The sequence below is a fragment of the Ceratotherium simum genome, chromosome 34 (genome assembly GCF_057802395.1).
Source record: "Ceratotherium simum simum isolate JZ-2026a chromosome 34, ASM5780239v1, whole genome shotgun sequence".
Taxonomy (NCBI): domain Eukaryota; kingdom Metazoa; phylum Chordata; class Mammalia; order Perissodactyla; family Rhinocerotidae; genus Ceratotherium; species Ceratotherium simum.
Genome location: NC_141933.1, coordinates 16,668,424 through 16,808,537, shown reverse-complemented (window position 1 = coordinate 16,808,537; position 140,114 = coordinate 16,668,424). Strand labels below are relative to the sequence as shown.

At 50.1% G+C, this 140,114-nt stretch overlaps 6 protein-coding genes across 12 annotated transcripts in view; 1 reads left to right on the top strand and 5 right to left on the bottom strand.

The window, feature by feature from the left end:
• Positions 1-1,273, bottom strand: part of APLNR (apelin receptor) — a 2,043-nt gene extending 770 nt beyond the window's left edge. The window contains exon 1 of the mRNA XM_014792833.2: positions 1-1,273. This exon is cut by the window's left edge and continues 770 nt beyond it. Coding sequence (XP_014648319.1) covers positions 1-739 — 739 coding nt within the window. The 5' untranslated portion in view covers positions 740-1,273.
• A 39,386-nt stretch (positions 1,274-40,659) lies between these two features.
• Positions 40,660-65,188, bottom strand: CNOT12 (CCR4-NOT transcription complex subunit 12). 5 transcript variants are annotated; one of them, XM_087422917.1, is made up of 12 exons: positions 65,070-65,188; positions 62,002-62,113; positions 60,308-60,941; positions 58,723-58,792; positions 53,326-54,690; positions 48,985-51,371; positions 43,479-43,845; positions 43,055-43,205; positions 42,828-42,964; positions 41,909-42,066; positions 41,564-41,636; positions 40,660-41,106 (listed from the first exon to the last, which is right to left on the bottom strand). In XM_087422917.1, exons 2-11 carry the CDS (start codon positions 62,093-62,095, stop codon positions 41,576-41,578), a joined length of 5,424 nt encoding a protein of 1,807 aa, XP_087279043.1. In that variant the 5' UTR covers positions 62,096-62,113; positions 65,070-65,188; the 3' UTR covers positions 40,660-41,106; positions 41,564-41,575. The 5 variants fall into 5 exon arrangements, with proteins under 5 accessions (XP_087279043.1, XP_087279046.1, XP_087279045.1 ...); XM_087422920.1 differs by having other exon boundaries at positions 62,002-62,160; positions 65,070-65,154; XM_087422919.1 differs by having other exon boundaries at positions 62,002-62,110; positions 65,070-65,142.
• Positions 65,189-66,203: 1,015 nt separating this feature from the next.
• SSRP1 (structure specific recognition protein 1) lies at positions 66,204-75,558 on the bottom strand. The gene is made up of 17 exons (XM_087422913.1): positions 75,406-75,558; positions 74,788-74,887; positions 74,190-74,375; positions 73,486-73,591; positions 73,003-73,193; positions 72,667-72,897; positions 72,424-72,527; positions 72,192-72,320; positions 71,702-71,923; positions 70,854-70,926; positions 70,289-70,427; positions 70,085-70,130; positions 68,508-68,637; positions 67,898-68,068; positions 67,662-67,750; positions 66,954-67,140; positions 66,204-66,703 (listed from the first exon to the last, which is right to left on the bottom strand). Exons 2-17 carry the CDS (start codon positions 74,839-74,841, stop codon positions 66,632-66,634), a joined length of 2,130 nt encoding a protein of 709 aa, XP_087279039.1. The 5' UTR covers positions 74,842-74,887; positions 75,406-75,558; the 3' UTR covers positions 66,204-66,631.
• On the top strand, positions 70,681-109,106 carry P2RX3 (purinergic receptor P2X 3). Of its 2 annotated transcripts, XM_087422914.1 has the most exons (13): positions 70,681-70,849; positions 77,464-77,566; positions 85,264-85,399; positions 85,832-85,903; positions 86,133-86,196; positions 86,935-87,028; positions 87,360-87,437; positions 88,178-88,319; positions 88,873-89,009; positions 104,420-104,513; positions 104,804-104,869; positions 105,495-105,572; positions 106,007-109,106. In XM_087422914.1, the coding sequence occupies exons 1-13, from the start codon at positions 70,681-70,683 to the stop codon at positions 106,118-106,120; spliced, it is 1,347 nt and encodes a 448-aa protein (XP_087279040.1). In that variant the 3' UTR covers positions 106,121-109,106. The 2 variants fall into 2 exon arrangements, with proteins under 2 accessions (XP_087279040.1, XP_004437419.1); XM_004437362.3 differs by lacking the exon at positions 70,681-70,849 and having other exon boundaries at positions 77,035-77,566; positions 106,007-109,104.
• Positions 109,107-111,900: 2,794 nt separating this feature from the next.
• Positions 111,901-115,375, bottom strand: LOC106800019 (proteoglycan 3). The gene is made up of 5 exons (XM_014792842.2): positions 115,261-115,375; positions 114,471-114,784; positions 113,640-113,771; positions 112,734-112,845; positions 111,901-111,976 (listed from the first exon to the last, which is right to left on the bottom strand). Exons 1-5 carry the CDS (start codon positions 115,319-115,321, stop codon positions 111,918-111,920), a joined length of 678 nt encoding a protein of 225 aa, XP_014648328.1. The 5' UTR covers positions 115,322-115,375; the 3' UTR covers positions 111,901-111,917.
• A 5,251-nt stretch (positions 115,376-120,626) lies between these two features.
• LOC101395182 (bone marrow proteoglycan-like) lies at positions 120,627-122,159 on the bottom strand. 2 transcript variants are annotated; one of them, XM_087423252.1, is made up of 4 exons: positions 121,890-122,159; positions 121,500-121,631; positions 120,904-121,015; positions 120,627-120,685 (listed from the first exon to the last, which is right to left on the bottom strand). In XM_087423252.1, exons 1-4 carry the CDS (start codon positions 122,142-122,144, stop codon positions 120,627-120,629), a joined length of 558 nt encoding a protein of 185 aa, XP_087279378.1. In that variant the 5' UTR covers positions 122,145-122,159. The 2 variants fall into 2 exon arrangements, with proteins under 2 accessions (XP_087279378.1, XP_087279379.1); XM_087423253.1 differs by having other exon boundaries at positions 120,627-120,682.
• Between the last annotated feature and the right edge of the window lie 17,955 nt (positions 122,160-140,114).

Genomic DNA, 140,114 nt, shown 5'->3' with positions numbered 1-140,114 from the left:
GCAGCCGGCGCCGCTTCCGCAGGCCCTCGATGCGCTCCTTGCGGAAGTGGGCGGCGATGGTTTGGGCGATGAAGAAGTAACAGGTCAGCATGATGATGAAGGGTGCCACAAAGCCCACAGCGGTGGACGAGACCCCCAAGCCCACCTCCCAGGCCCACTCGGAGCTCGAGGTCGCCACCATGGAGTAGTCCATGTAACACTGCACTTTGGTGGTATTGTCCAGGTCCCCAGTGGAGCGGAACACCATGACCGGCGTGGCCAGGAGGGCGGCCAGCACCCACAGGACCACCGTGGCCACAGCCCCGCTGACCCGCAGCCTGAGCCGAGCATTGGCCACTGGCCTCACGATGGCCAGGTAGCGGTCGAAGCTGAGGCCAGTGAGGCAGAAGACACTGGCGTACATGTTGACAAAGATGACATAGCTGCTGACCTTGCAGGCGAAGGTACCAAAGGGCCAGTCATAGTCCCGGTACGTGTAGGTGGCCCACAGCGGCAGGGTCACCACGAAAGTCAGGTCGGCCACCGCCAGGCTGGCGATGAAGATGTCAGCCGAGCGCCTCTTCTCGCGGCTGCTCCGAAACACAGTCCAGAGCACCAGGCCATTGCCAGAAGTGCCCAGGAGGAAGACCAGCATGTAGATGGCAGGGATGAGGGCCCCCGAGGACTTCCAGTCTGTATACTCACACTCAGACTGGTTGTCTGCCCCATAGTAGTTGTCGAATTCGCCACCCTCCTCCATGCTGGGGAGCGGAGAGAAGACGGGCAGGGGGTCCTGAGGGTACCAGCTCCGTGGCTGTGTCAGCAACCCAGCAAGCACCCTGAGCTTCTGGCTTGAGCCTCAGAGGGCAGGCAACAAGGGCTGAAGGTGTCCGGAGCCCTTCCCAGCAGCAGGAGGAGCTGCTTCTGGATTCTCAGGACCCTGGAGGATGCTTTGCTTATGCAGACTTCCCTCCGCCCTCCACTGCTTGGCCCCAGCCTCAGCTAAGACACTTCCTCGAGCCCTCCTGAGTCTCTGTCTCCTCCTTGGCTTGTCACTCCCTCCTCCCACCTCCAGACCAACCCCTCATTTGTGAGTCTTAAGATCTTTAAGTTACAGCCCACTTTTTTTTTTCCCTTCTTGTCACTGGACAAGTGGACCAAATTGACCCCTGCTGTGCTGGGCAGAATGTTATCTGTGGTTTGCAGCCTGCTTTCCTCCTGGCCCCACCTTTTCCCTCTGGCTCCCACCCAGCTGCACCCCAGCCTCTATCCCTCTGGTTTCCTCCGGCCTTTGGAGCACCAGCTCCTCAGTCGTCTCTACCCTCCTATTCTCACCCCCCCACATCCCCTCTAAATGGGGCAAATTATGCAGATTGAAATCCAGCCTGGGCTGGAGCCAGGGTGGGTGGGGGGCAAGGAGGGTGTGAGATTTCGCAGGATGGTCTAAGCATCTGGCAAGCCCTCCTGGCAGGCGGGTCTGGCCCCTCAGGGTCTGTCCCCCAACCTCCCCTCCTGCTCTCCCAGCCCCCACACAGACCAGACTTCACTCTACTCATCTCCTCACGTCATCCTCCTTTATACCTCCACTTTGACCCTCTCTCTGGGAACTTGTGTGGTTTACAGACAAAATTATAGGGGGATTTCTCTAGAATTCATAAGCTGTTGGCAGATTGCAGTTTGTGGATGATATAGGAAGTTTTAGAGAGTCAGGACAGAGTCATAGGATGAAAGAAACCCGAGACAAAATGATCTCCAATCAAGTCATTAAATCTATGGGGAAACTGAGGCCTAAAAAGGAAAATGTCTTTCCCAAGGTCACAGGATGAATTTTGTTACCATTTTGTTATTTGCTTTTCTTCTTCTCCAAACCTGGCATGTATAGGTGATTACTAAATGGTTGTTAAGTGAATAAGTAAGTGGATGGATGAATTAGGGAGTAAGCAAAAAGAGGAGCCCATACAGGCCAGCCCCAGTGGCCTAGTGGTTCAGTTCAGCACGCTCCCCATCGGCGGCGCAGATTTGGTTTCCGGGTGTGGACCTACACCACTCATCTGTCAGTGGCCATGCTTTGGTGGTGGCTCACATACAAAAAAAAACAAAACAAAAAGAGGAAGATTGGCAACAGATGTTAGCTCAGGGCAAATGTTCCTCAGGGAAAAGATAAGGAGGAGTCCATATAGAGAGGAATGAGAGTATGAATTACTGTGCAATAAGAACATGGATACATTTCAGTCCTCACGTTCTTGGAACCTGGAAAACCTCCATGGACCAGGAGGTTTCTACAAGACCATGTTGGGGTCAGAAACAGCCAGAGGAGGAGGCAGAGAAAGGGGCAGCCACTGAGTATATGCTGTGGACACAGTCCCATAGAAACTCACTTTACCCTGTCTGCTTGCCTCTCCAGGACCTCTGGGCAGGCATGAGGGAAGGGTGCACAAGATAAGATTAAAAAAAATGCACCCCCAAGAGTGGAGGAGGCCATCTCAAGTTGTGCAGGAATGAGACAAAGCAAAATCAGGACATGAGTCTTGGCCACATTCAAAGGAAAGGCTTACAAAAGTAGAATCCATTGTCTCAAGGGAAGGTTGGTCAGAAAAATCTTCTGCAGAGGTCTTAAAGCAGGGAGCCCAAACTCAAATAGCCACAACAACGAGGCTAAGACTGTGGATGGGTAAAACAGCCAGTTTGAGACAATAGGGTGTGGTGGAGACTGGGGCAAACCAGAGCAAGCACATTCCATCAAAAGGAGGCCTCCTCAGCTCCAGTCTCTCATTGCCAGGCAAAACTGTGGAGCCTAGCATTACCGAGTCTTCTGGTTTTTCAGTATAATTTCCAGTTATGGATTTTATGAGAAATTTCTGGATTTGTAAACTTGGGAAATTAATTCCATTAAAAAAAGATAGAGCAGGACAAGTGAAACTTGTCCTTGGGCCCCCAGTTGGTGCTCTTTGAAAGGGAGCTTGCCAAGAATAGAAGGTGGGAGAATAACAGGGAGGATAGGCCAGGAGGAAGAAACATAAAATGCAAAGATAGAGAAATGAAGATAAACATGACCAAAGCCTTAGGGTGTAGCGAGGAGGATACAGGAGAGAAGTCTGGAGAGAAAGACGAGAAAGATCCTGAGAGTCTTAGATGTCCGTTACCTAAAGGAGATGTGTGAATGAGAACATGTTGGTGTTTCTGATGAGGACTCCATATTGAGCACTTACTACCTGCTAGGCGTTCTTCTAAACATTTTATATTTTACACCTATTTATTATCTCTTTTCATCAGTACAACAACTTTAGGAAGTAGGTACTCTCATTGATCTCAATTTACAGATGGGGAAACTGAGGCACAGGGAGGTAAAATGACTTGGCCAAGGCCACCCAGCTAGTAGTTGTCAGAATCGGAATTTGAACCAAAGCTGTCTTGAGTCCATGGACTAAATCACTATGTTCCCAAAGAAAAAACTTCAACCTTTTTTAAATTGGGGAGTTTGTGATCGTTGAGCATTACAGAAATGTGGGATGGTGCTAAGATACCTGTAATTTACCTCGAAATAAGCTATCTTGGGTGAAATTAAAAACCCAATTGATTGAACAGGGTGTAAGAACCCTTCCAGGCAATTGTCTGTGCCCTTAGGGTTAGCACCATAGCTTGATCCAGAAACTGCCCTGTGACCAGCCATTTTTAAAGATTCCTGACTGCCTGATGCCAACTGGAAAGTTTACAGGACCCAGCCTCTGGAAGATTGGCAGTCTGCAAAATGGTGGTCAGGACATCCAATAGGACGCAGAGCTGAGGCTTCTTCCATCTCATGTACACAGGGTAGGAATTGCTTGGAGCCTGATTGCTCTTGAGTGTTTGTCTAATAGAGGTCTGCGCAGGTGGCAGAATGGCTGTCATTATAAGCCGACAGCAAGCTTGGGTGGAAATGGTTAATCTTCTACCATGGCAGACTTCTTCAACCTTGACCTATCAAAAGGGACCTAAGGGTTGTCAGGAACCAGTCCGGCTCGGGTCAGGTCACAATAGATGGCCCCGTTACGAATAAAAATGACATTCTAGGATAAAGGCCAAGTTCGAGACTGCCAGTGAGTCCAGGTGTTCTCTGGTTCTTCCAGAAAGAAGCAAACACCCTCTGCAGCTAGGAAATAGAGGGAGAGGAGCAAGTGAGCTTGGCATGTCCCTGAAATCAGGTCCCTCCCCCTAGCTGTTCCCACTTGGATCCCAAGCCAAATAGGAGCCTAGAGACCCCATGGGAGACGATATCCTTTAATCCTCTGGACTCCAGGCTCTCTGCCTGAGAGGAGGTAAGAAGCAGTTCATCTTACCAAAGGAATGGTAAGGAGGGAGGAAATGGGAGGGAATTGGGGGCTAAGGCTGGGAGGGAGCCACTGTATGGGGCCAGAGAGAGTGCAGCGAGTGCTGATAAGATCCGGCCTCCAGCCAAGAGCCAGCTGGAGCCAGATAGCCTGAGTGTCCCCAGCAACGGCAGCCTGAATTGAGCAGAATCAGCCAGGCTCATTCCTCACTCTGCCTGACACTCACGGTCCCTGTCCATCCAACACTGAAGATGAAAGTTTAGTAAATAGGACCAGTAGTTGAAGGCTGGTCTTCTGTGCCACAAGGCTCAGATGTGAGCCCTCACTGGACAGAGGGTTAATTTTTAATCTGCTCAGAACCTGCTTTTCATTTCTGTACCCCCCTCAACATGGCGTCTGGTAAATGCCTTTGAATTAAAGCCATAGGAACACACAGAGAAAGGATGAGAAATGCTGGTCTTCACCCCGGGGCTTCTCTATTGCATTAACAAGGGAAACTTTTTGCTAAACTGATCCAGAATAATCTACCCTGAGCCATCTGGCAAAATAGCAGCTAGGAAAAGACAGTTGGCCAGTGTCCCCCAGGCTGGCCTGCCCTGGAGAGGCCAAGAGAGTTTCCTTGGGGACTCCTCTCTCTGCTGGGTAATTTCTTCAAGGCACTGTGACAAATGGCTCCTGGCAGAACAGTATCCTAGATCTGCTGCAGGGCCTTCTGAGGAGAGCCCAGACAGCTGGGGGACCTCTGGAGTCAGTGATTCAATAGCCCTCACTCACACCACCCCCAGGGTTGTTTCTGGCCCAGAAAGCGGAGACTGTCTTGGCCCTGTGCACTCAGTTGTGTGTGGCTGTGTGCACTTGTGTGCAGGGTTTGTGTGTGCCACAGGGTCACTTGTGAGCAACGGGACTTGTGTGTGCATGGAGTACAAGTGTGCATTGGGTACAGCATTCACTGGGGTCAGGGATCTGGATAAACTTCCTCCCTGGAGGACAGGAAAGGGGGGTTAATTGGATCTCTCTAAGGGCTCAGGATGAGAGGGAAAAGCAGAAACCTCGCCCAGACCTTGCCCCAAGCTCTGGGTGGGGGACATCAAAGTGGACCTGCCTTTCTCTGTCCCTTGCTGACTCCTCCCCTCCTCCCCTCCAGCCCCCCCCCCTCACTTTACATGTCTGCTTTGAACTCCACAGCTTGGGAACTCTCCCAGGGCAACAGGGCCCTTTTCTCCCCTTCCCAAGAGGAGCACAGCTGTGTGTCGAGAACAGCTGCTGGTGTTATCTGAGGGAAAGGGGAGGGGAGGACAGGGAAGCAGGCGGGGTGCCCGGCTGTCTCTGGAATTCCTCTCCCCTTTCTCTGGCCATGCAACACTCCCTTCCCATCCCAGCCCTATACACACACTCACTCCCTCACTCACAAGTCCTACTTTAGCAGCTTATCTGACCAAAAACAAATGGTCAGCTGCCTTCTGACAATTAAAACAGACGCCCTGCAGCAGCTCCTTCTCCCCCTGGCCATTTGGTGCAACTTCAAACTCCCAGGCCATCTTCCAAACTCGGAACCTCCTGGGCCCTGTGGACAGCAAATGCAGGAAAACCCACAGGCCTGGGATCCAGGAAATAGGAGTTCCAATCCCATCTTGGCTACTGATTCATTCATCCAGCAAACATTCATTGAGTGGCTACTATGGACACTGAATTGTGTCCCTGATATCCTGCACGTGCATTCTAGAGGTGGGAATGAGACAAAATAGATGAACGATAAGTAAATGCAATGAACTCAGATAGTGATAAACACTACAAAAGAAGTTAAACTGGATAATGACACAGAGAATAAATGGAAGGGGGCATTTTTAGACAGAATAGATGGGGTTCTTCTTGGGAGGTCCCTGACATTCTAGCTGAAACCGGAATGCTAGCTTGCTGTGTGACCCCAGACAAGGCTCTTCCCCCTCTCCGAGCTTCAGTTTCCCTATTTGTACGGGAGGACGTTGAACTAGCTGGGTCTAGCATTCTGTGATTCTGAGAATTCTGGCTGTGGCTCCCAGAAGGGGTGAAGTGGATTTCTTGCTAAAGAGGTCAAAAGAGGGATGCAAACTGGCTCTCTCAGTGGAGCAGGTCAGTGATGGGCAGGATCAGATCGGAATCCGTTCTCCCAGCCATGACACCAAGCCCCATTTAATGGGTTGTTTGTTAGACTGTGAGCAACAGGGATCTGGAAGCCTTTCCTTATCTCCTCACCCAGCCCCCTCACCCACCACTACCCCCCCCCATTACTTAGCCCAGCATCCTGTACAGAGTGGGCCCCTCATCAACACATGGGGAGCGTTTGGCTGCAGCCAGTAGGACCAGCATATCTAGAACCTCAGAAGCCGTCAGGGCTTTCTTTAAGACCACCTGGGTGTGGGGGCAAGGTTCCTATGACTTAGAATAGGAAAGACTCCTAAAATCCATTGAGGCCATTGATTCCCATGCTGAGGTCAGAGGCCCTAGAAGATAGTATGGGGGGGAGGAGGTAGCATGGGGCCAGCATCAGCATTTCATAAAGCCTTTTGGAAACGGCACCTTCTCCCCATCCCTTAATGAGGTAACCCTCCCTAATTGTCAAGTGCCGGCCCCTCCAGCTTGGATTTTCACAGTTCCATGTGGTGACTCTGGTTACTCCATGCTGCTCAGGATGTCTTTGATGAACAAAAACTGAGAAGATGAATTAATTATTTCACAAACAGAGTGGGTTAGATAAACAGAATGCTTCCAAAATGACAATTCGTTGGTGGAGGGAGAATGGAAAGCAAGCCAAGTGGCCTTGACAGTGAAAAGGTTGTGGCCACTAATTTATTCCACACACTTGACTTTACTGATGAGGAAAGGGAGGCCCACCCAATGAGGGAAAGGGAATTCATCCAGGTGTCCCCACTGGGTCAAGCACACTGGCCCCTGTACCACTCTGTCTTCCCCTTTCATCCCTATAGATCGGTCCCAGAGGAAGCCTTTCTCCTAGGAGCTTACTGGCCTTTGTTAGGCTGAGAGGAGGGGCTTAGACAGGAGGCAGTTAGGACAGGAAACAGAGCAGAGGCCGGAAGGAGGTCAGGAAAAAGCAGACAAGACCCTGGCCCCTGCTCACATCCAGACCTACTAGCCTTCAGGAGAGCAACACGGTGTTTCCAAAAATACTTACAGTGAGTCTAAATTAATGAGATACTGTATCAGTGCTGACAATGGGAGGATGTGGGGCCGGGCCCTCCAGAGGAGAAGACCAACGCAATCAGCCCAGAGGCTGCACAAGGACAACTGAAGCTTCGGGAAGGCCAGCCTTGTACCACTAAAGGAGGAAATCAAGCCCTCCACCCTGGGGCCAGAGCAGGCACTGGAGACAATGGTACCCCATCCAGGTTGCCCAGATCACACCCTCCCTAGTGACAGGAAGACATCCTAGACCCTTGCAAATGCAACGAGCATCACCAACCTGCCTCTCTGCCTCAATCCACTGCAGAAATCTCCTCTATTGCACCCCTGTCTGAGGGCCATCCGGGGGCCTCATGAATACCTCTATTGACCAGACACTCATTCCCGCTCTTGGCAGCCTATTCCCATTCCAGCTGGGGGCATTGCTGCTCATTCAGCAATGTTACCTTCAATAGAGCAGAGTGGGTCAGAGCACACTACTGCTGTTCACAAGTCATGTTGCCGTGAGCAAGGAGCACAGTCTTTTCAAGCCTCGGTTTTCTCATCTGTAAAATGGGAGTCATTACAGTATCTGCCTTCTGGAGTTGGTATGAGGATTCAGCGAAAGAGCAGCGGTAAAGTACCCATCATGGAGGGAATGCCACGCAGGCAGAAAGATGTGGGCAAAGGTGCAGAGATGCAAAAGAAAGAGCTTAAAAAGTCATGGGGCTAAAGTTAGATAAGGCTGGAAAAGCCAACCGTCATTTTGTTGCCATTAAAGTGACACTGAAGAGCCAGACCTGCCCTGTCCAGGACATCAGCCGCTCACCTCATGGGGCCATCAAGCACTTGAAACATGGCCAGGGAGAATGGAGATCAGCTGCAGGTGTAAAATAAACCAAGGTTTCAAAGACCCAGTATGAAGAAAAGAATGCCAGATATCTCAGTAATCTTTTATATTGATTACATGTCAAAATAACATTTTGGATATATTGGAGTAAATAAAATGCATTATTAAAATGAATTTTACCTGTTTCTTTTATCTTTTTAGTGTGGCTTTTAGAAAAATTAAAGTTACATGGAGGCCAGCCCAGTGGCATAGTGGTTAAGTTTCACGCACTCTGCTTCAGCGGCCCGGATACACAGGTTCGGATCCCAGGCACAGACCTACACCACTCATCAGCCATGCTGTGGTGGTGACTCACGTACAAAATAGAGGAAGGTTGCCACAGATGTTAGCTCAGGGCCAATCTCTCTCAGCAAAAAAGATAAATAAATAAATAAAATAAAGTTACATATGTAGTTCCCATTCTATTCGTATTAGACAGCGCTAAGCTGAAGGATCAGATCTAAGCTTGAAGAGATTCACTCTGGAGGCATATCTGAGGGTGGGTTGGAATGGGAGGCTCATTGGGAAACAGAAGCAGTTGTCTGGACCAAAGGCCTGTATTAAGGAGAGGGCTCAGATTGTTTTTGCAGCAAAGTAGAATCCAGGAGGGATGTGATTTCTCTTCCTCCCAAGCAAGAGCAGTACATAAACATGACTATTTCTAATAGGTAATGCTTATCATATCCCGAGAGGTAAAGTTGACCAGGCACTGCATAAGCACGTGTAAATGCTTTTCCCCTACGTAATTTCCATAAAAATAAAAACAATTATAAAAATTTCATGAGATAATTTACGTTATGATTCCCATTTTACAGATGAGTAAACCAAGGTTCAGAAAGTTGTATCGCTGGCTCAGGAGCATGGGCTTACGAGTAACAGAAAGAGGATTTGAATCCTCAACTTTGACTCCAGAAGCCTGAGAGCTCTACAGCCAAGATATTCTCTCTCAGAGCAGAGCCCTGCTGCTGCACCCAAGTGTGACCTGCTAGTGCTTCACTGAAGGGGGACATCAGAGGAACCTTCCGGAAGGAGCTTGCTTTCTCCTGCACTGCAGCATTAGTTCAGCTGTAAACAGCCTGTCTGCACAGTGAGATTGAATGACAAAAACTTCACCTAGAGCTGTCAATCCAGGGCTCACGGCTATAGCAGCAAAAGGATAATTTGCAAGACCAACACACTTTGTGATTGTGCAGTGTAGACATAGAGATCAAGCCATGAACAACTCCATAATAACAACAATAATAATAATAGTGATGATGGCTAATATTTGTTGAGTACCTACTCCATGTCCACAGGCACTGTTCTAATGAAGGACAATGATTAAAGTCTGAGGGCAAAACGCCTCCTTGAACACCCTGGCTCTGCTAGTTTGCCCCTCCAAGCCTTGGTTTCATCAACTGTAAAATGGAGGTAATAATACAAAGCAGTTGTCAGAATTATGAGACACTAGACGAAAAGACTCAGGTCTGTGCCTGGCACAGAGTAAATGCTCGGTAAACATTGCCTGTTGCAATTATCTCATTTAATCCTCACGATAACCTTATGGGATAGGAAGGGTCGATTATGATAAATGGGAATGATAATATTCCCAGTTTACACATGCAGAAACTAACACACAGAGACATTAGGAAATTTACCTACATCCCTCAATTTCTAAGTGTTGGAAGTAGGATTCAAACCTAGGATGGCTGGCTGCAGGGTCTGCAATGGTATACACAGTGGTATACGGTTTATAATCCTGAGTAATTTGTGAAGTCATATTTTGTCATTTTTTTTTTCAGGAAGATTGGCCCTGAGCTAACATCTGTTGCCATTCTTCCTCCTTTTTTCCTTTTCTCCCCAAAGTCCCAGTAGATAGTTGTATGTCATAGTTGTAAATCCTTCTAGTTGCTCTGTCATCGTTTTTGTTGTTGTTGTTTTTTCTGTTTTTTTCTGTGTGTGTGTGTGTGAGGAAGATCAGCCCTGAGCTAACATCTGCCAATCCTCCTCTTTTTGCCGAGGAAGACTGGCCCTGGGCTAACATCCATGCCCATCTTCCTCCACTTTATACGTGATGCTGCCACAGCAGGGCTTGACAAGTGGTGCGTCTGTGCGCAGCTGGGATCCAACCCAGCCACCCCCGGGCCACTGCAGCAGAGTGCGCGCACTTAACCGCTTGCGCCACTGGGCCAGGCCCTGTTTTTCTTGATGATACTTTCCATGTTAGTTTTTTGAGGTGTGAAAGGTGCCTGTTATGCCTGCCCTAGACTTTGATAGCAGCCAGGGGGATATAGTCAACAGCTTGGTGTGAGCGCAGAGAGGTAGCTGACTTGGAATGCCACAGGCTCAGCTGATGAATTACACATCAGGCCCACGGCGCCAGAGGCACCACGAGTATCCAACGACAATCCACCGTTGCCAAGAAGGCACGAGGCAGGTGCTACAGCACCTCCCACCCTTGCGATCCCTCGGGTTCTGGGGGTGGTTGGGGAGATGGAAATAAGCACAGGACACGGCTGTCACTGTCAAACAGGAGCATAGAGCTGCCTCCCCGAGGTATACCCTTGGCCAAGCTGGTGTCTGCTGTGCTTCTGACCGCTGAGCAGTGCTGACCTCTGGTGGAGATGAGCTGGTACTCGCCTTGTGTCTGAGCCCTATTTCTAGCACTAGCTTCTGGGCCCTGCCTCAGGGGAGGAGACCTTGCAGGCTGAGACCCCAGAGGGCTCAGGTAAGCTAGGCTCCCGTAGCATCCGGAATTGCCAACCCCAGAATCTTCCAGCTGTGGGGCTGTGCTAAGAACCGTTAGCAAGGGGGACTTGCCCACAGTCCAATGAGCTGATGATTCTGGGGCTGAACAGGTCTTAGAACCTAGCTCAGGTCCCTAAATTCCAGGAATCAAGCCCGGGTCCCCTGCACCCACCTCCGTGTTCTGAGCTACGTATTCTCTCCTGAAATGTGGTTACAGTGTGCTGTAATTATCCAATATCGTATTATGACACTGATATCGGAAAAGAAATGTTCTCATCTTGTCATTTTCTCCTTAGGTGGTGCAGAAGTACAACCAAGAGACACTGAATCATCCTCAATATTATTCATGACTCTTCCTCGAGCATGTCACTCTGTAAATGTAACACGTAAAAGGGAAAAATGCAACTGTTTTATTAAAGAAAATTAGGGACTATGAAGAGACTAAGGAATTTTTTTTCTAAGTGAATTGATAAGAAAAATGTTGATAGTCGTCGAGTCCCGGGAGGCAAGAATCTCATTGCTGGGCACCCACCGCCACCTTGTGGTTGCTTGCCTGACAGCAATCCCAGACTCCACTCTCCTCACTTCCTCATCCACCACCGAAGACGCAGAGAGAATTTCTTCACTGAACTTTTTATCTCAATGAACTTTGTACTGAAATCTCTCCCACTACATCCACTAATTTTAGCATCAAAAAAGTAGACACACAGTTGCGTGGGCCCAAGCAAGAAGTGTGGATATAGAAATATCTTCATTCATAACCCCTCCAAGCTATTCCAATTTGAGCCCTGGGACCCTGAGGGCCACATAGAGATTTAACCAATTTTAAGCTTTTAAAATGTTTGTGTGCCTTATCTCTTTTCCTCTTTCTCTCTCTACATTTATTCCTCAGGTAATTTCAGCACAGAGAGGTGAGCGACAGAGCTAATCAGTGACTGGAGCTCCAAGATCCTGTGACGCACTCACTTAAAGAGTGTTTGCTGAGGGGCTGGCCCTGTGGTGTAGCAGTTAAGATTGCGCCTCCGCTTTGGTGGCTTGGGGTTCACAGGTTCGAATCCCGAGCGCGGACCTATGCACCACTCATCAAGCCATGCTGTGGTGGCGTCCCATATAAAGTAGAAGAAGATGGGCATGGATGCTAACCCAGGGCCAATCTTCCTCAGCAAAAAGAGGAAGATTGGCAACAGATGTTAGCTCAGGGCTAATCTTCCTCACACACACAAAAAGGTCAAAGAGCATATTATGAAAAATTAAGAGTGATTCTGTTTCACTAATGCCTGAAATACAAAATACGTACTTAGTCTGCCTATTGGGGAATCCCCGACTGGGTACATATATAATAGAGGTTTGACTTAGGAAAATCAAGACCTCCCTAAGGAAATAGTAACTGCTCTGAAAGCTTAAGGGTAAGAAGGCAGGTAAGTGAAAAAGATGACAAACAATTAGAGCAAGCATTGGGCAAAGCATGTGCAAAGGTCCTGCAGCAGCCAGGAGCTTGGAAAGCCAAGGCTGAAAGAAGGTCAGTGAGGCTGGAACAGAGGACAATGGAGTGGTGTTACAAGAGGAGAGTAGGGGCCAGGCCACACAGAGCTTTGTGGGCCACCTTAAGGAGGATTGTCTTTATCCTCCAAGCAATGGAAAGCCATTAAAGGGTTTTAATTGGCAGGGCATGGTGACAAGATCCAGTTGGTGTTACAGAAAAGCCACTCTGGCTATGTGTGGAGAATGGATATGGAGGAGAATGAGTTCAATTAGGTGATATTAGTCCCCACGGGAGATGATAGGAGCTTTGATTAAGAGTGTGGTGGTCAAATGGAGACAAGTGAAAAGATTGCAGAGATATTTTGGATGGGATGTAGGTATAAGGAAAAGGGAGATGTCAGGGCATCTCAGGTTTCTTACTCGCTGGAACTGAATGAATAGGGGTGTCATTCATGGAAACAGGGAGGAGCAGAAAGTGGTAAGTGAACCCCAGTATTTATTTTCTCCCTCTCCTTTTATTGACTGCATCAGAGTCCTCTTGTGTGCCCCTTCAGATCTTCTGAGGCTCATCTCCCTTTCAGTCCAACTCTGGGAGGGCTCTGATGGACCTGCAGCAGGCACAGTCTCACAGCTCCTCACCTCTGGCCCAGGCCATGCCTACTCGCCTCCCACTCTGGGGCTTCCCTGGTGATATTGCTGGTGCCCACGCGCTTGCATGAAAACTCAGAAAAGCAAGAGTTAGCGCCCCGGGGGAAAAAGTTTTGACCAACTGGAAATAAGCCAGTCGAGTTCTTCCTGCATTCTCTCAGAGAAGGCTGGTCCTCAGGGGCAGTTTATACAACTTAAAGGATTAGTCCTGCAGATTGGCCAGCTCATAATGTGCATCTTCATCTTATCCCTCCCTCCTTTCTGCATCACTCCCCTTGTTACTCACTCCTATTCCCTGGGAGTTTACTCCCTAATAAAATAAGAGCACATGAGGCCCCTGCCCCAGACTCTGCTCTGAGGGGACCCAGTCTAGGCAGTAAGATAACCCCGCTAGTTTTAGCTGGGGGCGTGACTTCACTACTAGAGACTGGACCGCCCAGCCTCCCTTACTCCAGCTTACTCCCTAACTGCAGCCTTATGACTAGTCCACAGGATAAGAGTAGAAGTGATATGTGCTTTTTCTGCGTCACATTCTTTAAAAAGGAAATTGTTTTCTTTCCCCCTCCCCTTGGGCTGGCACATGACCATGAAGCTAGTGAGCCAGCTTTGAGCGTGGTGAAAACAACCTCTGAAGGAATGGCAGAGCATCTGGACACCCTGTGGAGGAGAGTCAGACCACCATCTGTCTCTCTGTCTCATATCTTAGCCTGTGTCATGACTAACGCATAGGGAATAGTGGAACAAGACCAGGTTTGGGGAAAAGCCATGAGTCCAGTGTTGGACATTTTATATTTGAGGAGCCTTTGAGAAATCCAAGAAAAATGGCAACTGACCATTTGGATGTGAGCCTGGAAGTCAGAGGGGAGGTCTGGACTGAAAACATAAATTTGTGAATCATCTCCATCTCATGTGTGGCTGGTAATTAGTGTCTACATGTGTCCAGGGTGGTCTAGGAAGAGGGTAGAGAGTGAGAAGAGAAGGGAGCCTATGGTAGGCAGCTTCTAAGATGGCCCCAGTGATCCCCACCTCCTGAATGCATACCTTTGTGCAACTCCCCTTGAACGTGGGCTAGACCTGGTGACTTTCTTCTAAAAAATAGAGGATGATAAAAGAGATGGGATGTCACTTCCAAGATTAGGTTACAGAGAGACTGGCTTCCATCTTGGGTGCCCTCTCTCTCAGTTGCATGCTATGAGGGAAATCAACTGCCATGTTGTAAGCTGCCCTATGGATGGACCCATGTGGCAAAGACGTGAAGGAAGCCTCTGGCCAACAGCCAGTGAGAGACTGGGGCCCTTAGTCCAACATCCTGTGGAGATGTCCTGTGAAGATAACCACATGAAGAAGATTGAAAGCAGATTCTACGGTCCTGGTTCAGCTTTCAGATGACTATTCACCCCCAGCTAACATCTTAACTGCAGTCTTATGAGACTCTAATCCAGAAACATCTAGCTAAGCCATAGCCAGATTCCTGACCCAGAGAAACTGAGATAATAAATGCTTGTTATTCTAAGCCTCTAAGTTTGGGAGTAATTGGTTTCTCAGCAATCAATAACTAAGGCAGAGCCCATGCCAAAGCCTTGAGGATTCTTCTCTTTTAATGGCTGGCAGAGAATAAGCCTGCAGAGGACGCAAAGAACAAGCAGCCATAGGCACAGGAGGTAATCCAGGTGAGTGCCAAGTCACAGGATCCAAGAGAAGAGGACAGTTCAGCAAGGAGGGAACAGTCAACAATGTCGGGATGCTGCTGACAGATCAAATAAGATGAGAGAAAAATGCTTGATGGATTTTGAGATGTGGAAGTCACCGGTGACTTTAAGATGTAAGCTGCTCTTTCAGGACTGATGGGCCTGGAAAACCTGTTTAGAGTGATTGAGGAGAAAGTTGGAAAGGAGGAAATATAGAACGTTTGCTAGAACTTTGACAGTGAAAGTAAAATGAAATTGAGTAATTGTTGGAGCAGGATAGGAAATTTTTTAGTGGCGAAGACTTGAGCTTGTATAAAAGCCAAGGGGGACTTCTGGGAGGGCAGGATGAGGAGTTCTGCAGACCCACTCCCCAGGAAACAACCATAACTGATGAAAATTATTAAATCCAACCACTGTTTAAAGTCTCTGGAAATTGTCCTAAGGGAGTACAGCAAACGAAGAAACATTTATTCAAGAACCAAATCTCAGTAAGAACAGCAAGAGTCTGTGAAACTTGACCCATGCCATGCTCCCCCCCTCCCTCCCTCCGCATCTCAACAAGACAATGGAAGCTCCAGTCTGAGCAGGTGTGGTTAAGAAAATGGGCCTCCCTCTCCCCTAAGTGTCCAGTCAAGGGATAGAGCATTTCACTGGGAAAGGCAGACCACTAGCATTTCTCATTTCTCCAAGTTGCAGAGACTAAACGCTTGGCAAAGGTGGCCAAAATATTTGGGGCTCACTTCCTCCAACCAGTCCTCCTTCACAGATCAGAGGCTCAACCCCAGACATAGCAGGCCAAGAATATGGGGGCCTTGATTGTCCTCACCCCAGTTCAGTTTTAGGGTGGAGGTTCCATGCCAGGAGAGGCAAGCTGAGAAGACTAAAGACTACCATCTTCACTCAGTGCCCTGCTCATAAATCAGGGGTGTCACTCTGAGACAAGTGGGCCATTGTCCCCACCCCCAGCTCTGGAGAAAGGTTCAGAGGGGGGAGAGGCAGTTGGTAAGAATGGAGAGCTCCATAAAGATAAACAGGATTAACATATATATCAATGGATTAGAGTAGCGACTCCAAAAATAAACCCTCACATTTAAGGTCAATTGATTTTTGGTAAGAGTGCCAAGACAATTCAATGGGGAAAGAAAAATCTTTTCAACAAATGATGCTAGGACAACTGGATATCTACATGCAAAAGAATGATGTTGAATCCTTATCTCACACCATACAGAAAAATTAACTCACAATGGACCAAAACCTAAATCTAAGAGCTAAAACTATAACACTTCTCAACAAAAACATAAGCATAGGTCTTCATGACCGTGGATTAGGCAACAGTTTCTTAATATGACACCAAAAGAACAAGCAACAACAAAAAAACCCGATAAATTGGACTTCATCAAAATTAAAAACTTCTGTGCTGCAAAGAACATAAGAATGTGAAAAGACAACGCATAGAACAGGAGAAAATGTTTGTAGTCATATATCTGATAAGGGACTTGTATCTAGACTGTATAAAGAACTATTACAACTCAATAATAAAAATATAAATAACCCAATTAAAAATGGGCAAAGGATCTTAATGGACATTTTTCCAAAGAAGATACACAAATGGCCAATAAGTGTGTGAAAAGATGATCAACATTAATAGCCAACCAGGAAATGCAAAGCAAAACCACAATGAGATATCATTTCACACCCACAAGGAGGGCTATAATCAAAAAGACAGACAATAACAAGTGTCGACAAGGGTGTGAAGAAATTAGAAACCTCATCCACTGCTGGTGGGAATGTAAAATAGTGCGGCCACTTTGGAAAACAATCTGGCAGTTCCTCAAAAAGTTAAACATAGAGTTACCATATGACCCAGCAATTCCACTCCCAGGTATGCACCCAAGAGAAAGGAAAACATACGTCCACACAAAAACAGGTGCACAAATGTTCATACAAGTATTATTCATAGTAGCCAAAAAGTGGAAACAACCCAAATGCCCATCAAGTAAAATGTGATACTGTCATACACTGGAATATTATTTGGTAATAAACAGGAATGAAATACTGATACATGCTACAACATGTGTGATTCCTGAAAGCATTATGCTAAGTGAAAGAAGTCAGGTTCAAAGAGTCTCGCATTGTATGATTTCATTTATTTAAAATGTCCAGAATAGCCAAATCTATAGAAACAAAAGTATATTAGTGGTTTCCTAGGGCTGGGGGGAGGAAGTAGGAAAGGGAGTAATTGCTAATGGGTATGAGGGTTTTTGCAGAGTGGTGAAAATGTTCTAAAATTGATTGCAGTGATGGTTGCGTAACTGAATATGCTAAGAACCGTTAAGTTGTACGCTTAAATAGGTAAATGGTATACTATGTGAATTATATCTCAATAAAGCTGTCATTTTAAAAATAAAAGTCAACAGAAAGGATCCTGTTGAAAGAAAGCAAAATAGATGAAGGCAAAAAGGGATAAATGATAGTCTCAGTGAGGGGGGATCCAAAGGAAAGTGGAAGGAGTGGCCTTAGGCAGAAGGACAGAAACTCTGCTTCCCCAGAGGGTTGGGGTGGGTGCAGACGTTGGCAGGTTCGAAGATCTGGGTTTGAGAAGATGGCTGTTCTCGTCTGACGGATGAACAGGAAGGCAGAGGGTAGCAGGTCAGAGGTTTGCAGAGGGTGGAGAGGGTATGAAGTCGCGGTGGTGAAGAGTCAGATGAGGCTTGTTGGGAATGCTGCAGGCTGATGTTGCCTCAGTCTGGCTCCCTTTTCCTGCTTCTCCCGTTGGTCTTCCATGCAATTCACGAAGGGCTTCTCAAACACCAGCATTTATTAGCAGGGGGAGGGAAATGGTTGTCAGGTCAATGAGATATGGACAACTTTATTCAGACCTGGAAAACAGTGAGGGAGAAGGAACATAAAAAAGAGGAGGAAGTCAGAGTGAACGGGCAGAGGAGTGGAAATCTCCAGCCAGGCTGGGCTTCACTGAACCAGAGGTTGCCCACACACAGGGCCCGCCTCCTGGTCATGCAACTTGTGTACCTGCTCAGCGCCCTGCGCCTAAAACGGCTCATGCTTGGTTTACTGCTTTGCCGTCACTGTCTTGAAATTCTCAATATTTTTTTCAATTATTTTATTGAAGTCATAATGGTTTATAACATTGTGTAATTTCAGATGTGCATTATTGCTTATCAGTTTCTGCATAGACTGCATTGTGCTCATCATCAATAGTTTAATTTTTTTTTTTTTTTGGTGAGGAAGATTAGCCCTGAGCTAACATCCATTGCCAATCCTCCTCTTTTTGCTGAGGAAGATTGGTTCTGGGCTAACATCCACGCCCATCTTCCTCTACTTTATATGGGATGCTGCCACAGCATGGCTTGACAAGTGGTGCTTACGTCCACACCTGGAATCTGAACCTGTGAACCCTGGGCTGCCGAAGCAGAGCGAGCAGACTTAACCGCTATGCCACCAATAGCCTAATTTTTATCTGTCACTATACATATGTGCCCCTTTACCCCTTTCGCCCACCCCCCAACCCCCTTCCCCTCTGGTAATCACTAATCTGTTTTCTTTATCTGTGTGTTTAATTATCTTCCACATTTGAGTGAAATCATGCAGTGTTCATCTCTTAAATTCTCAGTCCTTTTTGAACCAGGAGCTCCACATTTTCATTTTGCACTGGGCCCCACACAGTCTGTAACCTGTTCCACCCTACAAAGAACACTCCCCTTTCCAGAACATGGCCAAGAATGACTACACAGGCAAAAATGGCTTCTATACAGCTGAAAAAAAAATTACAATGTTCAGACTTAGAATAACCCAAGAATGAATCCCCAGATCATCTCTCTCCCTACTATCCATCTCCCTCGCCTACTCATTCTTACTTGGCACAAAATTTCAGTGAGGAATTGTGGTCGTTTTATTATTCAAAAATATTTACCACCACTCCCTGGGAAGGAGGGATTAATGTTCCCCATTCCCTGACATCCGGCTTGTCCATATGATTTTTTTCAGCCAAGGAAATGTGTCACTTCTAAGCAGAAGCCGTAAGACCCAGCACATGGCTTACCAAGTTTTACTTTTCCTCTGTTACACGAGCAGTAATGTCCCAGATGTAGGCTGCCGGGTCAGCCAGATCCAGGAGTGAAGACACGAAGGGACAATGAGAGCAACAGCTCACCTGGAGTGGAATTGTAGCATGAACAAGAGAGAAATCCTTGTTGCTTTAAGCCACTGGAATTCTAGGGTTATTTGTGACTACAACATAATCTAACTTATTCTGATGAATACAGAATGGCCTTTCCGGGACCACATCAACTTAAAATCAACAAATTATGAGATACTAGAGGGTTTTTCTCTAACCTCTAGAACCTGGCTTCACACATAATATGTATTTGTTGAATTCCTGGCAGGCAACACCTGTTTCCTCCCAGTAATGTCCAAACTCCTTCGTCTGTACTCAACTCTCCACGGTCCATCTTTTTTTCTTTTTTTTCTTTTTTTTTTTTCTTGTGAGGAAGATCAGCCCTGAGCTAGCATCTATGCTAATCCTCCTCTTTTTGCTGAGGAAGACCAGCTCTGAGCTAACATCTATTGCCCATCCTCCTCCTTTTTTTCCCCAAAGCCCCAGTAGATAGTTGTATGTCATAGCTGCATATCCTTCTAGTTGCTGTATGTGGGACGCAACCTCAGCATGGCCGGAGAAGCAGTGCGTCGGTGCGTGCCCGGGATCCGAACCTGGGCTGCCAGTAGCGGAGCGCGCGCACTTAACTGCTAAGCCACTGGGCCGGCCCTCCACAGTCCATCTTTACAGCTTTATTGCACACTAACACCCAAACCATTGATTTGCTCACTCATCTCCACACACTTTATATTTGTTCATTCATTCATTCATTCATTCTTTTATCCAGGATATGCTGGTACCTACTCTGTCATAGGGATTGCGTTAGATGCAGAAATGTTTACCAGGCATGGTCTCCTTGCTCTGGTGATTCTGAGTCCCCAGACCTTGGTCAGCCCATTTCTCTCCACCAAGAACATTGTTCCAACCCCTCTCTGCCTATTTAAGCTGCTAACCATCCTTCCAGACACACCTTAAACCCCACCTCCTCTGCTAACCTGCCCATCACCCCACTTACTCTGGAACACCCTCTGCCTCTTCTCAACTTCTACACCAATCATTTTCTTATAAATTACTTGCCAATTAGTTATATCCTGCCTGACAGCCTCTCTCCTATTGTGTTTTGAAGGGCTATTTAAATCTCATTACTAAAACACTTATACTTTTTTTTCTCACTTCCTTAAATAGATGCATAGGGGCAGCACATTTCTTAATGCAGACTTAATTAAAGTCAAGTGAAATGGCCTTATTTATTTTACAAGTCTTGTGTACAAATTCAACCAATTTTTGACCTAGAAAAATGGCAGTTTCCTGGGGCTGGCCCAGTGGCATAGCAGTTAAGTTCGAGTGCTCTGCTTTGGTGGCCCAGGGTTTGCAGGTTTGAATCCCGGGTGCGGACCTATGCACTGCTCATCAAACCATGCTATGGCAGTGTCCCACATATAAAATAGAGGAAGATGGGCACAGATGTTAGCCCAGGGCCAATCTTCCTCAGCAAAAAGAGGAGGATTGGCAACAGATGTTAGCTCAGGGCCAATCTTCCTCACCAAAAAAAAAAAAAATGGCAATTTGCTATGGTTCAACCTAATAGTTCTACTATGAATAGTAACCTGTTGGCTCTGGAGGCCTCTCCCTTGCTTAGTTTCTAGGGCAGAACACAAAGGACCTGTCCTTGCAAGGGTCCTGCTCGCTGCCTCTTCTGCTCTAGTCCTAAATCTCAAAGGTCCTAGCACCCCGTAAACTCTACATCCCTCGGAGAAAGTGTGGGTAGGTAGTATTAGGAAAGAGAATTGCTTCTGCAACATCAGCTCCTTCCAACCTCCTGACCAAGTCCTTCCCTCTTATCCCACACTAGGAACGTTTCCCAAGACCCAGCAGAAAGACAAGAGAAAACCAAAAAGGAGAAAATAATATTTATTGAGCTTCTGCTATGTGCCAGGCACTTGGGCCAAGTGTTACACGCATACATGCTCATTTCATCCTCCAGGACGACCTTAAAAAGTGAGTGTCCTCCATTTTCCAGAGAAGGAAATAGGCTTAAAGACATGAAGTGCCATGATTAAGGTCACTCAGCAGCGAGCACCTGTGTCCCCCTAGTCGGTGACACCCATGCAGCATGTCTAACCATCGTTATGGGAGTACTTTATGGTTTGCAAAGCCTCCACCGACCCCTCACAACCGTCCTGTTCAATGGGTATGGTCTCCATCTTGGAGATGCAGAGCCAGGCCCCCAAAGACGCTGAGCCTCACCTCTCCCATCACACAGAGGATGGCAGGCAGAGAGCTTCAACCAGGCACTCCAGAGTCATCCTGCTCAGCCTGGCCGACTTGGCACGGCTGAGCTGGCAACGGATGCTCATGCCGCGCGGCTGAATAATCAGAAGCGGCTCGGCCTGGACTTTAACCACTATCATTTTAAAGATTATTATTCACAGTTATTTCAGCTAATTAAGCCTTGAGCGCCGGCCAGCTCTGCTTCCAGCTCAGAGAGGGAAGCTCAACTTCCTCTCCAGATTCTCTCTCTCTTGATGGGGCAGTAGAGCTCAGAGCCTGCTAGAAAGGGTGAGGGATGGGGGAGCAAGGAGGGGCACTCACCCTCCCCTGCCACCACCCACTGGGGACACAGGAGGTCTGATCCCTGCCGTGGGAAAATCTCCTGACCTTTGTCACCTCTCTGGAATGGGCAGCCCGTCCTCTGCAGGCCCAGCAGGGAAGAGCCAGGACTGGCTTGAAGCCTGGGGTTAAAGCCAGGAGCAGTGAGATGGAGTCCCACAACCTGGCTTAGTTGCCATGAGGGTTTGGAGAATCCCCTGTTTTCTTATCTGCGTGCTATCTGAAATGTAGCATTAGCACATAAATCAGGAGGCAGTACAGCCTAATGTTGTGCCCGTCCAAGACGGTTGGCATGAGCCGCATGTAGCTATTTAAATTTTAATTTGAATTAGTTAAAATTAAATTAGATTAAAAGTGCAGTTCCTCCGTCACACTAGCCACAGGTGAGTGCTCAGTGGGGCTACTGTGTTGGACGGGGCAGCTGTAGAACGTCTCCACCATCACAGAAAGTTCTATTGGACAGCACTGCTCTGTGATCAAGGGTGTGACCCTTGCGTTCCACTCATGGATGCAGATCCCAGCACCACAGCTTCCTGGGCATCTTGGGCAAGTTACTCAATCCCCTTATCCTCCGTTTTCTCCTCTATAAAATGGGGAATTATAGTGCCCAGTTCACAGAGTTGTAAAGATTAAATGAGAAATATATGTAAGTCGCTTAGAAGAATGCCAAATAATGGTAAGCACTCAGATATTAGCTCTCATGACATCTATCAGGGTGTGTGTTCACAGGGATATGAGGCTTTTGTTTCATAAAGTGATTTCACAAGGGATCTCTCATTTGCATTTCACGATGACTCTATGAGGCAGGCAGGGACATGAAGAGTCGGCTGAGCCATTTTATAGAGAGGCAAACTGAGACCCAGGGGTTACATGACTCCTCAAATGAGTGGCAGAACTAGGATTTGAACTAAGTTAATAATTCAACAACTGACATTTGTGGATTCCTTCATAGCCAATGTCCTGAAACACCCTCAAAATGTCCACATCAGCCTTAGCCTGACCTCATGAGGCTGGGAACATTCCTCTCATTTTAAGAGAGAGGTTCTGAGAGGGGTGTAATCCTAACGCTCACTAACACTTGCACAGCATTTACTCTGTGCCAGCCACCATTCTAACACATACCCATTTAATCTCCACAACAACCCAATGGAGTAGGTGCACTTATTATTCCCATTTTAGCGATAAGGAAGGGGAAGCACAGAGAGGGTAAGTAACTTACCCAAAGTCACACAGCCAGGAAGTGGTAGAGGCAGAACATGAGAACATGCAGCAAGTCTGACATCAGCCTGGTTCAAAAGATCTTACGCTTCACTCACCCACAACCCAGTACAGGCGAAGGAAGCAAGGGGAAGACAAAGCCTCTTTGTTCCCAGAGCCTCTGTCGCTCTCTCCCATTCTCTTCCTCTGTCACCTGTGTCTAAGGAAAGGAGAGTGCAGGCTCCTCTCCCAGCCTCAGGGGGCTGCAGGAGGGAGGTGGGAGGTGAAGCCCTTAGGAGACCTGAGTCAGGCATGTGGCAATGACCTGTGGGCCCAGGCGCTTTTCTGGGCCCTTCGCCATCACCCCGTATTAGTTTGCTCAGGCAGCGATAACAAATACCACAGACTGGGTGCCTTAAACAACAGAAATTTATTTTCTCAGTTGCGAAGGCTGGAAGTTCCAGATCAAGGTGTCAGCAGGGTTGATTCCTTCTGAGGCCTCTCTCCTTGGCCTGTAGATGGCTGCCTTCTCCCTGTGTCTTCACATCATCTTCCCTCCATGTATGTCTGTATACAAATTTCCTCTTCTTATAAGGACAGTCATATTGGATGAGGGCCCACCCATATAACCTCATTTTAATTTAATTCCCTCTTTAGAGACACCGTCTCCAAATACAGTCACATTCTGAGGTCCTGGGGGTTACGACTCCCACAGATGAATTTGGGAGTGAGGGAATACAATTCAGCCCATAACATACCCTGTCTCTCTCTCCACGCTGCCTGTCCCATTTCTGGGCCCCCTGGAGGAGACAATGGGAGCAGGGGTCTGAGGGCAGAGCTGGGAGGAGCTGGTGGATGGGGAGGAGGTTTCACAGAAGGAAAGTGAAAACTCTGGGAACCAGATGACAGCCTAAATCACTCTCCACCAGGGAGGATCAAGATTGGACCCTACGGGGAGGAGAAGGTTACTAACGGTTGCTATTTACTGACTACTTCTCCCAGCCAGGCCCTTTAACACATTGTCTCACTTAATGCCCTCCACAAGCCTGCAAAGTGGGTTTTGTTATCCCATCTTATAGATAAGGAAAACGGTACTCAGGGTGATTGAAAAACCATCTGGGGTGAGGAAGCTGTGGAATTAAGGATCACGGGTTCTAACTTCTCAACCAGCCAAATGATTGGTTCTGTTTGCTGGGTTGTCTTGTCCTCCCCACCACAGAACCTTCACTGTTGCTGTTCCCATCTGCAGAGGATGCTTCCCCATCTCCACACTCCATTTGTCCTGCTGCCCCTTCAACTATCCACTCAAGCTTTTCTTCTTTGGAGAAGACTCCCCTAGATCCCTAAGCCAAGTCTAGTTCCTTGGTATTTGTTCTCATGGCCCCGTGATCCTGTCCTGCACCCACAGGTTATTCTGAGAAGTCTGGCTACCACTAGACTGTCAGCTCCTCGAGGTCAGGGGCCATATCTGTTTGTAATCACCACTAAACTCCCAGTGTCTAGCACAGTATGTGGCACATAGTGGATGCTCAATAAAAACTTATGAAAATGAATAAATATTCATTCCTCCTCTCAAGGTCCCTACTTAACACTCCTCTCCCTCTTCGTCTCAGCCTTCCTTTTTCTCTTCGTTCCCATGACGGTTTTTATTTTATCTCCCCACATCTTGCACTGAGCTGTTCTAGTGAGGGTGAGATGTTTATCACCCTCTCGAGACCATGACTTTTTGAAGATAAGGCCCAGGTCCTATTAATTTTTCTCTCCCAGGAGCCCAGCTCATAAACTGGTACAAAGTAACCAATTGTGAGCTGACAGGAAGGGTGGAGAATGGAAATGCACCCCGATGGTGAGATTCCCCCAGCTGATAGTGTTCAGAGAGCCAAAGATGCTTTTTGGAGAACCAGTGTATGGATCAGGACCCTTGAATAACTGAGAAGTTTAGTCAGCCTTCAGGTGTGGGTGGATCCAGGGGTCCACACACAACAGCATCAGCAGTGGCCTCTGTTCTCTCAGCACTCTGTTTTGCTATGTTAGCCTTAGTCAGTTTTCTCTTTGTACTTACTGGCTTCCAAGAGCTCCAGGCCCATATCCTCTCAGCTGTGAGTCCAGTGAAAAGAGAGATTCTATTCCCCAATAGTTCAAATAAAAGCTTACGAATCGAAGCCCATTGGACCAATTTGGTCACATAGCCACCCTTGAATCAATCACAGTAGCCTGGAAGAATTGATACTGCAATTGGTCAGTCCTAGGTCACGTGCCCAGCCCTGGAGCTGGAAATGGAGTCAGCTCTGCTGAACCTATGGATTTAGACTGGCTCAGCAACCAGGAGACAGGGCAATGGAGGCTGGGCAGACAAGACCCACAGTGTTCACTCTGACCAGTCTTTACAGCTCAGTTGACCCATGCTCCTACGAGGCTGCCAGAAATGCTGCTGCAGAGACTCGTCGTGGCTCTTCCCACTCCCTGTGGCTCTGAGATCTAACTTCAACGAGATACAGCCTAGCCTCCCACCATCCTGCTCTCCTCACACCAGCCCAGACCCGGTGGACTGCACAGCAGAGCCCCCCAGACTATGGTGCCCTAGAATGGAGATTCCCCCACCCCTCCCCACCAAGCTGTTCACACAGGGGAGGACCCGCCCCCAGGAGAGGCACTTAGCTCTGATGCTGGTTTCCTGTCTCTGCCCTTCTGACCAAGACGTCATTGGCCTTGGCTCCCTTCCTGATTTTCTATTTTTTCTAGCTCCTATTAAGGAGGCTGCAGGACAGAAAAAGGGCTTCTCCAATAATATCAGTGTTTCAGGCTCTATCTCCCTGTTGGTTAGAGACTCCCTCACAGATTCAGAGACTGATATTTATTTTTAAAAATTTTTTAGTTTATTGGATGGATGGATGAATAGATGGATGGATGGGTGGGTGGATGGATGGATGGATGCATGGATGGATGGACGGACAGACGGACGGATGGATGGATGAATGGATGGAATGCAGGGTGGATGAACTTGTTCTAGGCACCTTCAGAGCACCCTATCTTCTTGTCTTCTACTTACCACCTTAAGCTTCAGATTACTGTTAGAATAGAAAGCACTTTTCTTTGTCCCAAAGTCAGTTTCCCAGTCTCCTTTATCATAACAATGTTTGATATTTAACATGGCTAATTTCTGTCAGGCACTTACCCTACTTTATGCCCTGAGCTAAGCATCCATTCAATCTTCACAACAACTCCACGGTCTGGGCGCGCTGTTATTGTCTGCAATTTACAGTTAAGGAAACCAAGGCTTCAGTGGTAATTTGTCCAAGGCACACAGGCAGTCAATGGCAGAGCCAGGACTCAAAGCATGTGACTTTAACCGCTATGTCATGGGGCCCTGTAAGCAAAGAACCTCAGCTCCATCCACACGAATTTTCTCATTCTTTCTTTAACATGCCATATCTTCACTCATGCTGCTCTGCCTGGAGTAGGGTCTTTCTTCCTCCCCTCTTAATGCAGATTGGTAGCAGGAAATATATTTGTCGGGGCAATGCTAGGCTGCATTGCTCAACAAATGAACCCCCAAATCTCAGTGGCTTATCACAAGAAAGATTTATTTCTTGTTCATGTCACAGACTGATGTGGATCAAGTGGCCTTCCTCCATCTTGTAGGTGGCCTCCAACAGGGGAAAGGAGAGATAGAAGGAGGATCTTGGCTCTTAACTGCCTCAGCCTAGAAGAACCACATGTCATTTCTGCTTACATTTCATTGACCGCAACCAACGAGTGTGTGGACATTTGGTGAACACATCCTGTCTCTGACACAAAGAACCACACAGCTCCTGTCAAGGGGCAAGCAAAAGTAGACTCAGCCAGCTCAGCCAGCCAGTGCAGATGGGAGTAGGGGGTGAAGCAAAAGGACTAAGATCTAGGCTGCTGGTTGGGAAGTGGGGAGGGATAGATAGGATTATGGGATTAAAGAAGTACCACAAACTCCAAAATCCAATGCTTGGGCAGTGCCCCATTTCTATTGTCTTGAATATTGCTCAGAAGAAGTGAGCCAACACTGAACTTCTTGGCTAAGACTTGGAACTCTTGTTATCTTGGTTTGGGGCTGCTAATTACAGGATTTGACCTGAATTAAGGGAACAATGTAATAAGAATAACAATCTCTGACTTCTCAAACTTTAGAGTTTACGAGTCATTCTCACAGCTGTAATCTCGCTTGACCATCACAATAACCCTGTGATGTAGGTATTTTATCTCCATTGTACGGTAAGGAAATTTAGAGAGAGATGATGTAATGGACCAAAGTCACACAAAACCTGTGCGTGCTAAAGTACTTCTCAGTGCCAGTTTTCTGAATCCATGCTCAGGGATTCTTCTACAGCTCAGCTGCCTCCCATGCAAATGGCTATGGAAATTAATGATGTGAAAATGAGCATCAACAGGATTTGGATTCAAGAGCTTGGGTGCCCTGGGCATTCGAGAAGGAGGAATTTAAAAGTGCAGACAGCCTGGGTTTGAACCTCAGCTCTGCCACCTGCTAGTTGGCAAGATGATCTATCTGGGCTCACTTTCCTCATTTGGAAAACAAGGATGAACTGTGCCTAACTCATAAGGTTATGGTGGGGATTGAATGAGATAAGGAATATAAAATGCTTAGCTCAATGCCTGGCTCAACATTAGAGCTCAATAAACATTGAATGATGCTGCCAAGATCCTTCTTGGAAACAAAATTATGCCACTACCCCTTCCCCCCCGCCCCAGGGCATGATCATGTCTCACAACGTTACACGCTTAGCTTCATTCAAAGAAAAATCTGACCCCCTAACCCAGCTTCCCATGCAATTGCCTGCAAGAAGGGAAGGTTCTTTCTTTTTTTTTTTTTTTTAATTTTTTTAAACCACTTTATTGAGGTTTGATTGACATACAAAATGCTGTACATATATAATGTATACAAGTTGATGAGTTTGGAGATACCCGTGAGGCCATCACCATAATCTATGCTATGCCATACAATATCCATCACCTCCAAAAGTTTCCTCCTGCCCTCATTATTTTTTTTGTGATAAGAACACTTAATACAAGACCTACTCTCTTAACAAACTTTTAAGTATACAGTACAGTATTATTAACTATAGGCACTATGCCATACAGTAGATCTCCAGTACTTATTAATCTTTTATAAGTTAAATTTTGTACCCCTTGATGAATATCTCCCCATTTCTCCCTTCCCCCAGCCCCTGACGATGACCATTCTACTGTCTGCTTCTATGAGTTTGACTCGTATACTAGATTCTTCATATAAGAGAGACCATGTAGTATTGTCTTTCTATGTCTGGCTTATTTTATTTAGCATAATGTCTTCCAGGATCATCCATGTTACTGCAAATGGCAGGATTTCCTTCTTTTTTAAGGCTGAATAATATTCTGTTGTATGTAAATACTATGTTTTCTTTATCTATTTGTCCCTCGATGGACATTTAAGTTGCTTCCACGTCTTGGCTATTGTGAATAATGCTGCAATGAACATGGAAGTGCAGTTATCTCTTTGAGATCCTGATTTCAATTCCTTTGGCTGTATACCCAGATGTGGGATGGCTGAGTCATACAGTTGTTCTATTTTTAATTTGTTGAGGAATCACCATACCGTTTTCTTGGTCTGAGAATCAACACTGTCCATTGCTGCCAATCCATGGGCCTTCACCTCAATTTTGTTGCCTCCCAGAGGACATTTCATGCCAAGCCACGGTTACTCTCAAAGTGTTCCTTTTAGGACAGTGATTCTCAAAAAGAAAGTGAGGGGTGGAGGGAAGAGGATGGCACATCTGACTCTTGGGGGTAGTTGAGGCTGTGGGGGTTCCAAGAGTCCCCAGGTGATTGTCACCCTAGGTGATGGAGACATGTGTCTCTACTCTATGCCACTTGAGACCCACTGATTTAGGCAAAGCTCAAGGAAAGAGAAATGCAGGAAAAGGAGAACCAGCAGGATCCTGTCTGTCTTCACCAGCACCAGGAATGTATGTGAGCTGTTGCTTCCAAGGAGTGTCAGCTTTACCTCGTGGGTGAGCAAATGTTTTGTTTCTGACGCAATTCTCCAGCTAGTAAACATGGAAACAGGGAAGTTATGAAATGGCCTTTCCTAAAGATTCTTAAAAACAAACCAGGATAAAGGACTTGCGTCGAGAATATATAAAGAACTCTTACAACTCAATAATAAAAAGACAAATCAGTAAAAGGTCTGAATAGACATTTCTCCAAAGAAGATATCCAAAAGACCAATATGCAAATGAAAAGATGATCAACTTCATTAGCCAACAGGGAAATGCAAAGCAAAACCACAAAGACTTACCCTTTCATACCCAGGAGGATGGCTAGAATCAAACACCAGGTGTTGAAGAGGATGTGGAGACATCAGAACCCTCATACAGTGCTGGTGGGACTGTGAAATGGTACAACTGTTTGGAAAACAGTCTGACAGCTCCCCAAAGGGTTACACACAGAGTTGCCATATGACCCAGCATTTCCACCTCTAGGTAAATACCCAACAGAAATGAAAACATATGTCCACACAAAAGCATGTAACAAATGTTCAGAAGAGCATTAATCATTAACAATCAAAGAGTAAAAACAAGCCAAGTGTCTATCAAATAAAATGTAGTCTAGCCATTCAAGGAATATTATTTGGCATTAAAAGGAATGATCCATACTACAACATGGATGAACCTTGAAAACATTATGCTATGTGAAAGAAGCCAGTCACAAAGGACTAGATGTTGTATGATTCCGTTTCTACGAAATGTCTAGAATAGGCACATCTACAGAGACAGAAAGCAGATTCGTGGTTGCCTAGAGCTGGGGATCAGGGGAGGGCAGATTATGGAGGAGGGTAGAATATTATGGCTGAGAGGTTCAAGGTGTCTATGGGGTGATGAAAATGTTCCAAAATTGTGGTAATGGTTGCACAACTCTGTGAATATACCAAATGCCATTGAATTGCACACTTTCAATGGGTGATTTGTATGGCATGTGAATGACATCTCAATAAATCTGTTAAAAAGATAAAATAAATCAGATTCTTCCTTAGATACCTGCTTGAGGCAAGGGCAGCTTCCGAGCCCCTGCTTTCAGCATAGATCACAGGGAAAAAAAAAAAAATAGAGTCTTCTGGAAGGCATTGTACTGCAACCTCCAGGCCCACAGGGCTCTTCAGTGACCACAGCAGGGCGTGGCCACATTCGCTGAAGCTGGAGGACACACTACAGTGGGTTGCCACCATGCTCCAAGGAAAGTAACGCAGCTCTACTAGACTTGGACTTGGCTGTGAGCCTAGATGGGGCACAAAGCTCTGCAAGGTCACGCATGGGCTCCAGACTCACAGGCACCTGCTCTGAAGACAAAGAGACAGAGAGGAAGGAGTACGAGCTTTGGCAACAGCCAGACCCAAATTGGCACCACGTCTCTTCTGCCCATTAGCCCCATGACCTCAGGCCTTTTCTTCATCTGTGAAAAAATTCAATAATAATGCCTGTCATATAACCTCCCCTCCTCCCCATTTTGTTTGGTTTGGGTTGGCTCACATATATTGAAGGCTTACTACGTACTAAGCAAATGCCGTCCATGCATTATTATCTCCTTTAGTCTTCACTGCAGCCCTGGACAAAGCCAGGACTATTTATTATCATGTCCTTTTTACGCAAGAGGGGACTGAGGCTCAGAGAAGTCAGACAATTTCTCCATTGTCACATAGCTAGTAAGTGGCAGAGCCACTATGTCAAATCTGTCATTTTAAGTGCCCTCCTATCCATACAGCAAGGATGACATTTCATAATATAGATGAAGAGCTTGACCCAGAGCTGCGTCCTCAGAAAAGAGTTCCAAGATCCAGGTGTCAAATACCTGCTCCCTGAGTGGTGTCCCCATCCAGAGGCCACAGGGAGGACACCTCGTGGTGAGAGGGGAATGATACTGATTTTGATACATACATCTCTTGAGCACTATGTACCTGGGGCTGCATTCTATGATTTCCTTGCACATGCCAGACTGTCCCCAAATATTCCACGCTCTCTTCTCTTCAGGAGTCTCTGATGGGGAGGCAAAGATGTGTGGGAGGAATCATACCTTTACCAGAAGATGCCTTTTGCTTTTGGGGGGTGGGGGAGACAGAATTAATTGACAACTGGCCCAAAACTGATAAGACACGCTCTGAAGGAAGGACAGAGGCTGAGGCTGAGGCAGCCTGTCTGAAGGATCTGGTGGGCTCAGGAAAGCAGATATTCTTGCCATCTCCCTCCCAGTGAGGTTAAACTCAGCCTTCCAGAGTCCAGCCGCTTCTCACCCTGTGTTCCAGTTAGTCTTGCTACATAACAAATTACCCCAAAACTTAGCAGCTTACAAGAACCATTTTATTATGTGTCTGTATTCTGTGGATCAGGGATTTGGACAGGGAATAGGGTAAACGGGGCGACCAGGGGAATTATTTGTCTCTGCTCCATGATGTCTGGGGCCTCAACTGGGAAGACTCAAAGGCAGGGTAATGATTCTGATTCCAGTGCCAATGTGTGGGGGGTGGTCTTTCCCACACCACCAAGCAATTCTCCATCACCAGTGGGGTGTCCTACAATTCAACTCAATTCTGACACTATCTACCCAGAAATAGCATCACATTCCACAAGTTAAGGGCTCAATCCCACAAGACTGCCCCCTCTCTGCAACTTCAGCTGCCAGTTGCAAGTCCAGGTTGTCAACTGTGCTTCTTACCAATCGGCTCTAGATGGGAGGTCCCAACGACCGCCTCCTTGGGTTTGATTATTTGCTAGAGCAGCTCTCAGAACTCAGTGAAACAATTTACCTACTAGATTACCGGTTTATTATAAAAGGATATAACTCAGGAACAGCCTGATGGATGACATGCATAGGGCAAGGTATGGAGAAAGGGCAGGGAGTTGCCATGTCCCCTCAGAGAGCGCCATTCTCCCCCAATCTCCACATGTTCACCAACCCGGAAGCTCTCGGAACATGGTCCTTTTGGGGTTTTATGCAGGCTTCATTCCATAGGCAGGATTGATTAGATTATTGACCATTGGGGATTGAACTCAACCTCCAGCCCCACTCCGGTCCCTCCCGGGAGGTTGGGAAGTGGGGACTGAAAGTTCCAACCCTCTAATCACATGTTTGGTTCTCCTGGCAATCAACCCCCATCCTTTGGTTCCAAAAGTCACTTCATTCACATAACAAAAGACACTTTTATTGTTCTCATCACCTAGGAAATTCCAAAGGTTTTAGGAGCTCTGTGCCAGGAACCAGGATGAAGACCAAGTATGTATTTCTTATTATAAATCACAACATCACAATACCACACAGGGAATGAATCGACAGGTGGGGTCTGGAATCCTCTGAGGCCTATTCACTCATATGTTGGGTGCCTGGGCTGGGTAGACCCTCAAAGATGGACTAATAACAGAGCACCCACGTGTTGCCTTCCCATGCCGCTTGGCTTCCTTGCAGCATGGTGGCCTCAAGGTAGGGAGACTTCTTACGTGGTGGCCCAGCGCTCCAAGCACCAGTGTTCCAGCAAATAAGGCAGAAGTTGCCTCACCTTTTATGCCTCGTGCTAGGAAGTCTCACAGCATCATTCCTCATGAACTCTATGGGTCAAAGCAGTCACAAGCCCACCTAGATTCAAAGGAAGGGATGCTCTGATGGGAAGAATGTCAAGGAACTTGGGCACCATGTTTCAGCTCAGGGGCACATGTGGAAGAGACTGTGAGAGGAGGATCTCCCCTGGCCCGGCCACCTGTTTCCTATGGAATCCAGTGGGAGAATCTCTCAGGTGTAAAGATGAGAGAAAGAAGCCAGCCGGACACAAACGAGTGTGATTCCTACTGTGTGACTCCATTCATATGACATTCAAGGACAGACAAAACTAATTTGTAGTCAGAATAGCGGTTACCTGGGATATGGTGCACAGGGGTACAAGGAAGAGAGCATTCTGGGCTCTGGTATGTTCTATATTTGATCTGAGTGGTGGGTACACAAACGTATACATACGCAAAAATCCATCAAGTTCTACACTCAAAATTCATGCACTGGACACACTGGGTCAATGAAGGATTTTAAAAAGAATTATCCAGCGGGAACACTCCACCCTCCATCCCTGCCCTAGCCAGCTTTCCATGCCCTAGAAAAGCAGATTCCCAGGCCTCCCCATCCTGACTGGTGGATGGAGAAGGAGGCTTTCCCCAGGGGCAGGGGGCATGGTTCCGCCCCCTTCTCCGGGCCTTCTGCCCCCACTTCCTTCTCAGTTTCAGAATCCTCAAGTCAGTACCAGAAGGGCCAGACCCTTAGTGATTTTACTCCAACTCCTCATTTTAAAGAGGAGGAAAGCAGGAAGCAGCGAGGTAGAGGGACCTGAATGTGCACCCAGAGAGGCAGCCTATGGGAGCTCAGGCCTCCCAGCCCAGGACACCAGCACCCCTGAGGGGCCCAGGCGCCTTTGATGCCCAGGGATGGTGAAAGCCCTAAAGGCAGAACGCCACTCCTTTTCCTCTCCAGGTGGTTGAGCTCTGCCCTACCCATCAGACTGTGTTTATGAAAACCTCTGTGAGGTTTTCGTACAACCATGCCCATCCAGATGGGGGTTTCTGGAAAGCAGGAAGTTTTCCTACTTGATAAGCTTCCGGGATCCACCCAGCTGGGCGGGGCTCCCACAGAGCCCGGGCAGAGGGCCAATGCTGGCCCCTCCTTGGGGCGTGGCCCCGGTGACCAGCCCTGAGGGCTGTAGGCCTGAGAGATCTCACCACTCCCAGAATCACCAGAGCACTGGGGACAGGAAGATGAGATGCTTTCGCTTTCCAACTGGCCTTCTGAAGCCAGAGCAGGTGCCAGCATTTTTAAAGTCCTAAAATGTGAAGCCCAACCCTGACAGTCAAGGCCTTTCCTAAGCTGGCTCTGGCCACCACCATCACCACCCTCCCGACCTGGCCCATTTCTCCCCTCTTCCACATCAACTCCTGTCATGGGCTGAATTGTGTCCCCGCCAAAATTCATATGTTGAAGTCCTAACCCAGGTACCTCAGATTGTGACTGTATTTGGAGATACGGCCTTTAAAGAGGTAATTAAGGTTAAATGAGGTCACGTGGGAGGGACTTAATCCAATACGACTGGTGTCTTAATAAAGAAGAGAAGTTTTGGACACAGACTAGCTCAGACGGAAGACCATATGAGGACACAGGGAGATGGCGGCCATTTGCAAGCCCAGGAGAGAGGCCTCAGAGGTAACCAACCCTGCCAGCACCTTGATCTTGGACTTCCAGCTTCCACAACAGTGATAAAATAAATTTCTATTGTGTAAGCCACCCCACCTGTGGTTTTTTATTACGGCGGCCCGAGCAGACTGCCACAACTCCCTTCGTCAGAGTGTTCCACATTTTCACAGCCGGCCTTTGCCCGAGCTGACCCCCCGACCCCACCTGGGGTGCAGTTCCTTCCCTCTTCCTCCAATCACCTGACAAACTCCACCTTCCAGGCCTTACTAACTGGTCATTGACATTTCCCTTCAAGCTCCCCTTAGTCAGCAAATTGTTCTGCACAGTCTCGCACTGTACATATGTCAGCATTATAATCTCTATGACACCATATTTTGGTTTATCTCCTGTAGCTGTCTACCATGCCAGACTGAGACAGGGGCTGTACCTGACTCATCTCCACATCCCCAGCATGAATAAGAGATGGCTCGATAAAATGTCTGTTGGATTGAACTGAACCGAGGAGTTTGCTGAGTGCCTCAGCATAGCCCTGGCAGGGTCTTCGGCCCGCAGACCCCACAGCTTCCCCTTCGGTGCCTCTGCCCTCCTCCCTGCACAAATGCTAAGAAGGGCTTTAAGGTCAGAAGAATTAGCACTGCCTTAGAGATTTTATGATCTAAAACAAAAACCAGGGGAGGGCAATGCTTAACCCAAAGATATGGGTTGTTAGTGATGACAATGCAGGCTGCCAGGGGCTGAAAATTAGCAGGCTTAGGGGAGGGGAGGCCTCCCCAACTTGCTAGCACCTCAAAGCTGGAGTCAGTGGCTTCTTCTCATGCTGGGTGAACCCAGCCCTGACCTGTCTGTGAATCTGAGGAAGAGTGCGTGTGTGTGTCTCTGTGGGGGGGTGTCCAAGGATGGAAAAGACCCCAAATTCACCTGGGTGGTAAAGCAGGCAGAGGCTTCTGGTACACTGCAGAGAGCACAGCATTTGAAGTTCAGACAGACCTGGGGTTTGAAGTCGAGCTCCTTTGCTGCCAGCTGATTAAATGAGCTGAACATTTAGAAGAGAGGGCCCAGCATAGCACCCGGCCTTTGGCGGGTGCCCTTCACCCACGGGATGCTATCCTCCTGAAGTCTGTCTTGCCCTAGGGCTGAGCCCGGAGCACAGAGGCATCTTGTTTGGGGCCAGGCTGGCAGGGGTTAACAAGAGAAAGGCAGGTTGTTTCTCGAAAACAAGGGACTGGGTCAATAGATCTGCGGCAGCAGCCATTGATCAGTGAAGGCAAAGGCTCTGTGGCGAGCTGCCAGCCAGTTTCTCTGAAACATCACAACAGAGCAATCTGGGAAAGCCAGGCTGTGGTGTGCCCATCCTGGGGTCAACATCCTCAGAGCACAGGGCTCCCTCTCCCCACCCATAGGACCCCTGGGGATCAGATTTGAAGGGACCCCAGGCATCCTCCAACTCAGTTCCATGTTAAGAATTCAACCATTTGTGAACTTGGGTTGAGGGAAAAAATGGTCACTAATCTGTAACTGAGATTTAGTATTTCTTTCTATTTAAACACAGGCATCAAACCACAGAAGAATTAGGAGTACCTAAGACTTTGTCACTAAGAATAATGACAGATTCTTTTCATAGCTCATTAGTCATTGCAGAATTCTCAAAACATTATTAATATTCCTACTTCCAAACTGCAGTAGTGATTGGACCTATCACCTTGTTTAATGGGTTAATAAATCATGTATTACTATATCACAAATTTGTTTTTTAGTATTTTGATAGCTGTATTTCAGTATACTTAGTTTCCTGTGTGATCCTATGTATTTTATTTTACCAGCCTGCCAAAAGGGCCATGGCACAAAAAGGGTTAAGAACTCCTACTTTGGTTCAACACCAACTGTAGATGGGCAAACTGAGGCCCAGAACAGGCAGAGCTTTTCCTGGATGGATGGATGGATGGATGGATGGATGGATGGATGGATGGATGTGGATGGTTGGATGGATGATGAATGGATGGATGGATGATGGATGGAAGGAAGGAAGGAAAGATGGATGGATGGATGATGGATGGACGTGAAAATGAAAAAATAGCATAGTAATAACAATAATAATAACCCTCACTGACTGCCTGCCCTGAGCCTAGCATTGTTTTAAGTAATATAAGCCTTACAACAGCCCAATGAGGAAGACAATTTTATTGTCCCCATTGAACAGGTAAGAAAACTGAGGCATAAAGCTATGAAGTGACTTACCCAAGACCACACAGCTAGTAAATGGAAGAGCCGTAATTCAAATCCCTGAGCCTACACCCTGAACCTCCCTTCTCCATGACTGCTCTTAACCAGTCCAGTTAAGCACGGTTTAGTGCTGAGCTCTGGGATCACAGACCGAAGTTTGAATTCCAAGTTCTGCCACTTGCAAGCTGTGTGACTGGGCAACTTACCTCACTTCTACAAGTCACAGGTTTCTCACCCATAACATGAAGACAGTAGCATCACCTCCGTCATTGGGTCGTATGTGGATTAATAAGGCATGGAGAGCACTTAGCACAGTGCCTGGCACACAGCAAGTGCTCGATAATTTTGTTTTAAGTATAGTTTACATACAATATTATATTATTATATTAGTTTCAGGTATAAAACATAGTGACTCGACATTTATATACATTATGAAATGATCACCATGATAAGTGTAATTACCATCTGTCATCATACAAAGTTATTACAATATTATTAAAACTATATTCCCTATGCTGTTCATTGCATGCCCAATAATTTTAATTGATGAAACCAAGGCACAGACCCATTTAAAATGGTAACATGTACGTACATGCTAAGATCTCCAAAAATTAAGAAAACAAAAGTGTCGAGGCTAGAACCCAGATCCCAGCTCCTGGCAAGATGGATGAGTGTCAGGAATTAACAAGCACCCACTGGAATTTTGCTTTCGTTTTGGGAGTGAGGGGGAAAGGTTGAAACTGGAAGCAAATATATGAAAATGCCAGTTAGTGACTTCCTTGCAAAGGGCACAGTATGAAGAGGGAGGAAAAGAGCACTTTCACAGTGGAGAAACGTGACAGACGCTGCCTTGGCCAGCTGATCAAGGTTAAAATGAATAGTGATAAGTTACATGATAGCTTGTACCTTTGATGTGACATAATGAGAATGGCACTTTACTTCTACCTTCCAAAAATCTTTAACTCCTGTCTAATCACAACCTCAAATTGAAGGACATTCTACAAAATACCAGACCAAGTACTCTTCGAAAACTGTCAAGGTCATCCCAAACAAGGTAAGTCTGAGCAATTGTCCCAGTCTAGATGAGCCTAAGGAGACAGACAACAAAATGTAATGTGGTGCTCTGGAGGTGATCCTGGGACAGAAAAGGGTTATTAGGTAAAAACTAAGGAATGCAAATACAGTATGGACTTTAATTAGTAATAACGTATCAGTATTCCTTCATTAGTTATGAATGTACCAAACTAATGTAAGATATTAACATTAGGGGAAACAGGGTGTGGCATTAGGGGACCTCTCTGTACTGTTTTTGCAACTTTTCTGTAAATCTAAATCTATTCTAAAATAAAATCTTTTCAAAAATGTTAGCTGTGTATCTGGGTGGTGAGGTTACAGGCAATTTCTTTTCTTAATTTTACTTTTCTGTATTTTCCAAGTAGTCTACGATGAATATGTTCTGCTTTTGTCATCAGAAAAAAATTCAGTAAACTCTGTTTTTAAAAAAAAATGAGTGAATGGGTGTTTGGCCCTTTGGAGACACACTGATAAGTGATATGTAAATACAAGTATAGAGTCATTCCTTGGGCAGCGATTAAAACCCACTTTATCATTCTGTGCCCAGGAGCTCTGGCCACCAGGGCCTGGCACTCTCCCCAGGGTGGGGTGGGGTGCCTCTGAAACCTGTCAGCATTTTTCCTGTCTGCAATGGCTCTTGCTGGCAGGGGAGGGGCGGGGAGTCAGGGCAGCAGCTGCAATGGCCAAAGGGCTTGTCCCAGGTGAGCCTACACACCTGGCTCAGAGAGGCCCCAGAGGCAAATCAGCCTCAAGAAAATCCTGTCCATCCACCAGCTTCCAGGCCAACGTCAGCCTGCTCTGAGCCATGGCAAGAGAATCAAAAATGGTCCTCTCTTGCCACCGTATAAACAAAACACAGACAGACCAGCCAGGACCACTTGCTTTGTCCCAGGTATGTCCATTCACCATCATTTAGACCTCAAATGGTTTTCTACAGAGCAAGTCCTCTATGCTGACACCTCTTTTAAAGCTGAGGCTCAGAGAGGGTCCCTGAGGGTCAGAAGCAGAGTATAAACTCCGATCTGCTCACTCTGGCTGTCTCTAACCCTCTCAGGGATGGGCTGTGGACCATAGCAGACGGTTGGACCACATTTGGGGGACAGGAGGCTGGAGGAAGTGCTAACGGTAGACAGCAACCCTTCAGAAGATTGCCCACAACACCCCACCACTACCACCCAAATACCAATGGCACCAAGGCCAAGGGCCAGCTTGTTCTCAGGCTCAACTTCATCCCAAACACCAATTCCAGCTTTGGATCATAGAGAACATGAGACTGCTCCCTGGGTTCCACTTCTGTTCAGTCCCCAAAGGCTTGCTCCATTAGCTAGTATCCAATTCATACATGGACAGGCTCTTGATGAGGGCCTCAGAAGCAAGGAATAGGGGCGAGACGGTGTTCAGACATTTCTAATTGTAACGGGATTGGGACCAAATTCTCTAAAAGTTATCAACAAAAACCCCAGGAAGGCTCAGCTTTCTAACATATAGGAAAGGGTCTGATTCCTTTATCAGTACACTGAGTTGTTGCCTTCAAAGCTGTCTCAGGAAAGGCTGTACACATTCTAGTGACTCTTCCACAGCTCACTAAACTCCAGAAATTGCCTTCAGAGCCACCTTTGACCAAAATTGATTGGCCTGCTGATTGCTCAAAGTATTCCCCAATATGGGCATCCAAGTGACTTCCAGCTCTTTCCAAAATCCAAACCCAGGTTCAAAAGACCAACAACTGCCCCCCTGAGGCCCCTCCTAAGAACTCGAGGCATAGTCTGAGAAATGGCTGTATGACAAGAATATTACTTTCCCAGTTGTGTTGCCACACACCTACCTTTAAAGTCAAAGCTTGTGTGTTGCCCTCCTCTCTCACTGACTCCCAACAAAGGCCCTCAACCATTCCCCAGAGGGAGAGTGTGAGACAGCCCCCACCCACACACCAGATCTGGTTTTGCCTTCCCCAGAAGCGGGGCCCGTCTCTTCTCCCTCCCAGCAGAGCCCGGCACTGGGACCGGCCCAGGCTCCATTTGTCCCACTAATGAGTCTTAAGTGTTTGGCTTGGGTTCCTGCCAGTCCTATTCCTACGGGGAGGAGGGGATGGGAGAGAACTGGACAAAGCTCATGCCAGCTGAGCCTGCGGTGCCCCGGGAGGGCTGGTGCAGGGGCCGCAGGGCACAGATCCACCCAGGGGTGCAGCCAGGCACCCACTTGAGGCCCCTGCCTTTCTTTCCCCTCCACTCAGGGGTCTTCCCAAAATGCAGATTCCTGGGCACACCTACTGGATTGGAATCCTGGGGGTGGGCCCAGGAACGTGCATTTTAATAAGCTCTCAGGAGACTGTGATGTATGGTGAAGGTTAAGAGCCACCATTCTAAGAAGTCAATGACGGGAATTACGGGCTGGTTTGTGAAACTGTGTATTCCTGCATTTTTCTCGAGTTCACAGCTTTGGTCAAATTCTCAAGTTAGGTCAATAGCCTCCATACCCCCTAGAAAACCCCAAAAGGCTGAGAAGCACTGATGAATGGGATAACTTTTAAATTCAGCTGTAGCTCTGACCTACTACAACTCAGTGACTCTGTTCAGGCCCCATCAAGGGGAGGCTGCAGGAGCCTCTCCTTTTACCAAGTCTCAGGGAAAGACAATCCCAGCCCTCAAAGAAGCTGTCAAGTCTGGGGAAAACAAGATAACAGAGAACTAGGCTGAGGGACAGTGGGATGCCAGTGGCCAGGGGCTTGGGTGGGGAAGGCCAGAGCCTTAGGGACATTCCAGAATGCTCAGAGCCAGAAGGCTCAAAGGAGCCTTAGGGATCACAGAAACCAACTCCCTAGCAAGAAGGATGAATTTTCACCAATATATGGTCCTCTCTGTCTGACCACACAGCTGAACTACATTTCCTAGTCTCCCCTGCAGTTAGCAGGGGATCGTGAGTTGAATTCTGGCCAATGGAATGTGGGTCTCCCACAGGATCCTCCCCTCTCCATTGGATGCTTCGCAGGACTCCAAGGCCCCTGCAGATGGTTGAGCCACAATAGGAAGGAGCCTGGGTTCTGAATGACTGTGAAGCAGTGTCCCCACCACCAAAACACCCTGGGCTAGGTCATGAATGGAATAAACCTTTGTGTGCTAAGCTACTGGGATTTGGGGGTTGTCTGAATCAGCAATCAGCCTATTATAACCAAGACACCCTCCTCAGGGACACTGAGCCCAAGAGTGAAAGGAAAGTGACATATTCAGTATCAGAGTGAGCTCCCGGTGGGCCAGGGCTAACAGCATTTCCCAACCACAGCCTCTGATGGGGGGTTCAGGGCACCACGACCTCACACCACAACCTGGGCAGCACCAATTCCCGAAAACCTTTATTGTTTCAAGTGGCAAAATGTCATTGGTCTCTGTGGGGCACCTGGCAGGGCGGAGGGAGACCAGGGGTGGGGCTGGGCTCCACCCATTACAAAAATCAAAGGCTTTTATAAAAAATGCTATAAATTGGTATCAAAAGAAAACCCAAGGGAGGCTGGAAGAGGAAGCAGAGAGGGAGGCGGGAAGAGGGCGAGGGAGGGACCAAAACCTTTGACCACTAATGACTGAATCCAGGCTGGGAGGGAAGGTGTTGGGGGAAAGTTGGGAAGGTGATACAAAGTGCATAAATGTGCCTCCCCAGACGCTCCTCAGAGGTGGAAGGGGGACAGAGGCTGCAGCCTGGGGCATGGTGGGGCTCCAGCCATCTCCTCGCCGGGGACCCTACAGGAAAGGGCACTGCCTGAGACTGCCAGAAGGGAAGTACCTGCAACCGGAGAGGAGAGAAGAGGTCAGGGTAGAGACAGTGGGGGGAGAGGAGATGCTTTGGCTTCCTCTCCCTGTGCCCATCCTGCCTCCCCCAGCTGAGCCCAGTACGAGGGACCTTGAGCCTGGTGTGTGCCCCCAGGGGTCCTGGACCAGAGGACTGGCTGACCACTCTCAGGGAGGAAGGCAGGGATGGAAGCCCTCCTCCTCATCCATCCCAGGCCAGACAACAGCCTGCTGCTCTGTGTGCAAAATCTAAGGGAAGCCAAGGGATCCTTCCAGTCCTGGAGCTTGGCTTCATGAGCCTGCTTCCAGCCTCACAGAGAAAGGCGGATGGGGAGCTAAGGGCTAGAAGGGGGATGGGAATTCCTGAGTCCTCCAGGGCAGGCCCTACTCACCCTGAACCCCACTCCCCAACCCCAGACAGGCCCAAGTCCAGGAACCAGCCCCCACCTCACCTCAGTGACTTCTCAGACCTTCTTCTTCTTCAGTTTCAGGGCTTGTAGCCAGTTGGGTGATGACCCTTCTGACCTAGAAGGCAGAGGGCAAAGGTCATAAGGCAAACTTTAGGAAAGCTGAACAAAATGAGGAGTAGTAGGGATAGTAGGGACCCCTACTCACAATCAGAAGAGGCAGGCTGGGGCCTGGCTGCAGAGACCAGAATGCTGCCACCAACTTAATACAGTTAATTTGGGGCATGTCAACTTTCTCCTCGAGCCTGTTTTCCTCTTCTATCAAGTGGGATTTCCCTTTTCAGGCCAACATAGTGAGGTCAGTCGATGCCCATGACTCAGGTCACCTACCCTGAGGATTTCTCTGGCTTGGGAGGTAATGCAAGGGGCTTCCCCAGCCCCGGGACCTTGCAGGATTTGGAGCGCTGGACTGCAGACTCCTTCTGGCTGGACTTGCTCTCCACCGGCTCCCCCTCCTCAGCTGAGCGGTTCCGGGCACGCAGCTTGGCCTGAGAGAGAAGTCCAGTTGCAGACAGATGTCAGAGTGACAGGCAAGAGGTTTCAGAGGGCTGGGCCTTCTTTCAAGAGTGTGCAATCCCCAGAATCAGCCACAGACCCCTGTGCAGTCCTTCTACCTGGATGGATGTGAAGTCACTTAAAGACGAGCTTCCCCTAAGAGCTGAGCCATGCCTTGCACACAGTAGGCCCTCAAAAAGATACTGCCAAAATGAATTCAGACTAAGTGGAACAGACAAAGCCGGTAGTAACTACCGACTCCTGTGACTTGGCTCACTCTGTTCCGTCTGCCTGGAATGCCTTCCCTCCACCCGCCCCGCCCAGAGCCAACTATCTCCTATGCATGCCTCAAAGCTAAGACAAACACTTCCATGAGGCCCTCCCCAATCTACCCTCCCATCTCACACCATCTACTGTTAAGAAGTGACTTCTTTCTTTGAACAGGCCCAGTCTTCATCTGTACCTCCCAGTGACACCTTCTCCAGAGGTAATTATGGCCATGGCTCATGCACCCCACCACCCTGTGAGGTTCTGGGACATGAACATGCCTTGTTCTTCCTTCCATCCCACTAAGCACACAGCACAGCGTCGAGCGGGGAACAAAGGATCTTTGGGGGCCCTCCCTGGAGAGCAGAACGAGAGGAGGAATGGGAAGAAGGGAAAGGGGGAATGAAGAGATGGGCGGAGAGAAGGCCGGACGCAAGGTGGCTAGCAGGCCAGGTGGCTGGATGTTTGCTGAGTGCCCAGATGGTACCTTCAGGGCTGAGGGGCTCAGGCCAGGAAAGAGGTTGACTTTCAGCCCCTTGGTGCCCAAGGACATCCGTGTCCGGCGGTTCTGAGGCTCTTCCACTACCTCCTCGTCTGAAGATGGCACCCGAGAAGTTCGTGGCTCTGCAAGGACCCAGAGAGGGGGCTCAGCACAGGCAGCAACCCCAGACCACCCCACCCCAGACAGACACAGACATCATCAAACAACTCTACCTGTGGAGTCCTGGAACAGCCGTGCATCTGAGTCTGCCGCCTCCGAGAGGCCCAGGGTACCCCCGGGCCGAATGGCCGGGGCCCGGTGCCCACGCTTGCGCCCCAGATTGGCCCGGCTCCGATACATGGCACTGTCAAGGATCTCGGTGTCCTGCTCGGGACAATGGCAACATCACTGCCATCTCTGCCCCGTGGTCCTGTCCCACCCCCCCAGAGCCCCTCAACAGCAGCTGGCTGTGAGGTGATCCCTCCCGCAGCCTGGAGCTCTCTGTTCACATGACTACCCGCTTCCTGCCTCCTGGACTGAGAATGCTCAGGGCTCCTCACAGCTGAGGGAAACCCCAGGGACGAGGCTCTGGCTCCCCCACCTGCAGCCCCCCACAGACAAGAGCCACCTACTTCCCTGGGCTCACTCTCCACTGACCTCGATGAAGGAGAAGTCCTGACTGGGTGAGCTGGGCAGGGGGCCTTGGGGGGGCCGCCGAGGGGGCCGTGTCGGGCCCTGCTCGCCCAAGCCGGCCCCTGCAGGGCTGCATGTGCCATCCACTTCATCTGTCCGGCTTGCTTCACCATCAGGCTGGGGCCTCCAGGAGGGCACAGGGTCCCTGCCAGGCTCCAGGGCCTCCCCTGGCTCAGCACCTGCTGTGGCTCCTTCCTCCTCTGACAGGTCCCTGAGGCCAGAGGCTGCCGACTCCCTCCGGGCCGCTGCCTTGGAGCTGCTGGCAGCCAGCATCTCCTCCAGCAAGCCCTGGGAGCCAGAGGGCGGGGAGCGGGCTGGGCACTCCCCGGGGCTGCAAAGGAGACAGGCCAGAGGACAAGGTCACTGTGAGGCATACCTCCCTCCCCCAAAGCCCCCTTTATAGGATCTGTCTCCCCTTTCCCCCAACTTCTCCCTCCTTTCCATGCTTCTCCCAGACTCCTTCAGGAAGGAGATGCTCAGAGCCTCCTGAAACACAGCACAGAGAGAACAAGCTGGGCCAACCTAGCAGGTTCAAATCCCAGGTCTGCCACTTACTGAGACTCTGGATGAGTCCCTCCACCTATAAAAGCCTTGGGTTCCTCTAACTTAATAGAGTCATTAAAGGGATGAAATGATAATGAAAAGCACATAGCCCAGTGCCCAACTCTCAGTGTGTGCCCTACAAATAACAGCTACTCTTACTGCTGCCGTTGCTATTGATGCTGTCGTGTCCCTCCCAGGGGCACCTGCTTTGACAGTCGTTCTTCTTGGGATGAGCTAGGTCCTGGCCCACCTGCCTGTCCAACCTCTTCAGCCCTCGCCCCCCACGTCACGCCTCCCATGCCCCAGTCTCACAGCACAGCCAGGGACTCTCAGAACGTGCCAGGCCCTTGCAGGCTGCTGTGTATGTGGACAAGCTGTTCCCGCCTGGAAAGCTCCCCCACCGCCCCTCCACACACTCTCCCTGCAGTTCAATTCCTCTTCTGAGGCCCACCTGCTCCGGCCCCCAGCCACCGCTCCTCCTCAGCCCTGCCCTGGGCTCCCACCTGTGCCGGCCCTGCCCCAGAGTCTGCAGTTCTTTGTCCCCACTGGCCGTCTGTGAGCTCCTCAAGGGCAAAGATGGGGCCCCTCTCGCCTTTGTGTCCCCAGCACCCGGCCCAGGGCCTGGCCAGGAGCAGGACTACGTAAATGTTTGCTGAGTGAGTGAGAGGCTGGGTCACCTTGCAACTCAATGCAGCTTATGCGTCTTCTGCCTGCTGCTCCCTCAAAACAACACACACAGGCGCACAGCAAAGCACGTGCTTTCACTAACTCACGAACGTCACACAAGGAACTTGTGTTGTCGAGCCGCCACCCCCTGAAATACAGACACACCCTGTACACACTCACAGCACACCTCATACAGGGAGATGTGTGCTGTTCATTTGCCATTCCCTCAAGACATGTCTAGTACCTACCCCCACATAAGCACAGCAGAGCCACACCACACACACACACACACACACTCATACCATGCACATGGGCGTGGGAAAGGCTGGTAGGGCAGCGCCTGGAAGCCAGGTGGGACTGGAGGGGAGGAGAATGAGGCAGGCGAGTCAGTAGCAGGCAGGAAGGGGATAGGGCGGGAGAGAACGTGTGTCAGTCTGTCCTTCCACAGGCTGCTGACAGATGGAAATTAAAGCGGTCTGGGGGGGGGGGGGGGGCGGAGGCAGCAGCAGAAGTGTAGCAAAGCAGTAGAATTAGGAGCAGCCCTGGATGGGGGCCAAAGCCAGCTCACCCTGCTGCCTAAAATCAGGGAGGCCGGGAGGGACGGGTGGGGCAGCACCCCACCCAGCCTGAGGCGGCCCTGCCCCAAGCCCCTCCCTGGGGTGGGGCAGAGAGAAGGCAGGCCCACAGAGCTAAGGGGATGTGAAACAGCGGATGGGTGGATGGAAAGATCCACATCCAGAGCAAGACCTGGCCTTAAGCCACATGAGCAGAGGGCAGGGAAGGAGCTCAGTGGGCTGGGGGGGCGGGGGAGACCATGAGGAAGGGAGGGTGGGGAGAGCGCTGAGGAATGCAGAGTGCATCTCAGCCTGTCTAAACCCACTCACCCTTCTCCCCATCTCAGGAGAAGCCTTCCTACTTCTGAGCACCCAGAACACCTACAATCTGAGCTCCTCCCTGGCTTCTCCTGGCAGGGAAGCAGGAGAGAGGAATGGTCAGGAAGCTGCGCTGGGCGCTGCCACTCCAATACAGTTATGGGCTCCATCCCCTACTACGCCTGTGGCCTTGGCAAAGTGACTGATGCACTCTGAGCCTCAGCTTCTTCATCTGTAAAATCAGGATAATAAAAGTACCTAAACTTTGCTGGGTTTGTTGGCAGAAATATGTGCCCAGCCCATAGTTACCATTTGAAAAATTTTTAGGGTAATCCCCATCATCATGAATCACCTGGCCTCAGGACTTGTCTCATCTTGTACCATCTATAGCCCTCACCCCATCTGGACTTGGCGTATCCTGAGGGCCTGGACTCTATCCAACCCCATCCCTACCACCACTCCAGGTGCAGACTGGGGAATGGCGTGTAGAAGATCTGCAAAAATTCAGCTCCCCCGTGTTCCAGGCTCCAAGACCCGAAATGACGGAGGTTCAGGGCTGGAGCTGGAATGATGTGTCCAAAGGGGCAGCAGCTGGGTCTCTTGACCCCAGAGGGAGAAGAGTACAGAAAGAGGACCACAGGTTGGGGCCCGAGAGAACATGAAGGAGCCCACAATCACAGCTGCGGGCCTTGTAAGAGTCACACTGCCTCTCTGGGCCTCCGTTTCCCCACCCATGAAACGAGGGAGCTGGCCTCAACGATCTCTGAGGATCCTCTCAGAGTCTATGAAGGCCTCAAAATGACTGGGAGGTTTCTGCATCCCTGGGGCCCAGGGGGAGGGGCAGGAGGTGACCAAGAGGCCAGGGAGAGAAGAGGGCAGTGCACTAGCTCTCGGGGGACCCAGGAGCACCTCCCACCAGAACAAGGTGGCCCTAGACACAGAGGAGGAGCCTGAGGTTCCCCATGCCCCACCCACCCCCATACTCCTCTGGTCACAGCTCTGCTGGACAGCATTCCAGCCAAAATGATCACCATCAGGGGCACCTTTGCCCCACACCAGGATGATGACAAAAATGTCCCCAAGGGCCTCACTTTGCGGACAGCTCACATGCATCCAAATTTGCAAAACAGCTACAATCACAGCTAGAGAGCAGGTTTCTGTCACCTCCCACATATTAACTCCTAACCCTCACAACAGCCCTGTGGGTACTGGGAGTAAATTACTCCCAATTTACAGACAAGGAATGGGAGGCCCTGAGAAGAGAAGGAACTTGCCCACGGTCACAGAGGTGGTGACAGAATCAGGACCTAAACCTGGCAGATGGGCCCAGAGCCAGATGCTCTGAGCTGGCCTCAAGGACTTCTCGTTACCAGGGGAACTTCCAAAACTTCCTTTAAAGAGCAACCTTCCGGAGTATAGAATTTCCCTAAGTCACGTGTCAGAACACTAGCTCCTCCAATAGTCAAATAAGTTTGGGAAACATTGTGTTAGAGAAAGGAAAACGTTTCCTCATTCTTGTGCTTTCACGCTCTAATTTATGCTCATACACAGACGCCCGGAGTCGCGGTACAGCCAGAGTACACAGCATTTCCCAACTTATAACACAGCCAGAAAACCTGGGCATTTTAAAAGTGTGATGGAGACCAAAGCTCAGACAGCCGAGGAATGAGGGCTCCCTGCTTCTCTGCCACCACCCTCCTCTTCCCCAGCCCAGTCTCCGCAGATTATGCCGCCCCCAGCTAGCTTCCGGGCAGCCTCTCCCTCCAACCTAAACCAAGGGAAAGATACTCTGGCTTCTCCCTTCTCAAGAGCCACCCCAATCAGAGGGGAAAGGTGGAGGGCTGTGGGTCCCACCTAAGATTCTCGAACGCAGTGCCCACACCTGACGGCGTTTAAGATAAAGAAAGCAGAAAGAGGCAATGCTGACTCTGTGACCTTAAGCGGATCACACCACTTCTCGACCTGCAAACTGGAGATGATAAAATCCCTTTCCTGCTTCACAGGGCAGCTGTGAAGATCAATGAGGTAATATGGACTGCTGAGCACCGGGGACTGCAGAGTTCTGTGAGTTCCGGCAAGAGAAACCAGGAACAAGCCTAGGGCACCTATGCTCTCCCAGCACCACGAATGTTCAAGCTTCCTGAGCCTCATGTTAGAAAGGGAGGCTTAGAGAGGTGGTCCAGCAACTCGTCCAAGATCCCAGGAGCCTGTGGACTCCTAGTCCTGTGCACTCCCCCTTCCCTGCAGTCTTCACCACCTGCCCACGCTCCTCCATCACCCCTCAAACAGTATGAGTCCCCAGAATGCTCCCCTTCCTCAGTTCCCTGGGCATCATCCTGGCCCCATGCTCTGCCCACCTTCCCCTCTCCTTCCTTCTCCCAAACCCCAAATGCCTCTCCCAACTGCTCCAACATCCCTCGATTCCCTCTAGGCCTTTCCTGATCCCACCTGCCCCCTTCCCACTACTCTCAGCCTCCTCCACTTATAATACAGGCCCCACCCAACACCTCCCTTCCCTTCTTCCCAGATGGCCAGTGAGAAGCTCCAGGGTTGGAAAAGGTCAAACTTTTACTCAGTCAAGAGCATAAAATCAAATCTCAATGGATAGAAGTGTTAACGAAATAGATGCAATGCCTTTTTAGCACCCTTTCCAGGTGTGAAATCACCTCAGCTGGTTTTAGAACCAAAAAATCTCAGAGGCAGACGGTGGATGGCTCCTAAAACTACCAGTCTGTTTCTCTGGAAAGTTCTTTTTCAGTAACTCTGTGCATGGAGGCCAAGGTCATGGGGCCAGGAACCAGGTCTCAATGTCTTTCATGTTCTTAAACTGTTGTTCTCCTGGGTCTTCAGACAGGACAGTCAAGAAGCACCAAGTTCCTAACTTCTGTGAGAAACAATGAGCGCCACTGTCCACTCCACTCAACCCGCAGTGGCCCAGGCCAAGAAGACAAGAGTCCTCCTTCCTATGCCTATGAAAGCATCTGTGTTCTCCAGCCTGGGAGCCTCTGTGGCTTTGAGACCACCGAAAGGCCTGGGGCACAGACACTGTGCACAAGAGTGGAACCCACGAGAAACCATCCAAAGATGTGACGTAATAACCATTTCCTCCAGCACAGTCACAACACAAAATCCCCAAGGAAGCCTAAAGCATGGGCTTTGAAAGAGTAACACCTCAAACATCCCATTTGTCATCAAAAAAGGAGCTCACGTGTGTGTGTGCCATATCTCAATTAAACAAAAAGTAAAATTAAAAATTCACAGTCCAAACCATTTCAATTTTCCAAATACTGAAAGTCCTTTGGGAAAGCTGTTTCCTCCCTCCTCAGAAAGGTTGCAGTTTTTCAGACAGCTGTCACACCTTTCCTCCCACACAGGGAGGGGGCTCTTACCTGGATCCGAAGCCAGAGGCTTCTCCTGTCTCCATTCCAAGGTCATCAGGGCGGGTCTCCAAGGAAGGTAAGGAACTGTTTTCGCCCTGGGTCTCCGGCCCACTTGTCTCTCCGACCCCCAGCTCCCTGGCCTCAGACGGGTCTCTGGCCTCCAGGCCAGGGGAAAGGACATCGTTGTTCCTGAGGCCTAGCTCTGGGCACTGGCTGACCTCTCCCACTCCATGATCCCTGGCTTCACTTGGGGCCCCAGAGAGCTCCACATCTTGGAGCCCCAAGTCCTGGGTCCAGTCCACCTGCCCCACTCCACAACCCCGTGGCTCCCGAGAACCTCCCGTTTCTAGGTCACATGGCACCTCCAAATTCCTCAGACCCAGATTGCTGCCCCAGTCCACCTGGCCCGCCCCAAGCTCCCTGGGGCTGCAGCCTGCCCCTGCGGCCATGTTTCTCAGCCCGAGGTCAGGTGTCCAGTCTGCCTGTCCCACTCCACGCTCCCGTGATTTAAGGAACTCTCCGGCCTCTACACCTGACCAGTCGGTCTGCCCCACGCCACTCTCTCTGGCCTGGCTGGGGCCTTCTACCTCCTCTGCCCCAGCCAAATCTCTGCCCCTCACCCCAACATCAGAAGTCCAGTCCTTCTCCCCGACTCCAATCCCCCTGGGCTCCTCAGACCCTCCAGTCTCCAAACTGCTGGCCAGGTCCACATCTCTCAAGCCCAGGTTGTCTGACCAGCCCATCTGTCCCACAGCATCCTCCCTGGCCTCACTCGAGCCCCTGGAACCCACACAGCTGGACACTTCCAAGTTCCTGAGGCCCAACTGGTCAGTCCAGTCCACGGGCCTAGCCGCGGTCTTCTGGGGAGACACAAAGTGGCCACCTCCCATCTTGCCGGGAGAGCTCAGGTCAGCACCACTCACTCTGTCATTGCCGATGATGCCAAACTGACGGCTCCTCTCAGTATCCTCTATGCAGAACTCGCCACTCCAGTCTCGGTGCCCCGGGCTGAAGGCCACCTCTGGCTGGCGGACAACACCAAGGCTGAAGTCGCTGGCCCAGCCTCGCTGCCCCACCTCCCTGTCTTCCCGGTCAGCATCACTTGGGCTCTGGCCTCCCACCTGCTGTCTCCCCTGCAGCCCTCCAACCTCCTGGCTGGCACTGCTGCCTTGCCAGCTGCTCTGGTCCCTCTGCCCCAGTGCCCCATCCTGCGACTGGGGGGTGCTGGGGCTGAACAAGCCCCCTGACTCGCTCTCTTCTGGCCGGCTTGCCGCCCCACTGGCCTCGCCCAGGCTGTCTCCGCCACTTGGAATCTTCTTCTCAAACTCCTCATCCTGTTGCTGAGCTTCCTCAGGGCTGAACCCGGCACTCAGGGCTCTCATTCCGAAGCCTCTGTCCTGGGGGCTGAGGGCTGTGGAGCTGCCACTGCTGCTGTAGTCCCTCATCCATGCACTCCTACCAAAATCCTGGTCCAGCTGCTCTGCATCCCGGCTGCCGTAGGTGCTGAGGGAAAGATCTCTCTTCCCAAACTCCTGGTCCTGCTCCTCTGCATCCTGGCTGCAGTACCTGCCAATGTGGTTCTTCTTCCCCAATTCCTGGCTCTGCTCATCTGCATCCCCACTGCTGTAAGTACCCAGAGAATCTCTCTTTCCGAATTCCCAGTCCCGAAGGCTCGTATCCCGACTGCTGTAAGTACCCAGCAAATCTCTCTTCCCGAATTCCTGGTCCTGGAGTTTTGCATCTCGACTGCTGTAAACACCCAGTGAATCTCTCTTTCCAAATTCCTGGTCCTGGAGTTCCACATCCCGGCTGGAGTAAGTACCCAGCGAATCTCTCTTCCCGAATTCCTGGTAATGGAGTTCCTCATCCTGGCTGGAGTAAGTACCCAGTGAATTTCTCTTCCCAAACTCCTGGTCCTGGAGTTCAGCATCCCGGTTAGAGTAAGTATGCAGCGAATCTCTCTTCCCGAACTCCTGATCCTGGAGTTCCGCATCCCGGCTGGAGTAAGTGACCTGGGAATCCCTTGTTCTGAACTCCCAGTCCTGAACATCCGCCCCCTGGCTCTGCTGAGTGCCAAGCTGGGTTGGCTTTCCAATCACCTGGTCCTGGGCTGCGAGCACTCCACTCCCATCTTGGCTGCTGACTTCGATCTCCTCCTGGCCGATGCCACACCTGCTGGCCCACTCCCTGGCGCTCTCTTCCCCTGCTCCTTGCCCACACTTGCTGGTCCAGTCCCTCTCTCCAAGGCCTGGGTCCCCTCTAGAGCTCACACCCCCAAGGCCATAGTCCTCAGAAGTGTCTTGGGACCAGCTGGAAGGACTAAAACTGCTGGGATGTGGGTCTGCTGCGATCCCAAATTCACTCTGCAGATCCTTCTGGGCCCAGCCAAGGAGTCCCTGGGAATCAGAAAAAAGGAGAGAGACAAAGAAACAATGCTTACAGTCAATCAGGGTAAGACTCAACCCAGAATAAGAGCACAACCTAGTGCCTGAGAGCCCCGCTTCAGAGAGCCCGAAAGCCTGGGTTTGGATCCCAGCTGTGTGACCTTATGCAAATCACTTAACCACTCTGGGCTTCAGGGTCCTCATCCTTAAACGGGGATAATTCCTACTGCATGGGGTGGGAGGATGAAACAAGATCATGTAAGCCAAGGGCTCAGCAGAGCACCTGGTACAAAAAGGGCACTCAATCGATGATCCCATGGTCATGTTTACAGCCCTTGGGCAACACTTGGCTAATGGCCAGGAGAAAGCCTGCCTAGTGGAGTGGTCTTCACATGGGTGGGGGGAGGGGTACTCTTTCAATTAGGAGCCCGCAAGACTCAAAGCCCCTCCACAACCTCCTTTCCAAGGCGGGATTCCACCACCACCCCGGCCCTTCTAGCCCCATGAGATCCCAGCCCCATCCTCCCTAAGGAAAGCACCCTGCCACCAAAGCCCTCCCCAGAAAGACTCTCAGCCCTCGCTAGGCCCTGGAGGAGACAGAAGGGACACCCCCTGGCCCAGGCGAAAGACCCAGCCAGGGCTCCTTGCACCCCCCACCCCACACTCCCTGACTCACTCCTGCGCGCGGCCGAGCCCTAGGCTCAGGGCGGCGGAGCCGGCCAGCCTCATCTCGCAACGCCGCGTTGGCCAGCAGCCTCTCCAACACAGACATGCTGGGCTCCCTGTCCCCAAGCTGGGCCATGGCCCTGCTCTACCCGCCCCAGGCTGCTGGGTGCGGCGGGCGCCGCTGGGACAGGGCTGGGCCACTCTCCTCGCCCGGACCTGTCCGACGGCTCTGGCTCCCTCTCACCCTGGCCCCGCTCCCTCCAGAGCAGCTGCAGCTCTGGCTGCCCCGCCCAGAAGCCAGTTGAGTCACCCACATCCCAGGACAGACACACCTACTGCAGGAGCCAGCTTGGCCTTAACTCCTTCCTGCTCCTCCTCCGCCCCAGAGGCCCCCTGGCTCCTCCTTCCTTCCAGCTCCGCCCCTATCAGCTCAGGCAGTGCTTGAAAAACACATTTCAAAAGCCACCTGGACCCCAGCCCTTAAATTCAGAGGCAGCCTGGTAGGAGAAAGGGCACTGGGCACTGGCGCTCTGGCCCAGGCCCAGCCACCAACTTGCTGGGTAACTTTGCACAAGGCTCTGCCTTCTCTGGGCCTCAGGTGCCCGTCCAAAAGCAAGTCGTGAGCTCCACGGTAATAATGTTCACAAAAACCAACACTTACTAAGCGCTCATGATGAGCCAGGTGCTGTTCTTAGTACTTTACGTTATCAGAGCTCATTTAGTCTTCGCCATCACACTATGAGGCAGAGCGCATCATCATTATCCCCATTTTACAGACGTAGAAACTGAGGCACAGGCGGAAAAGTAACTTGTTCAAGGTCACAGCAGAGCCAGGAGACAAACCAGGCAGTCTGGTTCCAGAGCCCACGCTCCACAGGGCTGCACTATTTCACCTTTCACAATACTCTGTGTGATAATGGACTGAACACTCAGTATATGCCAAGCATTGCCCCGGGCACTTTCCACGTCTCATTTTACCCGCAATACAACCCTCAGAGACCAATGTTATTATTACAAAAGGACTCTGAAGCTCAGAGGTGAAGGTACATTCCCAGGACCACTCAGCTAGTGAATACCGGAGTCGGAAACGAGCTCACACTAAACCCTAAGCACCATCTTGTACCCTCTGCTCCGCCAGCTTTGCCGGAATACACAGCTATGAGCGGCATGTCCACAGCTGCCTTGCTCACGGCTGTGTCCCAAGCTCTTGAAACATAAAATCCACGTTGAAAGAACGAAGCCCACTGAAGCCCTGACCTCCATCCTGAGGTCCCCAACCTCCTTGGGCCCATGTCCTCACCTCAGAGCAGGCACTCGGGGTCTGCATGTCCTTCAGCTCAGACCCAGCTCCCCGCCTGGCACTGCCAGCACTGGGTGGTGGGGAAGCCAGGAGGTCATCCAGCCAGCAGGAGCTGCCTTCAGGGCCTGCAGGCTCAGGGGACGCCCGACAGGGGTCTTGAGCCTCTGTCCTGGGTTGGGTGGTCTCAGCCTGGGCCAGGGTCACGGCCTCCTCCTGGGCAGGCAGTGCCTGCTCGGGGTCAGGGGTGTCAGCAAAGAGGACACAGGGCTGGTCAGGGGATGCTGGCTGCTGCTGCCCCAGGACCGGCTCCAGGACGGGCAGAGCGGTCTCCCTGGTGGCCGGAGGGAGCTGGGACTCCTCTCCGGCCAAGGGCTCCCGGTCCTCGCATCTCTCCTCTGCCTGCAGCAAGGCTGGTCCAGGTGGGCCCCTTGTTGGTAGAGGCTCCAGCGGAACAGCTGGGGACCGAGGCTGACTCTCTCCATCGCCCTCTTGGGTTAGGGAGATGCCTGGATCATCCACCTGCACCCAGGAACCAGGCCTTGCCGGCCCCTCTGGAGCTGACTGGGCCCCTTGCCCCAGCTGGGACACTCCTTCCTCCCTCCTGGACACAGCCCAGTCACCAGCCTCAGCAGCCTCAGCGGCCTCAGTGGCTTCGGTGATGGGTGAGGGGGGTGGGGAGTCCAGTCGCAACACCCCCAGACCAGAAGGCCGCGTGGGGAAGGTCCATTCAAAGGACTGTGACAAGCTCCAGTTGGACTCTGTCCCACTCCCAAAGGGACGATCCAGGGCCGACTGGCTCCCCTGGGTTTGGGGCAGGGCAGCCAGCGAGCCCCCCAGCTTCTCCTGGTCTTGGCTGGGTGACCGGAGCACACCTTCAGAAAATCGGCGCTGAGCCAGGCCAATGGCGGGGAGGTCTGCGTCACCCTTGGCCACCTCCTCACCAGATGGCAACGTCCGAGCAACATCCAGCAACCCACCCTCCGCCATCAGGGGTTGGGGCGAGGCAGCTGGAGGCTGCTGCGAGCTGTGGCACCCCAAGACTTTCTCAAGGAGAGGGCTTTTGGGTCTGGGGGCCTCAGGGGCTTCCGCAGCAGGGAGTCCTGGGCTAGGGGGATGGCAGGAACCCTCATTGGGCAGGGCTGCAGTTGGGGATGCTGGAGTCTCAGGCAGGCAGGGAGAAGCCCCAGAAGCTGTAGGACTCGGGGCTTCTGGAAGCTGAGAGTGGCGGGGAGAGCTCTCATCAGGTGAGTGAAGACAGGGAGACCCAGGGGTTGGGCCTGCGACTTCAGTGGCGAGGCCTGGGCTGGCGGAGCCTCCATTCTCTGAGGCAGGGCCTGGACTTGAGGGGACCCAGGGCTTGGCAACCTGCAAGAGAAAAGGCAAGAGCCATCACCCACCTCTCAGGTGGATAGGGGACGTCCTTGCCAACCCCATATAGACCCCAGGTCAGCTGCTTCCTCATACTCTCACTCCATACACCAGAGGAAGAAACCAGGGCTCAGACGGGGGCCTCTCAGGACAGCTGTGAGAGGCCCCAAACAGGAGTTAGGGCATCTTAAGCCTCTTAGAGTTCACAGATTCCTCCTTTAGGCCCTCTCCCCAGAAAATACACACAGCCTTATTCACATAGTATCACTCACACCATTCTAGGTGGCTCAAATGTGTCCACCCACCCCAAAGCTCATCTAAGGATCTCCTAAGAGTCCATGGTTGATGGGTCAAGAACACTGGCTTTATAAAGGGAAAAGGATAACTGGGGAATCTGACCATCCGGGCACGCGGGGGTTCTGCCTCAGACTGGGGCTCCAAGCCCAGTGACGCTCCAGACCAGCTCCCAGGAGCAGCTACAGCGGGGAGGTGTGGTGCTCCCCACCCTGCCCTGCTCAGCATCTCCACAGGTCCCAGCGCCACTCAAGGAAGTAGGCAGGCCTTGGGATTCAGGTGAAATGAGTGGGGGGACGTGACAGCACCTGGTGTGGGGTCCCTCCGGCACTGCCTCCTGTAGGCTGTATGGTGGTCACTTCGTGTCTCTGAGCTTCTGTTTCCCCATCTGCAGCCCCACTGGGGCTGATGGCAACAACAGCCATCTCACAGAGTAAAGTCAGGATCAAATAAGATTTGTGCACGTGGCCTCTCGGGATAGGACTTATAGAAATAATGGATGCAGTGGGACAACGGGGGGCAGGAGGAGGAAGGGGGCAGAGGGGGCACCAGACACCTGGCACTCCTTCACCGCTCCACTCAGCCTGCCCCTGACAACGAAGTGAGTACGCTCTATCTGACCTCGCCTTCCCCAGAGGTCACGCTTCCCCTGCCGCCCTGTCCAATGGGACTGTCTCTCCCACATCATCACCTAGTGGGTCTGGGCAGGGAAAGGCATCCTGCTTGCCCCTTCCATTCCCTCCATCCTCCCTCCTCTCTACAATGCTTTAATTTTAAAGCTCATGTCCTTAAACTATACCACTCACCACCCCTCCTGTTAGAGTCCCCTACAGACCCCTCGTTCCTTGAAAAGCACAGCTACTGGACCACTGCAAGCCTCCCCAGTGCTACTCCTGTTATAACTCCTAGTGATTTCATGAGCCAGTTGACCCTTCCAGCATCCTGGCTTTGTTCCATGACCCCTTCTTCTGCAATGACTTCGTGACCCACCTCTCCCGGGGTCATACCCCAGACCCTGTCCTTACTGATAACTACTGCCCCTCCATAATTTCAACTTCAAGTGTCCCGCCTGCCCACTCCCACCTATCTGTCCAGTTCCCACTTTCCATTTCCCCACCACCCTCAATCCTTCGATCCCTCTGGGAGGCACAGCCACTGACCCCCCTTCCTTCTCACTGTCCCCCATTCCCCTCCTGCTCTCACTTTTCTCTTTACCACCACTAAAGTCACTTTTTTACACAACCCTCAACTCCCTCCTTCATCCTACTGTTTGACCTGTTTCAAGACAACTCTCCTCCACCCTAAGGCTGCACCCGGGCAGCCGGATGTGGCTGGAGAAAAGCACGCAACCAGCACGGCTGGTCTCACTTGAGCTTCACCCCCACTGTTCTCAAACGGGCCCTGGAGCCCCTCTGCAGTCCTACTGCCTTCCCCTCGCTCCCAGGCAACGCAGCCTCTGCTCAAAACTCTGACACCTCCTCCCCATCCTCTCTCAGCTGCCAGCCTCGCTTCCTGTTCCTGAGAGCACAGAGGCCATGGGCAGAGAACACCCACACCCCCACTACCTGCCTGTGAGCCCAAGCACTCTGCTCCCCTTCTACAATCAATCACAGACTGTCCTTGCTCAGAGCTACAGCCAACCCCACTCCTGCATCGATGTTTCCTTCTCTTCTGGAGCATTTCCATCAGCACATAAACTGCTCTCATTTCTTGTCTTAAAAAAAAAATACTCTTGACTTCACCTCTCTCTAGCTACCGTCCATTTTCTTGAACACGTTGCCTATATTCTCTATCACCATAGCTATTCTTGCCCCGTTCTCTCCAGAACTCGCTCCAAACAGGCTTCTTCCTTCACTGAACTGCTCTTGTCACCAAGGACCTCCCTGTAGCTAAATCCCACTCTCAGAGCTCATCTTCCTTGACCTGTCGGCAGCGTCTGACCGCTGAGGGCGCCCTCCTCGAGTCCTGGAAGCTGGCTTCTTCTGGCCTCCAGAACTCCACCCTCGTGAGCTTTCCTCCTACCTCACTGCTGCTCCTTCCGGTCTCCTTGCTACGCCTCGGTTCCCCTCCCTCCTCTCCCTCACCCACTCCCTTGGTGATCTCAGCCAGTCTTAACTACCATCTGTTCACTGACAAGTCCCTGGATCTCCAGACTCAAATATCCAACTGCCCACTCGACATCCCCACTTGGATGTCTAAAAGGCATCTCCAACTCAACAAATCCAAAATCAAACGCTTCCTATCTCCCCCGATCCTGCTTCACCCTTAGAAGTCTCCATCTCAGTAAACATAACCTCTTCTGGTTGCTCAGGCCAAAAGCCCTGCAGTCCAGCTTGATTCTGCACCTTCTCTCCCCACATCAATCTATCTGCAAATCCCATCCACTTCACCTTCAATTTCTATCCAGAGTCGACCACTTCCCAGCATCTCCACCCACAAGCGACCTCTAGGGTCCAAGCCGCCATCATCTCTCACCTGGAATATACCAATAGACGCCTACTTGTCCCTGCTGCTGCTCTTAGCTCCCTGCAACCAATTCTTAACCCAGAGGGCAAGTGGACTCTTTACAACTAAACCAGCAGCATTCAACTAAACTAGTCACTTTTCTCCTCCAAATCCCTCGATGGCTTCTTCCCCTCACTCAAACCAAGGTCCTTTAGTGGCTTGTGAGGCTCAACACAATCCAACTATCACCTCTCAGTCCTCACCACCACTCGGTCTCTCACTGCAATACATCTTGGCTTCCTCGCCAGGAAGGCACTGAGGCCTTTGTATTTGCAGTTCCCTCCACCAAGAATGCTGTTCTCCAAATATCCACACAGCTCACTCCCTCACCTTCTTCACAGCGAGGCCCTCCCCAACTACCCTCACCCCAGCATTCTCTACCTTTACGGTCTCCCCAGCACTTGTCTGACGCACGACACATCTGCTGGTTCACAGGGATGTCAGTTTGTGCCTGCCCCCGCCACATCAGACATGAGCTCTCTAAGAGCAGGGACAGGCTGTGTTTTGTTCTCAGCTGTTTCCCCAGAGCCTGGCTCATAGTAGGTGCTCATCAAATATTTGTTGGATGGACGAATGAATGAAGTCAGGTCTCCATCACAGGGCAGACAGGACAGTCTCTGGCCAGCAAGGGCTCTATGAGCAAAAGGGGCCATCCTGACCTCATTTACTCAGGAAAACAGGCTGACTGTCCTCCGAGCATGCTGTGAGGAAAGGGGGAGATGTAACAGGAGACCCCCAAGAAAGGACTCTTCCCTCTTCTGAACCCTGAGAAGGCAGCCCAGCCAGGGAGACCACTGGAGTCAGACCCTTGAGATCCTGCCTCAGCCCCTGGGTTACTTCAACTTTGTGAGCCCTGGCATCCTCCTCTCTCACGTGGGACCAACAGGGCCTACTAGCTGGAGTGATCCAAGGATTAAGTTAGTCAGTGTTCCTGGGACATGCCCAGCACACAGGAGATCCCTGATCAGTGGCAGGTGTTACGGATATTATAACTACTCTTAATAATTAGCAGCTTCATGGCCTGAACTGCATGTAGCCACCTTGCTGACTGAAAGCAGTGGCCTGGGAGTCGAGAAATCTAAGTCCCGGGGCCAGCCCTCTGGGAAGTCGCCTCCTCCACGGGACTCAGTTTCCCCATCGGATTACAAGGAGGGTGGAACAGATAATCTCAGATGGCCTTTCCAGCTCTAAAATACTAGGATCCTGATTCGTAACAGGAGAATAACTCACGTCGGTAAGTGGCTTAGGGCTGGCCGGCTGAGCCAGGTCCCCGTTGAAGGCACGATCAGAAGCTGTGCTCCTGTGAGGGAGAAAGACAGGAAATGAAGAAGCCTGTCACAGATGGATAAGGGGACAGAGCTGATCAAGAGTCTGCCTAAGCGACTGTAACAGCACCCACAGTTAACCACAGCCCCCCAGCCAGGCATTTACTACTGAGCCCTGCCTGGAACCACGGGGGACAGAGAAGCTGTGCAGTTTCAACAGAGGAAGTGCCCCAGGAGAGGGTGCCTATTCCCCACCTGCACATCAAGGGTTAAATTCCCCCAGCCCCTTCAAGAAAAACATCCTGCATGCCCAGACCCCTCAATGGTTCCCAACAAGATAACTCCTCCTTCCCTGAGCCCATAAGGGGTTAAGGTTCTCCTCCAGCCAGGGAGAGTGCAGCTGGTCCCGGCTGCCCTGCCAATACTTCTTGAAGGATTGCAGGGGGAGGGAAGGGGGAAGAGTGATTTTCCAAGGTTTAAGTTGTTCCTCTTAAACTCTGCTTGGAGGGAGGGAGGGGAGGAGGATGGAAGGCGGAACCCAGGCTGGGAAGGGCGTGACCTCAGGCAGCCCTGGTCTGGGACAAAGAGGGTTAATTACAGGCCCTGCCCTCCAGGCACTTTCAGGTAAGAGAAGGGTAAGGCTGGAGGCAGGGCAGGGGCCTTCAGCTTCTGGCTCAGCCCAGACCACAGCAGCAGGAGCAGAGGGGAGCCTCTGGGCCCAGCAGAGCAGCCAAGGGCGCAGGGGGCCCAATGGGCCTCAACCTGGCTCTCCCCACCCTGAGGATGGCCTCCATGCAGCTGATGGCACCTGAGATACCTCAGGCCCCTCCTCCAATGCCCTGTGCCCACCACCCCAAGGGGGGCCTCCTGGCTAGCCTCCCTTTACACTGGCACCAACTCCAGAGAAGTGTATCATATGCAACAGTCTCCAACCCAGTCGCAATCTGTGCACGGACACTGGCTGGCCTGGCATCAAGGCATGTTCCTGCCTTATCTCTCCCATCAGACTCCTCCTCACGGACAGACTGTGTCCTACTCATCCTGCTACCCACACACCCCCAGCACCTGGCACGCTGCTCCACCCACGCTGCTCCATCCACGGGAGCTAGCAGTTAAGAGCACATGCTTTGGAATCAACTAGACCTGAGTTCAAACCCTAGCTCTGCCTCTTACTTGCTAAGGAACCACGAGAAGTCACTTTTGAGCCTCAGTTTCCTCATCTCTAAAATGGGTCTAATATTCCCTTCACTAAACAGGATGGCTGTGGATTAAATGAGGCAGAGGTTGGCTCTCAGTATAAAAAAACTAAAAATAAACTTCCATGCTGTACATTCCACCATAAACAGGCATCAACTCTGCAAAGACAATTACAATTTTAAAAAGAATATAGTAATGATAATGCCGTCTGCTGGGGGAATGCTTTGTGATAGACCGGGTCCGCCTGCACTCACAGAACAAGACAGACGTAAAAGTGAAGGTCACAGTCCCAGACGGGGCCACCCACTTCGTCCTCCAGGCTGCAATAAAACACACAGCCTCCCGCCCTTCACCTCTCCTCGGGGGTCTTGCTGTGCTCCTCCGGGCAGGCTGTGGGAGATTTTGCTGGCCCCTCCTGGGACCATCCCCTGGAGAGGGGCCCACCATCCTCATCCCTGGGACCGGTGGCCACGCCGTAGGTCCTGGAGCCATATCTTGAGCTGCCATCATGGTTGAAGGTGAGGCGGGAGCCCCAGAGGCGGTCAGGGCTGGCCGGGACTTCCTTCCGTGGCTGCTCCATCTTGGCCAGGATCTCTTCCACTGTGGTGGCTGCAAAGCGCTCCGTGGCTGGACGGAAGGGGGCAGGGGCCTTCCGCACGCCCCCCGGGGCAGCACATCGAGCCGGGGGTGTCAAGGGGGGCATCTCTTCTTTCCCAGCCTCCTCTTTCCCAGTCTCTCGGGTGACTTCTCCCCCAGGAGACGCCTCGGATGTAGGCCTTGTCGCGAAGGGAAGGGGACGCTTGCTGCCACCATAGGGCTGGGGGCCCGCCAGCATGTTCATCTTCCGGGCAGAGGGCAGCTCAGCCAGGGGACCCCGGGGGGGCCGAGGCCCAACAGGTACCAGCAGGCTGGGCTTGGCAGGCAGGGCTGGCTTGGCGGGCAGGGCCCGGGGTTTGGGCTTGACAGGGGGTTTGGCCCGAGGGTCACCTGCCAAAAGGAGAGGGTTGGTTGGGGGGCTGTCAGAAGAACCAGAAAGCAGAACTTCATCTCCCACGCTACAAACTCAAAATGTTCACATCTAGGCACCAGTCAAATGTCACCTCTTCTATGAAGTCTTCCTTGATTTTCCATACACAACCCAGAAGCATCTTCTCCCTTCTCCAAATTCCCAAAACGTTTAGTCAATTCACCTTATAAGCTAAAGCTATTTAAGGGCCCAGCTGGCACCTTATTTCTCTTTGTACACCACTTTGCACCTAACACATGTTCTTATCAGATGAATGAATGAATGAGTGAATGAATGAATGAGCAAATGAGCCAATAAACAAATGCCTGCCTACCCCCATCAAGCAGTCAGCCCACCATCAGTAACATTACATGATACTCTACTATACTATTCACCACTGTAAACCTTTTATTCCAAGGGATCTTGCCCGCTCTGCCTCCCTGCTGCCCCCTCCCCTGGTGCATAGCCAGGCCACTCCCCACTGTCATCCGGTGTGTGATCAGGAATGCAAACTTAGTATTGACCTAAACCAAACAGAAGTAAACCTGCTACAGGAAAAAAAACAAGACCAGAAACCTACCTTCTATATAAGGCATGTCAATGCCAAATAAAAGACCTTGGAATTACTCACAGCCACAGCCCTTCTACTAGAATCCTGTATCACCCACTCATTTGGCTCAGCCTAAGAAAGGAGTCTTAACGGGGAGCCAGGAGGCCTGGGTTCAAACCCCCATAAACGCACACCATTTCTCCTCTGGGCCTCGGTTTCCTCCTCCGTAAAACACCCAGCTTGATCCACAACCTCTCAGAAGGTCAGTCTGCTCTTATCTGCCAGAGATCTATGATCTCCAACAGTTCTGAAGGGTCTCAACAGGAGCTGAGAACCTTTCAGACTCATCCTGCACGTCCTCAACACTCCTCTCTCCCGCCCACCTCAAGAGAATCATTGAGCCCACCCCCTCCAAGACAGAATGGGGGTTCAACCTCTGCCCCTCCCACTCTCCTTGCAGCCACCCCGCCCCACCCTGCACCCATAGGTACCTGGCTCAGAGCCAGCAGATACCAGCTCCTCCTCCATCTCCTGGGGTGGTGGGGAAGCCATGACTGTGCCTTCCCGGAGAGCAGACACTTTCATCACATGCGGCAGAACCTGCTGAGAATTGGGAAGCAGAGGGGTGTGAGCTGGGGTGGCTGAAGACCCTGGAAGAGAGAGAGAGAGAGAAGGCAAAAGCGTTGGGCGTTGGCAGCAGGCTTAGCCGGGAGAAGTGTCCTACTTGAAGCAGAGTGTGGGACAGGAAGAGGGAACTTCAGAAGGGGGGTTGGGGGAGGTCAAGGGAGGTCCCAGCAGCCATATCCTCCACTCTTCCCAGACTACTCTCTAACTTGTCACCTAACCCCAAAGGCCTGGAGCTTTAGGGAGCTGCCCACCGCGCCCTCCTCTGGCAAGCTCCCCAAGACACCCCACTTACTGCTCCCAGTGCACCCCTTGAGTCCGGTGGCCCTGCTCTTGAGGTTTCTACTCACGAGCAGAGCAAGAGGCCGCAAAGTCTGAAGTCTCTCCGTGAATCACCTCATGGGAGACGGGAAAAACCCGCTCCTCCCCAACCTGGGGCTCCGCCCCACCGCCTGCCTCCCCCTTCCCGCTCACCCTCCTTCCCTCCCCTCCCTCCTGCAGCTGGGAGTGGTTCCCTCTCCCCCCTCTTTCTCCCTCCTCCTTCCACATCCCTGCCCTACTCCCGCCTCCCTCAGAGCTGTCTCATCCAAACACGGAAAAATAAGGAATAAAAAGTAAACATCTGGAATACATTTTTTTCTTTAATTTCTCAATCGCTTTGGCTTCAGCTTGGAATTTGATGAGGTAAAGCCAGGGCCTAGTCCTGTTGCCATAGCAATGGCCTCCCACTGGATTTCCAGAGCCTCGCCAAGAGGAAGGAGGAGCCGGCCCAGGCCTGGGCTGGGAGAATGGGACAGGGCTTGAGAACATCCGGGGCGTGGGGCGGCTTGGGGGAAAAACTCCCTGGGGTTCCCCCTTCTAGGACAGTCAGGGTGGGACAGCCACAGCCTACGAAAAGGGGCTATGTGGGCATCACTCACCAGCCTAGGGCTGGCCTGAGGGGTTTTGAGGGGGACAGAAGAAATTGTAAACCAAGTGACACTGCCTTATAGTGAAAGCCAAATGGGTGCCTCTCCTCTAAGCTCATGACAGGAGTTCTGGGGTCCGATATACCAGGATGCAAATGCTGAGTGGGTCTACCACTTTCTAGGCGTGTGACTTCAGGCATGTTGCTTACTTCTCTAAGCCTCAGTTTCCCTATGTGAAAAATAAGAGTTTCTGAGACTGTTGGATCACATGAAATGATGCGTGCAAATTGCTTAGCACAATGCCTAGTGCATAACTGTCCAACAAATGTTGCCCATTATTAGCATGATTCCATTCAGCGTCACCAATGAGCGAACATCCTTGGTCACCATCTTCTCCTCTCCCCAAACCGTTCCTTCACTCCCGCAGACCCAAGTCATGTCACCTGTTCTTCAGACACTCAACAACCTCCTCAGTTCCCATCCTGGCTCCTGAAGCACCATCCCACCCACAAGAACCACCCAGGCTCTCCAGCCTGGGGGACAGAGGCCTGCCCCTGTTGTTCCAAAGGAAGGAGGATGTTTCCTATCACCCAGTAGGCACAAAGTCGGTGAGGACAACCCAACCGTCTCCAACCTGCAAGGGGCACTGCCTTCCTCAGAGTCATCCCCTCCAGCTGGGCTGGGAAGACAGCACCAAGTCCTAACAAGGGACCTCAGTGCCCAACCTTAGCAAAAGCCCCTCAGCCCTCACCTTTGACCCTGAAGCAGCTTGTTTCAAAGACAGCAGAGAATATGAAGAGGGTAGGGAGAAACCCAGGACCATCAATCCCTTTAGTTAGCCAGCTACCACGGAGGACTGCTCCTCGTGGGTGGGTGAAGAACCGTGCAGAGCCAGTCTAAGTGTGCGTGGGGGGAGGGGCACATGACAGAAAAAACAAAATTAAAAAAACACAAGACTGTTTCCTTGTCCTTGAACATTATTACAAGGGACACGGTGTGGGTGGTTACAAATGTGGAGGAATTGGCCCAAAACCAAAAAACCTTTTCACCTGGGGGCCTGATGGGCACCTCCGGGGTAGGAGGGGCTGCAGCAATGAAGTGGGGGCTCGGCTTCCCCAATTGAGGAGGGGGCCACAGCAGCTCAGAGTCCCCAGCCCGGAAACCCTGGTGACCAAGACCGTAGCCAAAAGCTGTAGAATCACAGCGGCTCTAAGCCCTCCCCACCTCCAGGAGTCAGGGGGAGACTAGCCGAACCCCGGGAGCAAAGGCCGCCAGAAGGGCTGGGGAGAGGCTCGGCAGCTCCAACTAGGGCGCAGGGATGCAACGAGGCATCGGCGCAGGCCGGGTCGCCCCTCCGGACCCTGGGATCTCCGGCCGGATCCGGGGCCAGAGAGGTCGGCAGCGACAGCACGTACACTGCTGGAGGAGGGAGGGCCAGCGGGAAGACAGAACAGCCCGGGGCGAGGGGCCGTCTGGAGGGGCCCAGAGGGGAGCTCTGGACACAAGAGGGGACGGCGGCAGCCGAAGAGGAGGAGGAGAAGAAGGTGGTGGTGGTGGAGGAGGAGGAGAAGGAGGAGGGGGCGGCGGCAGCAGAAGCGGAGGACCTGTGCGCGGGATGTGAAGCAGCCGGCGAACAGACCAGGGACTAGGGACGCGGGCCGGGTGGGGGCGGACTGGGGTGGCTGGGGGCGTGCCGAGGGAGCCGGAGGAGGGGGCCAGCGCGCGCCCTGGGGAAAGGGAAGCGGGGGTCCCTCTAGCAGCTCCGCCCGCCCCCGGCCCCGCCTCAAGCCCTCGCCCCCTCCCCCCTTTCTTCTGGCTCGGCCAGCACGAGCCTCAGACCGTGCATCCTCCGCCCCCGCGCACACGCGCCAGCTCCGCGGTACCCTTGCTTCGCCCCCGACCCCTGCAAACTTTCCTGGTGAACCCCCCCCCACCTCAACCCGAGGTCCTGGCTGGAAAGCGCCCACTCCTTCCATGCCTCTCCCCCGCCCCCAGTCCAGTCCCGGACCCCGCCCCCGCACACTCACGCGCTCCCCCAGAATCCGGCTCCGCTCGGCTCGGGCTCGGCGCCCCGACGCCAGTCTCCGCCGCGGCTACCGCTGCCGCCGCCGTCACCGCGGGACCAAGCCAGTGCGAGCCCTGGCGGGGCCCCGCCCCTGGCTCCGCCCCGGCCCACGCCCCCAGCGCGCTTTATGAATACCCATGAGCCGGCGAAAACCGGGCGTGGAAAGCCCGAGCAGAACTCGGTAGATCGCATGCAAATAGGCGCAGCCAGGTGCTCAATTATTCATGAGGCTTGCAAATAAGGGGCCCGCCCCGGGCCCAGACCCCGTCGAAACTGACGCAATTCAGCCGCTGAGAGCGCTCGGGCAAAATGGCCACCGAGACGCCTGCCTAGAGAGGAGACCGCCTTAGGACGGCCCAATCCTCAGGCTGAGCGGCCTGTACGGATTGCAGCACCATAGAGTCACGGCCGGAAAGAAGGTAACCGTTGGCCGACTGCAGAGGCTTCCTGTGGCAAACACCTGAGAACCTACGCAACGTGGCCACTCCACGTGTATAAATTCAGCCTTAGAGCCACCGTCGGGAAGGCCGGAAGGTCTATTTTCCTCGCTCATCCTCCTTGTCTCTTGTTATGCCCCTTTCCCAGATAGAAGTTCCTCCCAGCCTCAAAATTTGGTATGCCCCTTTCCTCCCATAAGCTCAAAAGCTTCACACATTGGCCATACCTTACCTTTTAGACTGCACTCCGCCCCACACACCGCTCATCCTCCCCGACTCTGCAGGCTCAGGTTTCCATTCCCCTGGCTGCAGGGAGGCTTGTCGATCCTGATTCCATTATGTGAAGCCTGGGAAGACCCTTGACTCATAGGTGATTAGCGATGGAGCCAAGAGCTGCCTCTCCTTAGCTGGGCTAATGGAGTGGAACTGTGAGAGAGACTTCCTAATCAGATCAGGTCTCATTTCTAGACTCTCAGATGGCCCATCCCGGCAGAAGAGGGTGAAAACCAATGCTTGTCCAGCCGGGAACAGAACAGGATGTACCTGGAGACTTGCTTCCCGGCTGACCAGCAGGGCCCTGCCCAGTCAGAACAGTGTGGTCAACAACACCAAGAAAAGTGGGAGCATTACAAGAGGGCCAGAGAGAAAGCATAAGGACATGGTTTCCAAAGTCAGTTCCCTTTATTAAATGTTCATTTTCACAGACCAGAAATACAAAATAAAAGTAGAAATCTGCCCCAGTTAGGAGCTACAGGCTTGACCCCACACGACCCCTGCTGCAGCAACTTGAACAGGACAAGCAGCTATATCCCCAAGGTCGGGAGAGTAAGAGGAGGACTTGGATCCTGCACTGCCCTGCTTCCCACCCAATCTCTCCCCAAATTATGAAGAGCCAGCCTCATGAAGCAGCAGAGTAACACGCCTCCCCTGCTGCCCGAGGCAAGTGCAGACCACCAGGAGAGCTTGTTCAGATGGCACAGAATCCAAGGACAACATGTGATATGAAGAGAAACTGGTACCAAAATATGGGTGGGGAGCCTGGGGGGTGTGACAGGGCAAGCCCAAGGAGAGAGAACTTTCCTCCTCTCTACTCATCAGATCCTGACGCCGAGTCTTCCGAGCTGGGGGGAGTACTGGCTAGTTCCTCTTCTTCAGAGTCCTGAAAACCAAAGGTCTCTTAAGGGGAAAGACCACCTCCTCAGTGGTGAAGGGCCCCCCAATTCCCTACCCCCCTCCCTAAACTCCAGCACTAGCCTTCAGAACCTCAGAACTCCACCTGTCCACTCCATCTCATTACTCTTATAGACCAACCATAACCCCGGCCCGGAAACCTCTGTCCTCACCCACCCACCCTCGACTGAGATGCCCCTCACCCTTCCAGGCCCACAGCCCCCAAACTCCTGCCGCACCTCGCTCCGCCTTCTCTTCTTTTTGCCCTTGTTCTCTCCTGAAGAGCTCTCATCACTGGACACAAACTCTTTGCTCTTGAAGCTCTCACTTAGCTGCCTTGGCGACGACTTGGACGATGAGCCCCTAGAGGGTGTTGATTTCTTTTCCATCTTTACCTTGACTTTCTTCTTCTTCTTTGACTTGTCCCTATATTAGCAAGAGGGAAAAGGCACTGGGCCCTCCAGTTCCCGCCACCAACAAGGCCAAACCTCTCCTAGCTTTAACAGGGCCTTTCTCCATCCCAGCCACACTGCCCATCTCACCCTAAACATAAATATCAGCCATGTCAGCCCCAAGTGGCCCAAAGGAGAGCATCCGAATAACCAGAAGAATCAAGGGCCATAGCCTGAAGCAGCATCATATGCAGAACTTACTTGACATCTCTTGCTTTATCTTTAAAAATGCATGTGAATTATACTCCATAATCATATTTTTTAATACCCCTATACCTTCAAATAAAATTGACCCTCTAGAAAAATGGGCCATATTTATCCAGTGATGTCAGGCATTAGCACGTCGCCCATGCTTAAACATGCCTACCGAGATTGGAGAAGCACTGCCCTGCTGCAGTCAGGAGCATATCTATTATCTTTAACACCCCAATTCTCAACCTGGAAAAATATCCACCAAAAAAGCAGTTACTGGGCCATTTTGTTCTTGACACTCACCTCTTAGAAGACTCACCCCGGCCCCCTTCATATTCTTTCATGGCTTTTTCATATTCCCTCCTGGCATCCTCAGCCTTGCGATCCCACTCCTGTCTCACACACACAGAAAAAACAGAAGAATGAGACCTCTTCCCTGATGCAGGCAAAATCTATCAAGAAAACTTCCACCAGTGGCCCCCCCTGCCCCTTCGATCAGTTAACAAGGTTCGCCACCCCTCGTCTCTGCTGCTACTCACCTCTTTCTTCTCTTTGGACATTCCCTTCCAGATCTCGCCTGCCTTCTTGGAAAGATCCGTGATACTGATGCCAGGATGGTCTGACTTGATCTTCTCTCGGCTGGCATTGAGCCACAGCATGTAGGCAGACATGGGCCTTTTGGGGGCATTGGGATCCTTGCCCTTCTTCACCTACATAAAAATGAACCCACATGCCTTCAGCCGTCTATTTCCCACAGACCCCACATTCTCCCAAAGAAATTATCTGGATCACCTACTTGAAGGAAAAAAATGGAGAAAAGACTAAATAGCACCGGGCTAGACCAAGAGCTCCCTAAAAGCAGGCACCATGTCTTCCTCCTCTCTGCACCCCAGTGCCTAACTCACTAGGGGCCCTTTCCTCGGGCTCCTGGGATAGAAGAAGCCTGTCTCCTAATTCAGATTTCCCAGAAGCTAATTATCTCAAGGAACAGAGAGAAAAATTTCCAGGAAGATACTCCTCAAGGCCATAATCACTGGCTACAAAAAGCAGCCCCAGGAGGACCAATCAACAGGTCTGGCTGGTGATGGACAGGAAGAGGTGAAGAGAATGGCTTCCCCAACACCCTCCCATTTAGAGGCAAGTCTGCACCTCCATGGGCTTCTTGCGGCTCTTGCGATCTTTGGCCATCTTGGCCTTTTTAAGCTGCTTCCGTTTCTTCTCATCCCGGTCACTCTCACCCTCATTACTGGAGGAGCTGGCAGAGGCATTGCTGTCAAACCTGCCAAGGAGAGTGGGGCAGAGACTCAGGGAAGGAGGACAGCACCCCACAGCCCCAGGCCAGGAGGAAAACAAGACCAAAGATACCTGCCCAGAGAGGGGAGAGGGAGGAGGACCACAGGACAGCCTCCACCCTCAGTCCCCAACCCTGCTTCCTCCCCTTTGCTGAGGTGGCTTCAGCCATCCCCTCTCCAGACCCAGCCATGACAATGGGTTATTTGTTGAATTAATCAAAGAAAAACAAATGAACCAACGGACTTCAGCTGCTCTCTTTGGTCATGGCCTAACCCAGCTCCAACTCCATCCCCGTGCTCCTAGGGACAGAAACGCTGTCTCATCTTGCCAGGAAGCTGCCCCAAGTCCACTTCTCCACCTCCTTTGAGTTAATCATCTTAACCTACTGTATAGTCTTTTCTGACGAAGAGAGAATTCATTACTATAAAAAGTGGGGAAAACCAACTTAAGTCCAACCCAGCACATACCCACATAACTAAGTCCTACCTGATACAAGTGCAACTTCTCAGAGATGGAACTACCTTATATGTATATGGTACCAAACAGTTCTCAAGGCATTTTCACAAGCATTTGCTTCCTGACCTTCATAAGTATGTGGCAAGCAGAACTAGTGGATGCCTAGAGATTTTTTTTTTTTTTTTTTTGCCCAACATTCATTCCCAATTCTTCTGAATTAAGAGTTCCAATGTTCTGTTGGGAACCACCTGGCCCCCATTCAGGAGGGGCTCACCCCAACCACAGGCTCCAAGGGTGGGTACATGGCCTGGTTCTGGCCCGTCAGAGCACATGCTAATACCTCAGACTCAGTAAGGGGCAGTAACCACGCGTTTACTGCTACTCTGAGAGAAGGGCACTTCTGGGTGTTAAACCAGTAGGATAAAGGCTGCCCAGAGGTTCTGAGGGTCATTTAGCACTGCCTGGAGCAAACCAATCTAAATATAACGAAATCAGAGTAGAAACAGATTCCCCACAACTTTTGAGCACCTGGATCCAGATGCCTGAAGCCAGTCATATCCCTGGACTCTCCAGTTAGACGAACTTATAAAATTCACTTTTACGCTCAAGTTAGCTTGAGTCATAGTTCTAACCTTGGCAATCAAGAGCCTTGATCAATACAGCACAGGGAGACTCCTACCATTTTACAAATGAAGACACAGATCCACTGACCCAAGGACTCCTGGCTAGTAAGCGGGCAAGCACTGGCTCTTCTTCCCATTCTCTCCCCACTATACTTTTCTGGCTTCACAACATGCCTTGTGCTCACAAAGCCCTTGACAATTTTTAAAGCATTTCCAGGTATCACCCCTTTGGAGCTTGCTTTTCCAACCTGGGTCAGTAGCTGATACTGGGAAATAAGAAATGCTCAGAAATCTTCTGGTCCCTTAAGCTTACAGGTCATCACCTCACCCCTACGAGGTGGAAACAAAACTCACTCCTCCGCCACGTCTTCCTCCTCTTCACCTGGGTTGAATGACTCATCTGAAAAAGAACACAGGACACATCAGCTTTGTCCCAATGGAAATCCCACTCCCTTACCCAGACACCCAGCTCTGGCCCCAGGGTGAGCCCAACACTGGCCCCAGGGAAGAGTCTGGCCACCCCGGTGGCCCAGCACTGCCCTGCCGAGGCCAGCCCACCGGTTTCTTCTCCTGAGTCATCGCTGCTGTCGTTGGCATTCTCCTCCCGGATCTTGCCCTCCTCCTTCATCCGCTCCAAGTAGGCATCATGTTGATCTTCATCAGAGTCGGCGTAGTCATCGTAGCCTGGGTTCATGCCCTAGTCAGGAAAGAGACGAGAGTGAGGGCCAGCTCGCCCTGATGCCAGGACCCCTGCACACTCAAGAGCACTCCCCCATGCCTGTGAGTAAGATCAGAGCAGCAGCTCCCAGGAGGCCCCGGGGCTGGATGTCCACACACAGCCAACGTGCAGGGCCTACGCCAAGGACCTCCTGCCAACTGGTTAGTCCAAGCCCCTCCCTCTCCCAGCCCACGGGGGGCTCCTGAGGGGCTGCAGAGACTGATCTAAGGTCATGCTGAGGAAACCTGCACCAGGAAGGGGAAGGGTCACACGCACCTCTTTTTTCTATAAGGGTAAGAAAAGAAGAGAGAGTGAAAATGAAGCCGGAAAACTCCTTCACCCTTTCCCCCCTGCAGAAAGAACAGGAGAGAGGCTCATCCTTTCCACACACGCACACACAGGTACCTCTTTCAATCCTCGGTTTTTGATGTTGAGTTTTTTTGCACTGACGAAATCAAACAGCTTCCCATACTCCTCCCTGAGGGAGATGCACCATGTTACCAGACAGGCAGGCCAACACACGGGTGGACCACACGCTGTTGTGACACCCATGGGTAGGGAGAGACTGTGGGGGACCACAGTCCCCCCTGGACCTGGACTACATTATCCAACTCAACAGTTCAGAGACCCCCCAGAGGACAACAGTAAGGAAGAGTCGCATACTAGTCCTGAAAGTCTTAAAAGACCAGTCTGCACAGTCTTTAGAGTTCCAGGAAAAAAAAGTGGGGAGGGGTAAGTACCTATTTACCAAATATGCATAGAGTAGGGATGTCAGGGGAAGGGATGTTTTCATCTTTTTACTGGTCTGTATTTCACTCTTCACAGGGTTGTTATGAGGATTAAGCACGAAAATGTTTGTAAAACGTTTAGCCCACAGCGAGCACTCAATAAACATTAGCTGCTGTGTTCTCGGGCACAAAGCTCATTCCAGGAAAGCGAGAGATAGCATTTCCACCACAGGGGGAGTGGAGGAGGAGAAGGGCTAGTACTGAACACATATAGCTTTTGTAATACGGAAAACAGGTTTTTTTTTTTTTTAAGTACAGAAAGAAAACAATGGAGAGGCTTCCAAAGATTGAGCACTCCAGGGAGAAGGACCAAATCCCAGGGAAGCAAAAGGAAAATTCTGCTCAAGGCTTGAAAAGTCAGGGAAGAGTCACAGGCCTGGAAAGGGCCCTATGCCATTCCAGGCTTCCAGGTCGAGGCTGGGTCAGGACCAGGATGCCCAGGAAGTGACTGGCAGAGGCTCTCACCTCTCAATGCTACTGAAGGTATACTGAGTTCCCTGCTTGGTCTCGATTTCAAAGTCAAAGGAACGAGTGGTGGTGGTACCACGGGCAAAGTTGACAAAGGAAATCTCGTCGAAGCGGATGTGCACTGGTGGCTTGTGGACGTAGATGAAGCCCCGCTCCAGCGGGTACAGCAGTCCTGAGCTGGCCTTGTAGGAGCAGGTGATACATTGGGCCCCTGAGTGCCTGGTGGAGGGTGCGGGGAGCCTAGTCAGTGCCTCCCTGGGCAGCAAATGGCACAGAGCCAAGGGGCACATCTCTCAGCAGAGACACGTGTGTGCTCAGGCCCCCGAGTGAGCTCACTAAGCTGCTCTGATGGAGGCGACTGACACCATTATGATACTACCCAACCAGGCCTCTAAGAAGCTGCATCCCCATCCCAGGAGGGCTTTACCAAGGAGACACGGCCGAGCCCATCCCCAGGCAGGCCAGGGCCCCAGGCCTGCACTCTCACCCTTGGAAGTTGCCTGGGACTGTGATCTTGCGGTTGACCAGCGCTTTCATGACCCGGCTGACCATCTCGTAGAGGGATCCCGACATGTTCTTGGTGAGCCGCCCCTCAAAGCGCTTCTCTACCTCTTCCCTACAAACAGAGGAAGACGAGGTCAGGAGCACTGCTGCTTTCCAATGGCACACCTGTCTCCTGCCTGGACAGCGGCAGGACACGAGTTCAGGGAGACACTCACTCATTCATGTTGAGAGTCAAGGAGATGTCCTCATCCTTGGAGAAGAGGAGGATCAGGAAGTGGTAACGGGTTTGGCCCTGCTTGATGGGGGGATCCAGGCTGATCTGGTAAGGAAGAGCCGACAAGGTTTAGCACCAGCAGATGATCCAGAAGAACTTGTTGATTAACTAAACACCAGTGAGATCCGTCTACTAAAGACTTGGGCAAAAACCAGGACAGTCCACCCCAGTGGCTTCTACTTACCACAAAGAACATCTGGCGCTGGTCCTTGTGCGGCAGCAAAAAGAGACGCAGTACCGTGGTGTAGGGGATCTTGTAATCGAAGGTCTTGCCATGCAGGTGCAGAAAGGTGGGGTAGATCCGAATGTCATAACGGCCTCGAGGAGTCAGACACTGCAGCTCCCGGAAGATGCAGATCGCATCTCCAGTGGCCTGGATCACATCCGCCTTAGACAGCACGTTCTGGGCAAAGGCCTACAAAAGCACACACTGGTCATGGAGCAGCAGGGATCCTGCTCCCAGGCCAGCCAGGGCCTGCTCGGCACCATCCACTCCCAAGGCGACCAAAAGAGGCCTCACCTCAACAGGGTCCACGCCATCCTCCTGGGTGGGAGGCACATAGAAGCGCACCTCCATGAGAGAGACTTCTGCATCATCGTTCTGGTGGAATTCCAGCGTCACCTCATTCTTGCCCGTGGTGCACTGGGACACATTGCTGAGGGGTATCTCGAAGACCGGCTGATCACCAATGTCAAAGGAGAGCAGCTGCCCTGTGGGGAAAGGGCTTTTTAAGCCACACGCTCCTTCCCTTGGGTCTGTGTAAACAACGTCCTCACCAGACTATAGGTTCCCTGAGGACAGGGCACCGGGGCTGTTTTGTCCAAACTGTACCCTCAAGACCACACACGGTGCCTGATATACTGTTGGTCCTCGATAAATACATGACGAATTACAAACTAATGGGAAATCAGAGACAGTGACAGAAAGAGAGCAAAACAAGTAAAAGGCTGAAACCCTTTACCCTACCTTCTCCCCCAAACCTCAGTCTTCCCCAGGACTCACCACCAAACTTCACCGTCCCCCAGTTCCAGCCCTTCACACATAGGTCCTTCTCCATCAGCTCAAGGCGGTAGTGAGTTTTGAAAAAATCAGAGAGTTTCTCAAACTCCTATAGGTGGAGGGGAGAGAGCAATCCCAGTAAAGCCCCAACACAAACTTGAACATTCTGGGATTACCCATTTCTGAGAAATTGCTCCTATATACCTCTTATCAGAAATCCATGCTGACTTAGAATCTCAGCTATAGAACTCTTTAAAAGGTTATTGAAAGAGGTTGGTTCTGGGGACAGGATCTCAGGCTGGGAGAGGAAGAACTGACATTCCTGGTTATGGGCCTCTGGTTTTGTACAGGTATTGCTTTAATGAAAGTGGAAGGTAAAATGAAGTAGCGTCTTCAACTCAAGCACATCAAAATGGAAAAACAAAACCCAAACTGAAACATCCAGCTAACACTTTGAACCTGGATAAAGGCAATGAGCAGAAACCACCAAAAAGAATCAAAACAGCAAAAACTCTTCTGGAGTCAAGACACAAAGAAACTCGGGAGACTTTGACACCCAAAGCTGAACATGGCAACGGCCCTACTATAAGGAGCCCAAACTAGCAATTACATGGTTATCAGAGGAAGTAGCCCCAATTCTCTCTAGAAGATTACAAATAAATAAGATGGCCCAGTAAAAAGAGGTTTATGGCAACAGGACATCTCACCGATTCTCGGAAGCCATCATACTTGTAGACATGGCCGTTCTTTGTGAGCAGTTTAAGTCCATGGCCCAGAGCCACGCGGCGCCAGATGCCCTCCGTCAACTCCCCAGACTGGATGTTGTCCACTTTGCCTGTCTTACTGTTCTTGAAGATGATACCCTGGCGGCTCAACTTCAGCCGGCCATCATTCTGTTGGAAAAACAGGTCCAAATGCACAGGGACGGTACACAGTGCATACCGGGTACAGTCCCACCCAACACCCATTCTAGGCTGGCCAGGTATCAATGCAGGAGCAAAGGCTGAAGTGGTGAGGGCCAGTAAGAAGAGACAAGTAGTCAGGAAGTCTGGATTCTATCCTGGCTCTGGCATCCAGAACCCTTGCAGGTCCTCAGTTTCAGGATTCAGGATTGAGCAGCATGTACGATCCCTTAACTCTTACACTATATCTCGATATTGCCCTTTGTTGGGGAAACACTAGTTACACATTATACTCAACTCCTTTTCCAAAGTAGCAACATTATCAAAGCCAGCTCTTGTTAATGGCCAAAATGCCTACTCCCCTTCCCTCTCTCTCCTGTATTAAAGGCCAAGCCCTTCTTACCATGGAGCCTTTCACCTCCTGATAGATGTCGTTGAACTCCAGTGTTTCTGCCATGCTGACCTGCTCCTGATGGCCTCAACTAGGAGCCTGGCCCCAACTCCTGGATGGGTATAAAGACACTGAGCAGGTTGGAAATCTGAATTCAAGTGGGAGATAGATAAGCATGAAAGATAACACCCCACTCTGCCCAGGATGGAGCCAGGTGGCAACCCTTGGCTGCGCCTGGGATGTCTCAGGATCTCCTCTGCCTGGAAACCTACAGGCCGGCTCGGCAGAGCTCGAGGGGCCAGGCCCAGGCCAGGCTGGAGAACTGGGCCTGGAGTAGCGCTTACATCCCAACCAGACACCCGCTCTGGGCGCTCCACCGGGCGCCATGGCAACGAGCGGCGGAACCCCAGGGCCTGCCGGAGCCTGCAGCTCGCCCGCGCCCCAACCCAGCTCAGAGCGCAGGGTTTCCCTCCCAGCGCTCCCACCGCGCCGCGGCCCCAGACCCACAGTTCCCCTCTCCCCCTAAAATGGATTCGCCCGCTGCCGTAGATTCGAACGCGGACTGGTCCATCTGAAGCGTCCCGCGGGGGAGCGGGTCCCTCCCCGGGCACGGGGACGGCGACCACCCACCTTCTCAAGCTGCAGCCTCGCGACGGCCCCGGTGCGGGCGGTGGGCGCGCTGGGGGACGCGGGGGAGGGGGGCGGGGACACGGGGGATGGGGCAACGCGGGGGAAGCTTTTCCCGCGTGCGCGGCCCCGCGTCCTGCCAGCGGAAGCCGTGCACAGACCATAGAGACGACGAGCTGGTTAGAGAGACCCGAGCCCTGCCGGCCAAGGAGGCGGTCACATAGAGCGTCGGCGGCTCTGGAGGACCTGAGGGAAGCCGGGCTGCGATGAAGTCCTACCCTCGTGGAGTCCGACTAGAAAATAGGGGCGCATAGGGCTCTTCGGAATTACAGACACTTCTTTAGCGGAGGGCTAGGTTCTAAAAAGAACTTGTGGAGTTTTATTTTGCAGACTTTCCACAGATGCGTGTGTGTGTGTGTGTGTGTGTGTGTGTGTGTGTGTGTCCCTCTCTCCTGCACGATAGTGCTTTCAGTGGAAAGGAGGCTGTAGGACAAGAAGAAAAATATTTAGAGAGTTGTGGCGAGAAAGGGCCCCTCCCACTGGCTGCCAAGAGCAGCCAGTACAGTGTGTGACTGTACTTTTCTCCCTGTCACATGGGATTGGATCCTTTTTAAATGAGTTCACAATCTGCACCCCAAAATTTCAAGTCTGTAACTGCAAGGTATGGGTCGCCTGGAAGAGGCTGGCAAAGGCGATATCAAGTTCAACTCTGGTGTCAGATTCACCGTGGAGCCGGAGCTGATTTGAAATCACGTCAGCCTGGGATTGCAGAAGCCGGCCCCCCTGTGTAGTCCTAGGGCGCCTGTTGCAAAATCAGAGGAGGCCAGACCTTGAAGAGATGTTTGAATTTGTCTACTCCAACCTCCTTTTGCAGATGGGAAAACTGGTCTCAGTGAGTTGGCAACAAAGATGGAGACTAGAACCCAAATCTCCTTACTCCAGTCCAGTTCTCTTCAGTCATAATCACCGTGACTTTACATTCAGAATGATTGATATGTGTCCTGTATGAAGACATTAGGACAGAATATTTAAACTCCAGGTTTCTCTGACAGTCTGACTTAAAACAGTTACAAAAGCTTGCTAATTCAAGTCCTGGGATAAGAGACAATGGGAATACACTGTTGATCCCTGAACTCATGGCTTTAACCTCAGACTAATGGCTATTCCACCACTATCTAGCAACATAAATTCAACTGGATTCAGTAAATGTGTATTGAGCTCCAACACAGTTACAGGATTTGAGGAAACTAGTAAGACGGAAACAGCCCCAGACTTCCAGGAGCATGTAATCTAACAAATGATTCAGATAGGTGAACTGACAGTAAAACAAAAAATTCCGACGTGATAATGCTATGCTATAGGTAGAGCTTCAGCCACTGCCATCTTGAGTAGGAAATATGAACTTTGTGACTCTTGACTCATCCCCTCCCCAGAGACCCAGAGAAGTGTGTTCAGGAGACCCCTCCCCCTGACCCATGCTATTGGAGGCAACTGGGGAAGGGAGGGGTTGGCTGCAGAATTGAGTGGCTTTAGGAAGACACTTAGGAATGAAGGGGGTACTCAGCTCAGGCAAGCTCTTAGGTGGCTGGGGGATGGGGCATTGCAAGGGGCTTTAAGGAGAGAATGAAGCAGCTGGTGAGCTGGGATGAAGATGCAGCATAAGACAACGGAACAGAAACGGTAGACAGAGTGCAGATAAAACACGAGTCCCAGAGGGCCCTAGCCAGCTGCATCCCAGGCAATCAGGAGCCTGGGATTGGAGACCCCACCCCTGCCGTGACATCACAGGGGAGTGGGGTGGAGACGAACAAAAAGGGGGTCCCCCGCCCTGGCCTTGGACTCTTGGCATCCTAGAGTGTCAAGAGCAGAGAGAGCCTGGGCACTGGGTTAGGACTGCCTGACTTAAAGAAGCAGGATCCCCATTCCTCAAGCCCCTCTAAGCTGCCCCCTCCAGGCCTTGATCTCTATCTCCCCATCCTGAGGACCTCTCCCTCCTGAGGCCGCCACTGGGTCTCTCCTGAGTAGCCTCTGATCAGTCTCTCAGCATGAACTGCATATCAGATTTCTTCACCTACGAAACCACCAAGTCAGTGGTTGTGAAGAGCTGGACCATTGGGATCATCAACCGAGCAGTTCAGCTTCTGATCATCTCCTACTTTGTAGGGTGAGTCTGTGGCCTTTCAAGTCCTAGGAGGGAGGGCTGCCTGGTGTCCTGTCCTGCCCCTCCTCCCCTCAGTGTGGCCGTCCAGCCTCCTGAGCTTTTCTTGGGGGAAAGTCTCTTCTGTGGAGCCATGTCCCAAGGACTGGCCTCTGCCACTGCCACTAGGGATCTGGTCCCCTGATAAGTTCTCTTTCCCAGAAAATCCTCCGGAGTTGGAGGGTGGTCTCTAGGCACATACCACAAGGATGGGAGTCCCCGTCCCGGCATTACCCTCCACTGGGAGAGGTCCCACGTGGCCATCTCCCTTCTCCCCCTTCTCATCTCCCCCCGGCCAGAGAACAGACAGACCCCCCGCCACACACACACATCTTCCCATTCCCCTCAGTCAACTCTTTGGGGTCTGAAACAGACACGGGAGCACAGGGAAGGGGAAGGAAAGGCACTGAAATCAGGGAGATGGTGACAGGTTGGTCAGGTTGATGGCAAGGTGGGAAGGAGAGACCTGGATCTGCTTTAAAATGAGGAATTCCCCTTGTGGCACGGGGAGATGGCGAGAGAACGTGGAAAGGGGAGAAGCCCTTGCTCTTGGAGGGAAGGACAAAGCAGGGGAAGATCTGCCCCTTGGGATGGAGGGGAGGTGTGGAGAAACACAGACACAGATAACACTCAAGGGAAGAGTGGCTGAGGAGAAAAGTGGCTTTTCTGAACAGGATGTAGGGTCCCTCATCAAGAATGCAGAAATGCTCCTCTTTGTCAGAAAACATAAATGCCCTACTTCTACCTGACTTCGCACCATATAACCCATCCTGGGAGTTGCTTAAGAGCCAGCGAGGTCCATACACCCTCTCTGAGCCCCTGCCTCTTGGAGGCACCCACACCCACCCACACGCGGGCGCACACACACACACACACAGACATATATGCACAAAAGGCCACAGAGCAGACAATGGCCGGGGACAAAACACAGGTTCTGTTCTTCTTGTGGTCATTCGCACACACCAGGAAATACAGGCAGAACCCTCGAGGGCTTTCTTTCCTGGTGTGCAGGTCTCTAGTCTTATGCTGTTCCTTGAGACAATGGGTCTGTGTGTGTGAGACAGCAAGCCACTGACAACTGTCGTGGGTTAATTCAAGCAAGTTAAAGGAGACATCTATGTTCATGGGGGCTGGAGCGGCGTGTGAGGGGTCTGCTTGCTGAAGGTCGGAGTAGTGTGTGAGGGTGGGGGTATGTGGAAAAGTGGGTAGACGTGGATTAAGGGACTTTTTGCTCCGTGTGCCTGGTGAGAGCCAGTAGGCTTCATTTATGCGGATGTTGTAGACAAGACTGTACATCTGTGCTCCTAGCGGAGATATTAGAGAAGGGATTCAAGCTTTAGGGTAGGATTAAGTGACCTTGAAGTTCCCTTCCAACTTTGAGATTTTGTGAGATACAATATTTGGAAATGTTCCATGTCCACATCTCCAAAGTTGGTGCTTAAAGATTCCATGTTCACATGCACATGCGATGCTGTGATTGTTTATAGTCACAAGACGGTATGTTGGTCCAGGTGAGGGCATAAAGGTGCCTCAGCACATTCCCAGCCTGGCCCGGGCCAGGCTTGATGGAGAGTAGAGACAGCCGGCTCCTGGGCCAGCCTGTTCAGCTCCCCCACTGCCCTTGTCTCTCCCTCATCATGATCCAGTCTGATGCTTTCATCCTCGGTGCAGGAGCCCGGCCTGCTGGAGAGGCTCGTTGGCTTCTTGATATCCAATCCCATCCATCTCCCAGCCTGACAGCTCCCCATGGAGCAGCTCTTTCCAGTTATATCAGTGCGCTCTGCAGCCCAGCCCCCAGGCCTGAGCCCATCTCTGTGCACATGAGCCCATGCACCATCAGGACTTCATGAATCCATTGTCATCAATTTAGCAAAAATGTACTGAGTCTCTCTTCATGCCAGGCATTATGCTCCGAGGACAGAATGGTGGGCAAAAGCAGGCAGGGTCCTCACCCTCCTGGAGCTTACAACGCAAGAGATGGACATTAATCAAATAATCTCTGCAAACAAATGTAAAATTTCAGCTGCAGCTCAGGGTTCAAAGAAGAGGTGCACAGCGCTAGGAGAGCTGCTGGTGTGGAGGTAGTTGACCTCGTCGGGGAACTCAGAGAAGGTTTTCTGGAGATGTGACATCCGAGGCAATGTGAAAGAGCAGGTCAGGTGAGAGCAGGAAAAGAAGTTTGAAGGCAAAGAAACCCAGCCGCACAAAGGGAAAGAGCCTGGCGAATGGGGAGAAGAAAAGAAGGTCTTTATGGCTGGAGCAGAGGGAGCACAGGTGAGGGTAGTGTAAGCTGGGGGTGGGAGCACAGACAGAGGCCCCACCTCAGATACCCTCATATCTTTTTATTTTAAAGAATCGTAATGGATGGGAAGCTGCTGAAGCATCTTAACCTGTGTGTGCGTGTGTGTGTGTGATTGAGAGAGAGACAGACATGATGAGATCTGAGTTGGGAAGATCACTCTGGCTGATACGCCAAGGGTTTGGAGCGGGTAGGAGTGGACACAGGAAAACCTGTTAAGAGGCGGTGCAGTCATATGGGGGAGATGATGGAGGCTTGGACTCGATAGAATTTGAAAGGATTTTTAATGCTGTGATGTTAATGCTTCAGTAACACTTGAATCTCTCCTATATTAGCCCTGCCGGGTAGACCAGATGCACAACCTTATCTAGGCCCTGTGTGACATGAGCCAACCATTTCTCTTACGCACTCACAGCAACACACACCTAATCGTCCCCACACACGCACTCACCCCCGCCTCTAGCCTCCACTGCTTGTCTGTAGTTGACACCACCTCATCTTGTGTCTCCTTTACCCACCCCAGGTGCAAAGAGAGGCCAGGACTTACCTGGTGTTTCTCACATCGTCTCTCCTGTGCCCGGGTAGTAATCCCCAGTCTCCTTTGTGAGGTGGGACTTCCTAAGAGCCAGTCTGTTTTCTGGACCCAGTGGAGACCTGAGGAGGAATTAGTAGGAGATCCCTGGGACCTGAGTCTCCAGAAGCACTGGCTGGGGCACGGTCTGAGGTTCGTTTCCAGGGCCTTCCCAGAGGAAGCTGCTGCCCTGCAAACTAGCGGTGAGGGCACTCCCAGCCCTTTGATGCTCCATCCATTGGAAGGATCTGTGGTGGTTGAACCCCATCACAGCCCTGCTCCCCCAACTGTTCCTCCCCCTGCAAGGCCAGATCCACAAACTTACCATTTGCACAGCTACCCCCTTTGGTTCATAATATTCAGCCTTATTCAAATCTTATATAGAAGCTTAATACATAAAGTAGTTAAAGCCTGCTCTAGTTTAAAGAGAAGGGCCAGGAATTCCATCTTCTTGCCCCTCTACCCCATCTTCTCAGCTTAAGGTAGCACCCCAAGGCACCTTGTCAGCACACTAGGGGACATTTAGGTGGGAAGACCTGTTGGAGCCCCCCACCTTATAGGTTTAGAGAGAGGAGTGGCTTTCATTTTTGTCTCCCCTCTCCCCTCAACCGTATGATGGGGAGACCATGGAACTTGGGGCACTTGGTTAGAAGCCTGCTCTGACACCAACTAGGAGTGACGCTTGGACCGGCCACTTTATAACTCTAAGTCTCAGTCCCCGTATCTGGAAAATGGGTTTAGGAATGCTTCTCCCAGGGAGTTATGGTGAGGAAAGGTAACATGTGTCAAGTGTCTTGCCTGAGATGGGCGACTCAGTAATAGATGGTGACTATTATTATTTCATAGACTCCCCATCATGCCTCCCCATTTCCCTCTGCCCAGCTTACACCTTCCTGAGAGATCCCTCTCCTCCTGGCAGACACAACACACACTCCTCACACCCACTGCCTGGCGTCCTCCCTGACTCCTTGGGGCTGGACAGGAGGGGGTGGGGCCGCTGCTCTGGCCTCCTTCCTGCACATCCCACCTGCCAAGGAGCTGCCACCCGCCTTCCGCTCTATAAATAATAAACCAGGAACACAAGAAAAAAAGATAAGTCAGAGCAGCAGAGTAAATGCCAAGAACCAAAGGCTCAGTCCTGCCCCGTCTCCTCAGCCCTCGCCTCTAGGGACGGACTCAACGCCTCCGTTCTGGAAATGAAGCATCCCCTTATTTCAAGCTACCCTGATGACGTCCTCGGCCCCGAGGGGCCACTGAAATTCTTCTGCTTCTTATTTAACTTGGAGAGCGAAGTCAGATGTGGCCTCTCCTCCCCACTGGGCAGAAGAAGGAGCCCTGAAGGAGGAGGAGGAGGAAAGAGATTGGTTAATTGTTCCTGCAAGCTCTCAGGCCCTTCCTCCTGAGACTTTCCTAAGCTAGAACATGCTCTCCCTGGTGACAGGTGGGGGCCAGCAGGACAAGGACCAGGATCCAGTTCAGGGGGCCAGCTGGAGACCCTGTAGTGAGGTGGTTGTGAGCAGTCTGCCTGGGTTGGAACCCACATATCAGCTTCCCAATTGAGCTCACCACTCGTTCTGTGCCTCAGTCTCCTCATGTGTAACATAATGATAATAACAGAGCTGTCTCATTGGGTTGTGGTAAAGAGTCAATGAATCCTTAACACATACAGCACTTAGCGTGCTGCGTTGATTATATGATAATAATAGTCTGAACTCTGCTTCTCATCTGCAAATGTTCCTGGAATCTAAGGACAGGGGGAGGGGCCTCAGGAAACGTTTCATTAGATCAACATTCAGAGATGTGTCCATTCCATGGCCAGGCGCACTGAGATTCCAGAGAGTGTGTCGTGACTGTGGCTTCCACTTGGCTAAGTGTCCAGCAGCCACAAAGTTGCTCTCAGCTGGGAGCAGAGAGACCTGGGCCTTAGACCTCACTCCCTCCGCCCTGCAGGGGTCCAGGCCGTGAGCTAATAATGCTCATTTGGATAACATCCTTTCCGGTAATGGATGCTCCTTTCTCTTCTGCCAGGACAGAAGATGATGGATGAGATTTCTATGTGAGCCATCCTTTTTTGCGAGGCCTTAATGAAACCCCTCCTCTTCCAAAAAAACAAGAGGAAAATGCTAGGAAACAAAGCCCACCACACCACACACTTCCATAGAGGCGTGGTGTTCATAAGAGCATTTTACAAGCACGAGAATAACTCTTAATGGTGCATTAGTGAGGATGTTGCCTCCTATAAGGCAGCGACAATAAAACAGGTGACAGGTTAGGAGCCATCTGCCAGTGCTGGCTGTGACTCTACCCTTTCTCTCCCACTCAAGAGAGCATTCAGAATTCAAGCACATGAGGGATCCCCATTATGGAGGTAACTCCGAACCCTCTCACTAAAAACTGGACAAGGAGCCACTTGCAAACATCAGCCTGTGTTCACATGACGGGCAGGTGCCCATCCCACCAGTGACTGTGACCCCCAGCATGACTCTGGAGCTGCTCCCCTCTGTGTCTCCCAACATCAGGAGACCCCAGAGGTCATCCAGTCCAACCTCCTCCCCAGGAAGGAGCCTCCTCTTGGCACAGGTGGAAGGTGGGCATCAGACCTCTCCTTGACTCTTCCCAGGCATGTGGCACTCACTACCTCCCACAGCAGCCTGTGCATGGACGGCTCTCTGGGGGTTAGAGAGCTCCTGGCCTGAAGTCCTAACCCACTCCTTATAAATTTCTCAGGCCAGTCCGTGTGCTGCCCTGGGCAGTGTCCTGGCCTAGGCCCCCCAAGCTTTGTCTTCTCTGCGCTACAGAATCTCCAGTTCCTTCTGCTCTTCTGCTTCATCTCCATCTTCATCTTCTTCATCTTCATCGGATGGGGCTCTCCAACCTTGTACCACCCTGGTTAGCATGCAGAAAGTGACCCTAACCCAGCATTTCTAAAAGTGCACTCCTAGATTCCTTGAGATGTCACCAGCGTTTCTGCAAAACTGAGCGTGCATTTTCCAAACATATTTGATGAGGTTTTCTCACCTGTACAATGGGACAGTAACAGCATCTGCCTCCCAGTGTGTTGTCAGGAACAACTGGGAGTGCCCCACGGGCTGGAAGCCTAGTGTCCAGGCCGAGAGTGGCTTGAGCCTTGAGGGCTGTGATGGGTGATTTCAAATGGAAAGGTGGGCACCTCACAGAAATGCGGAGGGAAGAGTTGTCAGCAAGTGTCTTCTTGCTGCTGGGGAAGGCTGAGAGAGTCCAGGGAGGGAGGTGGGGATGGAAGAAGGGGGCCCTCCCTGATCCGCATGATGGGGTGATGGCTGGAAGCTGCAGGGAGCAGCAGTACAGGTAAATGTCCACTGGGTGGCAGCACAAGCCAAGGAATAAGATCAGAGGCCCCTCCTCCCTCCCAACCCAGCTCCATGTACCTGCCAGGTAAAGGCTCAGCCTCTGCCCTCCTTCCCCCTCCATCCATAGAGGGACACTGCCCAGTGTCCAGCTCCCAGGTGCCTTCAATGACTGACTTCCTGAACACCTACCACGTGCCGGGCACTTAGGGTACAGCCATGAACAAAGCCTGGGATGCATGGGATCAGAGGCCTAGGATCCACCCCTTCTCTCTCCAGGATGCCTGCCAGAGAGACAGCCTCCGCAGTCAGCGGGAATGACGGTGCGTTCTCCACTGGGCGAGTGAAAATTGGTTCTTGAGGGATAAAACTACCTCACTCTTTTAATGTATAAAGCACAAAGATACATACAGTACATAAACAGCTATCTATACAGTAGCCCCCCTTATCAGCAAGGGGTACACTTCAGGACCCCCTGTGGATGCCTGAAACGCCAGATAGTACCGAACCCCATATATGCGATGTTTTTTCCTATACATACATACCTATGACAATCTAATTTGTAAATTAGGCACAGTAAGAGATTAACAAGAATAACTAATAATAAAATAGAACAATTATAACAGTATACCATGTTGTAATAAAAGTTACGTGAATATGGTCTCTCTCTCTCTCAAAATCTTATCGTACAAATTTAATGCCTCTTCCATCTTCACCGAGCACTTTTCACTCACTTTAGCCATAACTTTTGCAGCCTGTGTGGCACTGAAACGAGCACGAATTTGTTTTTCCTTCACAATTTCACGGAGAAAAGATCCGATCTTACCGTAGATCTTAGCAACCTCAGCAAAGGATTTTTTTTTTCTTTCCTTATTAAGTCGAGACCTTTCACCTTTCCGCTTAAAGGAAGCCCTTCACCGCTTCTCTTTGGCACAGCCTAATTGGCAGCACCACTACTCTTGCGCTTTGGGGCCATTATTAAGTAAAATTAGGGTTACTTGAACACAAGCCCTGTGATACAGTCGATCTGATAACAGAGAGGACGGCTAAGTGGCGTATACAGCGTGGACCTGCTGGACAAAGGGCTGATTCACGTCCTTTGGGCGGGAGGGAGCAGGACGGTGTGAGAGTGCAGTTCAAAACTTATGAACTGTTTATTTCTAGAATTTTCCATTTAATATTTGCAGACCGCCATCGACACAGGTGACTGAAACCACAGAAAGCGAAACTGCAGATAAGTGAGGACTACTGTTGTATTAAAATTTCATGGGGGGTTTACAATTAGGAAAAAAAAGTCTAAGAAGGCTCCTTAGGGGGAAAAGATGGAGAAGCACTACTCTAAGCCAACCCAGGGCCCACTCTCAGGTCCCCTGCCTCCAGCACAGGCCTCCCCCTGCCAGGCAGGAAGGAGACCTCTCCCAGCTTCTGTCTGATGGGCCTAGACCTTCTCTCTTGCTCTCCCGCCCAGGTGGGTTTTCTTGCATGAGAAGGCATACCAGGTGCGGGACACAGCCATTGAGTCCTCGGTGGTAACCAAGGTGAAGGGCTTTGGACACTATGCCAACAGAGTCATGGACGTGTCTGACTATGTGACCCCACCCCAGGTACGGTCCCCCACCCCAGGGCACAGTGTGGATGCCTAGACACTGGGCAGGTTGGAGGGGAGGGGGCAGGGCAAGGAGAGTGCTCAGAGGAACCCCAAACCAGAATCTGGGCATCAGTGGCCCAGAGAACCCCCAGCGGCTGGGAGGAGAGGGGAGCTTGGGCCTGCCCTAGGAAGGCAGCACTGGGCATCGGGAAAGCTGGGTTCCCCTCGGGATCTGCTAACTTGTCGTATAATCAAGGGCAACACACAGAGGAAGAAGAGGGGCCAGAGGGTGGTTGGAAGAGCCTGGTCTGTCCTTTACTCGCCCTGTGACCTTGGCCAGATCTCTCAACCTAAGCCTCAGTTTCCTCATCTGTAGAATGGGGATAACAAGGGTACCACCTCACGGATTGGCATTGTTGCATTTTCTTCTCTCCTTTCCCTTCCCAAGGGCACCTCTGTCTTTGTCATCATCACCAAGATGATTGTTACGGAAAACCAGATGCAAGGATTCTGCCCAGAGGTGAGGGGAGGGAGGGAGGTCGGATGAAGTGGGTCATGGAAGAACGTGTTTGGGGGGGAGCTGGAAGGGAGGGGTGAAGGTGTAAGCAGAGGACCAAGGTCCGGCCTTGGTGCCGTGTCTGGGACCTCCACCCTCCAGAGGCCACTTGTGGGGAGGCAGTGGGAGCTGAGGAGCTCACCCAGGACCAGCTCAGGGTCCTTCACCCACCTGCGGACCTGTCTCCCCACAGAGCGAGGAGAAGTACCGCTGTGTGTCAGACAGCCAGTGCAGGCCCGAGCGCTTCCCGGGTGGGGGTGAGTGCAGCCCCTTCCTCGCCCCTCACAACCCCAAAGTGTTAGTGGGACCCTGAAAGGCAGCACACCCCCCAAGGGAGAGAGCCTACCCTAGGCGAAGGAGTGGGAATTGGCCTATGTCATGTAACTCTGCCGGCATTTATGGATGCCCACTGTGTGCCAGACCCTGCAAGGCTGGCACCAGAGGAGTTCCCAGTCCAGGGATGGTGGTAACAGACGGGTGTGCCACGAGGTGGCAAGTGCTGTCAAGGAGGTACTGTGGGAGCCAGGGGAGGGAGGGAGATTGGCTTTGGGTGGATGGACCCAATGGCTTCCTAGAGGTGGTGACATTTGAGACAGGCCCTGAAGGATGGGTAGGATTTGACAGTATGGGGGGCCTCAAAAGAACATTCTAGGCAGAAGGAACAGCTGCAGCAAAGGCTCAGAGGCCAGGAGGAGCATGCAGTGACTGGGGAACAAGGAGGACAAGGGGCCCTCGGGGTGACTGGGGCTTGGAAAGTGTGAGAGGAAGGCTGTCACCTCCCTTTGACTTGGTCTAGGGCTTGGAAGGAGGGGAGAGGAGAGTTCTTCAGGGCTAACGTGCCACCAGTCTGCCTCCCCTGCCCCATCTGTCTTTCCCTCCACCTGTGGGGACCCTCTGTATGTGTGTGTGGGGGGGGTCCCTGAGGAGGGGGCTTGGGGGCAAGAGAGTGGCAAAGGGCCGGGTGGGCACCCAGCACTGTGGCTCCACCCTCACAGGGATCCTCACTGGCCGCTGCGTGAACTACAGCTCTGTGCTCCGGACCTGTGAGATCCGGGGCTGGTGCCCTGCCGAGGTGGACACGGTGGAAATGTAAGGACTTGAGCCAGGCGGGAGGAGAGAGGAGCCACCCCAGCTCTCCTCTGCGCCTGTGGGAACTCTGCATCTCTGAGCTTGCAGCACGTCTGTGGGCATCCCTAGTGGTGTCCACTCTGGGGTGGGGAAGGGGCCTCAGGATATCATCTTCCCGGACAGCCCACTTCACGGGCCACCCTCCTGTCCCTCTGACCCTCAGACCCAGAGAGGCCACGACCATGTGCCCGTTGGGAGATGTCCACCGGGAAAGGTGCTCCCTGGGGTGAAAGCGCCCCTCGTTTCTCCTTCCTCTTCCCAAGCAGCTGAGGCCTCCTGTTCTCACCCACAGGCCCGTCATGATGGAGGCTGAGAACTTCACTATTTTCATCAAGAACAGCATCCGTTTCCCCCTCTTCAACTTTGAGAAGTGAGTCCTAGCTCCCTCCCTCAAGCCAGGCAGCAGGGCACCCACCCCACCTGGCACCGCGTTTCAGAGGAGCGGGGAGGCCTGTCACCACGTTTCTCCCCACTTTCTCCCGGTCTCCCCATCTCCCTGGAGCTCTTATTCCCAGCCTCCCCGCCAGCCCTGACCACCAAGTGTGGGGTGGACTCTGGGGCCAAGTTCTCTGCCGGCCTCCCTGCCCGGGGGCTCAGAACCCACATGGGAGTTTTGCTTGGGGCCAGGGAGGGACAAGTGAAACCTGGGCCTGGAACTCAGGTGCCTCCAAAGGTGGGGGCCGGAGGGCGCACCCGATTGCTTGTCTCCCCACATCAAGCCCAGGTGTGGGTGCCCCTTTCCTCTTAGTGAGCTCAGCCTCTCTTCATTGACTCCCTGGCTCAACAACTCCTCTGTGCATATTGGGCGTGTGCAAACACAAAGCCAGGCAGGACGGAGGTGCCAGGGGTAACCAGGTGTGACTCCTGCCCTCCAGGAGCCCCAGCCTGGGAGCTGAGGGGACATTAGACACACAACCCTAATACAGGAGAGGTGATGGGAGTTACAAGGAAGATACAGGGACAGAGGTGAGGGATACAGCGAGCATCTGAGAACTCACATCCGCCTGCCTGGGCGCGGAGGGCCCTGAGGCTCCCGAAGGCTAGAGAAACATTTGTGCAAGACTGTCTTCACATTAACCCTGGGCCTTGCCTCTCTCCTCTCCTCCCCAGGGGAAACCTCCTTCCCAACCTGACAGCCGCCGACATGAAGACATGCCGCTTCCACCCTGACAAGGCCCCCTTCTGCCCCATCTTGCGGGTGGGGGATGTGGTCAAATTCGCGGGGCAGGATTTTGCGAAACTGGCCAGCACGGTGAGGACTTAGCCACTCTTCCACGACCCGAGCCAGGGAACTCCCCCTTCCCGGACTTAGGGGGCCCTTTGGCAGGCAGTGGGGCGCTGGGGAAGAGGAGAGGCAGCGAGGCAGCGCCACCTGGTGGAAGCATCTCAGGCCTGCAGCTGGCTCTGTGCCTAAGCCATTTCCACCCAGCCCTGCCCTGAGTCTTGTCTCCCTCACCCTTCCCCCCAAGCCTGTTTCCCATTCCCATCTTCCCACTTCACCTGCAGGAGGAGGCCCTAGATCTTTGAAAAGGCCCACACAATGGGCAAGTGGATCTTTGGCCACTTTCTCTCTCCTGAGTTGGCTAAGTGTCTGAAGTTACCAAAAGCAGGATTTAGAGGCTCAAGTACAGTACTTCACCAAGCAACGTGTGATACACCACTTTTCTCACTCCCTTCCTCCGTCCTCCACCTAGAGAATGGAAAGAAATCACTTGTCCATTTGTCACGAATCCCCCAGCCCCCAGCCCGGTCAAGGACGGGGAGGTGGAGGGCTACAGAGAGCTCACATCCGGCCCTTTCTCCAGGGCGGAGTTCTAGGCATTAAGATCGGCTGGGTGTGCGACTTGGACAAGGCCTGGGAGCAGTGCATCCCCAAGTACTCCTTCACCCGACTTGACGGTGTTTCTGAGAAGAGCAGCATCTCCCCAGGCTACAACTTCAGGTAATTCCCCGTCTCCTGGGACATCAGGAGAAGGCGGCGAGGGCTGTCTAAAGAACTACATCTACACCCGCAATGCGCGAGTATTGGGAAGAAAAGGCCCCACATTCCCCCATCAGGTTTCTGCTCAGACTTAGGAAGGACTTTCCAACAGTCAGCCACTCGGAGACGGATAGGCCGTCCCGTGAGATAACGGCGCCCCATCCTGGGAGGGAACATGCCGAGGACTCATGCTCCCGGCTGGGAGTTAAACCACCTAACCAAGGTCACCTGCAATGTTGGGTTCTGTGATTCTGAGCCCATCTTAGCTCTGGCTCTGCCTACGTAACTCCCAGGTAGCCCCATTCCTTCCCCTGGACCTGAGTTTTCTAGGGTTTCTTGCTCCACAAAGCAAGGGCAGTAGCTGGTGTCAGTTTACAAGATGGAAATTTTGTATTTCTGTCTGTAACCAGGAAATTTCTTTGGAGTCACAAATAACAATGACTGGTTATTAGTTCTTCAGTGCCTTCCCAAACAAGAACTCCAACCAGCCTTTAAATAGGATCTAACTTATTTTCCCAATTTATATTTCCCAAATATGCCTTGAGACATAGGGGATCTCCCCCTGCCCCTCATTTTGAAGAAAGGGAAAGAGAAGAACCATGGAGATAAACTATTTGGAACCAACTGAAAGCCCCTCATTGAGCCCTGACCTTCTCCCATCCTAACTTTCCCATTTATGAAATGACGATAGTACTGTTATTGTCTTGAGGATCCTATTAGCCAATGTGTGAAAAGCTTCAGCTCTCTGGGGGTTTTTCCCCTTAATTTTTGAAGATCCTGATGTTTCTGATTAAGTACACACTGTTCTACACTAAACATGCTAAATAGGCTGTGATCAGGAAAAAAATACGTATAAGAATATATTTCAGTTATATGCAAAGAATTGTTGGTCAAATTTCTTTTGTTGTAGTGGTATTTTCCAATATAATGGCACACATAAGCCAAAAAAAATTAGTTCACCTTTTTTTACCTTTGTTTGTAGTTTCAGAAAGTAATTATCCACCACATTAAGCTTTATATTTAATAGTTAAAATGTATATGTATATTCTCTGGAAAGAAGATTTTTTTAAAATTGAAAATGCTTTCATAATCAACTCCAAACTTTAAAAAAAAAACATAGGAAACAACACATATTTTAAAGTAGGTTAAAAATACTATTTGGCTCCGCAGCGGAAATTGGCATATTTATTCAGTCGGTACATCACACTGAGATCAATACAAAGGATATCTGTATGATGGCTTAAAATAGTAACATATTAATAAAATGCTTATGATCTAAAATGCAAGTTTTCATCTCTGTAACTTCCCGCTGGCCATTGGGAATTCTTCAATCCTCCAAATAACTCATTTGGCAGGAAAGCTTACGAAGAATATAGCTACTATGAAGACCCTGACTATTGGTGTCACACAGCTTTAGAACAATGTCCTTCCTTTAAAGAAGAATCGTTTGGAGTTTTTGAGCTCCACCTTTATTGTGCAATGGCTGGCCTCCCTGCCTCCCCGCCCAGGCAGGTAGGACATGAGATGGACCTACTCCTAAGTAAGCATGGAATTATATTTGCAGAGTCAGGTCAGAGGGTCTCTGAGGACCCTGCGAGTGTAATTCCTGGGGGCCTAAAGGAAACTGTCTGAGAGGTGTGGGTCCCAGATAACTGACCCCCTCACCAAAGACATCCAGACCAGAGTATGAAGGAGCAAGGCTCTTCAGTTCGACACTTGTGGTTTCCAGAGGGCCCAAGGAATCGCACTGGCATGGGGTAATATATGACAGCCGTGGCAAGCAGAGGGCTGTGCCCAAGTTCCCTCAGGTCCATCCCTTGGGTGCCCACCCACCACCCTCATGCTGCCTTCAAGCTACTGCCACCACACGGACACCCACGGCTAAGCTAAAAGCCCACATCAGGGAGGCTACAGACCACCTTTCTGAATCCTTGGTTCAGTCAGGGTCAGCGCAGGCCATGGTGCAGTTCCTAGGATACAGTAAAATGCATGCTGCTGTTTAGAATCCCACAAAGCTCCTTGTTAGTAGGCACAACACTAACCTTCTCTGTGTGCAAAGTGTTTCGTGTGCTTTGGCTTATCATTCCTCACCCACTGTGCGAGGGAGGTGCTGCAATCTTACCACTTCGCAGGTGAGAAACCAAGGCTTGTAGAGTTAAGTAAGTTTCCAGAGGTCACAGAGCCAGTAAGCGTGTTACGGAGCAAGGGCTCGATCTGCTGTCACAAGATAAAAGGCCAAGCAGGTGGTGGTAGAGAAAGAACTTTAGTAAGAGATAAGCTAGCAAATCGGAAGATGGTGGACTGTCATCCTAAAGAACCCGTCTTAAAGGGGAACTGATTTGGAAATGATTTATGTAAGGCAAACGGTGCTGGGGAGGGGGCTCAGAAATGTCAGGTGATGGGTGACCCCAGAACGTTGGGTGCCTCTCCGTAGTGAATCTGCTGAATGCCACGTTCCTGAGGAATCTAAGAAAACCTGTTACCTCCTTATCTGGGACAGAAGGAACAGTTTGGGCAGAGGGCATAAATTTTCTGCTAACCAGTTATTCTTTCGACTGGTTATAGACTGGCTTGCCTACATGCAGTTCTAAGGGTTTTTCCGAAGCACACTGTGAGAATAAGATGGGGAGGGGGAGCATGTGGCCTTAGGGGCTGAAGTTCTAAGAGTCCTCTGCGCAGGGGCAACTGTCTTTCATATTTCTACGTGGGTCGCATGTACAAATTCGGGGGGGGTTCTATGTGTTGCATGTGGTGCATTTTTAGTCTGTGATGTCTAAAGTTGACAACTGGTCATTGTAGCTTCTCAGCGCTCCTGCGAGCTGCTTAGTGGGGTGGGTGGGGCTGTCAGCAAGCTACTCTATCAGCGGCCCTCCTGCTGTTCTGCAAGGCAAGCTCAGAAACGTTGGTTACTTTGTTTCCCAGGTTAACCTTGTGGGTACAAACAGGGTTTTATCCTAATCCAGGGAAACTTTAACTTTGTCCTGAGTTTCAAGCGTGGGAGCCTGGATCCATATTTTCTTGGGATACATATTATCTCTATCCCAACCAGGAAGGCTAGGGACATTCATATTTGTTAATCCTTAGAAAAACCTGCCTATGTGATTGATACTCTGGTCCTCACTTGAAGAAGCTGAAGTCCAGCGAGGCTATAAGACTAGCAGCTGCTACAGGCACAATTCATAGCCTGGCTTTTTGTCTCCCAAACAAACTCATTTGCCGCTCCCTCTCCAACAGACCCCAGATTTTTCAACGTCCTACTGGTGCCTTGTGCTCTGGAGGGAATGGAATCATTCAGCCAAGATTCAGCCATGTTTTAATCTGCAAACTCAGATATCCAGAGGCAGCTAGAGATTCGCATTTCCATCACTAATTACTTCTGAAGCTCCTTTCCAAATCCCCCCACCCTCCACTTTTTGCAGCTCTTTGCCTGTGGAATCAGAGATTTAGAGAATTTATAGCTGTTGAAAACCCCTTGGAGACGCCTCGACTGAGGCAGTCATTTTATAGATGAGGAAGCAGAACCTCCAAAGGGGAAAGTGACTTGAACAAGGTCACGGGTGTATCTTACAGTAGCCTTAGAGGTCATTTCCTCCCAACTCCTACATCCGTCTCTCTGCAACGCAGCCCCAGACAAGGGGCTGCTTCCCAAGATGGCCTGCCCATCATCAGATGGCCTCCAGTTATTGAAAAGGTGACGTCATATTTAGCCAAAATGTGTCTTCCTGCGACTCCCACCCAAAGTACCTGTTGCTGTCCATCTAAATTAACCTTTATTTGTGTGATCTCCTGAAGGTTTCCATCTGTCCCCACCTGAAATTTGGTGGAAAGATTTTATTTTTACTCCTAGGTTTATTCTTCATGGCTAAAGACTCCAGGGGCTGCTCTAACTTGGTATTTTTATGAAGCCTCTTTCCAAGTGTCTTGAGAGTGTGCGGTTCGTGGGTTCATTCAGATTAGTAGTGGACAAAGTGCAGCATTTCAAAAAATAAGAACTGGTGAGAGTTGCCAGTTCAGTGGAGGGCAGGTGACAGGTGCCCCAGCAGTGGAGTTCCTGCAAGGGCCAGGCTCCTGCATCACAGGTGGACACTCAGTTCACAGAGCAGGATTTAACCAGAGCACTACATTCCCCAAAGTGCTGGGAGCAGGCAACACTGTGTGTGAGTATTGAGTGTGAGTTTGCGAGTGAGTGGGTATGTTTGTGGATGAGTGTATATGAGTATGTAAGTATAGGTGTGTGTCTATGCATGAGTGTGAATGAATGTGTGTGTCAGTTGTGTGAGTAAGCGAGTGTGTGTGTGAGTGAATGTATGTGAGTGTATAGGCAGAGATGGTACAAAGACAAATTTAAAATACTGTATCAGTCAGGGTCCCAGCAGGAAACAGGTGGCACATGCAAATTGGGTGATTTGAGGAGAGTTTAATAAAGGGGCTGTTTCAAAGGTGTGGGCAGAGTGTAGGGAAACCGCAAAGGAGAATGCAGTGCCTGGGGCCAGTCACAGGACATTGGTGACTGCCCAGTTCTGAAGGGGTGAGGGCAGGAAGCAGTTACTCGAATCAGGAGTCAGAGAGCTGTGCGGAGAGGGCAGCCTGACAGGAGACGTGACCCAACCAGGCCCCACCAGAAGCCAGAAGCCAAACAGCTGGTGGAGGCAGCCAGGGCAGGGTGGAGAAGGAGGACCGTGGATCAGAGATGTCCAGTACAAGTCCTAACAACTCCCACCTGTGGAATCACAGCTCTTCATCAGCTTTTGGGTGTCTCTAACTCCCTTATGCCCGTGATGAAAGCTTGGACCGTTGACTGCCCAAGAAAGATACACGTACTTATAGACATGAGCAATTTTGCAGGCAGTTTCTTTTTTTAAAGGATACTTTATTTCTACAAATAAGACATAAATACATCCTCAGAGTAATAAATCCAAGCAAAACGGAGACACACAGAGTCATGGCTTGGAAACTCCCTTGCTCTTCCAGTCCTGCTCCCCCTGCAGAAAATTAACATCCTGGATGGTTCAGTAAGTTTCCTTCCCGGCCTTTTTTTCTTGCATTTGTATGTATGCAGCATAAAATTCCAGGGCTTTGAAGACCTTTAAAAGCCTATCCCTGGACCTCACATTAAGAGCCCCTCGAGTTAGGTTTGCAAAGCCCTTTCACACCTATTTTTGACAAGATTCATAGCTCGCTGCCCTCCCCCCACAGTAGGCTCAGAAAGATTTTGAGACTTGCCCAAGATTACACAGCCTAATAAGGAGGTACATCAAGACTCAAACCCAGGAGCCTGATCTATAGCCACTGCTTCTCCTCCACCATCACGTTGCTTGCAAAAAAAAACAAAAGCGGCTGTAGGAGATATACCCCATAGTGATTATTGGAATGACGGGAGAGAAGCAAATGGCGCATTTAGCAATGTCTGATTTCTTGTTTCTCCTCCAAGCATTCCGAAGACAGCTTTGCTACTAAAAGGCAACACAATTTTGGATTTCCTCTCTTGGTGTCTGGGACAAAAAACACTTGTTCAGCTGCTAGATGTTCCTCGTGCTGTAGGTGTTTCTAGTGATCGTTCTGTGTTGGAAACGTACCCACAGCAGCTTTCATGAAGCTCTGAAATTTGGCGCCTGCTCTGCTTACGTGCTCACACTTGCAGATCAGCAAGATCTTAGGCCAATTGACAGAGACGGAATCGAAGTGAGCCCTTGGCTTTGATCGTGGTTTTTGCAATCTGGATTTTTCTCCTTCCAAAAGCCATAGAATATGTGTTAAAAGCAGCCATTTCCCTCATTTCCCCAGAAACACTCGAAGGCTCTCTTCCATGGGGTGTATTTGCTTGAGTTCTCCATGATCCATTTTCCTCTTCACTTTCTTTAGGTTACCGGGGGAGGCGAGGCAGTTACAGAGACCCTGAATTTATACAGCCCTTTATCCTTTTCATGTCTATCTTATCCTCACAACAACCAGCATTATTGGTAGAAAATATTGGCTAACACTCCTTAAGCACTTACCAGTGAGCCAGGGACTTAGCAAGTGCTGTTTGTGGATTAGCTCATCGACTCTGAAGAGGGAGAATTTTATAGCTGGAAATCTGAGGCTCAGCGGTGTCATTTATCTGCCTAAGGCCACACAGCAAATAGCACTGGAGCTGGAATCAAATCCTGGCAGCCTGGCTCCAGAGCCTGTGTTGGCAACTACAAGTATTCTAGTAGGACCAATATAGTTACCCCCATTTTACAGATGAGGAAACTGAGGGTAAAAAGATTACTGGCAGGAGCAGACAGCTAGTAACCTGGCTCCCAGGTACATCTTATAGCTCCGTGTCCATTGGTCTTTCCCAGCCTCATTAAAGATGAATTAATAGTAATACATTTTAAAAAATGAACAACAAAGGATTTTTTAAATGTCTGCCTTTGAGGTTGATTAGGTTCCTAGAATATGAGTAAATACATATGGCTTGGAGGCCTTCTCTGTGGGGAGGAGCCCAGCCTGCTCCACGGATGTTACCCCACCCCAGGCAGTGAGTCCACCAAGAGGTATTTTCCTATCAGTAGAAAATCAACTGTCAATGTATATTTCGGCTGGCAAAGGTACTTCTCACCAAGTAGAAGCTTTGCTGAGCACACCACCTCCTTCTCTTAGAAACCCACATTCCAGGCCCAGGTTTTCCCTTGCAAGTCCGAGTCCAACCCGGATCCCGCAAGCTTGTAGCTGTTTCTCCTGCTGCTGTCACAGTGTTCCTGCTTTAGGAAGGAGTTTCTGCCACTCTATGGGATCGTTTCTAAACAGATGTCTGAGAGCTTCCAAGGGATTTGTACCTCGTGATAAAAACCCTTCTCCATTCAGCAAACGTTTATGGACTGCCGACTGCTGCAGTGTCAGCTCAGCGTGGGGAAGCGCTTCACAGGGTTGGAGCTATCCAAAGCCGGCATTGGGCTGCTCCTACCAGTAGTGAGTTCCCTCTCACTGGGGCTGTTCAGGCGGCGCTGGGAAACCTCCTGTGGCAAATGTGGGGAGGGCTTTGACTCTCTTCCAGGGGGCTGGGCCCGTGGCGTAGTGGTTAAGTTTGCCTGCTCGGCGTCAGCAGCCCAGGGTTTGCAGGTTCGAATCCTGGGTGCGGACCTACACGCCGCTCATCAAGCCATGCTGTGGTGGCTATACCATATACAAAATAGAGGCGGCTGGGCACGGTTGTTAGCTCAGGGCTAATCTTCCTCAGCAAAGAGGAGGATTGGCAAGGGATGTTAGCTCAGGGCCAATCTTCTGTACCAAAAAAAAAAAAGATGATCTCTTCCAGCTTCCAGATTATATCACGTGCTTCTGGGCTTTGGGGCTGATACAGAGATGAACAAGACCAGGAACTTTTAATCTAGTGAAAAATTAAAAGATTTAACCTAGTGAAAGACGAACAAGATCACGGAGCTTTTAATCTAGTGAAAATGATAAACCTGAACCCAAATAACAAAAATGTTTATACAAAAAAAAAATTGGTGCCAAGGCAAGCCAAGAATAATTAAGATGAGGCAGAGGTGAAGCAGAGAGGGCCCAGGCTGTGGGTCAGGAGATCTGTGGGCTGTGGTTCAGGCCTTGTCGCAAATGCTCAGTGTGACTTTGAGCAAGTCTTATCGCCTCTGTGGGCCTCAGTTTCCTCCTCTGTAAAATGGGCTGGTTAAAGACGATCCTCTCTAAGGCCCCTTCACACTCTAAAAGTCTGAATCAACACACGTGGGTGTCTGGGGAAGGGCGTTGTTAACTCAGGCTGCCGAAGCAAGCACTATTATTTATAGACCTGTCACATCGGAATGTAGCTTCAACACTGCCCTGCAGAAGCACATCTGACAAATGATTTATTATGGTAATTGACACTGGTACTCATTCTTTATCTATTGCTGCGCCTGGCATGAAGGAGCATGCATACATACCCACACACACGAAACTGTCTCGCCCCCGTCAGGCCTCAGAATTGTTCCATTCAGTCTTGTGTTGGGAGTGTCGTGTCTGGTCATGGAACAGGTGTGTCAGTGAGGGTCCTGGTGGGAAAGCTGTCTCAGCTGGGGTTTGTGAAGAAGCTCACAAACGTGGAAGCTGAGAGACTCAGGGTCTAACAAAATGGGAAGCTATGACCCCCTAGCCCTGCAGCCACAGCGGGAGGAAGGGGAGCCTGGGGGAGAGCTGGGGTCCCTGACAGGAGCAGTAGTCACAGAGCAACACAGCCACAGGCCGGGGAAGCAGTGGACAGGATAAATACCCTACCTCTCTCCTTCCTGCCCTCTGGTTCCCCCACTAGTGCCTCCCATTAACCAAATCCCCCGGAAACCAGAGGGAAAGCAGGGAAGGAATGCAACCTGTAGAGGTCAGCCTGCAGGGCGCCCAAGACCAGAGGCTGGGTCTCGGGGCAGTGGAGTAGTCAGCACGCCTGTAATCATCCCTCCTTCCTTCAAATGTCTGGACTCAGGTGGCCCTCCCAAAACCGACAGCCCCAGCCCTGCCCATGTCCCCTCTCCCACCCCCACCCAGGCTTCCTTCCCCCTCCCCAGCTCAGCGCCAGCAGGTGTCCGAGCTCTGTTCTCTCCTCTGGCGGCTCTGGCTTCATCACAGTCACAGCCATGCTGCGCTTTGAACCTCAGCAGCTGAGGTGTTTTCACAGGCACCAGCTTCACAAGCTCCCAGCCCACTTAGGCTGCATGAACTCTCCTTGCTGGCTCCTCTCTCAGGGAAGCAGCGGGGGGCGGGCAGGGGCTTTAGATTCAAGCAGCCCAGCTGTGCCCCTGCAGGCCAGGTGGCCCAAGGAGAGCTGCTATTGCTTCTCTCCCGCCTGTGTAGTCCAGACAGTGTGGCCTGATGGTCAGTAGATAATGTTCATTGAAAGCTCTGTGCCAGGTGCGGTGCTCACATCCAGCCTTCACATCCAGCAGTTCCCTGAATCCTCTCAACAAGCCTACACCGCTTGCTAGTATCTCCAGTTCACATTTGGGGAAACTGAGACTCAGATAGCTGAAGTATTGTGACTTCAGTGATTATATAAACTAATTCAAGTGCCAAAGCCAGGATTCAAGCCCTGCACTGTCTCACTTCAGAACCCCTAACCCGCCAGCTACCCCACTGAGCTGTTGTCATGGGGCCTTAATGAAATGATGGGTGTGGAAGCCTCTCATATAGCGTTAGCAGGAGTAAGGGCCCCACATGTATGCTGTCTCTACTCTTTTCCCCATCCCCCCTCCACAGGGGCTGGTTCCCACCAATAGCACCTACTTGCCTACCCAGCTAGCTGCCAGATCCAGATGTTATCTGTTTGGGAGAGAAACAGCCTGTGGTTACCTGCTTATACTAGCCCCACCTGAAGAATTGAGAGAATTTGGAGAAGCCAGAGTCAATAGGTGGGAACCTGCAGGCCACATTGCTAAACTTAATCTATGACATGTCAAGAATTTCAGAAATTCATTGTTCCTCCAGCAAGCATTTACCCTACCCTCTGCTGCACGAGGCCCTTGGGCAAAGAGAGACAGGGAGATCTGACTCATAGTCAACAGTCCAAATTATTAACTACAGTCTGTATGGCAGGTACTGTCGTGGGAGCCTGGATCCCAGCAGAGACAGGAGAGGTAGCCCGGCGTGGGGGAGTTACAGCCTCAGTGCTACACCAGTGAACTGGCTCTCCAGAGAAAAAGAAAAAGAAAATCCCTTATTTGGGCATTTGCCGATTTCCGTGGTGTAAATACTCCACCATGGTCGATTTCGAGCTACAAGCATGAAGTCCCTGAATGTGGAATTGGGAAGAGATACACAATTGGCTCTGCCAGCCAGGGCGAGGTGGACCCAGACACTGCCATGGCCGTCTGTCTGTCCTCCAGCCCACCGGTGCTCTTTGAGCTTCTCAAAAAAACACCACATCCTTTCCCATGAGAGGGCTTGCAGTTCCCTCAGCCAGGAAAACTGCCCCACCTCGGGCCTTCTTATCTTTCAACTCTCCATCCTTCAAGTCTCAGCTTTGTGTTACTTTCACACGAAGCCTTCCTTGACCAGCCAGCCTGGGTCAAATATTTTCACTAGCTGTGCTCTTGGAATGGTGCACCACCTCTTCCCAGCCCTTATGTCCAATGCTAGCTATTTATGGGATTGTGTGATTAATTAATATTTCTCTGCCCTCATGAGAGCAGAGCTGGCCAAGGTAACAGCAGTGCCTAGCACCAGTGCCTGGCATATCTGCTCTAAATGTCTGTTGAATGTTGAAAGGATGAGAGGCCACTGAGCTGGGCTCTAATGGATGAATAGGAGTTTGCAAGGTGGAACAGGGGAGGAGATGGGAATAGCATGGGCAAAGGCACAGAAGTCTATGTCTCTGAAGTGTGCAGAAATACAGAAAGGCAGGTAGTGTGGTGTGGTTGGCGCTTGAGGTGCTTGGCAGGGAGGTGGTTTGCAGGTAAGGCTAGGAAGGTGGACCAGGCCAGGTTGGGAGGGGCCTTGTATTCCAGGCCAAGGTGTGGAATGGTGGTGTCACTCTCACCAACCCCATTTCCCAGAATCGGAGGAACTGGGAGAAATCAGGGCCTGGCACGGTCTAGCTCAGCTCTTCCCCTTTTCAGATGAGAAGGCTGGTGGCCCTTCTTCTGACCTTTCATGCCTCACCTATGCCTCCTGTTCTCCTCCCAGCCAATGACTCTGGGGGTTGAGACCCACTTTGTAAATGCAAAAGGGCCCCCCAGCTGGAAAACTGAGAGAAATTAGCCAGGACCTAACAGAAATCAGGCAACAAAAAGAACAGTCTAGAACGCTGGCTAAGAGTGTGGGCTCTGGAACTGGACTGCCTGAGTTTGAATCCCAGCTTCACTCACTGACTGTTGGCTTTGTGCCCTGAGATAAGTTGCTTAACCTCTCTGATCCTGACTCCTCATCTATAAAATGGGAATAGCAACAGTACTGAATTTCATGGGGTTTTGTGAGTATTAAATGACTTAATATGCGTATAACACTTAGTGCAGTGCTGGGCACATAGTAAGCACTCAGGATATGTTAGCTGTTATTATTGCTAATATTATTATCTCCAGGAGGCAAGAGAGTGTAATGGTTAAGGTAAATGTAGAAATTATTATTTCATTTTATCTTGATCTTAGGATAAGAAAGAAAGGGAACATGCTTTCAGCACTTACTATATAGTAATTGTAATTCAGCAATTACTATATATATTATCTCATCTCATCCTCCCCACAGCTCTTTACTCTCCCTTCTCAGTTGAGGTAAAAAGCTCAGAGAGGTTGAGTGACTTGTCCAGGGTCAAAAAGCTAGTTGAAGACAGTCGTAGAACTACCCCCAGATCTCCTAGGACTTTCTTAGAGGGTTTATTCCTAGGAATGTAGCATCACTGGAATTTGCCCTCTCTCTGCCTAATCAACTCCCCAATTTTAACTCACTCTTTGTCCTTTGGCAAATAACTTCTCCTCTGTGAGCCTCAGTCTTCTCCACTATAAAATTATAGGAGTTTGTAACAGTGAGGGTAAACATTGCTAACTGCTGTAACAAACAACCCCCCATCTCAGTAGCTTCACACCAAGGTTTGTTTGTTGCTCACGGCACAGTGCACTGTGGGTCAGTGGAGGTGGGCACTCCACGCTGTCATGCAGGGATCTGGGCTCCTGCCACCTGTTGACTCAGGCTCCCCGAAGGCCTGAGCTCCCCCCTGGCTCCTGAGCAACTGGCTGTGAGGAAAGGGAGGATGAAGAAGGTACACTGCCCTCAAACCCCTTGGCCCACAGGTCACAGACCTCACCTCCATTCACATTCCATTGGCCAGAACTAGTCATGGGGCCCCAGCTAGATGCAAGGGGGCTTGGAAATACAGTCCGGCCATGTGCCAGAAGAGAAGATAGCCCAGACCCTGGTGCCACAGGGTTGGGCCAGATTCTGTGACACTGTGCACCCCCTGCAGCCACACTGGAGAAATGCAGAAGTCAGGACTCCTGGGTCCTTCCCCAGTCTGCAGCCTGGGCCCTCCCTCCCTGAGTGCTGTTCCTCCTCACTCCCACCCGGGAAGAGAACCAGTCCCTGCCAACCCTTCTCCGAGGGTGGGTGGGTGGTGAGATAATGATCTTATCATGCTTATTGCCTCTTGGAAGGCAGGTGCTGGAGAAAAACCAAGTCCGCTTTGGTTTTTCTCCCTGTTTCCATCACATTCCTTCTCAAGATAAATTTAGTCAGCCCTGCTTTCAACGGCAGTGCCCAGAATGCCGACTTTTTGTTCTCCCAGTCAATATCAGAGCATTTGTCATGCCTGCAGCCTTGGGGGGGGAATGCAGACCTCAGGACCACAGTCCCAGCCTCTGCCCTGCCCCAAATGTCTCTGCCCCATCCTCCCATGCCTGCTCAGTCCCCACGGGCATCAGTTGCCAGGTCTCTCAGACAAAGGCCCTGGATTCTCCAGTGATGTGAGAAGGGCTGTAGGTCTGCCTGTGTCCTTAAGGGCCACTTAGAGCTCAGAGGCAGGACAGTTCAGAGTTAAGAGCACAGACTTTGGAATTGTCAGAGTGGATCAGAATCCCAGCTCAGGCAAGTTAACTTCTCATCTGTCTCCCCATCTGTAAAATGGGTCAGCAGTGCCTTCTTCATGAGATTACCTGAGGTGCGTATGTTAAGAGCTTTGCCTATTTTTCTGGTACTCTGTAAATGGTGGATGTGGAGATGGTGATGGTTCGTACTTAGCCTCAAGCCAACCTGAAAGCCGGAGTGAGGACTTTAGGAGCCTTCTGCCCATTCCAGAGACTTCTTTTCCAAACTGCTTTAAAATCTCCTGAGAGGCCTCCTTGGAGAGTTATGTTCTTGGACCTCCTCATCTTTCTAGAAATGATTTCCTTTCTGGTGTCCATCCTATTATCCTCCTGCTGGTGCAATTTGAGTTCCTTCCATTTTGCCTTTGTCTGTGAAGCTCTCTGCTGCCACTACCCAGGCCATAGCTCACCATGTTTTTAAAGATAAATGTGCCGCCTGTACTCCCGTACTAACTGCATGCCTTCCTGGCCCAGTTAAACCTCTCTAGGCCTGAGCTTCCTGCTCTGTGAAATGGGGATGTTAAGGGAAGGTGTCCCGGGGGGAAACAGTCAGTGGTCTCAAAATGGGTGATTGAATGAAGGGACTATTCACAAAGGTGAATGCAGGGTGAAGGGAACCGAGAAGCCTGGGGAAGGACCAGGGCTGGCCACATGGGAAAGCTGTTCCCACCCAGGCTGGCAGGGCTAAGGCGAGGGAGCAGTGCTCAGAACCTGGAGAGAGGCAGGGCTGTAAGACAGCCACCCTCCAGGCTCTGGACCTTAGAGGACCAGCAGAGAGGAGCTGGAGGATTAAACACCCTGACTCTTCTTCCCTCCCCTCCTCTGAATGCCTGTGGGCGCCTGCCCCTGGCTGAACCCAGCCGGAGCCAGAGGGCAGGGAGCTTGGTGGAAGCAGACTCTGGGGACCAGGCTCGCAAGCCCCGCAGAGAAGGGCAGAGATTGGGTGTGGAGGGGCAGACTGAATGCGTAGCACAGGGATCGAGATAGTGCTGCCTCGAAGGGTGAGTGTTAGTGTCTACCCCTCTCACTAACAGACCTGCCAGGGGACGTGAGCATCCCCATCTATAGACAAGCAAGTGAAACTCTGAGGGTTAACTCACATGGAAGGCCATACTGCCAGGAAGTGGTGGAGCCAGACTCCAAAGTGGGGGATTTAGACTCCGAAGTTCCCCACGGCCAGAGCAAACAGTGGTCGAGATTTTATGATTTAAGATGCCACTTCCCCACAAATGATCTTCCTCCCAGGCCTGTAATCCCTCCATTATTTATTCACTTGGGCTGAGCATTTCATTCTCCCTGCTGTACAATTTCTTTTCTTTTTTTTTTAATTGAGGTAATATTGGTTTATAACATTACATAGATTTCAGGTGTATATCAGTATAATTAGACTTCTGTATACATTACATCGTGTGTTCACCAAAAGTCTAGTTTCCATCCATCACCACCTGCTGGACAGTTTCAAACGCAAATATCCCTGGGGAATGGGGGGCATCACATCAATCATTGAACACTTTCAGGGAACGAGTTTCTCAGACCCTCTTTCTGCTGGGAGAGGCCTGGGACAGGCCTCAGGAATCTGTGGGGACTGGAAACACTGAAAGGGAGGCAGCCAGCCATGAATAAGATAATGTCGACCCCACCCAGTTACGGAGCTTCTGAGCCCTTTCACTCCCATCATCTCACTTAATCCTCACCATTTTCCTGGGATACTGGCACCAGTATTTACAGGATTTATGGCTGTGGGACAGTAGCCCAAAGAGATTACACCTGGCTAATGTTAGAGTTTTGCCTGTGATGGGCACAGCCAAGTAGGGGAAAATGCTTTAGAAGCCAAAAGACAAATGCAATTCTAATGCTTCCTACCTGTGAAACTATAGGCAAGTCTCTTCACCACCACTGGCATCTTCAACATGGGGGTGTGAAGACCCACCCCGCTGTGTTTGGTGAGAATTAAATGTGATCATTCCTATCAGCCCGCAGCACAGTTCCTGGCACCTGGCATACCAGGCAGAGAAGGTACAGACGACAAAATCTTAAACGTGGGCAAACCCAGCCTTGAGTCTTGGCCAGTTGGGTAACCCTGGACAAGTCACGTAACCCCCGGAGCCTCATTTGAAAACTAGAGCAGTCACATCCCCGTCCCACAGGTTTGTGCGAGGGTGAAATGAGATGAGGTGTCTGAAAGCACTTTTTTAAACTGCTCTATAAATGCAAATGGATCTCTTCAGCAATAACAACAGCCAACATCAGCAAACATTTCCTGGGTGCTTACGGTGTTCCAGGCACTGTTCTAAGCCCCCATGCGTGTGGTTTCATTCATTTCTCACAGCAACCCTATGAAGCAGGTGTATTCCCAATCACAAAAGAGGAAATTGAGTCTCAAAGAGGTTAAGTAACTGGCCCAAGGTTGCACAGCTGGTAAGTGGTGGAGCCAGGCTTTGAATCCAAGTAGGCTGAGAAGCCTGTGGAGAGGGAGCACTTGCATGGAGCCAGGCCCTGGGATACCCAAACAAAGAGAACTGAAAAAGCTTGGAGTCCAGCTTGGCTCAAACTTTCATACATATCAGAATCATTTAGGGACATTATTTAAAAGGCAGAGCCCTGGGCCCCACCCACAGAGATGCTGGTTCCATGGGTTTGAGGTGGGGCCTGGGAATCTGCATTTTTAATGAGCCCCCAAGATGATGCTTGTGCAGGGGTCAGCTAACTACACACGGAGGACTGTGGCAGGTGTCCCCTAAGCCATCAGTAAGAGTTGCTCGATAAGTGAGGGTCATAGGCTCTAGAGGACCCTGACGGCTCAGGCGGGAGCCCACGGGGTTACCCACCTTCGCCTCTGGCTTCCAGGTTTGCCAAGTACTACAAGACGGAGGATGGCAGTGAGTACCGCACGCTCCTGAAGGCTTTTGGCATCCGCTTCGATGTGCTGGTGTACGGGAATGTGAGTCCTTAGGCCAGGAAGATGGGGTGGACCGGGACCGGGGGAAACCCAGACCCATGTTGGGCCCTGAGGAGGTTCCTCTGGGGGGCAGGGTCCTGCTGCTGACCAGCTCTGAGACCGTGGGCTGGGCACATCTCCTCACCTGTACCGTGAAGGGGCGGGGCCTGCTGACCCACCAAGAACCTTTCTGGCTCCTCCTCCTCTCTGGCTGGGGGTCCAAGTTCAGCCTCAGGCCTCACCTCTGCGCTGCTGGACCCTCTGCCCACTCCCCTTGGTCTTTGTGCCTGCAGGCTGGCAAGTTCAACATCATTCCCACCATCATCAGCTCCGTGGCAGCCTTCACCTCTGTAGGAGTGGTGAGTTAGCCCCTCCAGGCTCTGACAGGAGGCCCGTCAGGGTGGGGCCCCGGCTGGCAGGGGTGGGCAGGGGAGGGACTCAGGTAAGTCCTGCTTCTGCCTAGAATGCAAAGCCCAACCTCTTGCCAGATGCTTCCTCTCTTCCACAACCTCCCTGCTGGGTTCGCACTTGCGTGAACACCTCCAGTCATGGGGAGCTCATCACCTCCCACGGCAGCCTCCCCATTGCAGGAGGCACCACTGCGTACAAAGTTCCTGTTCCTCACCAGGGAGGTGGGGGAGGAGACTCTGGGGTTCTATAGATGGGAGGAGCCTTGATGAGGAGCAGAGCCCAGCTAGCAAGGCGGGGACATAGCCCCACTCCCAGGGACTTCAGCCCCCTCAGTCCCTCTGCTTCCATACCAAGTCCTCTCTCTGCATTTTGCTCTGGGGTCACCCCCAGGAGCTGGGGAGGCGGGTCATGAAGACATCCCACAAAGCCCCTGGACCTGCAGGCCGGCAAATTCAACATCATCCCCACCATCATCAGTCAGGCATCTCTGAGGACCCCCCTGCCCTTCCTGCCACCCTGTTCCCACCCGTCCTGGGGCAGCCCGTCTGAGCCCACCTGCTTCTCCTCCTCCAGGGGACTGTCCTCTGCGACATCATCCTGCTCAACTTCCTCAAGGGGGCCGACCAGTACAAAGCCAAGAAGTTTGAGGAGGTGAGGAGGTAGAGGGACGGGGCAGGGAGGGACGCTAGATCCCAGGGACTCCCAGTGGCTCACTTTTGGAGGCTTCTTTAGGGGAGTTCATTGGGCCTCAATACATATTGGGGGGGGTCAAGAAAAGAGGGGGTTTGGAGATTTCTCTGTGGAGAATCTTGGGGGCTCTGTGGGTCATCACTTTCAACATCCCCATCCCTCATCATCTCCTCTCCATTTCTGAAGGGGGACAAATCTTGCGATGGGTTAGCTCAGGTTTCTGTTTGTCTTTGAGGTGCATGGAAAGGATCAAAGGTCTTGGGATCACACAGACTTGCGGTAGCCCCCCTAGTGAATAGGCCACGAGCCCCAACTGCTGAGTCTGTCAAATGGGGCCCCCTAGGAGGACCTCACCCACAGTCAGAGCATGAAAAAGCCAGCACTTCTGCCTGCAGGTGAATGAGACAATGCTGAAGGTCGCTGCCTCGGCCAACCCAGTGTTCCCCAGTGACCAGACCACGGAGGAGAAGCAGTCCACAGATTCGGGGGCCTACTCCATCGGCCACTAGGGCCTCTTCCCAGGGCCTCATGCTCACCCTTGGGCTCCAGGCTTCCCAGTAGGACACCCTACCTGGGCAAGGGGGGATGGGAGAGGAGAGGGGCTCTCATTTCTGCTGCTCATCCCGTGAGGCCACAGCCAGGACCCAGCTGTCTGGGCCTCCCAGTGCCCTGACAGACCGGTGGTCCTCCTGCCAAGACCTCAATCTCACCTTCACCCCTGTCTGCTTCCCAAGATCCCCAGGGCAGTAGCACCTGAGTCATCCCCCTTCCAAAGAGTAGAGATAATAATAGTAATAATGAGTGGCCACAGGGCCTACCACGTGCCAGACACTCTCACATACATTATCTTATTTAATCCTTAGAATAATCCTATGTGGTGGATATTAGTTCCCCTGTTATGAAGATACACTGAGGCTCAGAGAGACAGAGTCATTTGCCCAAGGCCACACAGCCAGGAAGCGAGAGAGCTGGGATTTAAACTCAGGTCTAACTCCATCGCCCACACGCCACAAGAGAAGAATGAACTCCAGGGGGTATCTGCCCTGCTGCTTCAGCCTCCTCCACTCTGACCATGATTAGGTTCAACTGAATAAAGAGTAAGCCCCGGGCTTTCCCAGGAACTCAGGCGGACCCCATTTTAGAGGAGACCAGTTAGACGGTGGTGCAAAGTCTCGTTGCCTGACTTGGATGGGTCCCAAATTCACAAGGAAACAGGAGGCATGACTCAGTGAATTTGTCTTACTTCACCCACAGCTCTGTCCCCAAACCAGGGCAGGGGCCATTCTTGTTCTCCCTCTGGGGCCCTCACACACTCTCACAGCCATCTGGGGCCCTCACTCTGGAAGCCAGAGTAGGCTACCCCCAGGGTGGCGTGATTCTCGGACCTGGGCCCTGTTCTGGGAGCTCGGCAGTCCTCCTTTAAAACATTGGTGAAAAGGCTCAGTGAGACCTCTTGCCCTGTGAGCAGCTGGTCAGCAGGCCTGTCCGCACAGTGTCCTAACAACGTGGTCAGTCTTCTAATGTTGGAAACTAAAAGGCCTTAGAAACCATCTGGTCCTACTCTCCTGTTTACAGATGAGCAGACGGAGACCAGAGAGGGAAATGACTTGTGTCACGCAGTGAGTGACCAAAAGGGAACCAGGTGTCCTGCCACCCAGGGAAGGAGGCAAGTACAGGAAGCTGGGAAGGCTGTTGAGAAAGCTTCAGGTCCACGCCTGCCTCCATTCGCCCACATCCCTTTCTCCTTCTGGGCTCTCCTCCAGTGAGAGGCCCAGAAATCTCACCAGGGCTGAGCTCAGGAGCAGATCCAGATTTTATGAAGCCTGAAGCATATAAAATTTGAGGCATCTTTTTAAAAATAATACAAAATTAGGTATTAGAAGGGGCTCATGCAACTGAGCAGCCCCGAAGTATGTTTCATTAGCTTCATGGTAAATCTGCCTCCAGAAAAGAAGTGTGGGCATGACCATGAGGTCTTGGCAGACATGAGGGCTGGCCCCTCTACAGAAGGTGTGGGGAAAGGGGTGGGGGCAGCTTTGGGAGTAGTTTGGGAGGATCAAGCAGTGGGCACTTGCAAAGGCCTGACCCCAATGATCCCCCACAGCAGGGGGAGAAGGGGTAAGATTCCCCCAAACAAGGCCCACCACCTCCCGACTCTGCCTTCACCCCAAGCTGCATCCTCAGGATGGTGGGATAACACCTCCCCAGGGGCAATCTCGGGCATCAGGCAGTGTCTGGAGATCTGAATGGCAGAAACATCAATGAAGACAGCACTGTATTCTCCAACCAGGACACCAACAGGCTTTCCCGGTGAATCCAGCTCTCAGGAGGCTGGGCTGAGGCTGGGGTCACAGGGATGTTCTCTTAGGAGGAGATGGAGGCAGCTGTGTCCTGGAGGGATTTCCCCCCCCAGTCCCCCCTTTCCTCCTACAGGTGCTTCAGCACCCCCTGGCCTGAACCCGTGTGTGTGAGCCTGACGCTGTCCTCCCACAGCTGAACTAAGTTACCACTTCTGTGTGCTAGACTTAGGGTTGACATCAGTACTAATAAAATAGCTAACTTGTCTCTGCTGCATCATGGTGTCCTCAGCACAGTCACCAACATAATCTCATGGACCCTCACACCAACCCTGGTGAACTTGCTGTGGTTTGTTATTAATCCTGTTTAATAGAGGAAGAAATTTGCAATACATGGAAATTCAAACTAGAACCCATGCTCATTCCAACACTACACTGCTTCTTTACTTACTCAGCATAAAAGCTAATGTTTAGTGATAATTTGACATTGCCAAGCAGTGGGCTAAATGCGTTACAGGCATTGTCTAATTCCACCCTCATGTTACCGAAGAAGAAACCGAGGCTTGGTAAGGTTAAAAACTGAAATGGTAGAACTGGGACTCGAACCAGGGCTTTGTGAGTCCAGAGTCTGGGATCTTGACCTCTGTGCTACGTCTGTCTGGGAAGAATTAGGACATTTGTTGGCACCTTCTTTTCTATGTGTTAGGTTAAACCAGGTTTTGCTGCAGTAACAAGCAAGCTGCAGAATCTCAAGGTTTAATACAACAAAGCAGGTCAGACAGCCCCCTCCATCTGGTAACTATGCCATCCGAGACACACAGACCCCCAGATCCCTGTGGCAAGGAAAGTGAGAACAGGAGGATCACAGGGGTCATTTAAAAGCCAGCCCCAGAAGTAGCTTACATCACTTCTGCCCACATTGCGTTGATCAGACTCAGTAGCATGCTGCAGAGCCCAACTTGACCGCAAGGCATACTAGGAAATAGAGTCTTCCTGGGTCCGCAGGAAGAGAAAATGGTGAACACAGCACTCTCTGCTTCATTGTCTCTCTTTCTGCACAAGCCCCCTCTCCCCATGCCCACTGACAGGTACACACATCCTTGCCTTCTGTGTTCCTTCTCACAAAACCTTGTTCTTGGCAAGTTACCAATGAGTCTCCCAGAGGTATTGATAGATAATGCTCTCAAGTGTTTCTTCTCCTCAGAGTATTTGCTTTTTAATCAAAGCCTACTCACGACTGAAAGGCCTTAAACAACCAATGGAATGAATATATAATGGTTGAAGTTGAGGCCCAATAACAGACAGTGTCGGATATTTGAGGGACATCTTATCTACCCTCGCCTGCCTCAAGCAAGCTTCAATCTGGAGGGGTCTAAGTCCTCCTCCTTTCCCTGCCCCGCCCTCTACCTCTGGTCTTGGCTGGCAGGATATCGGGCGACTGGGATCGGCTAGAACCCATTCCCCGTCAAGGAGATAAGTGGAGGCTGATAAAAGGGGGCTTGCCGTTCAGCCGAAATACCAGTCCCAGAGCTGCCTATACAGAGCTTCCCTTACTGCTTATCCCTCCCACCCTGCACAGCCAGATTCCACAGTTCTTTTAGAAGCAGAGCATCAAGAATTAGCTTGTTGCAGTTTGCAGACTTGGAAGCAACCTAAGTGCCCATCAAGGGACGAATGGATAAAGAAGATGTGGTATATAGACACAGTGGAATACTACTCAGCCATAAGAAACGATGAAATCCAGCCATTTGTGACAACATGGATGGACATTGAGGGTATTATGCAAAGTGAAATAAGTCAGAGGGAGAAGGTCAAATACCGTATGATTTCCTTCATTAAGTAGTAGATAACAACAACAATAAATAAACACATAGAGACAGAGATTGGATTGGTGGTTACCAGAGGGGAAGGGGGGAGGGAAGAGGGCAAAAGGGATAATTCGGCACAGGTGTGTGGTGATGGGTTGTAATTAGTATTTGGGTGGTGAACATGATGTAATCTATGCAGAAATAGAAGTATAATGATGTACACCTGAAATTTAGACAATGTTATAAACCAATGTTACTGCAATAAACAAAAAATTAAAAAAAAAAAAAGAATTAGCTTGTTGCAGTATGCAATGCAGGGACCTGGGTGGGGGCTTGACCCCCAGGCAGTTCTCCTTCCGTGCCCTTGGGGAGACTGACTTGCTGCAATTAGGAGCTTCCTGACCCCCTCTCCATCCAAGGCAGATGGACAGACCCCTGTACTGAGGACAGGCCTCTTCTCCCCAGAGGCAGTCCCTGGGGCCCAGCATTGGTGAGGTTCATGGCAATGCCAAGGCCCACTGTCCTATTGCCAGAGGCCTGCTCATATTCAAAGGACTCATCCCTACCGCTTCTTCACCACCCACTTCCTCTGGGGTTCTCCTATCCTGTCCCGTTCCATCACCTCCAACACCTTTAGAAAGAAAGTACATCTGGGAAACTGTTCCTTTTGTTCCTGAAACTCCACATCCCATCAAATGCCTACAGGAACACACGCACGCACACAAAAGTAGACCCTTACACAGGTGTGCTCAGACACACACTGACATGTATACACACTCCCAAACATACTGGCCAAAGACACACAGGTACACACATGTGTGCACACACAGATTCAGGCATATAATGGTGCAAAGCTTCACAGATGTCCACAGACATACAGGCCTATCCATAAATACACACAGATGTACAAAATGTACACAAACAATACACAAATACACACAGATTTATGCACATTTACATATATAGATTCACGTACACACAGGTATACAAAGATTGACTCGCATACACACCAAGATACATAAACACGCATGTACACGTGCACCCACAGAAATACTTGTACATGCTCCTTGTGCCCCATGTGGAATGACACCCCCAAGAAGACATCCATCTCTGAGTGCCCCCCTCTCTCTCTCCCCTCAACCCAAAGCTGTCCACCCTCTTAATACCCAGTCTCAGGTCTGAACTTCCTGCTTCATCAACCCCATATCCTTCCTGGAGCCCAGCATCCTGCATGGAACAAGGTTAAGAGCAGCAACAGTGTTCTCTCTCAGTGTCCCCAGGGTCTGAGAACATGGGGTGAGGGAGGGAAGCTGAGGCCCGGGGCTACAAAGCCAGGATGGAAACCACACTGCTGCCAGATGCCCTGACCAGCCTCAAGGCCCTCCTGGTGGGAGGCAGCTCCCTCCTGACAATGTGGCCCCTCTAGGGAGGTAGGCAGGGGATGAGGAAGGAGAAGGGTAGGGGAGGCAGGAGGGCAGCCACCCTCCTGGAAATGGAATGGGGAACACATCTCAGAGGAAGTTGGGGCCTTGGAATTCACCCACAGTGGCTGGAAGAATGGAAAACAGGGGCCAGTATGTGAGGCCAAGAAGACACAGGACTAGAGGAGCAGGCTGCCCCCAGACAAGAATGCTTTCTCCTCCCTCCCACGTGGTTATCCAGATGCGATCTCACTGCTCCACCCCAGTCCTTGAATCAGCAAAATCGCCTCCGTTTTGGAAAGCCACCCCACTCCCACCGCCCCCCCACACACACACCCCCCATACTGAACCCAAACAAGGCGGGAGGGCCAGTTCCCCACGCCCCACTGCCGAATGAGATCTTCCCCCAGAGCCTGGGGGGAGGGGTGGGAATCCCGGAGCCCGGGCTGAGAACGGTCCGCCTGAGTCCATGCTCCGCCCCCAGATGGCGCTGCAGCCGGACACCTCAGCGCCCCCACACCCAACCCCCACCGGGCGCCGTATTCCACCACCTTTTACCGTTTCCTCAAAGCCCCACCCTGCGGAAGTGAGCGCTTCCAGGCTTTTCCAACCCCGGGGAGTCCTCCAAAGTGAGCAATGAAGAAACAAGAGTCAGGAAATGCTGTGGCAAGTCAGGCTTTATATTCGGGGGGTGGGGCTGGGGGACAAGCCCAGTGTCAAGGGGCAGCCGGGAGGGTGCGAAGGGAGGAGGCTCCAAGGCAGGGTCTCCGTGCCATCGGTTTAGAAGGAGCAGATGAAGGGCAGACGCTTTTTGCAGGCAGTTCGTCGCCATTGACCCCCTAGCAGTAGAGAGAGCACAGTGATATCAGCTGCCCATTTGAGTGTGGCTTGTGTCCCCCTCCTTCCCTCCTGGGGCACCTCAAAAGCCTCCTTCGCCTGCCGAGGTCATGACCCATCAGCCATATGTTTCCCACATTCCCTTACCAGCTAACCACCGTGAGGAAGGCAGGGTGCTAAGTGCTTTAATCCTCACAATGACTCCAAGAATAGATACTATCTCATCCCCATTTCACAGATGAGGAAACTGAGGCTTAGTGGGGGTAATCACTTGCCTCTATCTCAGCTGGCAAGTGGCAGAGCTGGGATGTGAACCACAGCAGTCTTACTCCAGCACATGTAATCTTAGCCACTGTACTAAGCTCCCTCAGATCTGGCATCCATGCTATGGGAAGCTGGCGAATTATCTGTCAGCCATCCCTAATTCCCACATCTTTCCTTCATCCCTCATCCACACTTGCATTCACATCTGCTACTTTCATCTGTCGCCTTCATATCAGTGGAGGGAAAGGACCCCAGCCCCGGGGCTGTGAGGATGGAGAGCCGCCCTCTAGCCCCAACACAGGGCACGCCATCACCTGGTTTTGCTTTAAAGAATCCCTCCCTACATCTCAGCCCTCCTCATAGGCAGGATGTTAGTTCTCCAGCTGGGGGGAGGTTGTGAGTTTAGGGAGGTGTGTTCAGGCAGCTCAAATGAACAATATGTAAGAGTCTACCTTGCCCCCTCTTCCCCTTGTCCTGATGCCCAGTCCCCCTCACCTTTGATGCATAGAGCGACACAGTGTCCTTTCCCATTCCCAGGCTGCCCTGGAGCCCAGTATGCAAAATTCCATCTGCTCCCATCTGTCCAGCGAAATCTCTTCCACAGGAACTAGACAAGTGTTAGGTTGCGTTAGAGGGCAGAGGTCCAGGAAGACAGACAGAGGCAGGGGCTCCAGAGAATGCCCACCGAGCACCAAGTATCCCTTTCTGGACACTCACTATGTATATAAATCATCTCTTCTCACTGTTTACCCGACTAGAAGCCAGACACCCTAGAGATCCATCTCTGAGAGTTTGCCAACAATGCATCATCACACGGAGTAGGCATCTCAAACTTTACTGTGCATACAAATCCCCTGGGGATCTTGTTAAAATGCAGATTCTAATTCAGGAGGTCTGAGGTGGGGCCCAAGATTGTGCATTTCAAGCAAGCACTTACTCATCCACAATCCCAGAGACACTCTGAGAGAAGGACCCCATTTTAGAGATGAGGAAACTGAGGCCCAAGGAAGTCATTCAGCTAGTAAGTGACCAAGCTGGGTGTGGAACCTATCTCCTGACTCCAGTGGTGTGTTGGTAAATGTTTAACAACCAGCTCTGGGGGAAGGTGAGAAGGCAGAGGGAGGAAGGAACCCTGATTTGTAACAACTGCCTATTTCCTTGGTGTAAATTCATCCACCATGGCAGATTTCAAGCTATAGGCGTGAAGTCACTGAACATGGAATTGGGAAGGGACGTGCATAATCATCGGTTCTCCTGAGCCAGTACAAGCCAGCTCCAGCGTGTCACTGCCTGCTGCTCTAAGGTCACCTCAGCTGCTGGGATGAGACTTTACGCCAGCAGGTAGACCCTTCAGGTGGTCTGAAAGAACTTCCTGTACCTGGGTGTTGGCCCCTCACTTACCCAGCCTTTCATGACGGCTCCAATCCAGACCTTGGCTTGGTTGAACCTCCTGGCCGACCACCAGAGGCCATAGTTGAAGCTGTAGCTGTGGATGGAAACGAGGTTGCCTCGGTAGCAAGTCTTGCAGACATTCTGCAGAGAGAAGAAGGGGTGGGGTAGAGAATTCACTCTGGTTTTTCTCAAGCCCATGAGTCTCCAGGAGAGAGCCGTATATCCCTTTACAGATCAGAAATCAGTGACCTACTTGTCCCCTTCAATCTCTTTTCTTGCTGCTTTTTCTGTTGTCAGGAACTTCTTGCAGGAGATAATAATAATACTCAGAATAATTATAGCCACCATTTATTGAGAGGTCACAATGACCCAGGGACTATTCCAAATAATTTCCGTGTATTATCTCATTGAATCTTCACCAGAACTCTAAGAGGTTGTTACTGTATATCTCCATTTTACAAATGAAGATACTGAAGCTCTGAAAGGTGAAGTGACTTGCTCAGGTAACACAGCCATTGACAGGCAGAGCCAGGATTGAACACAGGTGTATCTAATACCAAAGCCTTTTGTTCAAATCAGTGGTTCTCAAAGTGCAGTCGCCAGACCAACAACATCATCATCACCTGGGAATTTGTTATAAATGCGAACTCTTAGGCCCCACCGCAGACCTGCTAAATCAGAAATTGTGGGGATGGGGCCCAGAAATCTGTGTTTTAATAGATTAACCTCTCTAGGAGATTCTGATGCACACTAGGCTTTAGGTACCACTGGTCTAAATGAATATGAATCCACTCTCTTCTTCTCATCCCGGGCCTCCACAGTAGCTTTCCTGCCACTTACCTGAGCTTTTGTAAATGTCTTGGGGGTCCGCACCAACAGGTAGCGGCAGGTCTTACACCCAGCATGGGCTGGCACTTGAACTGTTTCCTCTTCCCTGGGGCACTGCAAGTCTTCATCTAGGGCAGCTGGGTCCAACTCTGTGGCCTCCTCATCCTCAAAGGTGTCATGATAGCCAGAAGCCTCAGCCTCCTCTCCGTCTGATGGAATCACCTCCTCGGCCAGGGCCAACTCTTCCTCCTGCTCCCCTGAACCTTCCAGATCATGGATCAGGTCTGTCTGTGTCTCTCGGATGTCCAAATGGGGGGCATCATTCTCTGGAAAGAACAGGTAACAGGTAACCTGCTGTCAGATTGGGTTCTCCCTGCTTCCAGGACCATGGACAGCTCTGACCCCATTCAAGCCGTCTAGGAATGCCACCTTGAGCCAAGATTGGAAGGATCTCCTAGGTGTAGGGCTAGGTGAGAACTCCTGGGTCACATACACAAATGGATGAGAACCTAACTTCTCGCTGACACCACAGGTGTGTATGTTAGAGGTGAACGGAAGCACCTGTGAGAAGCCCTTCATCTTCATAGGTGGGCGCTTTTTTCTTGTGAAGGAGCCCAGACAGAAAGTTCAGGTCACAGTTCTGAGTTTAGAAGAGGTCTTACCAGAAATGAGCTGGGTCAACTGAAGAGGGGAGGCTACGGCCCTGGCCCAGTGAGTGCAAAAAAGGTGCAGAAAAGAGGAGAAAGGAGAAATATGGATGAGAAGAGAAGGGGAGGTACCACTGGTCTAAATGAATACTTACGCAGCTGAAGACCAGAAACTGTCCCCAGCAGGAGAAGGGGCAGCAGCAGGAGGAATTTCATATCTACTCAGTCTTGTGACCTTCCCTCCTTGGGGATGTCCTGCGTGTCTGAGGAGCCCCTGGCACATAGCAGAGAAGCAAAGTTGGTTTAACTGGTTTATTAAAGGGCAAACTAGAGAGCTTCCTTCTCCTCCAACGAATATACCCTGAGCTGCAGAATCAGGGAAAGGACATGGGGGTGTCAGCTCAAAGTCAAAAGTCCCTTTTTCCCGAGAGCTCCATCACTGCTCCCCACAACAGCACTTAGCCCAGACGCTTGCCCCTGCAGGAACAGGTCTGCTCAGGGCCAGGGCCAATTTCACTCTCACTGGGGAAGGAGGAGGAAGGACGGTGGCCATTATGGTCCTAAGGACAGACCTCTGAGGTGTTTGCCAGATAGGGTCCTGCTTCTTCCCAGGCCCTGGATCCCTCCTCCCTAGGCATTCGGGGGAAGACTCACCTCTTGAAAGTCTGAGGCCTCCACTCGCAGTGTCTGTGGCAGCCCTTATAGTGGGTATTTGAGGAAGTGGAAAGAGGCAGGGTGATTGCCCCAGGCTGGGTGGGGGCAGTGGAGCTGATAAGAAGTTTTCTCAGTCCTCTCCCCTTGAGCCCTGCTCGCTGCTGGGGCTGCAGGGACCTGCCTCTTGCGGTCTGCTGCCATATATGGGTGCCCATGCACCCTGGTGTGCCCAAGAAGACCCCAGATGTCTACTGTCCAGGCAAATCTATTATTAGTGCCCCTAAAGAGCCCCAGTCTGAACAATACTTCTTAACCCCAGGAGCAGCATTCCTCCGGTCAATATGCCAGCAAATGAAGTGCAGAATCCAGGGAGCTGGGAGACCACGAGCAGAGGAGGTAGGAGGCAAAAGGAGCCTTGGCCCCCTTGAGCTCTTATCCAGACCAGGTACTTTATATGCATCACGTCCCTGAATCTTCACCTTCACCTCATTCCCAGGAGAATGTAGGATTATTCTTACTTCACAGACATGAAAACTGAGATTCAGAGAGGGAAGGTGACTTGCCAAGTTTACACAGCAAGTGGGAGAACTGGGATTTCTAAGTCTTTTTGGCTCTAAAACCTCTGTCTCTCTGTCTCTCCCTCCCTCCCTCCCTCCTTTCCTCACTCTCCTTCTCCCTCTCCCTCCCTTTTTCACACTTAATGTGTGAGAAACCTATGCTGTTTCTTCTGTGCTGTGGATCTAGTTCAAGGTTCTCAACCTTTGCACCATCACTATTTGGAGTCAATTCTTTGTTGTGGGGGGCTTCCCTGTGCATTGTAGGAAGTTTAGCAGCATGCCTGGTCCCTACCTACTAGAGGCCAATAACACGTCCCCCAGTCATGACAATCAAAACTGTCTCCATGCATTTCCAAATGTCCTCTGGAGAACAAAAATGCCCCAGTTGAGGATCATTGACCTGGAATATGCCATTTTGTCCAACCTCAGGTCATATCTTTTGGCACAGAGGCAACAGCTGGAATGCAAAGCTTCATGCAGTGTCATTCAGACATTGGTGGACCAGCCTCCCCACCCCATCCCACTCTCCATCTCCAACCAGCCCTATGCCACCACAGGGTCAGGACTAGGAGGATGTGAGTGAAGCACTCGCCTCAGGTGCAAAATTTAAGGAAATACTGAAAAAATTGGTAGTCAAATAAATAATATTTTAACGCAATATTTCTTAAAAATCCAAATAAATGCAAAAATATCAGAACTTCCATCAACCAAGCTCCGGCCTAATTCAGTGTAGTCGAAAGAGAGGGCAGCAGGTGCTGAGCCCTAACTTTGCTGGATGTCACTGCCAAGAGCTAGTGAACGTGTTCAGGTGGGTGACTCAATTCTGTGACCTCCTGGCTTTCCTCAGACTCCAGCCCAGTCCTCCGGGACAGGTACAAGTAGCCCAGGGCGCCAGGAACAGGTAGCCCAGAGGGTGAAAAGGCCTGGATTCCTTCCTCTCCTCTGCTCTCCCAGGGGCCTACAAATGGAGAAGTATCTGAGCGGTCACTTCTGGGCCTGACTGCAGAGTAACGGTCTTGGCTGATATCTCCCCAGCCCAACGGACCAGACCCTCAGCTTATCTACCTAGCTGGGGGGCATTGGCCAATTCCAGGGCCCCAAAACCTGGTCTCCGGATTTCAAGCTTGAGACCTCTTAGTGGGGGTGGGGGGTGGAGGACTAGACCTCCTCCTCATTGTTCTCCCCCATCCTGGGATCCAGGCCAGGAGCACCATTTCACTCAGTGGTTGGGTTGATCAATAAGGTTGACTACTCTCATGAGCCAGCACCACGATAAGCATTGTTTAATTTCAATGGCCCTGTTTTACAAATGAGGAAATGGCATCTCAGAGAGCTTAAACAAGGTGCCCAAGATCACACAGCAAGTCACAGATGGGCCTAACCCAGAAGCAGGCTCCTTAACCACCCAAGACTGCCTTCCATCTGCCTCCTCTCACTGACCTCCCCTCTCTACAGCCTGCTCCTCCTCTGCATTGACCCACTTTTCTTTGCGCACGAACTCTGGGCAAAGACATTCCAATGGCTTCCTCAATGACCACAGTGATGCCTGTCTAATTTAAAACTGGAAATAACATTGTTGAAGGTCCATCACGGACCACACGTTATTCTTCATTAAGGCTTTTACATCCACTATCCTAATTAATTAACGTTTAAAATTATCCTACAAATTAGGTATTGCCATCTCTAGTCTTCATATCTACTACAAAGGCTCAGAGAGGTTAAGCAACTTGCCCAAGTTCACACAACTCATAAGAGGTGGCGCATCGGGCCCTAGTTTATCTGACTCCCACGTCCTTACTTTCTTTGACACACCCAAATGTGTTACATCCAGACAGTCTAGCCAATGATGCCAACGTGTTCAACATCCGTGAAATTCCAAGTCTGTGGCTTACTGTTTGCATTTATGTTCACAGGGGTTTCAAACTCTGCCTCTTGAGATTTGGTCCAACTCCACATTATGCAGAGGGTGGGTCTCGCCGTCTTGAGAAGCAGTGTTGTGTGACGTGTAATGCAATCACAAGTCCCAGAGTCAGTCCTCCGTGTCTCAGGTTTCTCATCCATAAACTGAGGCTAATGACAGAGCTGACCTCTAATGAGATCAACTTCAGTAAAGCTCTCTGAATAGTGCCTGGTCCATGAGGTTGGGAGTGGCCCTTGTCAGGAAACCAGGACTGGAGCTGTGACCCTAATCCGCAAATAAGCCCTGAGTGTTGATTGAGCTCTGCGCTTTGCATGATGTAAGGAACTCCAGAGATTCAGTTGTAATATCACGATCTTAGTGTCACAGAGCTTAGTCAGTATCTTGTTGGAAAGGAAAAATGCACTCATATTTTGGAATGTATAGCCAGTCCCATTATTTCGTTATTTCATTTTTTTGTGGATGTATAACAGGCATTTTCTCAAGTAGGATGGACTGCTCAGGGAATTTTTACAGACTGAATGCACCCACGTATGTGTGCCCACATCAAGATACAGAATATTACCAAGATCCCAGACATCTCTTTCATGCCGCTTTGTTGACGTTAACCCCCCAAATGGGTTGTCCAAGGACTGGAAATCACACAGCTGTCACAACTCACACCCCAACAGAAGAGATTTATGAGGATCTGCACCTACCACATAGCACAGAGCCTGGCATCTAGTAAATGCTTAGTAAGTGGGAGATTTTGTTACTCTTTATTATTAATATAGGAATACAGGGAAGCAATGCCTTCCCACACCAGAATATTAAGTCCACGAGGGCAAGGAGTGAAAGTTCTACTTCAGCTGCATCCTCCACAGCACCCAGCACAGGGCTGAATCCCTAATAATGTTTCAGAATTCCACCGTCTTTGTAATCAACAGACTATCATGGAACAGTTACAATATTACAATGGACCTAAGTTTGATTTCTATCTCTTTCTCAACTTACTGTGCAACCTTGAGCAAGTAGCTTCTCCTATCTGGGCCATACTCAAAAAATTAAAGGTCTTGATTTACCTCTCCCTATGACCTTGGTCCCATTTGTAATTCTCTGAATTTGAGGGGTTCTGGAGGAAAGGGGCTTCAGGGCATTGATGCCTTACTTTCTGCTCATCTCCCTAGTGAAGAGACGGTTCAGAATGCCTTCCTTCCTCACTTCTGATTGGGACGCCCTCATTTCGAGCTAGGTTCGAGTCTTATACCCCATGATGAACCCAAGGGTAAAAGAGTCCATCCAGCCTCCCTACTGTGTTCCATGCCCATATGATGATGTCCTGGAGGGGAGAGCAGCCAATGCTTCCAGCCACGGAATCATAACGATTAAAGGAACATGCTCTGGGGCAGTTAGTCAAATCACCAACATTGGACACATTTAGATGTACAACCTTGGGCAAATCTTTTAACAGGTCATAACTTCTTTGAGCCTAGTGCTGTAAAATGGGATAATAATTATCAATCAGACAACGTCATCTAGGTAAGGTGCCTACCACAGAGCGGGGTACTTTGTGGGTGTGCAATAAGTGGTAACAATTAGTAGATATTGTTGTGCTTATATTATAAACAACTGTATGTTCCTGAACGGCTGGGGGCTGTGTCCTATCGCATTCCTAGGCCTTGTATAGAGTTGAATATATAGCAGGTTGTCTGATATTGGGTTTCCCCAGCAGCAGACCCTGAGACAAGGATTTGTGGGCAAATTTATTTGGGAAGTACAAGGGCACTGGTAGGGAAGAGAAGAGTTCAAAAGAAAATGTGTGTTGTAAAGCCAGCTACCTCAGTGGGTAACTGGAAGTTAATCCCACTGGCAAACAGTGCCCAGTACATGCTTCCGAATTATTCTACCTGCGGGGCAAGGACTGGGGTTCTCATACGCCCACTCCTGAGAGTTGTCAACTGTTCCCAGAACATATTAATTTCCTGGCACATTAAGGCAATCGCAGTCTGTAAGAGAGAAAAAAGGCCAGGACATTGAGGGTCCACCCTGAAAGGTTTGAGAGAGTTCGGTGGGGTCCTGGCAGCACCTGTACACAGGTGCCAGGTAATTGGGCGTGCTAGGAAGAGCTAGCTGAGCCCACTCCTCTGTCTCCAGGAAGGCCCCACAAATCTCACCCCATGTTTTATCCTCATTGAGAGTACTAACGTTCATGACAGACAGTGGAGTGCGGAGTCATTGTAGGGCAGAAAGTTCGTGAGTGGGGCTAAGCAGAGTGGGTCAATGATGAGAGGAAAAAGAAATAAGTTTCAGGAAAGCAATTTTATTGCTGGGGGTGTGGAGGAAGGGGCAGCAGGCATGAGAGGGGAGGCAGTGGCCCAGGAGGGGCAGCTCTGAACTCCTGGCTGGGTCGGGCTCAGTAGGAACAGATGAACGGGAGCAACCTGTTGCACTGATTTAGGCTCCAGTAGCCTCCTGTGAAGGCAGAACAGGAAGGGACCTTCAGCCTCTTGTTTCCCCTGACTCAGCACCAGGAGGGTCTTTCTCCCTCCCCACCCGACACTCCAGTGGAGATGAAGTCTAAAGTTCCAGGAGCGCGTTCCCTTGGAGAGTCCAGCTCTTCTTAGCACCTCCTCCATGAGGCCCTCCTATCTCCCAGAACTCTTTATCTTTCATCTCCACTCCCAATTCACCATGGGTATCCAAGGACACACAGTTGCCAGTATGGGTAGAAGGTTGTCTGGGAGCCCAGTACCAAAAGTTCCAAGCACTGCCGTCCATCCAGTAAAACTGCCTGGAGTGACCCTAGAGGAGGGAGGAGGGGAGAAGGTGGGCTAGAGCATGAGCCAAAGTGAAAGCAGGTAGGCAGCGCTGGAACTGTCCCTGTCTGGTCCTCCTGCTGCCCTCCAGACATTTGCCTTGCCTGCTGGACCATGACGGACACTGTCCCGGTCAAGTGTAATGTTGATCCACAGTGATCATCACCTCCACATTCTACAAATCCCTGTGACGCACTCATCCTTCTGGCCCTAACAAGAGGTGCGACAAGAGTTTCAACCCCATCCTAGAGATGATCAGAGGCTGAGTGGAACTTGAACCCAAACCTCCTCATTCTAAATCCTTGGCTCTTTCCGATGCCTAGGCAACCCCCTTGGTGTCTTTCCCAGATGTGTATCTATTCCCAATTCTTCAGGGGATCATACAGCAGAAGCACAGACAAATCTAAAGCAAGTTCAGCACTCACTTGGGTCAGGAGAGGCTACCCACTTAAAGCTAGGACCCCTCTTACCGAGCCTGCGATGGAGCCTCCAATCCAGACTTGACCCTGGTTGATGTCTTTGACTGAGTGCCAGATACAGTAGTTAAAGTGGATGTCATGGATGGAAATGAGGTTGCCCCAGTACTTCGTCTGGCAAGTATGCTGCAACGCAGGATAAAAGAGGAATAACGGAGTGGCCATCCCACAGGAATTCACATGACCTTAGCCCTAGGTCTCTAAGTCTCCACAATTACCTCTTACCCCCTCTTACCCAACTCTAACACCTCTGTGGGCCTCAGCCCCTGGTAACACCCCCAGGTTTCTCAGTGAGGAAAACAACCAGTGACACAGAGGCTGGAGACATCCCCTCTCTGTCTTCCTCCCCACCCCAGCCCTCAGCCTCAGCCACAGCCCACTCACCTGAGCTTGGTTATACATCATAGGCGTACTAACTACAAGAAAGCAGCTGGTTTTGTATCCAGGGATGCCCACCAGTTTTACTGTCTCCTCTTCCTTAGGACACTGAAAGTCCTCGTACACCTCACCTAGGGCAGAGGCAGACTTGACAGCCTCCTCTTCCTCAGGGGCGTCTTCACTTCCAGAGCACCCTTCCTCCTCTTCCTCTGGCAGCATCAGTCCCTCCACAGGAGCCTCCATTGCCTCATGTTCTGGCATCTCCCCATCCTGAGGCAGGGTCTCATCTCCCAAGGGGCTCTCAAACTTGGATGTTTCAGTCCCTGGCAGAGAGAAAGGCCAAATGCTCCTCCCTCACATCTTTCCCTGTTCCTCCCCAGCACCACGGACAGTTCCGACCTTGCCCTAGGCATCAGGGTGCTCAGCCTTGGAAAGAGAGGAACCTGGAACCAAGCCTCCATGAGGACAACCCAGCCTCCACCATGAGGTCATGGCTTGAAGGGCAAGGACTTAGCATCAGGCAGTTGTAGGTTTGGGTACCGATTCCATCATCTACTATCTTTGCTTCGTTGGTGATAAGGGTATACACTACTACATTCCTCATGGGGATGTTATGAGGATTCAAGGAGATGATGTACAGAAAATGCTGAGCCCAGTACACTCAGTGAGCTCAAAGTGAAAGGAAGCCATTGTTGTGATCATCATTAGCATTAGGTAGAAAGGACAAAATTGAGAATGTCATAGTAGAACCAAGACTGCAGATATACAGATCCCCTGAGGAGTCCCTTTAACTCCAGGCTCGAGAGTCCCTGCTCCTTTAAATGCAGAGATTCTGAAATACGGGATGGCCAGAGGAAGAGGTGGCTTTGTGACTCTGACCCTATGTACTGTAGAAAGGAGCAAAAGAGAGAAAGAAAGACTGAAGGCCAAGGAGACTTACTCAGATGAAGAGCTGAAACTGCCCCAAATAGAAGAGCCAGAAGTAGGAGGAGTTTCACCTTGGCTTTGTCCTACAATGGAGAACACAGTTTGTCATACGCACACGCACACCACAGCCACACCATTAGGGGACCTTGGGAGTGAGGTGGAGAAAGAGTAGGCATGAAGAGAAGTCAAGATGGGCTAGAAAAGCTAATGCTGAGCCCAGCATCTGATGCTCCAGGATGCTAGGACCTCTTTCTGAATAGAATGAAGCAGACAATGATGAACAGCCAAGGTTGGCTTTCCTGTGGACCTGAATGTGAAGAACGGAATATTACTTTTATTTGTTTGTGCCTAATGGGCCACTCAGAGTCTATGAAACAAAGAGCATCAAGAAACAATGATTGTTGGCCTTCCTAGGAACACACAGCACTTAGAAAGTGGGTTCCCTCCTCAAAGCTCAAAAAACCCCATGTGCATCTCTGCCTTCCCCAGCCAAGGAGAGCTTTCACACACCTCAGAAGGAATGTGAAAGGCAGAGGAGGAGAATTCCTGTCGCTGCTGTCACCCATGCAACCTGAAAGCCACACACAGTCCCAGCGAGCCTTCCAGAACCTCTCAGCCCAGGCCAGGCACCTCCCAGGTGATTGAACATTATCTGGAACAAGCTCCACTACATCAGAGAAAGCACTTACCTGCCAAGAAGTCCTCCTGGGTCCTGAGGATTTCCCAAAGTTCAGATCCTCCTTCGCTTCATCTCACAGTGACATTTTGTATAGGGGCCTTGGAGGAAGCTCCCCAGAGGAAGGAGGGTTTGCCAGGCGTGAGCGAGACAGGAGCGCTGATAAGAACCATTTCTTCACTTCCCCGGGAGCCCACTCATTCGCTTGCAGCTTCTCTCCTGTCACCCCTTTCAGGAACTTAGGGGCCATTCTGAGATTGCTCTGAGCCAGTGGTTCTTATCCTGGGCTGCAGTTCAGAATCTCCTTGGGAGCTTTTCCAAAATGCACAGCTCTCCTGCTTTACTGGTGGGAATGTGAACTGCCACAGACGTTTTGGAAATGAATCTGCCAATATCTATTAAAATTAAAAGTGCTCGTATCATTTGATCAATTTCAGTCTTTGGAGAGTCTCCTTTGGAAACAAAAGTACCTGTAAGTAAGAACACTTTTACAAAGTTGCGTATTGCTTTACAGCTTGTAGAAATGAAAGGCTCCATGGAAACAAGGAGCTGACTCTCAACTTGACGCATCAGTGGTGAATAGAGGGGAAGGATACAGGGGCATTCCAGGTGGAAAGAACAGCAGGAGCAAAGGTGTGTAGGTGGGGTGACCTTGGCACATGCACAGGACAGTGTCCTTTCCTTCATAACCAAAGTTCACAGTGTACACATTGGAAAGGAGCGGGACAATCAGGGAAGAATATATCCCATCTTAAGCCAAGGAATGGAAATATCCTTCCTCTGTAGCCACTGACTTAAGGAGACAGAACCAGAAATAAGGGAATGACTTAACAATAAGCCCGACAGAAGCTTTGAGCTGGGTTCTGCTCACTCTCATCCCTAGGCCCTCCCTGCAGGGCCGCTTTGCATGTCGGACAGAACAACTACAGTCAGTGACAAGACAGAGCCGATTCTTGGAGGCCAGTTGGCTGCTCAGGCACCCCAACCCCAATGGAAGTCTCTTCTTTAGGTCACACAATCCACAGTCTGAAATCCACAGCTTAGTGACCCAGAAATTCCATGTATGAACATCCAGTGGAGGTATGGAGCAGTGTCTGAGAGTGTGGCTTCTGGAGTCTGACAGTCCAGGTTTGAATCTAGGGTCTACCACTTAATAGCTGTGTGACCTTGGACAAATTCTTTAACCTCTCTGTACCTCATACCATTGTTTATAAAGTACAGATAGAAAGAGATAATGCATGTGTAGTGGACATGCTGTGAGCTGCCTGCTCCCTCCCCACCTTCCTGAGGTTTCTGGAATTCCTCTTCCTATGGATTTTGGTGCGGAGCAGGCCTCTCATTATTGAAGATGAAAGTGCCAAATAGGTTCCCCACCTCCATTGCAGCTAAGGCACATGACTAGACTCTATCATATAGAAACATCCATTCAAGACTTTGAATCTGGAGCTAGTGACCAAAAAAAGGGGTCCAAGAAGACATCTCTCTGGTCATGGCAACAGCAATATCAAGTTCCTGGGGCTGCAGTGGCCACAGTGTTAGAGGATGGATCCAGGGTCCGAAGTCTGAATCGTAGCAGTGGCAGTCAGATCCTGACCTGTTCTGTGGCCTGGTTTTGGCCCCAAGTCTGGTTCTGTAGCCCTTCCCGCAATTTTATGAGCCACTACACTTCCTTTTCATAAATTCATTTCTCTACTCAGATCAGCCAGGAGAGTTTCTTTTGAATGCACTAAGATCCCTGACTGATGCAGCCTTTAGCACAGGAACTGGCATTTAGTCATTGCTCAACAAATGACAGCTACTCATGTTACTAGACCCAGAAGTGATCAGGTCTTTGGGGCTGAACCCACATCAATCAAACTCTCAGCAGACCGATGTCTATATCTGGTTCCAATGAGATAATTTAGGTTGACCTATACCAACAAGGAGCTCACTTGCCTGGGCCTTCTGATCAGCACATTCTCTCCTTGTATCCCAAGCTAGAGCATGCTTAGTAGACCTGGATTTTTAATGGGAATAAAAAGCTTGAGGTCTTGGTGTCCAGCGCCTTTGAACAAGGAGACCTGAGGCCCATCATTTCCACTCCAGCCTCAGGCCTGCCATATTCCCCTAAGAAGTGTTAGATCAATACTGCAAGATCCTGAGTCTTAGGATTCCGCTTTTCTGGCCTCAAAGTTACTCCAGCACCTAGATGTCCCTAAAGAGACTCAGTTACCCATTTCCATATCAGCACTTGCGGGGAGGATCCCAGGAGACCATCTCTGAGTTTCCTCTTTCTTAATCTCATTCTCAGGGGCTCATCCCAACTTTGGGTTCATGGGGGAGCTTGCTGTAGGCTTGAAGCAGCCTGTACAGGGGCAGATCTGGCACTGAGGGGTATGCCCTGCCACAAGTGCAGGCTGCTGCAAAACGTGTCAACATGTGTGTACAGGGCACTGGGCAGAGGTCACCTTGATGATGGTGGCCAATACCAAGGAACACAAGTTTACATCCTTCCCATGACCAACACACAGCAGCTTGAAGGTAGAAAGCTCTGCAGCTCCACACACCCAGCTCACACCGTTTAGCCCTCACCCCTCCTGCATCCCTCTCCACACCCTGCCCCAGGGTTTATCAACCTGGAAACGATGAATGAGTTCAAGGGGCCATGAACTCTGCAATCATAGACAACTTACGATGTGATGTTTCCAGGGTGAAGGTCCCAACCTTTCATGAGATTCTTTATGGCCTTACAAAAGGCAAAAGGACCGTTAAGTTTACTGGATGATTTCTTCTCAAATTGCCAGGAATGACCTCCAACCTTCTTCACCAAAAATGTCCTGCTTGGCCCTTGAGATAGTCAGGATTCTAAGATGCCCCCAAGACCTTTTCCCCATCCCCACGTACACATGCTGCACAGTCCCTGGGACTGTGAATATGCTGTAATCTTACTCCTGTGGTTGTGTTGTGTTATACGGCACAGCTGACTTTAAGAAAGGGAGATTATCAGTTAGTCTGACCTATTCAGGGGAGCCCTTCAAAGGGACAGAGCTCTTCCTGAAGTCAGAGATTCCATACATGAGGGGGATTCAACCTGAGGGAGATTCTCCATTGCTGGCTTTGAGAACGGAGGGGGCCATGTGGAAGGAATGTGGGGAGCCTCTAGGACCTGAGAGCGCCCCCTTCCGCCCCCCATCTGACAGCCAGCAAGGAAACAGGGACTTCAGTCCTACAAGTACAAGGAACAGAATTCTGCCACAACTAGTGAACTTGAGAGAAGAACCTGGGCTCTAGATGAGACTGCAGCCCAGCCAACGCCTTCATTTTAGCCTTGTGAGACCCTGAGCAGAAAACCCAGCCATGCTGTGCTCACTTATGACCTATAGAACTGGGAGCTAATAAATGTGTGTTGTTTGAAGTCACTAAATTTGTGTTGATTTGTCATGCAGCAGAGAAGACTAACACAGCCTTCAGGGCCCACTTCCTTACCAGGATGAAATTTATATTTGGTGCGGTTGGTGGGAGAAGGCAGGGCGGATTGACACAGGGGACTGTCCCAAAGGAATGGGCTGGAGAATCTCCTGGAAAAAGATCCCCGGGGTCAGCAGATCAGCAAATATGGACAGAAAAAAAGAGATGTTCGATTCAGGGCAGAGATCACACTACCCTTCCCCTCAGACCATAACAGGCTGGGAAGTCACTTCTAGTTCCAATTTCTGCCCTCAGAGAAGTGATGGACTTCAGGGACCAGACCTTCAGGGCTGATCAACTGCCTGCTGCCTGGGCTTGGCCAACATCCCTGTGGGGCAGATAAGAGGTGGTGAAAGGCCTAACATCATCCAGGGGTCAGCAACCAGGGAGATAGAGACCTGGACCGTTGCTCTGTGAAATCAGTTTCAACAATATCTCCTCGGACACTTCCCCATTTGCATGCCCCAGTGATAGACATAGACCAACAATACTAGTGCTGGAAGGGCCATTAGAGATGACCCAGTCCAGTCTCCATGTCTCAGATGTGGAAAGCGCCCTGGACTGGACTCAGATGTCCTGATTCCAAGTTCAGTGCTCCTCCTGCACCCTCCATGAGATTACCCCCTGATTTCCCTCCAGGTACATCCTTCCCCTCCAGGCACCTCGTCTCCCAGACACCCTATACACACAGCAAGGTTGGAAGGTATACACAGTCAGTGCCTCCCCCTGCCCCACCTTCTGCCTTCAATATATCCCCAGTCCATCTACTTCTTTCCACCTCTGCTGCCACCTCCCTAGCCCAAGCCACCATGTTGGATAACAAACATCAGAGCACATTATTCCCATGTTTCCCATTCAATGTCTTTACTCTGCACTAGCAGTTAATCCAAACACATTCCCACTGCCTGCAAGGCCCTCTGTGGTCTGGCTCTTGTCTACTTACCCAAGCTCACTGGTATGGGTGACCCTTGTCATACTGGCTTCAGCTCCACTGACCAAGTTAGAGCTTTTGTATTGGCTCCTTCTCATCTGCAGGTCTCAGCTCAAAGGTCGCCTTCTCAGAGAAGCCTTCTCTGAGAACTCTTTCTAAATAGAGAAGCCCACTCATCCCACTCTCATGTCTAGTTACTTCATTCCACATCATCCCATTATTTCCATCAGAGCATTTACCATAACGATACAATCTTGCTCTCAGTTTCTTGTTTATTGTCTGTCTCACCATTAGGAAGAAAGCTCCATGAAAGCAGAGACCTTGTCTTTCTTGTTGACTGCCTGGAACTTGACCCAGATCATTGGGTAGAGTTTTTCAATTATATGCTGAATTAATTAATCAGTTAATTGAGCCAGCCGTGATGGCCTAGTGGTTAAGTTTGGTGCGCTGTGCTTCAGCTGCCCAGGTTCGGTTCTTGGGAGCAGAAGCACACCACTCGTCTGTCAATAGACATGCTGTAGTGGTGACTCAGATTGAAGACATAGAAGGACTTACAGCTAGAACTATGTACTGGGGCTTTGGGGAGGATGGAAAAAGAGAGAAGAAGATTGGCAACAGATGCTAGCTGAAGGAGAATCTTGCCCAGGAAAAAAATCATAATAATAATAAATAAAAATATCTTTTTAAAACAAAGTGTAAAAAACTTTAATCAATTGGTTAATCGACTTGAACTTTACCCCCTGGAGAAAATCCAGCTGAGTTTAGGTCAGAGCATAAGTTCATTAATTTCAATTCTACAGGTATTTTTCTGAGTCCCACCTGCCATGGGTACAATCCTGGGCCAGGCTCTGTGCTCTGTACCTCTGTGCTTCATTCATTCAGTCAACAAATGCTTAGAGGTAGGCTCTATTCTCAGGGAGGCCTAAAGTAGCTGACGAAGTGAGAGAAGCAGAATGAACCTATTAGTCAGTCAGTAAGACAAGGCCCTCTATTGGGTGGACACTTAGAAGGACAGCACTTAGAGAAACTGGAAGTTACAAATTTACAGTGCTACTACAGTCACATTAAGGGCAAGGGCAGGCAGAGAGGGCTTCCTTGAAGAGGAATTCCCTTCCTTGGACTGGGCTCTGAAGGACTGACAGACAGGATCAGAGAGACAGAGGAAAAGTGGGAAGCACTTCTAGGGGCCAAACCGTGGCCCGGCACTGCTGGAATTTGTGCCAGGATATGGATGATTTGGTGTTTCCCAGAGATTAAGTCAAAGAATGAGGTGCCTTCTCTGCTTTGCACCGAAGCCAAGCTCCTCCACCGACCGGTGTAGACTTGCTGGCCAGTTCCTCCACCCCGTCCTACTCCTCACACCATAGTGATCTGCTTTCTGCCCACCCCATTGCTCCACAGAAACTGTTCTTACCAAGGTCCCCACTGACCACCCAATTGCCAAACCCAACAGACACTCTTCACTTCTTATCCTACTTGACCTCCCTCGTGCATGATACCTCTTCACTTCCTCCTTCTTCAAAGCTGTCTCCTTTCTTAGCAGCTTTTCCAGTCATTTCTTCCCAGTTTTGGGCTGGTGGGCTCCTCTTCCTCTTCTGGAAAGTTAAATATTGGTGATCACCTCGTCTCTTGGTGCTCTTCATTCCTAACTCTACACAATCTCCAAGGGCTATCTCATCTCCCCTCGTGTCTCAAGCTACCAAATATATGCTGATCACTGCCAAACTCCAGCCCCAGACCTGCTCTTCACAGGTCTGGTCCCCAACTGCAGACTCACATATACAGCCACCTAATAAGCTTCCCAACTTGGATGTCCCACAAGCATTATGCATTCAACACATGTCAGACTGAACTCACCACATACTCAGACACACCCACACAAGCACACAGACACACACACGCACCTACACAAACCTGCTCTTCTTCTTGTGGTCAGTTTCTTAGGAGAAATCATCCCCTTCCACCCAGACCTTTAAGCCAGGACTCTGGGGCCATCCTTCACCTGCCCTGCTCCATCACCCATACATCCATAGGAAATAGTGCTCTTTCTTCACCACCTTGTCTACCCACCCATCCCCATTTCCTCTGCCTCTCTCCTAATCCACTGTTGACCATCTTTCCCCTGGATCATTTCAATGGCTCCCAAATTACTTTCCCTGCCTCCAGTCTTACCACCTTCCCCCACCTCTGAGCATTGTCCACAAGCTGCCAAAATGAGCTGTCTAACCTGCAGCTAATCACACTAGCACTTTTCAAATACTTCTCCTTGCTCTTGGCTAAATACTCTCTTCATGATCTGGTCCCTACGTACCTCAGCCTTGGCACTATTGACATCATGGACCAGATAATTCTTTGTTGTGGGGGCCCTCCTGTGCATTGTTGGGTGTTTAGCAGCATCCCTGTCCTCTACCCACTAGAAGCCCGTAGTACCTTACCCTCAGGTTGTGACAAACGAACATGTCTCCAGACATTGCCATATGTTCTCTTGGGGGCAAAATCACCCCCAGTTGAGACCTACAGGTCTACAACCTAACTCCACAAACACACACACACGCATGCGCGCACAAGCACACACACACGCACACACACACACTGTGTTGCAATCATATTGAACCCCCTGCCATTTCCTTAACATGCCACGAGCTCTCAGGCCTGCATGCTTCTGCACATTTCATTTCATCTGCCCACAATGCCCTTTCCTCTCCAACCACTGTGCTTACCCCTTCTCTTCATCTGTCTCAGCCAAGGATTGCCTCTTCTTTGAAGCCTGCCCTCATTCTCCCAGAGAGAGATAAAAAGGAGCCTAATCGGGGCTTATCTCTATCTGGTCCCCTGTCCCATCTCATTGCAGCTTTCTTCTGGTTTTGTTTCCTCGGTAGACCAAGGCATTCCCACCTGTGTATCTCTGGTACCTGCACAGTCCTGGAAACACACTGGGGGCTCAATTAATGTTCGCCGAATAAGTGAATGAATGACAAAAAGCAATTCTTGTCGAAGAGTGCCACAGACTGAGTTGGGCAGATGCTTCCTGAAATGAGATTTTAGGCAGGAATTTTAACAACAATAACAACAGCAGCAGCTAGTATTTAGGAAGTACATTTAATGTGCTATGTGCTCCATATCATTTAATCTTCTAAACAACTCTATGAGGCAAGTACCATTGTCATCGGTAAATTACAGACAAAAAGACTGAGACTCAGAATGGTTAAGTTACTTGCCAGGTAAGCATCAGAGCAAGGATTTGAATGGGGAGCCTGCATTCTTACCCTCCAAACCTCTCTCCCCATGGTGGTGAATAGCTAGCACAGAGCACGGACATTCAGTCTCTAATGTAAGTGACACTCACGGCAACCCTGTAAGTTAGTGGGGCAGGTGGTGATATGGGAGGCATGAAGAAGGTGCTCTTTGGAATTAAAAGGACTCTGGCTCCATTCCTGGCTCTGCCACTCGTGAGCTGGCCCACCTCAGCAGGCACCTTATCTCCCAGTCTCCGTTCACCCATCTGGGAGATAAGGAGGGCAAACTCACAGGTTTTGGGGGAGGATGAACTGCGAAGCTGGTTGTACAGTAATCTACTAAGTGCCTGACACATGGTAGATCCTCAACAAACAAAGAATCCTGAATACTATCCCCATTTTAGGAATAAGGAAAGCAAGGCTCAGAAAGGTTAAGTGATGGTCTGGATTTCATATACTACCTCGTGACGGAACTCGAAAAAGAACTCTAACTAATCCATTATCCACGGATGTTACTGCCCAACGGGGGCTGTCTGTCCACTACAAGACATGCCAATAGTCGAGAGGCAAGATGGTAGGAGAGAAAGGGTTTTATTACAGCTTGCTAGCAACGAGGAAAAAGGCTGACTAATGCATTCCAAGCAAGGAAAATTAAACCGGTTCGCTTTTAAATGGTGCACTTGAGATTTAATGTGATTTTGTGTGTATAATAAAAATTAATAGCTGCCCTTAATTAAGGACCTACTGTGTGCAAGGGCCAAGGGCTTTTCATGTGGAGCCTCATTTATCCTCACTACTCTCTAAGGTGGGCTCCATAACCCACATTTCAGGTGAGAAAATGAAGGCAACTGAGAGGCTATGACTCGGTCAAGGATGTGCAGCCTGAGAACTTGAGAAGGAGATGCAGGGTTGCCTGTCCATGCTCTTCCCCAGCCCCAGCCATCTCTGGCCTCAGCCCGTATCTCCAGAATGAAGAAATACGCAGCCCCGCCCCTGGTGATTGACATTTCTGTGCTCTTGGGTTTTCCCCATTGACTGCTGGAAAAACAGAGTAGTGCAAAAGTTGAATGTGAAGATTGATATTTTTCACTGACTTTGGCTTAAGATTCTGGGTAATTAGAAAGTCATTTTTTTACCTTTGAAGTTTTCCCATTCTAAACAATACAAGAGAATCTGGGCTGCTCTGTTAAGCAGGAACAAGCTTGGACAAATGTTTGTAGGGTGGTTTCCATCCTGAACCAAGATGGTGACATTCCAGGCTCCACCAGGAGTGAAATGTGGACATACCTTGCTCTGCCCGCCCCCCCAGGGAATCACAGATGGTACTGATAACATCTGCAGCCACCCACGGCTTGCCTGCTGCATGCCAGGTGGTTTATATGTCCTATTCGAAGTGATTTACATTCATTAATTCACTTAATCCTTACAACTCCATGACGTCTTCCTACTATTATCCCCATTTTACAGATGAAGAAACTGAGGCACCATGAATCTAAGACTCAGAGTTTGTGCGGTGAAGAGCCAGAAGAGATTGTGCAAGGAAGAGCTGGAAGCTGGTCTTGGACAGTCCAGCTGCAAAGCAAGCTGCCTCTACCTTTTATTCCCAAATGTTCCCTCTAGTCCTCCCCACAAGCTCCCGTGGTAATTATTATCTCCATTACAGAGGAGGAAACTGAGATGCCACGTGAATAAGAGTGTCTTCAAGGTCACACAGCCGCTCAGTGCCTGCAAAGCCCAGAGCCTTTCCCATATGCCTACTGCTTGAGTCAGCCTTCAGGCCTGGGAGGGAACACTTGACCCAGAAAATGGAACGCTGAGGGGCCTATGAGCAGATGTTTGGGTTTAGAAAAAAAGAAAATCAAAACCCCTGGAGTAGGAGCTGGTGTGACTACAAGCTGTGGTCCCTGGTTTAAAAACTTCCAGTGAGTCAATCGCGCTGTGGGCAGCAATGTGGGTTGCAGTGTGCCCGGGAGTGGTCAGACATGTCCCACCCACGAAGTCATCATCACCAAACAAAGGATGGGAGCCTGTGCCTTGACACCTAGATGCAGTGTCCTTCCCAAAGAATGTTAGAGGAGGCACCTCTCTGTACCCCAGAGTCACACCCAACGCATTTGGGGCTCATCCAGCCCCTGGGGGCTGGCAGGAAGAGAAGCTCCAGGAATAACCACTGGGGTCCTTGCCCCAAGCTTTGAATTTGGGGAAGAGGGTTCACAGCCCCTGGAAAGGAGGCAGCCAATACCTTTGGCTGAAGAACAGGTAGAGCCAGATTCATGGATGATGATTAATGGATGGACTTCATTCCCTAGAGCCTCCCAAGGTGGCTCTTTGGCAACATTTGGTCCCTGAGTTCTATTATTATGCATACTCTCTGGTCTGCTGATCTAGGCTGCTCTCACGGTTCACTGTCAGGTGGGAACCCCTCTCAGGCAGCCAGGGGGAAACAGAAAGGGGTGGGCCCAGCATATCCAGAGGTGAGTGAGGGGAGCCCCCGGGACTGGCTGGGTGGAAGATGAATAAGGTGTGACATGACCTTAAGATGGGGTTATAAGCAGCTGCTTACAATCATGTTTTTAACAACTATTTGATGACAAAGAAAAGTTTATGAGATCTTTTCCATTATCACGCACACAGTCACATGAGTGGGGGAAACATGCCAACGTGTTAACCACGGTCATCTCTGAGCAGTGCAATTAATGGTGATATTTCTTTTCCATGCAGTTGTTTTCTGATCTGTTTTACAACCACCATCTGTCTCTGACATAAGAATGAATGTAAAGAAAAGGTAACATCTAAAATGATCATGAGCCTCGGAGTCAGACAGATCTGGGTTTAAACACCAGTTCCACAAGGAGCCAGAACTTGGACATAACTTGCCAGTCAGAGCCTAATTTTATTCATCTGTCAAATGGGGCTGACAGAAGGAGATTGTCACACAAAGTTCCTAATTCATGCTGTTAGCTGTTCTTTAAATGGCAGGCACTCTGCTCCTCGTGGAAGCATCCTCTGCCCCAGGGGAGGCCCCGCCTGGCACTGCAGCCTGTGGAGGGGGCAGATTTGCCTCCAGGTCCTCTCTGCTGAGGCTGGTACCTGGAGAGAAGGACTGCAATGGGAGGCTCTTGCTGAGTGAAACCCCTCTTGCTTGCTTCATCCTAAAGAGTAGTTGGTCCCATTTGAGGAAAAAGCTGCAGGAGGGGGCTCCTGGGACAGAAATAGGGGGCTGTGCATGTGGCTGTGCTTCTCTATCTCTGGGTCTAAGTGTTCTCTGCACTTCCTGAGGAATCCAGACATCTTTTTTTAATATCAGCTTTGTTGAGATGTGATTCACTACAAGTCACCCATTTAAAGTGTATACAATTCAATGGTTTCTAGAATATTCAGAGTTGTACAATCACTGTCAATTTTAGAAAACTTTCATCACCCTGTAAAGAAACCCCTTACCCATTAGCACACACTACCTCCTCCCCCTATAGCTCTAGGCATCACTAATCTACTTTCTGTCTCTAAATATTTGCCTCATCTGGACATTTCATATAAATGGAATCATTCTTGATGCAGTCTCTAGTGACTGGCTTCTTTCACTTAGCATAATGTTTTCAAGGTTCATCCACGTCATAGCAGGGATCAATACTTCATTCCTTTTTATTGCCAAATAATCTTCCACTGTATGGTTACACTACATTTTACTTATCTATTCACCAGGTGATGCACATTAGGCATCCTTTTATTTTTATTTATTTTTTTTTTTTGATGAACAATATGTTTGTGGCATAGATTGTGGTGATGGTTTCACAAGTATATACTTATCTCTGAACTCATCAAGTCATCCACATTAAATATGCACAGCATTTTGTATGTCAACTATACATCTATGAAGTGTTTTATTTTTAAGTAAATGTTTACATTTAACAACACTTTTTTTATTGTTAAATTTTTGTTGTACATTATTGTTTGTCAGTCACCATATAAATGCACCCCTCCACCCCTTGTGCCCACCCCCCACCCCCTTGCCCCTGGTAACCACCGAACAGTTCTATCTGTCCCTGTCTTGGTTTATCTTTCACATATGAGTGAAATCATGCACTCTTGTCTTTCTCTTTCTGGCTTATTTCACTTCACATAATACCTTCCAGGTCCATCCATGTTGTTGCAAATGGGAGGATTTTTCTTTTTTTATGGCTGAGTAGTATTCCATGATATATATATACCACATCTCCTTTATCCAATCATGAGTCGAGGGACACTTAGGTTGCTCCCATGTCTTGGCTCTAGTGAATAATGCTGTGATGAACATAGGGATGCATAAGCCTCTTTGGATTGTTGATGTCAGGTTCTTTGGGTAGATACCCAGTAGTCGGATAGCTGGATCATAAGGTATTTCTATTTTTAACTTTTTGAGGAATCTCCATACCGTTTTCCATAGAGGCTGCACCAGTTTGCATTCCCACCAGCAGTGGATTAGGGTTCCCATTTCTCCACAGCCTCTGCAGCATTTGTTGTTTCTTGTCTTGGTGATTATAGCCATTCTAATGGGGTGTAAGATGATATCTTAGTGTGGTTTTGATTTGCATTTCCCTGATGATTAGAGATGTTGAGCATCTTTTCATGTGGCTATTGGCCATTTGTATATCTTCTTTGGAGAAGTGTCTTTTCATTTCCTCTGCCTATTTTCTGATCCGGTTGTTTGATTTTTGTTGTTCAGTTGCATGAGTTCTTTATAAGTTATGGAGATTAATCCCTTGTCAGATATATGGTTTGCAAATATTTTTTCCCAGCTGCTGGCTTGCCTATTCATTTTGATCCTGGTTTCATTTTGCCTTATAGAAGCTCTTTAATCTGATGAAGTCCCACTTGTTTATTTTTCCTTTTCTTTCCCTTGCCAAAGTAGACACGGAATTCGAAAAGATCCCTTTATGGCCGATGAAGAGTAGTGTACTACCAATATTTTCCTCCAGGAGCTTTATAGTTTCAGGCCTCACCTTCATGTCTTTGATGCATTTTGAGTTAATTTTTGTGTATGGTGAAAGAAGGTGGTCTACTTTCATTCTTTGGCAAGTAGCTGTCCAGTTTTCCCAGCACCATTTATTGAAGAGACTTTCCTTCTCCACTGTATGTCCTTAGCTCCTTTGTCAAAGATTAGCCACCTGTAGATGTGAGGTTTTATTTCTGGAGTTTCAATTCTGTTCCATTCATCTGTGTATCTGTTTTTGTACCAGTACCATGCTGTTTTGATTACTATCACCTTGTCTTATGTTTTGAAGTCAGGGATTGTGTTGCTTTCAGCTTTGTTCTTTTTTCTCAGGATTGCTTTAGCTATTTGGGGTCTTTTGTTGCCTCATATGAATTTTAGTATTCTTTGTGGTATTTCTGTGAAAAATGTCCTTGGGATTCTGATTGGGATTGCACTGAATCTGTAGACTGCTTTAGATAGTATGGACATTTTAACTATGTTTATTTTTCCAATCGAAGTGCATAGAATATTTTTCCATTTCTTTATGACATCACTGATTTCACTCAATAATGTCTTATAGTTTTCATTGTATAGCTCTTTCACTTCCTTGGTTAAGTTTATTCCTAGATATTTTATTCTTTGTATTGCAGTCATAAATGGGATTGTCTTCTTGAGTTCTCTTTCCGTTAGTTCTTTGTTGGTATGTAGAAATGCAACTGATTTCTGTAAGTTGATTTTGTACCCAGCAACTTTGCTGTAGTTGTTGATTATTTCTAATAGTTTTCCAATGGATTCTTTAGAGTTTTCTATGTATAAGATCATGTCATCTGCAAACAGCGGGAGTTTCACTTCTTCGTTGCCTATTTGGATTCCTTTTATTCCTTTTTCTTGCCTAATTGCTCTTGCCAGAATCTCTAGTATTGCGTTGAATAAGAGTGTCAAGAATGTGCACACTTGTCTTGTTCCTGTTTTCAGAGGGATGGCTTTCAGTTTTTCCCCATTGAGTATGATGTTGCCTGTGGGTTTTTCATGTATGGCCGTTTTTACGTTAAGGTACTTTCCTTCTATACCCATTTTGTTGAGATTTTATCATAAATGGATGTTGGATCTTGTCAAATGCCTTCTCTGCAAATATTGAGAAGATCATATGGTTTTTTTTCCTCTTAATGCGGTGTATCACATTGATTGATTTGCAGATGTTGAACCATCCCTGTGTCCCTGGTATAAATCTCACTTGATCATAGTGTATGATCTTTTTAATGTATTGCTGTATTCGGTTTGCCAATATTTTGTTAAGGATTTTTGCATCTATGTTCATCAGGGATATTGGTCTGTAGTTTTCCTTCTTAGTATTGTCTTTGTCTGGCTTTGGTATCAGGGTGATGTTGGCCTCATAGAATGTGTTGGAAAGTGTTCCATTTTCCTCTATTTTTTGGAATAGTTTGAGAAGGATAGGTATTAACTCTTTGAATGTTTGGTAGAATTCTCCAGAGAAGCCATCTGGTCCTGGACTTTTATTTTTTGGGATGTTTTTGATTACTGTTTCAATCTCGTTACTTGTGATTGGTCCATTCAGGTTCTCTATTTCTTCTTGACTCAGTTTTGGGAGGTTGTATGAGTCTAAGAATTTATCCATTTCTTGTGGATTGTCCCATTTGTTGGAATATAGATTTTTATAGTATTCTCTTCTAATCTTTTGTATTTCTGTGGTATCTGTTGTAATTTCTCATTTTTCATTTCTAATTTTGTTTATTTGACCCTTATCTCTTTATTTCTTGGTGAGTCTGGCAAAGGGTTTGTCAATTCTGTTTCTCTTCTCAAAGAGCCAACTCTTTGTTTCATTGATCCTTTCTACTGTTTTTTTTATTTCCATTTCATTTATTTCTGCTCTGATTTTTATTATTTCCCTCCTTCTGCTGACTTTAGGTTTGTTTGTTCTTCTTTTTCAAATTTTGTTAGGCATAGTTAGAGCTTGCTTATTTGGGCTTTTTCTTGTTTGTTAAAGTGGGCCTGTATTGCTATGAGTTTCCCTATCAGGACCACATTTGCTGCATCCCATATGAGTTGGTATAGTGTATTTTTGCTTTTATGTGTCTCCAGATATGATTGGATTTCTCCTTTAATTTCATGAATGATCCATTGGTTGTTTAGTAGCATGTTGTGGAGTCTCCACAGCATTGTCATTTCTCAGGTTTTTTCTCTTAGTTGATTTCTAGCTTCATGATCTTATGGTCGGAAAAGTTGATTGTTATGATTTCAATCTTCTTAAATTTATATAAGTATGCCTTGTTTCCCAACATATGGTTTATTCTTGAGAGTGTTCCATGCACGCTTGAGAAGAATGTGTAATCTGCTGTGTTTGGATGGAGTGCTCTATATATATCTATTAAGTCCACCTCATCAAGTTTTTTGTTTAAGTCCCTTATTTCCTTATTGATTTTCTGTCTGCATGATCTATCCATTGATGAAAGTAGAGTGTTAAGATCCCCTACTATTATTGTGTTGTTGTTAATATCACCTTTTAGGTTTGTTAATAGCTGCTTTATGTACCTTGGTGCTCCTGTATTGAGTGCATATATATTTAAAAGTGATATGTCTTCTGGTTGGAGTGTCCCTTTTATCATTATATATTGCCCCTCTTTGTCTCTCATTACCTATTTTACCTTGAAGGCAACTTTATCTAAGTATGGCAACACCTGCTTTCTTTTGTTGCCATTAGCTTGGAGTATTGTCTTCCATCCTTTCACTCTGAGCCTGTGTTTGTATTTAGAGCTGAGATGTGTTTCCTGGAGGCAACATGTTGTTGGGTCCTGTTTTTTAATCCATCCCACTACTCTGTGTCTTTTGATTGGAGAGTTCAGTCCATTTACATTTAGGGTAATTATTGATATATGAGGGCTTATTGTTGCTATTTTATCACTCTTTTTCCAGTTCTTTTACATATATTTTGTTTCTCATCCCATGTGTTTTGGACTACCAATTCAGTTTGGTACTTCTGTATTGGAGTTCTCTTAGTTTTCTCTTTCTTTATCATGTTCTGATTCTGTTCTGATTATTTGGTTAGTTACCATGAAGTTTCTATAAAAAATCTCTTGGATGTGATAGTCCATTTTTCGATGGCCTCTTATTCCCTCAGACTAAGTCGATTCAATCCCTTTCCTCTTCCCCTTCTAAGTTATTGTTGTCACATCTTATTCCTTCTTGTCTTGTGAGTTTGTGTTTCACATGATGAGGTTATATTTATTTTTGGTGCTTACCTCCCCTTGATCTTTGGTTTTATAATTAAGTGTTTGGTAATCTATTTTGATAGAGAACTGCAATTTTTCTGGTTTTGTAGGCCTATTTTCCTCCTTGTTCAAAACTTTGAATCCCCTTTCCCTTTTTTTCCTCAGGCACTAGGGCCTTCTTGAGCACTTCTTGTAGTGGGGGTCTTGTGGCAATGACCTCCCTTAGCTTTGTTTATCTTGGATAGTTATTATTTCTCCATGATATCTGAAGGATGTTTTCACTGGATAGAGTATTCTTGGCTGAATGCTTTTGTCCTTCAGAATTTTGAATATATCATTCCACTCTCTCCTAGCCTGTAAATTTTCTGTCGAGAAATTGGCTGAGATCCTGATAGTAAATCCTTTGCATGTTAGTTTTTTTTTTTTTTTTTTTTGTCTAGCTGCCCTTAACATTTTTTCTTTCTTGTCGACTTTTTCCAGCTCTACTACTATATGATTTGGAGAGGTTCTTTTCATGTTGTTATATCTAGGAGACCTAATGATTCCATTCACTGGTATTTCCAGCTCCTTCCCCAGGTTTGGGAAGTTCTCAGCTATTATTTCTTTGAACAAGTTCTCTGCTCCTTTTTCCCTCTCTTCTCCCTCTGGAATACCTATAATCTTTATGTTGGATTTCCTAACTGAGTTGGACGTTTCTCGGAGAGTTGCTTCATTTCTTTTAAGTCTTAAATCTCTTTCCTCCTCCATCTGGAGCATTTCCACATTATTGTCCTCAATACTGCTAATCTTTCCTCCATATTGTCAGCCCTGGTGCTTAAGGCTTCCAGATTTGCCTT

Excerpts from the sequence above, each read along its gene's own strand:
- CNOT12 (XM_087422917.1), bottom strand. The coding sequence starts at position 62,095 with ATGAAAGTGTCTGCTCTCCGGGAAGGCACAGTCATGGCTTCCCCACCA. Across the intron at positions 54,691-58,722 it reads GCCCTAAGCCACTTACCGAC|GTTGCCAAGCCCTGGGTCCC; the intron begins GTGAGTTATTCT and ends TTTCTCTTGCAG. Across the intron at positions 42,067-42,827 it reads TGAGCCCCTCAGCCCTGAAG|GCCAAGCTGCGTGCCCGGAA; the intron begins GTACCATCTGGG and ends CTTCTCTCTCAG.
- P2RX3 (XM_087422914.1), top strand. The coding sequence starts at position 70,681 with ATGCTGAGGAAACCTGCACCAGGAAGGGGAAGGGTCACACGCACCTCT. Across the intron at positions 70,850-77,463 it reads TTCCACACACGCACACACAG|ATTTCTTCACCTACGAAACC; the intron begins GTACCTCTTTCA and ends ACTGCATATCAG. Across the intron at positions 89,010-104,419 it reads TCCCCAGGCTACAACTTCAG|GTTTGCCAAGTACTACAAGA; the intron begins GTAATTCCCCGT and ends TCTGGCTTCCAG.
- SSRP1 (XM_087422913.1), bottom strand. The coding sequence starts at position 74,841 with ATGGCAGAAACACTGGAGTTCAACGACATCTATCAGGAGGTGAAAGGC. Across the intron at positions 73,194-73,485 it reads GGGGACGGTGAAGTTTGGTG|GGCAGCTGCTCTCCTTTGAC; the intron begins GTGAGTCCTGGG and ends CTTTCCCCACAG. Across the intron at positions 70,428-70,853 it reads AAAACCGAGGATTGAAAGAG|GGCATGAACCCAGGCTACGA; the intron begins GTACCTGTGTGT and ends TTTCCTGACTAG.
- LOC106800019 (XM_014792842.2), bottom strand. The coding sequence starts at position 115,321 with ATGAAATTCCTCCTGCTGCTGCCCCTTCTCCTGCTGGGGACAGTTTCT. Across the intron at positions 112,846-113,639 it reads GAGCCGTCATGAAAGGCTGG|TTCCTGTGGAAGAGATTTCG; the intron begins GTAAGTGAGGGG and ends ACACTTGTCTAG. Across the intron at positions 111,977-112,733 it reads TGTCGCTCTATGCATCAAAG|GGGGTCAATGGCGACGAACT; the intron begins GTGAGGGGGACT and ends CTCTACTGCTAG.
- LOC101395182 (XM_087423252.1), bottom strand. The coding sequence starts at position 122,144 with ATGCCAGAACATGAGGCAATGGAGGCTCCTGTGGAGGGACTGATGCTG. Across the intron at positions 121,632-121,889 it reads TGATGTATAACCAAGCTCAG|CATACTTGCCAGACGAAGTA; the intron begins GTGAGTGGGCTG and ends CCTGCGTTGCAG. Across the intron at positions 120,686-120,903 it reads TGTGTCCTTGGATACCCATG|GAGGCTACTGGAGCCTAAAT; the intron begins GTGAATTGGGAG and ends CTGCCTTCACAG.